At 45.0% G+C, this 144,179-nt stretch overlaps 2 protein-coding genes across 2 annotated transcripts; both read left to right on the top strand.

Annotated features, from left to right (window-relative positions):
• The first annotated feature begins 13,471 nt into the window (after positions 1–13,471).
• On the top strand, positions 13,472–23,390 carry LOC122923359. The gene is made up of 2 exons (XM_044274141.1): positions 13,472–14,013; positions 22,647–23,390. Exons 1-2 carry the CDS (start codon positions 13,678–13,680, stop codon positions 23,040–23,042), a joined length of 732 nt encoding a protein of 243 aa, XP_044130076.1. The 5' UTR covers positions 13,472–13,677; the 3' UTR covers positions 23,043–23,390.
• A 13,744-nt stretch (positions 23,391–37,134) lies between these two features.
• Positions 37,135–134,622, top strand: LOC122923358 (calcium homeostasis modulator protein 6-like). The gene is made up of 3 exons (XM_044274140.1): positions 37,135–37,482; positions 109,056–109,559; positions 133,461–134,622. The coding sequence occupies exons 2-3, from the start codon at positions 109,197–109,199 to the stop codon at positions 133,857–133,859; spliced, it is 762 nt and encodes a 253-aa protein (XP_044130075.1). The 5' UTR covers positions 37,135–37,482; positions 109,056–109,196; the 3' UTR covers positions 133,860–134,622.
• Positions 134,623–144,179: the final 9,557 nt, after the last annotated feature.

The raw sequence follows: 144,179 nt of genomic DNA, 5'->3' as shown, positions 1-144,179 counted from the left end.
GAAACAAACACACCTCATACCAGGACTTACACACCGCCTCCGCCCGGTCCCACAACGACTGCAACACCTGAAAAGAAACCGGACGAAGGCCATCCGATACCCCTTCAAAGCCTGCCGCACCAAAAAACTCCTGGAAACATCCGCCATACCCCGCAACTTCAACCAAAAAGCCACCGCCGCCACCCGTTTTGCCGCCGCCGAAAACGACAAACCCGCACTAAACGACACACCCACAAAATAAACCAGCAACGAATGAAAATCATCAACCCCCTCGCACCCCCCCACCTGCTCTATCAAACGTTCCCACTGAGACCACACGGAAGAATAAGCCGACCACGTACTGCTACTCACGGACCGCTGAATCAGGTCTAACGAGACCCCAAGGCCACGCTCCAGAGCCACTGAGGACACGGCAAACCCGTCACTTCCGCGCCCGGAACCAGACTGCGAAAACGATCCCACTGGAAACGAGAAAGAGCGTCAGCTATGCAATTATCAACACCAGGAACATGCACCGCCACGAAACACGCATTCAACCTCAAATAGGTCAGAACCAGGTGCCGAAGAAACCGCACCACTGGTGGGGAATTGGCCGACTGACTATTCACCGCCTGCACCACCCCCAAATTGTCACAACAAAAACGCACCCGCTTGTTCCTCAACAACTCTCCCCACAACTCAGTGGCCAAAACTATAGGGAACAACTCCAACAAAGCCAGATTCCCAAGCAAGCCAGCAACCCTCCATTCCTCCGGCCAAGCCCCCGCACTCCACTGCCCCTGACAAAAGGCACCATAACCACATGACCCCGACGCGTCCGTAAACAATTCCAAATCAACATTCGAAACGGGCGCCTCCATCCAAACAGAACGACCATTAAATTCCCTCAAAAAACGCTCCCACACTTCCAAATCCGCACACACTTCACCCCCCAACCGCACAAAATGAAAGGGAGCCTTCACACCCGCCGTGGCCCTGGACAAACGCCTACAAAAAACCCGCCCCATGGGCAAAATCCTACAAGCAAAGTTCAATTTGCCCAAAACCGACTGCACCCGCCGGAGCCGCAACTTCCTCGCCTTACGCAAAAAACCAACCTCACTACATAAATCAACCACCTTATCCTCGGGCAGCCTACACTCCATAGCCACACTATCAATCACGATCCCCAAAAACTTCACAGTTGTAGATGGACCCTCCGTCTTCTCCCTCGCTAACGGAACCCCAAATCTCTCCGCCACCCGCTCCATGGTATGCAACAACACTGAGCACACCCTTGACCCCGCCGGGCCTAAAAACAAAAAATCGTCCAGGTAATGCAACACTGAACTCCATCCCGCTTCTCGCCGCACCACCCACTCCAAAAAAGAACTAAACATTTCAAACAACGAACACGAAATCGCACACCCCATGGGTAAGCAACAATCCACAAAAAACCGCCCCTCCCACTTAAAACCAAGCAAACGAAAACTATCCGGATGAATCGGCAAAAGGCGAAACGCCGCCTCAATATCAGTCTTAGCCAACAAAGTCCCTTGCCCAAAACGCCGCACCCACCTAATCGCCTCGTCAAATGACGTATACGACACGGAGCACAAAACCTCATCAATTCCGTCATTCACGGAACCCCCAGCCGGGTAAGACAAGTTGTGAATAAGTCGAAATTTGTTAGGTTCCTTCTTAGGGACTACGCCTAAAGGTGAAACCCACAAATCCGGCAAAGGACAGTCCACAAAGGGGCCCACCACCCTACCGGCAGCCACCTCCTTTGCAATCTTATCAGACACAACCTCAGGACGCTGCAACGCGGAAGCTAAATTACGCGCCGCAACCACCGAACCCACCGCTGTGCACGGAATCCGAAAACCGTCCCGAAAACCGGCCAACAACACTGCCGCCGCCTCCCTATTTGGATAGCTCTCTAGAAACGGCTCCATCACGTCCACCCTCACCGGGGTCACCCCTCTTCTGCGTAACCTCCAATCCCCTCCCTCTACCGCGCTTGAAACACCGCGCAAAACTATGGGCGCCCCCACAACCGGAGCACTCATGTTTGAAACGGCACTCCGACAGGTACTTGCAGTGTCCCTCATTGAACTGCCAGCAACATCCCCTTTTGCTTCCTCCAGCCGCTTCGGACGCCGAGGGACCCCCGGCCGCCCCACGAAAGGGCTGGCTAGCCCCTTTTGGCGCCGCCATCAACCGCATCCACAGACCAATGTCCTTATGATCCCAACGAATACTAGGCCTAACCGCCTTCCTCTGGCGAAACTGCTCATCGTACCTGAGCCACGCCACCCCACCATAGGTCCGATACGCTTCCCCTATGGCATCCATATAGCAAAAAAGGGCCGAACAGTGCTCAGGCGCCTTTTCCCCCACCACACTGGCAAAAATAGCAAAAGCCTGCAGCCAATTAAAAACGTACGCGGAATCAACCTGTACCTCCGCTTCTCCTCCTCCTCCTTTTTACTCTCATCCGGCTTTCCCCTATCCAAGTTAAATTTGTCCAAAGGAAGTAACGAGAATATCTAGACATACTCGTCCTTCCAAATCCTCTCCCTGACATCACTCTTCAAATGGGCCCCCAACGGCCCCTCGAAGCACACATATACCTCCCCTTTCGCAGCATCCGCCAACCGAACCTCGTCCACGGCAGCCCCCTTACTGCCTCCACTCCCGGCAGCCTCAACCATCGCAGACCCTGCCCCCACGACAGGGGTGTCACCAACTCCCGCCCCACTGAAACGCACCCCCTCCCCAACCGCCGGCGCAGCAGCCCAAACGGCGGCCGGAGACGACCCCGCCCCGGTCTTCCACCGCGACAATAACGACCACATACCCGTCAACAATTCATGAGCCAACCCCTCCTCCCCTGGCACCGAAGTCCCACCCCCCCCAACAGGAACCGGACACGACGTCCCCTCACCTGGCCGTCCCTGGGGCATCCGCCCAGCAGCCGCCGACCTCACCGATGATCCTCTCTGCGTCGACCCAGCCGAGGACCTGGACGTCGAGGGACACGCGCCGTCCGCATCATCCATCCGACCACCGAACTCCCACGCCTCCTGGCTGACTCCTCCTTCCTCCAACGACCGATCGGCTGAGAAACCCCCGCCAGAATCCACGTGGCGTGGTTGCGCTGACGCCAACTCCCTGCACGCCGACCCACCGTCAAGTGGCCGCTGCGAAACTCCCGATCCAAGGACATCCCGCCCCAGCTCCACAGCCTGCCCAATGCGAGCCGCAACTTGCAATCCTGCAGAAAAAACGTTAACGTGCTGCACCGTGGGCGGAACGAAGTCCAACCCGCCGGCCAGCGCATCACTCAGCAAACTTCTGCCTGGCACAGAGGACCGACCAGCAGGTGGCAGCATGGCATCACTCCTTAGACCACTGCCTGATACCAAGGATCGACCAGCAGGTGGCGACATAGAAGACCTCCTCAGCCCTCTGCCTGGTGCCGAGGACTGACCAGCAGGTGGCAGCACCTCCTCATTCCCCTCACTGCTGCCTGACAGCGCATACCTACCAGCAGGTGGCGATGTTCCTGCACCCTCCCGACGAGACTGCACTTCAGAAGCCTGCCGCCATCCCTCAGACCCGGACCTGGATGCCGCTCTCCGCCTCCTGCAATCATCCCCAGCCGCCTGGCCACCACCGGATTTAAGTGAAGCCGCATCCGCATGTCTCCCCTCGCTGCTGCTGCCGCCGGTCACACGTACAGCCCGCTGCTCTGCCCGCTGAGCCACGTCGGATCCGCCGACCACCAGGCCCGCACCAGCCACCAGCGCAGCCGCATCAGGCCGGCCTCCCCCACCGCTGCCGGACCCACTATCAGCCCGGCCGCCCCCCCCCGCACATCGCGCCGAACCACAGGACCGCCGCGCACCCCCCCCCCCCCACCGGGACCGGGACACCCGCTGGGCACTAACCCTCGCCTCCACAGCAAGCGCACCACGCTGCGCCGAAGTCCTCCCACTGCGCCGGCTGGCAGGAACACTCGCCCCCCCAGCCGATCGCAGCGGAGGGTCCCCTGAAGGGCTCCTCAAACGCCGCCGGGCCCGAGGGGTCACCTCCGGGCTCAGACGCGCAGGCGGCACCGACCTCCTAGCCCTCAACCTTCCCCCTGCCGCAACCGGAGGCACGCTAGGAGCCCCCGCTGCGGCCTGCAAATTACTCACCAGCCAAGCCGAACCATGCTGTTCGGCCGCTGCCCGCACCGCCGCCATTAAATCATCCAGAGACGCCATAACACTGCACTATCCCAACTCGCCTGAGCGCAACGGACACTGGTGCCGTTCCCGCCCCTAACCCTAGCCTAATATACTGCGCGCGAATTCCCTGCCACCCCCACAGACCCTCCCCAGAAACACTCCCCCTTTCCTAATCCATATTAACCCTAACCTGCCTGGACACTTCCCCCTTCCAGTCAATTTCCACTGCGCTACGTCTGCGCCTCGCTCCGCTGTCATACTTCTGTATTCATCACTGCCCACCATACGTGTTATTCCACAGGTCACCATGTAATCTGCAGGCAGCGTGTTATAGAGCAGGAGGAGCTGAGCAGATTATATATACAGAGAACCTGTCACCATGTAATCTGCAGGCAGCGTGTTATAGAGCAGGAGGAGCTGAGCAGATTATATATAGAGAACCTGACACCATGTAATCTGCAGTCAGTGTGTTATAGAGCAGGAGGAGCTGAGCAGATTATATATAAAGAGAACCTGTCACCATGTAATCTGCAGGCAGTGTGTTATAGAGCAGGAGGAGCTGAGCAGATTATATATAAAGAGAACCTGTCACCATGTAATCTGCAGGCAGCGTGTTATAGAGCAGGAGGAGCTGAGCAGATTATATATAAAGAGAACCTGTCACCAGTGTAATCTGCAGGCAGCGTGTTATAGAGCAGGAGGAGCTGAGCAGATTATATATACAGAGAACCTGTCACCATGTAATCTGCAGGCAGTGTGTTATAGAGCAGGAGGAGCTGAGCAGATTATATATACAGAGAACCTGTCACCATGTAATCTGCAGGCAGCGTGTTATAGAGCAGGAGGAGCTGAGCAGATTATATATACAGAGAACCTGTCACCATGTAATCTGCAGGCAGTGTGTTATAGAGCAGGAGGAGCTGAGCAGATTATATATACAGAGAACCTGTACACCATGTAATCTGCAGGCAGTGTGTTATAGAGCAGGAGGAGCTGAGCAGATTATATATAAAGAGAACCTGTCACCATGTAATCTGCAGGCAGCGTGTTATAGAGCAGGAGGAGCTGAGCAGATTATATACAGAGAACCTGTACACCATGTAATCTGCAGTCAGTGTGTTATAGAGCAGGAGGAGCTGAGCAGATTATATATACAGAGAACCTGTCACCATGTAATCTGCAGGCAGTGTGTTATAGAGCAGGAGGAGCTGAGCAGATTATATATACAGAGAACCTGTCATCATGTAATCTGCAGGCAGCGTGTTATAGAGCAGGAGGAGCTGAGCAGATTATATATACAGAGAACCTGTCACCATGTAATCTGCAGGCAGTGTGTTATAGAGCAGGAGGAGCTGAGCAGATTATATATACAGAGAACCTGTCACCGTGTAATCTGCAGGCAGCGTGTTATAGAGCAGGAGGAGCTGAGCAGATTATATATACAGAGAACCTGTCACCATGTAATCTGCAGGCAGCGTGTTATAGAGCAGGAGGAGCTGAGCAGATTATATATACAGAGAACCTGTCACCGTGTAATCTGCAGGCAGTGTGTTATAGAGCAGGAGGAGCTGAGCAGATTATATATACAGAGAACCTGTCACCGTGTAATCTGCAGGCAGCGTGTTATAGAGCAGGAGGAGCTGAGCAGATTATATATACAGAGAACCTGTCACCGTGTAATCTGCAGGCAGCGTGTTATAGAGCAGGAGGAGCTGAGCAGATTATATATACAGAGAACCTGTCACCATGTAATCTGCAGGCAGCGTGTTATAGAGCAGGAGGAGCTGAGCAGATTATATATACAGAGAACCTGTCACCGTGTAATCTGCAGGCAGCGTGTTATAGAGCAGGAGGAGCTGAGCAGATTATATATACAGAGAACCTGTCACCATGTAATCTGCAGGCAGCGTGTTATAGAGCAGGAGGAGCTGAGCAGATTATATATACAGAGAACCTGTCACCATGTAATCTGCAGGCAGCGTGTTATAGAGCAGGAGGAGCTGAGCAGATTATATATACAGAGAACCTGTCACCATGTAATCTGCAGGCAGCGTGTTATAGAGCAGGAGGAGCTGAGCAGATTATATATACAGAGAACCTGTCACCATGTAATCTGCAGGCAGCGTGTTATAGAGCAGGAGGAGCTGAGCAGATTATATATACAGAGAACCTGTCACCATGTAATCTGCAGGCAGCGTGTTATAGAGCAGGAGGAGCTGAGCAGATTATATATACAGAGAACCTGTCACCATGTAATCTGCAGGCAGCGTGTTATAGAGCAGGAGGAGCTGAGCAGATTATATATACAGAGAACCTGTCACCATGTAATCTGCAGGCAGCGTGTTATAGAGCAGGAGGAGCTGAGCAGATTATATATACAGAGAACCTGTCACCAGTGTAATCTGCAGGCAGCGTGTTATAGAGCAGGAGGAGCTGAGCAGATTATATATACAGAGAACCTGTCACCATGTAATCTGCAGGCAGCGTGTTATAGAGCAGGAGGAGCTGAGCAGATTATATATACAGAGAACCTGTCACCGTGTAATCTGCAGGCAGCGTGTTATAGAGCAGGAGGAGCTGAGCAGATTATATATACAGAGAACCTGTCACCGTGTAATCTGCAGGCAGCGTGTTATAGAGCAGGAGGAGCTGAGCAGATTATATATACAGAGAACCTGTCACCAGTGTAATCTGCAGGCAGCGTGTTATAGAGCAGGAGGAGCTGAGCAGATTATATATACAGAGAACCTGTCACCGTGTAATCTGCAGGCAGCGTGTTATAGAGCAGGAGGAGCTGAGCAGATTATATATACAGAGAACCTGTCACCATGTAATCTGCAGGCAGCGTGTTATAGAGCAGGAGGAGCTGAGCAGATTATATATACAGAGAACCTGTCACCGTGTAATCTGCAGGCAGCGTGTTATAGAGCAGGAGGAGCTGAGCAGATTATATATACAGAGAACCTGTCACCAGTGTAATCTGCAGGCAGCGTGTTATAGAGCAGGAGGAGCTGAGCAGATTATATATACAGAGAACCTGTCACCAGTGTAATCTGCAGGCAGCGTGTTATAGAGCAGGAGGAGCTGAGCAGATTATATATACAGAGAACCTGTCACCGTGTAATCTGCAGGCAGCGTGTTATAGAGCAGGAGGAGCTGAGCAGATTATATACAGAGAACCTGTCACCATGTAATCTGCAGGCAGCGTGTTATAGAGCAGGAGGAGCTGAGCAGATTATATATACAGAGAACCTGTCACCGTGTAATCTGCAGGCAGCGTGTTATAGAGCAGGAGGAGCTGAGCAGATTATATATACAGAGAACCTGTCACCATGTAATCTGCAGGCAGCGTGTTATAGAGCAGGAGGAGCTGAGCAGATTATATATACAGAGAACCTGTCACCATGTAATCTGCAGGCAGCGTGTTATAGAGCAGGAGGAGCTGAGCAGATTATATATACAGAGAACCTGTCACCAGTGTAATCTGCAGGCAGCGTGTTATAGAGCAGGAGGAGCTGAGCAGATTATATATACAGAGAACCTGTCACCGTGTAATCTGCAGGCAGCGTGTTATAGAGCAGGAGGAGCTGAGCAGATTATATATACAGAGAACCTGTCACCGTGTAATCTGCAGGCAGCGTGTTATAGAGCAGGAGGAGCTGAGCAGATTATATATACAGAGAACCTGTCACCATGTAATCTGCAGGCAGCGTGTTATAGAGCAGGAGGAGCTGAGCAGATTATATATACAGAGAACCTGTCACCGTGTAATCTGCAGGCAGCGTGTTATAGAGCAGGAGGAGCTGAGCAGATTATATATACAGAGAACCTGTCACCATGTAATCTGCAGGCAGCGTGTTATAGAGCAGGAGGAGCTGAGCAGATTATATATACAGAGAACCTGTCACCGTGTAATCTGCAGGCAGTGTGTTATAGAGCAGGAGGAGCTGAGCAGATTATATATACAGAGAACCTGTCACCATGTAATCTGCAGGCAGCGTGTTATAGAGCAGGAGGAGCTGAGCAGATTATATATACAGAGAACCTGTCACCATGTAATCTGCAGGCAGCGTGTTATAGAGCAGGAGGAGCTGAGCAGATTATATATACAGAGAACCTGTCACCGTGTAATCTGCAGGCAGCGTGTTATAGAGCAGGAGGAGCTGAGCAGATTATATATACAGAGAACCTGTCACCGTGTAATCTGCAGGCAGCGTGTTATAGAGCAGGAGGAGCTGAGCAGATTATATATACAGAGAACCTGTCACCATGTAATCTGCAGGCAGCGTGTTATAGAGCAGGAGGAGCTGAGCAGATTATATATACAGAGAACCTGTCACCGTGTAATCTGCAGGCAGCGTGTTATAGAGCAGGAGGAGCTGAGCAGATTATATATACAGAGAACCTGTCACCATGTAATCTGCAGGCAGCGTGTTATAGAGCAGGAGGAGCTGAGCAGATTATATATACAGAGAACCTGTCACCGTGTAATCTGCAGGCAGCGTGTTATAGAGCAGGAGGAGCTGAGCAGATTATATATACAGAGAACCTGTCACCGTGTAATCTGCAGGCAGCGTGTTATAGAGCAGGAGGAGCTGAGCAGATTATATATACAGAGAACCTGTCACCGTGTAATCTGCAGGCAGCGTGTTATAGAGCAGGAGGAGCTGAGCAGATTATATATACAGAGAACCTGTCACCGTGTAATCTGCAGGCAGCGTGTTATAGAGCAGGAGGAGCTGAGCAGATTATATATACAGAGAACCTGTCACCATGTAATCTGCAGGCAGCGTGTTATAGAGCAGGAGGAGCTGAGCAGATTATATATACAGAGAACCTGTCACCGTGTAATCTGCAGGCAGCGTGTTATAGAGCAGGAGGAGCTGAGCAGATTATATATACAGAGAACCTGTCACCGTGTAATCTGCAGGCAGCGTGTTATAGAGCAGGAGGAGCTGAGCAGATTATATATACAGAGAACCTGTCACCATGTAATCTGCAGGCAGCGTGTTATAGAGCAGGAGGAGCTGAGCAGATTATATATACAGAGAACCTGTCACCGTGTAATCTGCAGGCAGCGTGTTATAGAGCAGGAGGAGCTGAGCAGATTATATATACAGAGAACCTGTCACCGTGTAATCTGCAGGCAGCGTGTTATAGAGCAGGAGGAGCTGAGCAGATTATATATACAGAGAACCTGTCACCATGTAATCTGCAGGCAGCGTGTTATAGAGCAGGAGGAGCTGAGCAGATTATATATACAGAGAACCTGTCACCAGTGTAATCTGCAGGCAGCGTGTTATAGAGCAGGAGGAGCTGAGCAGATTATATATACAGAGAACCTGTCACCATGTAATCTGCAGGCAGCTGTGTTATAGAGCAGGAGGAGCTGAGCAGATTATATATACAGAGAACCTGTCACCATGTAATCTGCAGGCAGCGTGTTATAGAGCAGGAGGAGCTGAGCAGATTATATATACAGAGAACCTGTCACCATGTAATCTGCAGGCAGCGTGTTATAGAGCAGGAGGAGCTGAGCAGATTATATATACAGAGAACCTGTCACCATGTAATCTGCAGGCAGCGTGTTATAGAGCAGGAGGAGCTGAGCAGATTATATATACAGAGAACCTGTCACCATGTAATCTGCAGGCAGCGTGTTATAGAGCAGGAGGAGCTGAGCAGATTATATATACAGAGAACCTGTCACCGTGTAATCTGCAGGCAGCGTGTTATAGAGCAGGAGGAGCTGAGCAGATTATATATACAGAGAACCTGTCACCGTGTAATCTGCAGGCAGCGTGTTATAGAGCAGGAGGAGCTGAGCAGATTATATATACAGAGAACCTGTCACCATGTAATCTGCAGGCAGCGTGTGTTATAGAGCAGGAGGAGCTGAGCAGATTATATATACAGAGAACCTGTCACCGTGTAATCTGCAGGCAGCGTGTTATAGAGCAGGAGGAGCTGAGCAGATTATATATACAGAGAACCTGTCACCATGTAATCTGCAGGCAGCTGTGTTATAGAGCAGGAGGAGCTGAGCAGATTATATATACAGAGAACCTGTCACCGTGTAATCTGCAGGCAGCGTGTTATAGAGCAGGAGGAGCTGAGCAGATTATATATACAGAGAACCTGTCACCGTGTAATCTGCAGGCAGCGTGTTATAGAGCAGGAGGAGCTGAGCAGATTATATATACAGAGAACCTGTCACCATGTAATCTGCAGGCAGCGTGTTATAGAGCAGGAGGAGCTGAGCAGATTATATATACAGAGAACCTGTCACCGTGTAATCTGCAGGCAGCGTGTTATAGAGCAGGAGGAGCTGAGCAGATTATATATACAGAGAACCTGTCACCGTGTAATCTGCAGGCAGCGTGTTATAGAGCAGGAGGAGCTGAGCAGATTATATATACAGAGAACCTGTCACCATGTAATCTGCAGGCAGCGTGTTATAGAGCAGGAGGAGCTGAGCAGATTATATATACAGAGAACCTGTCACCGTGTAATCTGCAGGCAGCGTGTTATAGAGCAGGAGGAGCTGAGCAGATTATATATACAGAGAACCTGTCACCGTGTAATCTGCAGGCAGCGTGTTATAGAGCAGGAGGAGCTGAGCAGATTATATATACAGAGAACCTGTCACCGTGTAATCTGCAGGCAGCGTGTTATAGAGCAGGAGGAGCTGAGCAGATTATATATACAGAGAACCTGTCACCGTGTAATCTGCAGGCAGCGTGTTATAGAGCAGGAGGAGCTGAGCAGATTATATATACAGAGAACCTGTCACCATGTAATCTGCAGGCAGCGTGTTATAGAGCAGGAGGAGCTGAGCAGATTATATATACAGAGAACCTGTCACCGTGTAATCTGCAGGCAGCGTGTTATAGAGCAGGAGGAGCTGAGCAGATTATATATACAGAGAACCTGTCACCATGTAATCTGCAGGCAGCGTGTTATAGAGCAGGAGGAGCTGAGCAGATTATATATACAGAGAACCTGTCACCATGTAATCTGCAGGCAGCGTGTTATAGAGCAGGAGGAGCTGAGCAGATTATATATACAGAGAACCTGTCACCATGTAATCTGCAGGCAGCGTGTTATAGAGCAGGAGGAGCTGAGCAGATTATATATACAGAGAACCTGTCACCATGTAATCTGCAGGCAGCGTGTTATAGAGCAGGAGGAGCTGAGCAGATTATATATACAGAGAACCTGTCACCGTGTAATCTGCAGGCAGCGTGTTATAGAGCAGGAGGAGCTGAGCAGATTATATATACAGAGAACCTGTCACCGTGTAATCTGCAGGCAGCGTGTTATAGAGCAGGAGGAGCTGAGCAGATTATATATACAGAGAACCTGTCACCATGTAATCTGCAGGCAGCGTGTTATAGAGCAGGAGGAGCTGAGCAGATTATATATACAGAGAACCTGTCACCGTGTAATCTGCAGGCAGCGTGTTATAGAGCAGGAGGAGCTGAGCAGATTATATATACAGAGAACCTGTCACCAGTGTAATCTGCAGGCAGCGTGTTATAGAGCAGGAGGAGCTGAGCAGATTATATATACAGAGAACCTGTCACCGTGTAATCTGCAGGCAGCGTGTTATAGAGCAGGAGGAGCTGAGCAGATTATATATACAGAGAACCTGTCACCGTGTAATCTGCAGGCAGCGTGTTATAGAGCAGGAGGAGCTGAGCAGATTATATATACAGAGAACCTGTCACCGTGTAATCTGCAGGCAGCTGTGTTATAGAGCAGGAGGAGCTGAGCAGATTATATATACAGAGAACCTGTCACCGTGTAATCTGCAGGCAGCGTGTTATAGAGCAGGAGGAGCTGAGCAGATTATATATACAGAGAACCTGTCACCATGTAATCTGCAGGCAGCGTGTTATAGAGCAGGAGGAGCTGATCAGATTATATATACAGAGAACCTGTCACCGTGTAATCTGCAGGCAGCGTGTTATAGAGCAGGAGGAGCTGAGCAGATTATATATACAGAGAACCTGTCACCGTGTAATCTGCAGGCAGCGTGTTATAGAGCAGGAGGAGCTGAGCAGATTATATATACAGAGAACCTGTCACCATGTAATCTGCAGGCAGTGTGTTATAGAGCAGGAGGAGCTGAGCAGATTATATATATAGAGAACCTGTCACCGTGTAATCTGCAGGCAGTGTGTTATAGAGCAGGAGGAGCCGAGCAGATTATATATACAGAGAACCCGTCACCGTGTAATCTGCAGGCAGTGTGTTATAGAGCAGGAGGAGCTGAGCAGATTATATATACAGAGAACCTGTCACCATGTAATCTGCAGGCAGCGTGTTATAGAGCAGGAGGAGCTGAGCAGATTATATATACAGAGAACCTGTCACCATGTAATCTGCAGGCAGTGTGTTATAGAGCAGGAGGAGCTGAGCAGATTATATATACAGAGAACCTGTCACCATGTAATCTGCAGGCAGTGTGTTATAGAGCAGGAGGAGCTGAGCAGATTATATATACAGAGAACCTGTCACCATGTAATCTGCAGGCAGCGTGTTATAGAGCAGGAGGAGCTGAGCAGATTATATATACAGAAAACCTGTCACCATGTAATCTGCAGGCAGCGTGTTATAGAGCAGGAGGAGCTGAGCAGATTATATATACAGAGAACCTGTCACCATGTAATCTGCAGGCAGTGTGTTATAGAGCAGGAGGAGCTGAATAAGAAGGTTTCTACTGTATAAGGCCTCACAAAGTGACTTCATAACTGAGTTGGTCCTTAAAAAAGTGAGTGTTGGAAATTTTCTTAAAAATTTTAAGAATTGCTTCTAAAATTCTAAGCCTTCTAGAAGAAATAAATTGACATTTACAAAATGATTTCAATATAAAGTAGACATATGGGTAATGTAAAGTAATAATTGTGAGGTATTACTATATGACTCAAAAGCCTAGAAATTCAAATTTGGAAAAAAGTTAATTGTTCCAAATATTTTTATAACTAAAGGTGATTATAACGAAAGGTGATTATATTTACCACTATCATGAAGGACAATGTGTCACCAGAAAACTATCTCAGAATGGCTCAGTAAAAGCTTCCCAAAGTTATTACCACATAAAGTGACACATGTCAGATTTCCAAAATTTGGCCTGGTCCTTAAGGTGAATAATGTCTCAGCACTGAAAGGGTTAACCCTGCGTGTGGAGGAGTAAAGCCCACAGATTTCCACGGTTGTTTATTTCGCCGCTTGTGAAAGGCACGGGCCGGGAAAACCAAGCGTTACTTTCGATTTCTCTGTTATTTTGTTTATAAAGGTTCCGCCCAACAACTAAATTATAACAGAACACAATGGACGCAGGGAGGAGACCCAGAGCTACACAAAAGCAATAGTAGAAGCTGGGTAAACAGCAGACTGCTAACCATCAGCAGCTGCGGGCGTTCCTTATAGGTTACAGCTTATAAAAGCGCTTACGATGCAGAATTTCAGGAACTTTATCCATCGACACTATGGAACCCTGGAGACATCAGCCCTGGCTCTGCTGTTGCTACTGCTGGAAAAAAGTATGGAATCGGAATTCACCTGTCCTTCTGAACCAGTATTTAGCAGAGTGTACACTGCGGTATTTTTTTTAATGCCTGCAATGGTCCTTGGGGTCCTGGGATATAAGCTTTCAGGAGTGAAGTGTAAAGGGTCGTGCATATGTTGCTTGAAGACCATCTGCGGCCCCCTGATCTGGTTCTGCATTTTACTGTCAGACGGACGTTATGTCACCTGCTTTTCCATATCAAATGCGAGGCAAATAAGTCAGGTAAGAATCGGCTTTATTTCTAAATCAGTCACATTTGGGAAGGGAGGTTTGTGATTTTTACATTTAACCCCTTGATGACAAATGACTGATGTCTCTGTCACAGATGAGAGCTAGTCCCTACATTGTGATGGATATATCGGTCATAATGATTTTATGGGTGCAGCAGAGTGTACCCACAAGACGGCGCAGAAGAGCAGCTGTAATACACAACTAGCTCCTGCTGCAACTGCCGGGATCAGAGATTACTCAGATCCTGGCCGTTTACATTAAAGTAGAACTTCCAGCAAAATTTGCATTCTCTGACCCGCTAGAGTGATGTCATGTGACCAACTCTCTGATCTACAACAGAACAGGAAGTCAGTTACTTCTCTATTTATTCCTATGAGACTGAGAGTGAGGTTCCCATAGGAATACATAGGGAAACTGACTTCCTGTCCACACATAAGACTCTGTGTTAGGCCGCATTCACACATACATGTCCGTGAAAATCCAGCCTGCTGTCCTGCTGAGTGCACGGCGTTGTTGGTTGCTATGACGCCATGCACTTCGTGCTGCCTCCGCTGTACAGTAATACACTCGTATAGATCATACGAGTGTACTACTGTTCAGCGGTGGCGGCACAAAGCGCACAGCTTCATAGCAACCAATGAAGCCATGCGCTCGAGCACTCGGCAGGACGGGTTATCACAGACCATGGTCCGTGAAAATCCACGTATTTGTGAATGCGGCCTTAATTGGAGAGTCTGATTGCTGCTCACATGACACAGCTGAGGATCAAAAGGGAGGTTTAAACTCACAAATAAGGCCACTGGTAAGAAAATTACATTCACCACAGATTACATATTGTGTACCTTTCTAGCAGGTCAGAGAATAACATTTTTGGTGGGAGTTCTTCTTTAAAATTCGTTGACCAAGAATGACCATTCACAAAAAATACCAAGCATTCTGTGCTTATTAAATCTTTTTAGCTTTAGGAGTTCAGGAGCTCCAGAGCTTCAGCACAGACAGGAAATTTACTGAGACCAATGTTTCATACAACAGGTGTAAAATGCAGTAAAACAACACAACATATAATGCAACAGCTCTCTGCGAACCAAATAAAGTACAAAAACATATTATAATGCTGATGCTGTGCTAATAAATTAGAGATGCTTGGCAAATACATTTTGTACAAAATTATTTGAGCCTGTTTGCCGCACGTCAAGGCGATCTCTGTAAGAAATGTTTGTGTTCGCATCTGATTTGCAAAACATGCGGATCAAACATGTGTATGGAGCCTTATAAGTAGGCAGAGATCTGTGCCATAATTTACACCAATTTCTGGTGTATGTTATGGTAAAATTGTTGAGACACAGGAGACCACTCCTTCTCCTGCCAAACCCATCTATTTTTCTCATAACTATTAAAAACTGAAAAAAGAAGTTCAAAACTGCAAAAAGTACTCAACTTTTGCACCAAAATGTCCAACTTTTCTACACCCTAGAGGTTTATATAACATTCAGCCTACCTGCAGCCACCACTAGAGGGGGCTCAGGAGATTACAACATTCAGATATATACAGCCACCACTAGAGGGAGCTCAGGAGATTACTACATACAGATATATACAGCCACCACTAGAGGGAGCTCAGGAGATTACTGCATACAGATATATACAGCCACCACTAGAGGAAGCTCAGGAGAATACTGCATACAGATATATACAGCCACCACTAGAGGGAGCTCAGGGGATTACTACATACAGATATATACATCCACCACTAGAGGGAGCTCAGGAGATTACTACATACAGATATATACATCCACCACTAGAGGGAGCTCAGGAGATTACTACATACAGATATATACAGCCACCACTAGAGGGAGCTCAGGAGATTACTACATACAGATATATACAGCCACCACTAGAGGGAGCTCAGGAGATTACTACATACAGATATATACAGCCACCACTAGAGGGAGCTCAGGAGATTACTACATACAGATATATACAGCCACCACTAGAGGAAGCTCAGGAGAATACTGCATACAGATATATACAGCCACCACTAGAGGGAGCTCAGGAGATTACTACATACAGATATATACAGCCACCACTAGAGGGAGCTCAGGAGATTACTACATACAGATATATACAGCCACCACTAGAGGGAGCTCAGGAGATTACTACATACAGATATATACAGCCACCACTAGAGGAAGCTCAGGAGAATACTGCATACAGATATATACAGCCACCACTAGAGGGAGCTCAGGGGATTACTACATACAGATATATACATCCACCACTAGAGGGAGCTCATGAGATTACTACATACAGATATATACATCCACCACTAGAGGGAGCTCAGGAGATTACTACATACAGATATATACATCCACCACTAGAGGGAGCTCAGGAGATTACTACATACAGATATATACATCCACCACTAGAGGGAGCTCAAGAGATTACTACATACAGATATATACAGCCACCACTAGAGGGAGCTCAGGAGATTACTACATACAGATATATACAGCCACCACTAGAGGGAGCTCAGGAGATTACAGGAAATTCCTACTTGATGAAGTAAGCAGTAAGCATGCTGTAGTCGACAATATCTAAAAAAATCTGTCAGATATGAAACTGTGTGAGTGCACCTGGTTTATAGTGCGAATTGCACCAAAAAGTGCCACAGGGATTGGTAAATCTGCCCCTATATATCAGTAAGTTATATATCCACCGTGCCAACTCTTTTATACACATTGAGGGGTATTTATCAAAACTGGAGTACCCATACATACTCGCGTGAGATATAGCTAATTTATTACAGATACCTCTTAAAATATTAGGCTGCCGTGCGCCAGATACTGAAGTCAACGCCGACTACAGACTGGTGCAGACTTCAGCTATAACTTACATCACTTCTCTCACCACTTTGCAAAACTGGTGTAATTGGGAAAAAGACACAAAAGTGTTGTAATAGATTTGGATATGTCCTCCACTGCGGCAAATCCTAAAGATGTTGTAAACTTAGACATGTTGGGGGTCATTTACTATACTGAAATACGTCTAAATTAGGCGCATTTCTGGTGCAGATGGCGGCACAACGGTTAGTTGCCCCGCTTTGTAGACTTTGCCCCGCTCACACCAGGTCTAAAATTGTGGGCACGGCACAGGGGGGAAAGGGACCCGTCTCATTCATCATTTTCTATGCCTGTTTTAGACATAGACAATGGTGTAAATGTAAGACAGCTTGGAAGCCGCCTTACATTTAAAACTGGCGCTGGATGCGTTGAAGTTATGGGGAGGCTGGCGCTTTGTCATAACTTCGGCGGATCCAATGCCAGCGTACGGCCTCTATTAAGACCGCCGTCTAAAACGCTGGTCTTAATATATAGGCCGGTTGTCTAGACCTGCATGAGATTTATCACCTGAGCTCAGGCTGGATCTGGCGCACGGACAGACACTTTTTTCTGACTAGATACTAAAGAATTTAACTCCAGAATTGTGACACAAAATGGCACTTTAGGCCACGTCACTTTCCTGCAAAACCATGCCGAATCCCACTAAGCTCCTCACGGGTCTCAAGTGAGCCCAAGATAGGCAGCAACCATATCTCTCTGCAACATACACTTTGAGGATGAGCGGCCATGCAGCTCTGGGTTGCTGAGAGCGGAAACAATGTGTCACTAATTGTTTCTTTTAGAAACATTGTAGTGGCGTCTGTCTTGGATACATTGTAGTGGTGTCTGTCTTGGATACATTGTAGCAGCTCTCCCTGCCTATGTGGGATAAACAAACTTGTATTAACATGTGACATAGCAGGAAATAGAAAAAATAAATGGAAAAAATAAATACTGTATATAAATAATAATTAATATTAACAGTAGTTTTAAGAATCACTGTAACATTGTACATATACTTTTTGTTATAATACTTAATTTCTTCTTAATATTAAGTAATAAAAGTGATGTTTTTTAATTAAGTGTAATCGTTTAGTGTGACAAATGGGATTTTTGGCCTTCAGGCATTTATTCTCGTACCTGTATATGAATCCCACTGAGCCCGCTTATTTTGTGCTAGTCTGAAAAACTTTTTAGTCAGATTCTAGGCACAGACATCCATTATATATAATATGGCCAATGCTGCGCAATTCGTGTCTTTTTTCTATCTAGTCTTTGATACAGAACATTTTTGATTCCCTAGAAATTATTAGGGTAAATCCACACGTAGCGAGCTTCTCAAAAATTCAGCAGGAGGTTTGTCTGGAATAGGCCCCTTTCACATGAGCGAGTTTTCCGAGCGGGTGCGATGTGTGACGTGAACGCTCAGCTCCCGCACTGAATCCTGACCCATTTATTTCAATGGATCTCTGCATATGTGTTGTTTTTTTCCCACACATCTGTTCTGTGTTGCGTGAGAACCTGGCCCCATAGAAGTGAATTGGGTTTCAGTGAAAAACGCATTGCATCCGGATGTAACCTGGATGCAATGCAGTTTTCACTGATGGTTGCTCGGAGATGTTTTTTGTAAACCTTCAGGTTTTTTTTCACGTGTGTAAAAAACGCATGAAAACAGATTGCACCTGCAGGAAAAACTAAACAACTGAACGCAATCGCAGACAAAACTGACTGAATTTGATTGCAAAACGGTGCGAGTTTCACTGAATGCATCGTGACACAATCTGAATCATTTGTGTGGAAGAGGCCATAGGCTTGTTGTTTGCTGCATCATTGCTGCAGGAATCCCGGCGAATTATTTGCTTTCAGGGCTCCCTTCAATAAAACTGAATAATTACACCATTTAGAGACAACATGCAACGTCTGACAGAGTCAAGGACAAGAATTAAACCACCATAAAAAAATAAAATATAAATTGATCCTCCTATCTTCCCCATCAGTCATTTTGTATTCTCATACCCACCAGCGCCCGCCTCTTTTCCAATCATGATAAAACTGCCACAACCAAAGTACAGATCTCTATAAAGAGATGTTAAAGCTCTCGGGATCCATTCATAACTTCTGCTCAAATGACTTTTGTTTTTCTGCCAGCTCACCCCTTGCCCCCCAGTACCTGAGCAATCGGTGCAGGTAGTTTTGGCGCCCAACATGATAAAGATGCAGTGTAATGGGGGTGGTCACGTGATATCACAAGATTGCACTCTGTTCTCACAGCAGGCGAGAGCCCCTGTGACGCTGAGCTCCATGCTGGTTGGAAAGAGGCAGAACGCTCGGGTGCACTGCACCTTGAGAATGAGCAGCAGTTGTACAAAAGCTAATGGCACACATTGCTCAAGAATGGTTGGGGGGAAAGTTCACAAAAGAAGCATTGGAGCGCGGCTGTAAATGGATCCTGGGACCTGGAGTTTGAGGATAATGGGACAGGTCATCTATAACCACCCTCCATTCCCCCCCCAATTGATCAGCCTGAACACATTTGTTAGGAAAGGACAATAGTGTTTTGAATGAACGCTGTTCAGGCGCTGTGGCTGCGGAGGAGGGCCTCTTCTTAGACTACTATTGAGCTATTTAAAAGCTGATAATCTAAGCTTTAAAACAAGACTGGGATTGTGGTGCTAGCTGCCATTTAGGATGAGCAAACTGAGAGTAGGATCCAAGATCCGAAGTCAATTCACTGAAAACTTTGTTTTAATGCTGTACGAATATCTCGGTCTCCATACAGCATTGAAATGTATGGGCTCCGGCGAGGTGAAATGAGTTTTCACCAAAGTCTCGAGATTGTTAAACTTGAAAACCATTTTAAAACAGGTATCCGCAGTCGGCTACAGCACCAAAGCCGACTTTGGATACAAGTTTTAAAATGGTTTTGAAAAGGAAAAATCTAAGTCCCATGAGACTTCAAAACAAAATTTTGAGCAAAGTGACTTCGGATCTAAGATCTAAAGCTCACTTCGCTCATCCCTAACTACCATACAGTTTACAGCCAATAGAAAGGGGTCTCAGTGGGAGCTACATATACTTGAAGCTCTTACTCCTGAACTTATTTTGAAAGGCTGTATCTCCAAATTTATGGCAGTTTTAAATTGCAACCAAGAGTATGTACATCTCTAGCTGAATTGCAGTCTGAGATATTGCAGGTTAAAGCAACATTTCACATTTCATCTGGCTGTGATCTCAGCCAGCATGGAGAAAGAGGCCAGTGGAGATATAGATCCCCCCAAGAGGATGGGCATGGTCATCTGTGCATGCTATTGATCCACCTATCAATCAGCATAATTGCTTCATTGTCTTTTTCTAGAAAAGGAATGAAAAGATGTAAACCTACTGATCTAGTCTCCTCTCTGTGACTAATTGGACAGTTCACTATTAGTGATGAGCGGGAGGTGCCATATTCGATTTCGCGATATTTCGCGAATATTCGAATGAATATTCGTGTTATATTCGTCGAAATCGAATATTCGTAATTATTCCAATTATCGCGAATAATATACAATTTTTTTTTCGCGTATTGCGATTATTTATCTTGATAGTATAAGGCAACGTTCCTATGCTAATTGACTATGGCTAGGCTAATATGTGTATTTTACGAAATTTCGTGATTTGCTCTAACTTCGTCTCTTAGAATATTACGAATATTCTAAAAGACGAAGTTAGAGCAATATTACGAAATTTCGTAAAATACACATATAGATTGTAATTTAGCTAATATACTGCTATAATCCCTTTTTTTGCCTCTAATTTTTTTTTTGCCTCTTCTGAACTTAAGTTTTGTAAAATATGTACACTATTAAAAAATAATACTATAGCAGTATATTAGCTTAAATACAATCTATGTGTATTTTACGAAATTTCGTAATATTGCTCTAACTTCGTCTTTTAGAATATTCGTAATATTCTAAAAGACGAAGTTAGAGCAATATTAAGAACATTTGCAAAAGCCGAAATTGCGATGCGAGTAATATAATACGAAATAATCGCATGAAGATTTCAACTTAGCACTGCTATATTCCATACTAGGCTAGAATATGGAATATAGCAGTGCTAAGTTGAAATCTTCATGCGATTATTTCGTATTATATTACTCGCATCGCAATTTCGGCTTTTGCAAATGTTCTTAATATTGCTCTAACTTCGTCTTTTAGAATATTACGAATATTCTAAAAGACGAAGTTAGAGCAATATTACGAAATTTCTAAAAGACGAAGTTAGAGCAATATTACGAAATTTCGTAAAATACACATAGATTGTATTTAAGCTAATATACTGCTATAGTAATATTTTTTAACAGTGTACATATTTTACAAAACTTAAGTTCAGAAGAGGCAAAAAAAATTAGAGGAAAAAAAAGGGATTATAGCACTATATAAGCTAAATTACAATCTATATGTGTATTTTACGAAATTTCGTAATATTGCTCTAACTTCGTCTTTTAGAATATTCGTAATATTCTAAAAGACGAAGTTAGAGCAATATTAAGAACATTTGCAAATTTCGCAAGTTGCGATGCGAGTAATATAACACGAAATAATCGCATGAAGATTTCAACTTAGCACTGCTATATTCCATATTCTAGCCTAGTATGGAATACAGCAGTGCTAACTTAGCACAGCTATATTCCATATTAGGCTAGAATATGGAATATAGCAGTGCTAAATTGAAATCTTCATGCGATTATTTCGTGTTATATTACTCGCATCGCAACTTGCGAAATTTCGTAAAATACACATATAGATTAGATTGTAATTTAGCTAATATGGAATATAGCAGTAAGTTGAAAACGCCACTGACTGGAGCAGCCAGGAAGCCAGGAATCCAAAGGACAGGTAAGAACAACTTTAGAGAAGTGGGAAAGAAAAAAAATATTATAATAAAAAAAAAAAAATACGAATATTCGAATTCGCGAATATATAGAACGATATTCTAAATATTCGCGAAATCTCAAAATTGCGATATTCGAGAAAAAAATTCGTAATTCGAATATTCGCGCTCAACACTATTCACTATGGCCATGACCCAGAAATTTACCAGCTTCTGGATAATGGCTTCAAATCGAACAAACATCGATAAAGTTAGCATTTTACACTGTGACTATCCAAAAAGAGATGTTGAAATTGCTATTTGTATCATCTTCCCCCTAAAAACTAATTATAAAAAATGAATAAATTATGTGTATCCGAAAATGGTTCTGCAAAATTCCTGGTCTCGGACAGCTAAATTGAAGAAAAAATTAAATAAAATGTTATGAAAAATGTTACTTGTCGTTAAGGCTAAAATTATTTACATCACTAATGAGTTAAAATACAGAAGTCCCCTGAGCTGTGCCCCAATACATTCATTTATATATGCAATGTCACAATATGGACAATCTACTGTATCTTCAGGAGAGGTCCTCAGTATCAGATTTGCAGGGGTCGGTTTGAGTGCTGCACCCGCTTTAGTATTTACATGTGCGCCATCTAGCAGCGTAATAACTGCTCGTCCTATTCACTGTAATCTAGACGGCCTGCGGGTAAACATTGAAGAGGATGCAGTTGTTCGGCAGGGGTGTCGGGAGTCGACCCCCACCGATCTGATGCAAATTACAGCAATGGAAAATAGAAAACCCGACTTCCTGATTCCCCTGATGATAAATCCCCTCCTCTTCACCCTGTTTCCATGAATAAACATGAATCTATTTCCTCTCTGCAGATATTCGGCATCATTTCCTTTTCACTGCTGCTCATCCTGTCATTCGTCATGGAGGAGCTTTGTTGCTGCCGTCACATCTCAGCGTTATACTTTCGTGAGAAGTATGAAGAGAAAATGCTAAAGGAACTGGAGGAAGGTCTGAGATCCAAAGCAAAGAAACAGCAAACCGAAATTGCAGAAGACTTGGTCATAATGGTCACAGATGAATCCTTTGCTCCGCAACAAGCTAATTGGCTTAAAAATCTGGAAAACCTGATATGCACAGAAAAAAATAAAATAAGGGAAAGATTTAAAGAAGGTACAATAATCAGTGAGGAGCAACGCAGACATGCAGCCGCTCTAAGGGATCTTTTACATGGGCAGAGGCGTGGTGACGAGAGGCGATCATCAATATAAAAATTTGATCAGCACTGGTTTAACCTCCTAACAGTCACTTTAAAATTGGAAAAATCCTCCCAAAAATTTCACTTTTTTATTATAGATTTGTAATGTGTGTCTGCAGTAAATCTTGATGGCGCACAACTCAGGGGACACTACTGCATTTTTAAACCCCTAAGTGACATAATTAATTTTAGCCTTAAGGACCAATAATATTTCCCCCCTTAGCGTTCTAGCAGTCATAACGTTTGAATTTTGCGGGATTAGCTGTAGGTTTTTAGGAACCATTTCGGGGTTTATATAGTTTTCAATAACTTTTATTATTTTATCTTTGGGGAAAGATAATAAACAGCAATTTTTACATTATTTTCTGGATTTTTTTTTACGGGGTTCACTGAGTGATAAAAATAACATCATTTTATTATGTGGGTCCGTACAATGATGATAATGCCACATTTCTATGTATTTTTACTATTTCTCCATCCTTCCTGCAGGCTGTCAGCTCTGCAGCTGCTCCCTCATTCTCCTCCAGACTGACGGGGAGAGTGGGGGGAATGGGCGGCTGGTTTAGCTGCTCATATCTCTGGTTTGGTATCAGCTAGAGATTTGGGAAGATATCACTGTTAGAAATTGGGATGCAGTGAATGCCGTTGAAAGTAAAAGCAGGTTTTACCTGCGATTATTCCCGATTCTATTTCTAACAGTGATATCTCCTGTTTAGCTTGGACTTTAGCTGTCTTTTTGGTTTTCTATGAAAGCTTCTAACTGCTACCACTCAGGAGATATCAGCAGCTAAAGCAGCCCCCCCTCCACTTCTGCCCGAGCAGAACAGTTAAGTACTTTTCCCACAGCCGGAGCTGAGCTTGGGCAGAACAGTTAGGAGGTTAAAGGACTATGAGAACTGCAAGAGGGACAAATGATACACACCATGGTGTTATATTGTCACATTGGAAACAGAATGTGATAAGAATTAATGACTGCACAGGTTTGAAATTAACAATGAACACTGATTAACACCTTCACGCATTTGGACGTAACTATCTCCAAATCACATGTAACTTAGCGCATTTGGACTTACTGACACATCCAAACTGCTTACCGGGGCTGTGACATTATAAAGTGTCACAGCCCCGGAGCCTCCGCTCTCCTGGAGAGCAGAGACACTGGTGAGTCGGCAAGGGACCGATCAGAGTGCTCCCGTACCGGAAAGCGCTCTGTTTGGTTAGTCAGACTAACCAACTGGAGAGCTTCAGTTACAAAATGCTGTTTTCAGGCTTTGATCTCTACTCTGGAGATCAGAGCCTGAAATCAGGCATGACCCCACTGTGCCCACGGTTCCTTTACTGCCCCCATTGTCCCCCAGATACCCCCTGCAGCACTTTCTTTTGTGCCAGCTATTATGGCAGCGGCTCAGGAATGGAGCAGCTGCTATCAGCAGAGAGTGTCAGCTGTAACTTACAGCTGACACTCTGCTATGGCCGAAATCGGTGCTGGCACAGATCTCGGCTGTTTAACCCCATACATGCTGTGTTTTGTAGCTACCCGTGGCATCCATGGGGTTAAAACAGGGAGGGAGCTCCATCTCTCTTCCACTGGGATGCCCCTGCTGCAATGGTAGCGGCCCGATGGTTACCATGGCAACCGGACACCTTACAAAGGCTTGCCATGTACCCTAGTGTCAAACTGATAATACAGTGCATTGCAATAGATGACTATTGAAATGCACTGTAAAGCCATCAGGCCCACTAGATCGTCAAGATCGAAATGGGTCTTGATAAAAAAATAAAGTGTAAAAGAAAAAAGTTAAAAAAAATAAAAATAAATTATATTTAATTATAAATAAAATAAAAATGGCCTTTTCCCATATCCGTTCAATTATAAGTCATTAAAAAATGAAAATGTAAAAAAAATACACATGATTGGTATAGCCACATCCATAACGACCTAATCCATAAAAGTATCATGTTACTAATCCCACGTGGTAAACGCTGTAAAAGAAAATAATGTTAAAAACAATGCCAGAATAGCTGTTTTTGTCACCTCAGTGACACAAAAAAATAAATAACATATGATCAAAAAGTCATATGTACCCCAAAGCAAAATGTTCTGCAAAAAACAAGCCCTCATTCAGCTACATTGATGAAAAAATAAAAATGTTATGGATGTTAGTATATGGTGATGCACTCACTATTCTGCTGGTGCAGTCACTGTGTACATACATTACTTATCCTGTACTGATCCTGAGTTACATCCTGTATTATACTCCAGAGCTGCACTCACTATTCTGCTGGTGCAGTCACTGTGTACACACATTACTTATCCTGTACTGATCCTGAGTTACATCCTGTATTATACTCCAGAGCTGCACTCACTATTCTGCTGGTGCAGTCACTGTGTACATACATTACTTATCCTATACTGATCCTGAGTTACATCCTGTATTATACTCCAGAGCTGCACTCACTATTCTGCCGGTGCAGTCACTGTGTACATACATTACTTATCCTGTACTGATCCTGAGTGACATCCTGTATTATACTCCAGAGCTGCACTCACTATTCTGCTGGTGCAGTCACTGTGTACATACATTACTTATCCTATACTGATCCTGAGTTACATCCTGTATTATACTCCAGAGCTGCACTCACTATTCTGCTGGTGCAGTCACTGTGTACACACATTACTTATCCTGTACTGATCCTGAGTTACATCCTGCATTATACCCCAGAGCTGCACTCACTATTCTGCTGGTGCAGTCACTGTGTACATACATTACTTATCCTGTACTGATCCTGAGTTACATCCTGTATTATACTCCAGAGCTGCACTCACTATTCTGCTGGTGCAGTCACTGTGTACATACATTACTTATCCTGTACTGATCCTGAGTTACATCCTGTATTATACTCCAGAGCTGCACTCACTATTCTGCTGGTGCAGTCACTGTGTACATACATTACTTATCCTGTACTGATCCTGAGTTACATCCTGTATTATACTCCAGAGCTGCACTCACTATTCTGCTGGTGCAGTCACTGTGTACATACATTACTTATCCTGTACTGATCCTGAGTTACATCCTGTATTATACTCCAGAGCTGCACTCACTATTCTGCTGGTGCAGTCACTGTGTACATACATTACTTATCCTGTACTGATCCTGAGTTACATCCTGTATTATACTCCAGAGCTGCACTCACTATTCTGCTGGTGCAGTCACTGTGTACATACATTACTTATCCTGTACTGATCCTGAGTTACATCCTGTATTATACTCTAGAGCTGCACTCACTATTCTGCTGGTGCAGTCACTGTGTACATACATTACTTATCCTGTACTGATCCTGAGTTACATCCTGTATTATACTCCAGAGCTGCACTCACTATTCTGCTGGTGCAGTCACTGTGTACATACATTACTTATCCTGTACTGATCCTGAGTTACATCCTGTATTATACTCCAGAGCTGCACTCACTATTCTGCTGGTGCAGTCACTGTGTACATACATTACTTATCCTGTACTGATCCTGAGTTACATCCTGTATTATGCTCCAGAGCTGCACTCACTATTCTGCTGGTGCAGTCACTGTGTACATACATTACTTATCCTGTACTGATCCTGAGTTACATCCTGTATTATGCTCTAGAGCTGCACTCACTATTCTGCTGGTGGAGTCACTGTGTACATACATTACTTATCCTGTACTGATCCTGAGTTACATCCTGTATTATACTCCAGAGCTGCACTCACTATTCTGCTGGTGCAGTCACTGTGTACATACATTACTTATCCTGTACTGATCCTGAGTTACATCCTGTATTATACTCCAGAGCTGCACTCACTATTCTGCTGGTGCAGTCACTGTGTACATACATTACTTATCCTGTACTGATCCTGAGTTACATCCTGTATTATACTCTAGAGCTGCACTCACTATTCTGCTGGTGCAGTCACTGTGTACATACATTAATTATCCTGTACTGATCCTGAGTTACATCCTGTATTATACTCCAGAGCTGCACTCACTATTCTGCTGGTGCAGTCACTGTGTACATACATTACTTATCCTGTACTGATCCTGAGTTACATCCTGTATTATGCTCCAGAGCTGCACTCACTATTCTGCTGGTGCAGTCACTGTGTACATACAATACTGATCCTGTACTGATCCTGAGTTACATCCTGTATTATACCCCAGAGCTGCACTCACTATTCTGCTGGTGCAGTCACTGTGTACATACATTACTTATCCTGTACTGATCCTGAGTTACATCCTGTATTATACCCCAGAGCTGCACTCACTATTCTGCTGGTGCAGTCACTGTGTACATACATTACTTATCCTGTACTGATCCTGAGTTACATCCTGTATTATACTCCAGAGCTGCACTCACTATTCTGCTGGTGCAGTCACTGTGTACATACATTACTTATCCTGTACTGATCCTGAGTTACATCCTGTATTATACTCCAGAGCTGCACTCACTATTCTGCTGGAGCAGTCACTGTGTACATACATTACTTATCCTGTACTGATCCTGAGTTACATCCTGTATTATACTCCAGAGCTGCACTCACTATTCTGCTGGTGCAGTCACTGTGTACATACATTACTTATCCTGTACTGATCCTGAGTTACATCCTGTATTATACTCTAGAGCTGCACTCACTATTCTGCTGGTGCAGTCACTGTGTACATACATTACTTATCCTGTACTGAACCTGAGTTACCTCCTGTATTATACTCCAGAGCTGCACTCACTATTCTGCTGGTGCAGTCACTGTGTACATACATTACTTATCCTGTATTGATCCTGAGTTACATCCTGTATTATACTCCAGAGCTGCACTCACTATTCTGCTGGTGCAGTCACTGTGTACATACATTACTTATCCTGTACTGAACCTGAGTTACCTCCTGTATTATACTCCAGAGCTGCACTCACTATTCTGCTGGTGCAGTCACAGTGTACATACATTACTTATCCTGTACTGATCCTGAGTTACATCCTGTATTATACTCCAGAGCTGCACTCACTATTCTGCTGGTGCAGTCACTGTGTACATACATTACTGATCCTGTACTGATCCTGAGTTACATCCTGTATTATGCTCCAGAGCTGCACTCACTATTCTGCTGGTGCAGTCACTGTGTACATACATTACTTATCCTGTACTGATCCTGAGTTACATCCTGTATTATACCCCAGAGCTGCACTCACTATTCTGCTGGTGCAGTCACTGTGTACATACATTACTTATCCTGTACTGATCCTGAGTTACATCCTGTATTATACTCCAGAGCTGCACTCACTATTCTGCTGGTGCAGTCACTGTGTACATACATTACTTATCCTGTACTGATCCTGAGTTACATCCTGTATTATACTCCAGAGCTGCACTCACTATTCTGCTGGTGCAGTCACTGTGTACATACATTACTTATCCTGTACTGATCCTGAGTTACATCCTGTATTATACTCCAGAGCTGCACTCACTATTCTGCTGGTGCAGTCACTGTGTACATACATTACTTATCCTGTACTGATCCTGAGTTACATCCTGTATTATACTCCAGAGCTGCACTCACTATTCTGCTGGTGCAGTCACTGTGTACATACATTACTTATCCTGTACTGATCCTGAGTTACATCCTGTATTATACTCCAGAGCTGCACTCACTATTCTGCTGGTGCAGTCACTGTGTACATACATTACTTGTACTGATCCTGAGTTACATCCTGTATTATACTCCAGAGCTGCACTCACTATTCTGCTGGTGCAGTCACTGTGTACATACATTACTTATCCTGTACTGATCCTGAGTTACATCCTGTATTATACTCCAGAGCTGCACCCACTATTCTGCTGGAGCAGTCACTGTGCACATACATTAATTATCCTGTACTGATCCTGAGTTACATCCTGTATTATACTCCAGAGCTGCACTCACTATTCTGCTGGTGCAGTCACTGTGTACATACATTACTTATCCTGTACTGATCCTGAGTTACATCCTGTATTATACTCCAGAGCTGCACTCACTATTCTGCTGGTGCAGTCACTGTGTACATACATTACTTATCCTGTACTGATCCTGAGTTACATCCTGTATTATACTCCAGAGCTGCACTCACTATTCTGCTGGTGGAGTCACTGTGTACATACATTACTTATCCTGTACTGATCCTGAGTTACATCCTGTATTATACTCCAGAGCTGCACTCACTATTCTGCTGGTGCAGTCACTGTGTACATACATTACTTGTACTGATCCTGAGTTACATCCTGTATTATACTCCAGAGCTGCACTCACTATTCTGCTGGTGCAGTCACTGTGTACATACATTACTTATCCTGTACTGATCCTGAGTTACATCCTGTATTATACTCCAGAGCTGCACCCACTATTCTGCTGGAGCAGTCACTGTGTACATACATTAATTATCCTGTACTGATCCTGAGTTACATCCTGTATTATACTCCAGAGCTGCACTCACTATTCTGCTGGTGCAGTCACTGTGTACATACATTACTTATCCTGTACTGATCCTGAGTTACATCCTGTATTATACTCCAGAGCTGCACTCACTATTCTGCTGGTGCAGTCACTGTGTACATACATTACTTATCCTGTACTGATCCTGAGTTACATCCTGTATTATACTCCAGAGCTGCACTCACTATTCTGCTGGTGCAGTCACTGTGTTCATACATTACTTATCCTGTACTGATCCTGAGTTACATCCTGTATTATACTCCAGAGCTGCACTCACTATTCTGCTGGTGCAGTCACTGTGTACATACATTACTTATCCTGTACTGATCCTGAGTTACATCCTGTATTATACTCCAGAGCTGCACTCACTATTCTGCTGGTGCAGTCACTGTGTACATACATTACTTATCCTGTACTGATCCTGAGTTACATCCTGTATTATACTCCAGAGCTGCACCCACTATTCTGCTGGAGCAGTCACTGTGCACATACATTAATTATCCTGTACTGATCCTGAGTTACATCCTGTATTATACTCCAGAGCTGCACTCACTATTCTGCTGGTGCAGTCACTGTGTACATACATTACTTATCCTGTACTGATCCTGAGTTACATCCTGTATTATACTCCAGAGCTGCACTCACTATTCTGCTGGTGCAGTCACTGTGTACATACATTACTTATCCTGTACTGATCCTGAGTTACATCCTGTATTATACTCCAGAGCTGCACTCACTATTCTGCTGGTGGAGTCACTGTGTACATACATTACTTATCCTGTACTGATCCTGAGTTACATCCTGTATTATACTCCAGAGCTGCACTCACTATTCTGCTGGTGCAGTCACTGTGTACATACATTACTTATCCTGTACTGATCCTGAGTTACATCCTGTATTATACTCCAGAGCTGCACTCACTATTCTGCTGGTGCAGTCACTGTGTACATTACATTATGTTACTTATGCTCTACTGATCCTGACTTACCACTGTAGTCCTAATGGCAGTGAGTTGAATTGTCTCTCTCTACCTACTCACTAGTGTTGAGCGAATTGAAGTGCACAAAGTGGTACGATCCGATGCGAATTGTACATGTCACTATTTATACCATAACGGTAGTTATACAAATGCAAATAAACAATAGTGCAATTTGCTTTGATGTCTGAAGACCTGAAAGACATAAAAGAGAACATGCATATAATGCGACAACTATAATGTAAGACTTCAAGATGCATCAATTAAAGTTCAAGACACCTCCTTCTTGAAGTCACAGGTAGAATCCAGCAGCATACGCAAGCAAGTTATTCTCCAAAGGGCAAGAGCAGAATAAGTTCCGTGATAGGTCTGATGAAAGTCTTTACAGTCCCTTGTCTTGCAACTTTCACCTCCACCTTGCGTCCGTCATCACTAGGAACACTCTTTACAATAAGTCCCATAGGCCACTCGATTCTTTCGGCTTGCTGGTCCTTGAGCAGAACGAGATCTCCTACTCGTAAGTTAGGGGTCAGGCAGTCCCATTCCTTGCTCCTTGCAGAGTAGAAAGATACTCCATCTTCCAACGATTGCAGAAGCAGTTGGCGAGGTGTTGTACTCGCTTCCACTGGTCATAGCACAGAAGTCCTGCTTTAAAGTTTCCAGAAGCATCTGCCATAATCAATTCAAGACCACTTATTACAGTGTCTACAGATCCAGAGACCCCCAACTATCCTTACCTTGGTGACGTTGTCGTATGTCACTTCGCATGGGATTTCGCAGGATCTTCAATGAAGATGGAGGCAGGCTCTTTGCGCTGAAATGGATGAATTAAGTATGATTTTTTTTTTTTTTAACCCATTTCATTGAAAATCAATTTGTTAACGCGAGGCACAAGGAAATTCGGCTTTGCGGCAAATCGAATTTATCCTTGGATCTGTAGACACTGTAATAAGTGGTCTTGAATTGATTATGGCAGATGCTTCTGGCAGGAAGGTGGTTAGAATCTCGTAGGTTTGATTAGAGGAGTCTCTCACCTTGAGGTAGACAACAGCCGCTATGGCCTCAGTAGATGCATCTGAGAAGATGTGAAGCTCTTTTCTCCAGCTCGTAGTAAGGGAAGCTGAAGTGTAGCAGCGTGGTATACGGATTCCATCTAAGGCATGTAAAGATTGACTCCCACTTTAAAAGCTTGTCTGATGGCAGTGGAGCATCCCAATCTTTAACGGAGCTGTCTAAGTAAGGCTTTACCTTGTATGGTGATGGGAGCCACAAATCCCAGTGGATCGTATAGGCTGTTTACTGACAGAACACCACGCTTGGTAAATGGCTTGTCTGCAGAGTTGACTTAAAAGCCGAAGGTGTCTTTTAATAAGTTCCACCGTAGGCCCAGACTTCTCTGTATAGGTGGCATGTCCATTCCCAGATTTAAGTCCTTAAACCCTGTGGCATGATCGCCAGGTGGAAGGGCTTTCATAACAGCAACACTATTTGAGGCAATTTTGTGTAGACTGAGGTTAGCCTCAGAAAGCATACCTTGTGCCTTTTGGAGCAGATCTATGGCTTCTTTGTCTGCAGGTAAAGACTTAAGTCCATCGTCAACATAAAAGTCTCACTCAATGAAGTGTCGAGCATCTGCGCCATATTCGCTTTCTCCATGAAGGGCAGTCCTTCGTAAACCATATGTTGCAACAGCAGGTGAGGGACTATTTCCGAAAACATGTACCTTCATGTGGTACTCAATAATCTCATTGTCCATGTTGTTGTCACGGTGCCACAGAAACCTTAGGAAGTTCCTATGGTCTTCGCGTACAATGAAGCAATGAAACATTTGCTCTGTATCAGCAGTTATGGCCACTGGTTCTTTTCTAAACCTCATAAGTACACCTACAAGGTTGTTGGTTAGATTTGGGCCGTGAGAAGAACTTCGTTTAGGGATACACCTTGATGCTTGGAACTGGAGTCAAATACTATCCTGATTTGTTTTGGCTTACGTGGATGATACACACCGAAGATAGGCAGATACCAGCACTCATCGTGTCTTTGAAGTGGTGGCGATGGTTCGGCGTGATCATTGTCAAAGATCCTCTTCAGAAAATGCGATGAAATGGTCCCTCATTTCAGGCCTGTTTCTTAGTGTTCGTTGAAGTGAGTTGAATATGGATAAAGCCTGTTCACGATTGGTCGGGAGCTTGGCCCTTGTAGCACGAAGAGATAATGGTGCAACCCAACTGTTAGACTCATCCAGAAAGAAATCCTCATCCATTAATTTGATGAATTCTCTGTCTTCAACTGACAAGGCTATTTTGCTGTCCTCACTTGTAGTACAAAACACTGTGGTACCTAGGTTGTCATCACAAAGGACAGGAGTAACATCAGGTACTTGTATGATGTCAAGAGGCTTTCAGTGTTACTGTCTTTTGACAATAGCATCTGAAGGGTTAAATACCTGCTATCGGCATTACTGAAAATCACTGACATTAACCTCGGTTTCCCACTATATGGAACAGCAGGCACCCAGCGGTTATGGCAACACCTCCTCTGTGGGGCGGGCCCCATCTTTACAGACACTACTACTACTATATAGGTGTATGGCAGTAGGGAATTGGTAAAATCCTCCCAAGCCCATCCTAGAGATGCCATCACCGGGAGCGAGCACCATTAAAATTAAGCTGTGTCCCCTGACCTGCTGAACGGGGGGTGGTATCTGGGAGGCTGCTGACTGACATCACATACACTTGGAAATCATCAAGTGGCTGTCACTCAAAACAAAAATAATCAGTGACATTCAAAGTAAGTGCTCACATAAAAGTGAGTAATGCTATCTATAGCACCCGGGTATTGTGATCTCACCAGCAGCCTTTCGAAGATATCATTAATACAAAGATGATGCTGATCACATCAAGATACATAATGGTTTAACAATACTGACGTGAAGGTGAGTCTATAGCGTAGTGATAGTATAATAGTGATAATAATAGTGAACACATCATTTTGTGGGAATGAAGATGCTTCATATCGTCCCATTTTATAATGCATCCTAATTCACTAAAATACAAACAAGGGAGGCATAGATGATCAGAGGCGACAGAACATGGAAAACATTATTTCCACCCTGGCAATAGGGAGATCAATATGAATATGAAGAAAAATGAATCCACTGATGCAAAACTGTAAAGGGGGGGCTGACAAGAAGCATACACGACCGCTGGTCATTCAGGCCATCAGGTTTCCTAGTGCCCAGTTGAAAAATCCAGCGCACTTCCCATTGTAGTATTTTGCAATCAAAGGGGCACATTAATTTAGACCGACATTTTAGACTCTGGCAGTGGATCCGCTGAAGTTATGAATAAGCGCCGGCCTCTACATAACTCCTGACGGCCCTTCCCCGCCCACAATTTTAGACCTGCCATGAGAGGGTCGAAGTCGCAGATAGCAGCGCCACTAATCGATGTGCCACCAACTGTGCCTGAAATACGCCTAATATAGGAGTATTTCATATTAATAAATGACCCCCAAAGTTTCCAGACACCTATACGATGCCCTGGAGAGGTGTCCCAACAGATGTATCCCTTCCATGCCTCGTGTCACCGGCATGCAATCTAATCTGTTAGAGGAATGCCCTTGTGGTTTCACCCACATATGGGGTGCCACGTTTAAATGCATATTGTTTCCCTAGTGGTGATACTGCTAAACAAGGTACTGACACTAAAACAGCTGCAAGCCACGCATGACCCACATCTTTAGGTGCCACTTGTTTTGTGTGATAGCCAATTATTATGGCACCTGATGGGTAATAAATGGCTCAGTACCACTCTGTCCAAAATGTTCTGCCCATTCTATAGGTTATGGATGGATATGTACTCACAAGGTGTCCTATATCCAGATAAGCCTTGAAGATGCCAATAGATTTCCAAAACCTTATGTATTTGGTAGTGTGTTGTGTCATACCGTCAGGTCCATAAATATTGGGACATCGACACAATTCTAACATTTTTGGCTCTATACACCACCACAATGGATGTGAAATGAAATGAACAAGATGTACTTTACACAACAGGGAGGCACAGATGCAAACTGTTGTAATTCCTGCACCGTTCACCTGATTTGGATGTAAATGCCCTCAAATTACAGCTGACAGCCTGCAGGTACAGCTGACAGTCCGCAGGTAAAGCTGACAGTCTGCAGGTAAAGCTGACAGTCTGCGGGTAAAGCTGACAGTCTGCGGGTAAAGCTGACAGTCTGCAGGTAAAGCCGACAGTCTGCAGGTAAAGCTGACAGTCTGCAGGTAAAGCTGACAGTCTGCAGGTAAAGCTGACAGTCTGCAGGTAAAGCACATCTTGTTTGTTTCATTTCGAATCCATTGTGGTGTATAGAGCCAAAAATGTTAGAATTGTGTCTATGTCCTAATATTTATGGACCTGGCTGTAGGTGGCAATAATCCATATTGGTTCTTCCTTGGAATTAAAGGACCTCGGAATCAAAAGCTGTCCTCCTTGACCACTTGATCCACGTAAACACTATTGGGGTCATTTATCCAACTGGTGTAAAGTAGAACTGGCTTAGTCGCTCATAGCAACTAGTTTGATAAATGACCCCATATATTTAAGGCAGTTCCTGAGATCCCCTGCCACTATTTAAAAATCTAGGATCCTCAAACAGTTTCTCCTGGCCCTTGAATACTGATCCATGGGGATCCCTTAATGTTAAATTCTGGCATGCCAGCTTTCCCATCTTAACAAGTTATTAGTGTCCGTCTATTTTATGGAAGATGTTAGTGAATAGCTCCCCAATTGGCCCTAGGGTAATGTTAAGGTCCAGAAATATAATGTCAGGATCTCAGATGTAAAATACAGGCCTAGACTGTTCCGATTCAAGACTTCAACAAACACTGCAAAAGATTCACAAGTGCCAACCCATAAGATAGATAAACCATAGCCACATAACGATGGATCATGCCCAAGTCTCCATGGATTCACTGAAAACCCACGTGCTCTCCCACCAGCCCAGGAAGAGGTGGTCCAATGTCAGGGCACATGGATTCACCGACTGAGCTGGTGAAAAACCAACAGAAAGTATTTGTGTTCCAGAACAAAATTCATTAGTTCCAGGACAAAAGCGTTATTTTTTCTCCAATGACTGCGCCTCATCGACAGAAAAACTCCATCTCTGTACAGCCCAATTCATGCGGAATAGAGTTGTTCATGGTTTTGACATTGGTTGTGTCACACTGTATTGTAAGGGTATTTTACATAATTGAGTACGGATTGGTTCCGTGCCCTTAAATTCTGTCCCCTTTAATATCACCTTCTATATTTTTGTAATGATTTTCCTCGCTATGTAGTGAGTTAGGGATAGTTAGATAACATATACAACCTGCCCATTGTGCTGAGAAGACCTTATTCCTGAGTGATTATCTCATGCCTGCTGCACACTGGACATCCTTAGGAGGAGGTATAAACCTGGTGCACAAAAGACAGTTAGTTGGAACTCCATCGAACATCATTGTCACAAAGTAGGGGGAGGGGAGGTACATAGAATGACAACAGATGGAAAATGACCATAAACTAGGCCTCACGGTCAGGGAAAAGGTAAAAGTCACCACCTAGGAAACAATAAACCTAGCCCTGACTCCTATCAGTATGAATAGACCCTGAAGGTGGGAATATTCATACACCGTAAATCTAGGCCCTAGTAACCCTGAATATCCCTAGGAGAAGTGACAGGGTCTGAGACACTGGTTCCTTCCCAGATGAACGAACCAGCATCTCCCTGAGGCCTAGAAAACAATGAGCAAATGGGAACAACAAAATACAAAGGGAAGTACACTTATCTTCAATAGAAAATGGATGAACAGGAACTCAGATGAGGACCACACACCAGCTCTTCCAACTCCAGGCAGGTAATATCAACCGCATGGTATGAAGTGTGAGTCAAAACTAAATAGAGGAGCAGTAATGACCACAAGCTGCACCTGAGACAGGAGGTGTGGTCATTACCAACAACAACACTGCAACAAGTGAAAACAGATAGACTAACATGCAGCCAGTCTCTCAGATCTTCTAACCTCTGTCACAGGAGGGACCGTGACAAACATCCAGGTAGGATGTTGTAAGGTCTATCTCTTTCTTGTATAACTATGGGGTTTTGGCCATGTGCTAAGACATGGCGGCAGGAGTCCCATAGCAGCCCGAATCATTCAAAATATCATAGCTCATCTTTTTATATTGCTTGTGATCGAGTATCACTGTATTTCCCCCTTCATCAGAGGGTTTGACAACTATAGTGTTGTCATTTTCAAGGGAACGCAGGCCTCCTATCTCTTGATCAGTCAGTCTCTTGACACTGTTGCCACGCTTGCTGTTGCCAGTGGCAACATGTTGCTGTTTTGGCATGTTGTGGCAGTGTCACAGGTTTTGCTGTGTGCGCCATGACTTGCTGGCCACGCATGCTGTTGTCTGCGACAACCTGTTGCCTTTTGCTTGTGTGTGCAGTTCCCCTTTTAGTAGTGTCTCCCTGCTGTGTGGTGTGTGTGGGGTTAATACACTGTCTGGAGCAAAGTGGTGAGTTGGGTGAGGTCTCAGGTCTCTTTATATACTTTGGCTTGGAGACTGAGATCAGTTTTGGTTTGTCTGCCTTGCATGTGAGATGCTTGCTCTGTGCATGAATGAGATCTGAGGGCCATCCAAGTTTGACATTGATGTTCTTTGCAATGTCATACTGTGTGTTTCCTCCTTGTCTTCCTTCCCCTCCTGGTGTGTTGTTTATGGTGTGGGTTTAGGTTGGAGGCTTTGTTGTACGTCTTGTTTGTTGTTGCATGTTTGGGATGCTGTTGGTATTTGTCCCTGCATGTGTGGGGGCTGGTTTCCCGGAGGGGTGAACCATAAGCCTGAATGCAGCGCTGCCTGGAGCTTCCGTGCTTTGGTGTTCGCATGGAGGTCCGGGTAGAAGTTTGGTGTCGTTTCTCCATCTCTGCTGCGGCAGGTAAGTGTTGGTTGTTGCTAGTGTTCTGTTGTTACACTGTGTACTTACCTGCCGTGCAGTTGCTGTATTGTCTTTCTCCCTGTCAGCTACTGGGCCTCTGGAGACGTTTTCATCTGTGGTGTTGGATGAACAGGAGGTCTCTGCCCTGTTACAATGTTGAGGGTGATTTAGGGATTCCTAGACTTCTAGGTTCGTGGGTATGAGCCCCCTTACCATTGAAGGCGGCTCATACAGCCAGGAGACTAGGGCTGCTTGAGGAAAGCTTTAGGAGGTGACCAGCTCCCTTTTCCCTGCCTATGGCCTAGTATTTGGTGACATTGTACGGTGGGGGTTTTTCCCCACTCCCCACCGTGACAGAAGTATTAAGGTTATTAAGGTTCTTTATTAGTATCTCGTATAGGTTATGCTTTACGGGGGGAGGGGTGGGGGAGGTCTTAATGATGACCATCCTCATCTTTTGCTGGCTTTACTTCTTCCAAATTATCCTTCTTTGCTGATGACATATTGTCGCACGGCCATTAACAATGAAGACCGACGATACAGTGCAGTCTTCATTATTACATGAAAGGCAGCTGCGGGCGAATTGGCGGGGGTCTGACACCCTGCGATCCCGTCAGTCACCTCTTTTCTTGTAGCTCCAGCACTGGAAGTTGTTCCCACAACTACACGACCATTGTATAGTAAATGGAGCTGTAATTGCAGCGTTTCTCCCACTGAAGTGAATACTGCCAGCTCCATACACTACAGAATGGATTTGTAGTTCTGGGACCAATGTCCAGTGTCAGAGCTACATGAAAACAGCTGACTGGCAGGAGTTCAGGGTGCCAGACCCCCGTCAACCTTATACTGATGGCCTATCCAGAGGACAGGCCATCAATATCAAAATTCTGGAAAACCCCTTTAAACTTGAGTGGATGAGGACTATGAGGAGGTCTTGTCGAATATAATCTCTACGGTAGGGGTCAGGTAGCAGCATATCACAGCCCCGACAGGTCACTGGTCTTTTGGCATGACCTGCTAATATTCTTTATTTCAAAGACTTGGATTCAATGCCAGCCATCTAAAAACTCACAATCTGAAACAAGCCTGCAATACATACAAGAGAACACAAGAGAGCGCCAATGTACCGTAGCAAAGCAGCATACCCCCAACTAAGCCTGTGTACAGAGGAGCGTATAGCAGCTGCTACTTTCTGGGAGAGCAGCAAGTGACTGTGGAAATGAGCGAATTTAAAGGAAGCAGAAGGATAACAATTATCTAAAACATCAGAAGCCTGATATATTAAAACTGGCACAACAAATTATGCCCCTCAAATCATTAGGCCCCTGCTTGGAGCAGAAATGCACTAAGGGGATTACAGAAAGCTCCAAAAAATGTACTCATAAACCTATGAACAGCAGAAAAAAGTGCACTGCCTGGACATGAGCCACAGTTTAGATGGCCAATGGAAGCCCAGCACGTGGGGTGCACGGACCGGCTACTTACCAGCAAAACAGACAGTGGAAGAAGGGAACTTGATTCCTGAAGTCCACGGTGGGAACTGGTGTATTGTGCCAGTGTGCAGGTGCCAGTGTGATCCAGTGCTACATAGTTACATAGATCCCAGTCTATAGCAGCATTATCTGCAATACATAAATCAGAGGGTAATAGGAAGCAGTGGTCAGTGATCCCCAGCACCCACACTGTAATCAGTACACACAGTCCAGCAGGGTCCAGGGGGGCTTTCCTTATATTTACAGATGTACTTTAAGTAGACACAATGGGGGTCATTTATGAAACACAAATACAACTAAATTAGATGTACTTCTGGCACAGATTGCAATGCAAAGGTCTTTTGCACTGCATTCTGCGACTTCTTCCCGATCACGCCAAGTCTAAAAAAGTGGGTATGGCGCGGGCGGGGACGGGCCGGCAGACTTGTCCGATTTACCATTTTCTACACCTGTTTTAGGCATAGAAAATGTTCTAAGTGTAAGACAGCTCGGAAGCTGTCTTACATTTAGAAGCGGCAGCCAATGCGCCGAAGTTATGTAGAGGCCGGCGCTGGATCCACCATCAGTTCAGGGCTTTATTAAGACCGGCATCTAAAACGACGGTCTTAATAAATGTGTCCCCATATTCACAGAGGAAAATGAGACTCCAAAAGAAATGCAGGGTGTAGACGTAAACTCCCCATTCAATGTGGCCTATCTGACCCAGGAAAAGGTGTAGCGGTGTCTTAAAAAGATTAAAATGGACAAATCACCGGGTCCAGATGGCATATACCACTGTATCCTAAGGGAATTAAATAACAGACCAATCACTGGCTACAGATGACATACACCCCCATACTCTAAGGCAGGCATGTCCAAACTGCGGCCCTCCAGCTGTTGCAAAACTACAACTCCCAGCATGCCTGGATAGCTTACAGCTATTAGAGCATGCTGGGAGTTGTAGTTTTGCAACAGCTGGAGGGCCGCAGTTTGGACATGCCTGCTCTAAGGGAATTAAGTAATGTAATAGACAAATCAGAGGATCCAGATGGCATACACCCCTATATCCTAAGGGAATTAAGTAGTTTAACAGACAAATTCCCTGGCCCAGATGATATGCATCCCATATCCTAAGGGAATTAAAACATGTAATAGACAAATCACTGGGTCCAGATAACATACACTCCCGTATTCTAAGGGAATCAATATCAAAGACAGACGCTTATTTCTGATATTTAAGGACTCCATAATGACAGGATCTATTGCACAGGATTGACAGCTAGTAAATGTGGTGCAAATTAAAAAAAGGGATCAAAAACTGGGTCTGGAAATTTATAAGCCAGTAGTTTTAATATCTGTTTTCGATAAAATGTTTGAAGGTTTTCCTATAGATGCTATCCTAGAGTATCTCAAAGAGAAGAAGTGTAACACCGTATCAGTATGAGTTTATGAGGGATTGGTCATTTCAGACTAATTTAATCAGTTTCTATGAGGAGGTAAGTTCTAGACTTGACAGCGGCGAATCAATAGATGTCATATATCTGGACTTCTCTGAAGCATTTGACACTGTACTACATAAAAGGTTAGTATATAAAATGAGAATGCTCGGACTGGGAGAAAACGTCTGTATGTGGGTAACTGGCTCAGTGTTAGAAAATAGAGGGTGATTATTAATGGTACACACTCAGATTGGGGCACTGTCACTAGTGGGGTACCACAGGGGTCAGTTTTGGAGGAGTCACCATCACTAATGGGGTACCAAAGGGCTCAGTATTAGAGGTGGTCACGTCACTAGTGGGGTACCACAGGGGTTACAATTGGAGGGTCACAGTCACTAGTGGGGTACCACAGAGGTCAGCATTGGAGGGCTCATGATCACTAGTGGGGTACCGCAGGGGTAAGTATTAGAAGGGTAACTGTCAGTTGTGGGGTATCTCAGGGGTTAGTATCGGGCCCTTTCCTCTTCAAAGGGGTTGCACTGTAACATATCAATTTTTGAAGAAAATACTAAAACTGTGTAACGTAACAGTATATTCTATCTATTTAGTCATTTCTAAGATCCAGTGTTCTGTGCACTTTGTAGCGCCTGCAGGGAAAAAACGGATGGTACATTTTCTGATTCAGATGTCTTCATTCTGATATGGCTTTGCACTAATATATCTTTTAAGGTCTATTGCATTTTAAAAATATTTCTGGTCAATTGGGCAAAATAGTATTAAGTATTTTGTCGGATTGCTGACCAGCAAACTTGCTGTAGGATATTTGCGCTTGCGCAGGGTGCAGATAAGAGAGCGTCGGCAGTCAGGCATCACAGTGGAAGAATCTTGGAAGAGCTCCAGCACTCCAGGAACAATAAACGCATATATATATGCACAGAAACTCCTCACACCTGAAGCCTGGGATTCTTACACTTGCCACCGCAAGTGTTAAACCTGCTTTTCCGTGTTTTTATTATGTACATGATGCCGGGGTTATGTATTGATTGGAGGATAACATCAAGTATTCGAGTCCTGCATTTTCATACTGCTCGTATCTCTCCCAGGCTAACCCTTTAGGATGTCATTCTGTGGGTAGTACTATCCTCGGCTATGATAAAGAACCATTACTTGGTCTCATGTACGCATCCAGTTCACGACCTTCCTTTAGAAAACAGATGCCCTCGGCGTATTTCTACTCAATCCATACAAGGCAGCTCCGCTCTACCAGATCTTTATCAGTATTATCATGCTAGTCATCTTTCTTGTTGGTTGTATCTAATTTCCACTGAGACACACCCAATCCGTATTCAGCTCTGACACCCTCTAGTCTTCCCTTGCTGTGGTCCTCCTAGACACTTCTCACAGCAGTGCATTTAATCGGTAATATCACCTTATGTTGGTTCTGAGTGCTTCACGAATGGCAAGTTGGATTGGGTTCTCAGAATGTGCCCTCCCCATTAGGGATCATCCCACCCTTAGATACAGAGAACCAAGAGGAACATCATCTGTTACATATCTGTAAAGAATAAATCAAGGCAACTGGACGTCCTGTAGATTTCTTGAAAACGTTTCACTCGTTCTTCCAACGAGCTTTCTCAATTCTGAGTGACTGTACAAAAAATTCTGGGAATAAATATGTAACTGAATCCACATCTGGTAATTAGACCCAGCATTGGGTCAAAGGTGTTGATTCCATTATCCTAATTGGAGTCAGTAGGTGATAAAGACTTCCCAGAAAAAGGTGTCAAGACAGCATTATAATTTCTACTGGTGTGATATACCAGTCGCCCCCCAAAAAACTGATTGAAGTAGGGCTTTATATACCAATAGGCTTTCTTGATAGTGCATTTGGGTACTGTATAGTGCATTTCGCATGCGTGTACGCGAAAATTATATTGCCGATATTTCGCATTGAAAAAAATTAGGAATGGAGATTGCAAATTCGAATAATACATCTGGTGTCACTGTCCATGTTGTGGGACTATTTGTGCACTTCTAGTAATTGTTTCTTGGCTGCAAATATGAGCTAAAGTTTTTTCAGGTTCGCCTGCCATTAAAATGAATGTGACCCGCCGCAAACTTGCGGTGCGCGAACATTTGATCACGTTCGCAAACTGTCCCGGCAGATGTTCGTCCATCACTATTGCCTATAATGTCCCTTTAGGTGTGGCTGTGCACGTGTCACGGTGATCCTACCTGGATATCCTGGAACCATTGCCAGGCGTTGTCGTCCGAAGTAGTGCAAACAGGGGGAATAGTTGAGTGATTTGTAGAAATGATTGAGTCCAGACTTTGTATTAACGTTGAAAACAGCTTTACTTGAATAAACTTGCATCAGAAAACAATCGTCCAACTTTATGTTGGTCACCAGCAAGCTTTGGCATACGTTTTGGCAGGCAAACACATTTAGCTCTGCTACATCTGAACCTCTTTAGCTCTGCTGTCCTGTCAGATTAAATTGAAACTTTTCCTTTCGGTTGAACTTTATTTTCTGTAGTCTGGTCTGTCTTTATCTTTATCCAGGGAACTTCACTCCTGGCTTGCGAGGCTTGCAGCTTGGGCCTCTAGGCCCAGAAGAGCTGAAGGAGTGCTCTGCTGGCTTGCACACCCTTCCCCTTGCAGGGGGTACTCTAGACTCTAACTAGCTGAACTCCTCCCTCTCTAGAGAGGGAGCCAGAATGAAAAGCAGGTTCCACTCTAGACAAACTAGCTCTGCCAAGCTTGCCGCCATCTGCTGGTGAACCAGGTACATTACACTTAAACAGTTACAAAATCAGAAATACAGATTCTCATTATGCAGGACTTGGCAATAAATACACAGGATGACACTGTACCAGCATACATAGATAGAAGCAGGGCATAAGAGTGGTAATGCTCCTCGGAGTATCGGAGTTTGCTGGCTTGAGAGTCTCGTATGGACACTCCTGTATACTTCCTTTATCCCCCCCTGCTACCTTATCCCTTTGTCCCTTAGTGCCTCCTTTTGTGTCCCTGTCCTGTGTCCCCCCCCCCCCCCCTCATTCATGTTGTTGTTCGTTGAATTTTCCTTTATTTTTATGCTGAGGCCATGTCTTCTTTGGCCCTTTGTTTCTCTTTTTTATTTATTTTATATGGTGCTTATCAGATGTATCACGGTGCTTTAGTGTCACCATAGGCTGCATATTAAACACAGACTTATGTGTTGTAATTGTTTGTGCATTGTTGGATTACGCTTCAGGATGTCAGTCGGCATAGGTCCAACTATTATTTTCTTATGTATGTAATTCAGCATGCCATGATTTTGTTTCTTTTGCAAAATAGAAATAAAGAATTAAAAAAAAAAAAAAAAAAAAAGACTGGTAATGCCTCTCTGGGTCGTTACATTCCCCCTTACTTAAAACCAAGCTGCCCTCGGCTTGTGCTTAGGGTGTGCTCTAAGGATACCCAAGGAAGGTTAGCGTGCTGCATGAGAATATAGACTATTACTGACTGATATAGCTATGGCTACCACTAGGTCTCTGCCGTATAAGTAGGGTGTCCATTCACCGTTTCCCTCTCGGTATAAACCAGAAAACCAAAAAGTCTACAGAAAGCACTTATTCCAGGCTTTCTTTTGAATATACTGAGCTCTAGTACCAAAGAAAGCGTGGGGGTGTCTTCACTCTGTAATCCCGCCACTGTGCAATAAATCGCCTGCAATTAAAAGGGTGGCTTCATCCTGTATTCCCTTCCTTCCCTTCCAAGCACCAAGGTCTAATTATGCTTTACGCTTCGTCACCTTGATGACTGAACTGGTAGCTAAACTTATTTCCTTAAGGCTGCGCACAAGGCCTTAGGACATCTAGAACTAGGAGGAGGAGCCAGCCCACCTTCCTTAGCTCCCATGAGGCCTAATCCCCTCTTAACTCACACTAGCAGCGGGGTTACCCTTTAAAGATGTTGAGACTGCTTGTGACTTTACTGGCTCTTTCCCATCCCAAGTCTGTGGAGAGAAAAAGGTTAAGGGCATATGCAAATCATACAATATAATACCTAGGCTTTCTAACTAACACAAGGCAAAGTGGGAGCATTAGTACTCAGCGTCCTAAGAGGTAGTCCATATGAGCAATGAAGCAAGGATGCCAACTATCTGGCTATACAATGGGCTAAAGTGCTTAAACGTTGCTAAACTGTAAACTTGAGTGTAAAAACATCACAATAGAAATCACAAAGATCTCAGGTACACGTTTGAGTCCTTTCTTTGGGTGCTGGCTTGTAACGTTGCAAAACCGGAACATACAGTATAGTGAAAAAAGCAGCTGTAACTCTGCATCTGTGATCTCCTGGAGGCCTTCTGTGGCAGAACTTGGAAATGCTGGATCACCCTCTTTTGGAGGATACTCTGTGAGCCTTGGCCTTTTCCGGATAGGTGACAGATTCTCCGGACAGCAATAAAAGATAGACCCTTGGTCTTTTATAGCAAGGACCTCTGGATTCGGTGGTGGTTCTGGAGTGCATGGAGCAGTATCAGTGGACTCCTCCTTATCCTCTCACACCTCAGGGCAGTGCTCCTCTTTGGCAGGCTCAAGCTGTACAGCAGCAGTAGTAGGCCCGGAGATTGCTGTAGTGGCAGTGATAATGGCCACAGACTGGCTGTTTTCTGGTCCTGCTCCTCCAATAGTCAGGAGCAACTGTGGTAACCTTCGCCTGGCAGATGGCCTGGGACATCATTGTGGCTGAAGGAGTTAATTTATCATATGAGCAGAATAATAAATTATCAAGCGCGCAGGAAATTACACGTAGCATATAAATCCTATAATACGACCATGAAGCCAGTTCCACCCACGAATACAGTTATCAGCTGTCAGAATAGAATTCCCACTGTCCGCCATCTACAGACGGCACAAGATTTCTATAGCATCTCTACGAGCTTAGAAACTGACTAGAAATACACGTGCCGAGGACGGACATGTCAGGAATGGTTACGACCTCTATAAAGATATGTTTGTTTCCTTTATTAAACTTTGCTAATGTTTCTGATTAATTATGAGACAACATACGGCATCATTATCATACTGTATAATTACATACAGGTAACACATATTGTAAGTTCGCACCTGCATTTAAATCACCTCCCCTCTTGTAAATGGATATTTAGAGGATGTTTCTATATACAGAAGTCAATGAGGTATTATATCTTAGTAAACTTAATGCACTTTTCAGTGGTTGTAATGATATGCTTTCAGCTATAATTGCAGTAATTAACATCATCCTCTGATGAGCCCAGAGACATTCCTCTCTCTGTGCTGTAAGAAGTCAGAGAAGAATAAGATTCCTGAATGTTTTCTTTACGAATAATATTGCACTTCCTTCATTTAACAAGGTCAGTGGATCGATGGGAGCACATGATGGTCTTTGATGATCTACTGTCTAAAGCTGGCCATACCTGATAATGATCGGCCGACCTGCGGGCAATCAGTCATCCATCGGATTGTTCATACCAACGATCCCACCGACTAAACAATGGCAAGTGATCGGCAGAATTCAACCAAGCACGCCACAACATGGCCGATGAACGCCTGAAGTTCTCCAGCACGGTGGCTTACATTCTTGGTAGTGAGCGCTTATTTACACTAGTTTTTCCATTCTGGCTGACTTTAATCTTATGTGTATGGCCACCTTAAGAATAGGTTAATGGTATGCTGAGGTCTATATAGGTGTTTATGGAAAGGTCTAATCCTAGTAATCTAATCCAAGCCTCCGAGATATTATTTTAGAGAATACAAAACGCTGCATTTTTGCTGTTTGTAGTCCACAAATGAAGAATTTCATATATATATATGTATATATATATATATATATATATATATATATGTATCTATATATATATATATATTGATTTGTATGCACAGACTTTGTATAGTTTCAGCTCATACAAGGAGGTCTTGTATGAATGAGAAAACTTCCAGCACTGCCGGTCACTGAGAAAATCCACTTTTATTCCAAACAGGTTAGAAAATTGAGCCATTGAATTGATTTACACGTTTTGACATCACAACCTCATTTTTATGCAAATTACTAAATAAGATACTGTGGTTTAAATTACATCTATTCATTAAGTGACTTAGGCTAATTGGCTGGAAAGAATGTGTGACAGTCTTTGGGTGTTGGTGGCAGCTGCCATGTATGAGAGCTATAGTAACATAGTTTATAAGGCGGAAAAAAGACATCTATTATCCAGTTCGGCCTGTTATTCTGCAAGTTGATCCAAAGGAAGGCAAAAAAAAAAAAAAAAAAAAAACTCAGGTAGTAGACAATTTTCCTTCCCGACTCCAATCAGGCATCAGAACAATTCCATAAATCCCTGGATCAACGACCCCTCTCTAGTAGCTATAGCCTGTAATATTATTACGCTCCAGAAATACATCCAGGCCTCTCTTGAATTCCTTTATTGTACTCACCATCACCACCTCCTCAGGCAGAGAGTTCCATAGTCTCACTGCTCTTACCGTAGAGTCCATAGTCTCACCGCTCTTACCGTAAAGAGTCCATAGTCTCACCGCTCTTACAGTAAAGAGTCCATAGTCTCACTGCTCTTACAGTAAAGAGTCCATAGTCTCACTGCTCTTACAGTATAGAGTCCATAGTCTCACTGCTCTTACCGTAAAGAGTCCATAGTCTCACCGCTCTTACAGTATAGAGTCCATAGTCTCACCGCTCTTACCGTAAAGAGTCCATAGTCCTCACCGCTCTTACAGTAAGAGTCCATAGTCTCACTGCTCTTACCGTAAAGAGTCCATAGTCCTCACCGCTCTTACAGTAAAGAGTCCATAGTCTCACTGCTCTTACAGTAAAGAGTCCATAGTCCTCACCGCTCTTACAGTAAAGAGTCCATAGTCTCACTGCTCTTACAGTATAGAGTCCATAGTCTCACCTCCATAGTCTCACGCTCTTACAGTAAAGAGTCCATAGTCTCACTGCTCTTACAGTAAGAGTCCATAGTCTCACTGCTCTTACAGTAAGAGTCCATAGTCTCACTGCTTACAGTAAGAGTCCATAGTCTCACCGCTCTTACAGTAAGAGTCCATAGTCTCACTGCTCTTACAGTAAAGAGTCCATAGTCTCACTGCTCTTACAGTAAAGAGTCCATAGTCTCACTGCTCTTACAGTAAAGAGTCCATAGTCTCACTGCTCTTACAGTAAGAGTCCATAGTCTCACTGCTCTTACAGTAAAGAGTCCATAGTCTCACTGCTCTTACAGTAAGAGTCCATAGTCTCACTGCTCTTACAGTAGAGTCCATAGTCTCACTGCTCTTACAGTAAGAGTCCATAGTCTCACTGCTCTTACAGTAAGAGTCCATAGTCTCACTGCTCTTACAGTAAGAGTCCATAGTCTCACTGCTCTTACAGTAAGAGTCCATAGTCTCACTGCTCTTTACAGTAAAAGAGTCCCATAGCTCATCACCTGCTCTTACAGTAAGAGTCCATAGTCTCACTGCCTCTACAGTACAGAGTCCCATAGTCTCACATGCTCTTACACAGTACAGAGTCCATAGTCTCACTGCTCTTACAGTAAAGAGTCCAAAGTCTCAACTGACTCGTACAGTATAGAGTCCATAGTCTCACCGCTCTTACAGTAAAGAGTCCCTAGTCTCACCGCTCTTACAGTAAGAGTCCATAGTCTCACCGCTCTTACAGTAAAGAGTCCATAGTCTCACCGCTCTTACCGTAAAGAGTCCATAGTCTCACGCTCTTACAGTAAAGAGTCCATAGTCTCACCGCTCTTACAGTAAAGAGTCCATCGTCTCACTGCTCTTACAGTAAAGAGTCCTAGTCTCACTGCTCTTACAGTATAGAGTCCATAGTCTCACTGCTCTTACAGTAAAGAGTCCCACAGTCTCACTGCTCTTACAGTAAGAGTCCATAGTCTCACTGCTCTTACAGTATAGAGTCCATAGTCTCACTGCTCTTACAGTATAAGAGTCCATAGTCTCACTGCTCTTACAGTAAAGAGTCCATAGTCTCACTGCTCTTACAGTATAAGAGTCCATAGTCTCACTGCTCTTACAGTAAAGAGTCCATAGTCTCACTGCTCTTACAGTATAGAGTCCATAGTCTCACTGCCTTACAGTATAGAGTCCATAGTCTCACTGCTCTTACAGTATAAGAGTCCATAGTCTCACTGCTCTTACAGTATAGAGTCCATAGTCTCACTGCTCTTACAGTATAGAGTCCATAGTCTCACTGCTCTTACAGTAAAGAGTCCATAGTCTCACTGCTCTTACAGTATAGAGTCCATAGTCTCACTGCTCTTACAGTATAGAGTCCATAGTCTCACTGCTCTTACAGTATAGAGTCCATAGTCTCACTGCTCTTACAGTAAGAGTCCATAGTCTCACTGCTCTTACAGTATAGAGTCCATAGTCTCACTGCTCTTACAGTATAGAGTCCATAGTCTCACTGCTCTTACAGTAAGATCCATAGTCTCAAGGCTCTCAGTATAGAGTCATAGTCTCACTGCTCTTACAGTATAGAGTCCATAGTCTCACTGCTCTTACAGTTAAGAGTCCATAGTCTCACTGCTCTTACAGTATAGAGTCCATAGTCTCACTGCGTCTTACAGTAAAGAGTCCATAGTCTCACTGCTCTTACCAGTACAGGAGTCCATAGTCTCACTGCTCTTACTGTAAGAGTCCATAGTCTCACTGCTCTTACCGTAAGAGTCCATAGTCTCACTGCTCTTACAGTAAAGAGTCCATAGTCTCACTGCTCTTACAGTATAGAGTCCATAGTCTCACTGCTCTTACAGCAAAGAGTCCATAGTCTCACTGCTCTTACAGTATAGAGTCCATAGTCTCACTGCTCTTACCGTAAAGAATCCTCTTCTATGTTTGTGTACAAACCTTCTTTCCTCCAGACGCAGAGGATGTCCCATCGTCACAGTCACAGTCCTGGGGATAAATAGATGATGGGAGTGATCTCTGTACTGACCCCTGATATATTTATACATAGTTATTAGATCTCTCCTCAGTCATCTTTTTTCTAAAGTGAATAACCCTAATTTTGATGATCTTTCAGGGTACTGTAGTTGCCCCATTCCAGTTATTACTTTAGTTGCCCTCCTCTAAACCTTCTCCAGCTCTGTTATGTCTGCCTTGTTCACAGGAGCCCAGAACTGTACACAGTCCTCCATGTGTGGTCTGACTAGTGATGTGTAAAGTGGTAGGACTATGTTCTCATCATCGGCATCTATGCCCCTTTTGATGCAACCCCTTATCTTATTGGCCTTGGCAGCAGCTGCCTGACACTGGTTTTTACAGCTTAGGCTACTTTCACACTGCCGTTTCTGGGTCCGCTTGTGGGATCCGTTTCAAGGCTCTCACAAGCGGCCCCAAACGGATCAGTTTAGCCCCAATGCATTCGGAATAGATAAGGATCCGTTCAGAATGCATCACTTTGGCTCCGTTCTGCCTCCATTCCGCTCTGGAGGGCGGACACCAAAACGCAGCTTGCAGTGTTTTGGTGTCCGCCTGGCGGTGCGGAGCCAAACGGATCCGTCCTGACTTACAATGGAAGTCAATGGGGACGGATCCGTTCACATTGACACAATATTGGTGCAATTGTAAACCGATCCGCCCCCCATTGACTTTCAATGTAAGTCAGGACGGATCCGTTTGACTTACACTTAGACTTTTTTTGGACTTAGTTAGGCAGACTTATCTGTACTGAACAGATACAAGCGTTTGCATTTATAGGTGCAGATCCGTCTGTGCAGATACCAGATGGATCCGCACCTAACGCAGGTGTGAAGGTAGCCTTAGTTTGCTGTTCACTAAAATTCCTAGGTCCTTTTCCATGTCAGTGTTACACCATTTAGTATGTACGGGTGACGTGTAGTATGTACGGGTGACGTGTAGTATGTACAGGTGACGTGTATTATTTCTTCCCATGTGCATAACCTTACGTTTCTCAGTGTTAAACCTCATCTGCCACTTCTCTGCTCATCATTAATAAATATGTTGAAGAGAGTAGGGCCCAATACTGACACCTGAGGTACCCCACTAGTGACAGTGTACCACTAATACCCGACCTCTGTTTTCTATCCCTCAGCCAGTTACTTACCCACTTACAGACGTTTTCTCCCAGTCCGAGCATTCTCATTTTATATACTAACCTTTTATGTGGTACAGTGTCAGATGCTTTGGAGAAGTCCAGATATACGACATCCATTGATTCGCCGCTGTCTAGAACTTCCTCAAAGAAACTGATTAAATTAGTTTGGCATGACCGATCCCTCATGAAGCCATGCTGATATGGCGTTAATTGCGTATTTCCGTTGAGATGCTCCAAGATAGCATCTCTTAGAAAACCTTCAAACAGTTTACCCACAACAGATGTTAAACTTACCGGCCTATAGTTTCCAGGCTCTGTTTTTGGACCTGTTTTGAATATTGGCAACACATTTGCTATTCGCCAATCCTGTAGAACACTCCCTGTCAGTATAGAGTCCGCAAATATCAGAAATAAGGATCTGGCTATGACATTACTTAATTCTCTTATGGGGGTGTATGCCATCTGGTCCTGGCGATTTGTCTATTTTAATCTTTTTAATATACTTTTTTGTGTAAATAGAATTTCTAACCAAAATGCAGTAAAATTCTGTCTCTAATTGCCCCTCACTTTTGTAAAGTACAGGGAGGCGCAGAGGTATGGAGACACCCGAATATATGAAAAACAGTTGTTGGGAACGCCATCTTGTGTGTAGCATGTTGGCAAGGGGAAGGAGGTAAACCTGAGTAGGGTGGTGTCCAACTATCCTTGAAAACCACCATTTTGGAACTAAGTCGATATTCTCAAAGCGGAAGGGGTGCATGTGATATACGTAACTGATATACGTAACACCTCATCACGTACAATGGCCCATATTTGATGAAGAATGGGTCCATTACCATCGTCCTCCACACACCACAACCTTCTGTGCGCCAACCCTCTTGGAGGGATCTTTTCACTGAGGGCTTCTTTCGGACCGGTAACAAAGGTTTTCTTAGTTCAGCTCCCTGTTGACGTAGAGGTTTGTTTCATCACTGAACAATATCATTTCTGTGAAATGTGGGTCCCATTACAATTGCTGTGACACCCAGTCAGCAAATCCAACACAGCGATAAGGATCAACCTTATTCAGATAATGCAGGATACTGGATCTTGTACGGGTGCCATCTACGTGTAGCCGGTATACGCCCAATGGTGGTTTGACTCGCCCTACTCTCCTGTGATAGAAGCTGGGCTGTACGATGTGGGCTCTTGCTGAAGGACGCCATTGTTGTTGCTTCATCTCTGGCAGTTTTGTTATGTCCACTTTTTGGCAGGTCCAACACAGAAATCTGGCAAGCAATTTGCTAACTGTGCCATGGCGAATGGCTGGTCAGGGTGCTGAGCATTGAAATCCGCTGCAATGACTTGGGTACTGTGCTCCCCAGAAATCAGCACAATCTCTGTCCTCTCCTCGCATGCAGTGTCTATAACATAGAGAAGACTGTTAATAACTTTGGCAGGGCGTTTGCCACAATTTTGGTGCAAAAATCTTGTGCAATGTAAGTGCAATAAGTCTATCAGACAGCGCGCTCCACAGTGATAATTGCAGCACATCTATCTTCTGACTATCTGACGTTTAGTACTTATTAGGATTAGTAAATATGCCCAGTGTCTTGTAATTCACAACATGCCCTGGATTTCTCCTATTGTTCATGGTAATGTGTAATAATATTTTGTCTCGTCTTATGATGATTACTGACAGGTTTGATTTGTTACCTATTATACAGCAGTACAAGCCTGACAAAACATCTGCTTATTTTAATTAATGGAGTCAACTGACTATAACATATACAGAGCATTCAGAAAGTCTTCACACCCTTTCACTTTTCTCACATTTTGTTATGTTGTTCCTTGTGCTGAAAAAAACAAAAAACAAATCAAGTTTTCCCATCTGCACTCAATGTGCAAGAAGGAGAAAGTGAAAAGAGAAATTTGAAAATATTTGTAAATTTATTAAAAAATAAAAACTGAAATTTCACGTGTACATAAGTATAGGACACCATGGAGTTTTTTTAATCATGTAAATAAAAGTTACATTTTAACCTAAATCCTAAGGATCTTGAACCATTGAAAATTTGTTACTGAAGTTCCAGAGATAACTGAGCCTTGTACTCGGCTATCTCTGGGGGGAACTCCTCAGTGTATGGGGTCCCCCTTTTCATGATGTGGGGGGTCCCAGCGTTAGGAACCCCGCCAATATCACAAGGCTTACCTGTCTTTTCCTTTTGGAAGGAGAGCTAATTTGCATATCTTTTAGTAGCGCTAAATACTCGCTTTTGCCACTGAAGCAGTGAGACAGGGAGCGGTAAGTACAGCCTTCCAGCAGTATACACATCTTTTCCACATTTACAATACTCAAAACAGAGGGAAATAGGGCTCGTGTGAGCAGTGACACATGTGAAGGAGAGGAGAAAGCTGTGTTGCTCCCTGCAGTTTTTACTGTTACAAAGGAAGAGATATTACAGCACTGAGTGCCAGGTGCGTACACAAATCTCACAGGGCCCCATAACAAAATTACTATGGGCCCCTTGCACCTGGTTTCCCAGAGTACGTGCATCAATCACTCTGCAGAAATGCAGAACAAGAGCAACGCCCCAGATTTCTGCTAAATGTATTTATTTATTTTTTTTAAATCAAGTGGAAGCAATTTTAATTAAATACAAACTGTAACAAAAAAAAAGTTGCCTTTGGCCTCAACCATTTTTATTTTGGAAATAATGTTAGAGGTGCTTCAAATATATGGCACTCATTATGAACACCATATTTTTCTATGTATTTACACCAGAAAACTGCCAAAAATACATTGATAAATCCTGTGCTTCTCTTCTATTACAAATCTTGCTGCCTGCAGCCACCACTATGGGGAGCTCAGTCAATAGTAATTAATGGAACCTGTAATAATCCCTTTGCATTTTCATGCAGCCACCACTATAGGAAGCTGAATTCAGTGTTTTTACCTGGGAAAGAGAAGAACAAGTCCAGTGCTGGGCCCTCCTTCCCCGGGACCCCATAGCTGTCGTCTGGACTGTCTCTATTGCAGTCCGCCACTGCTCAGTGCTACAGCTTAACGAGCGCTCTACCACTCAGCATTTGTGACTCACCGTAGACAAGAGCTGATTTGCTGAGTGCAGTAATGTCATTTTGGACAGCTGCTGCAGATACTATATAAAAACTATACTTGACATAAAGTGATTTTCCAATGAATCATGTAATAAAAATGAGAATGAGATATAATATAGTACAAAGCCAGAACCAGCCCTGTACCTCACATGGGCCCAGAGACCTCCTCCATTCATTGGTGCTATCGCTCTGCTAGATGCATTTTAGGCTGACTGCTCAGTGGGCATGTTCCCTCTCAGGGGGCATGTTCATTCATCAGGGGGCATGTCTTTTTCGCTGCAGCTCTCCCTGTAACTATCACAGCTTCTAACAGAAGATGCAGCTGGTGGCAGTTGAAGGATGGAACTGAGCATGTGCGACCACCTCAGCAAGATTGAAAGAGAAAAGCAAGATACATTTTATTGAATAATTTAGTGGCTATATTACATTTTAAATACATGCAATTACAAAAGTATTCAGATTCAGGTGTTGGTTAGATCAGGGGTGCACAACCGTTTTTGGTCTGGGGGCCGCATTGTCACATCACTCTATTTAATCAGTGCTTGTCATTCCTCCCTTATTCAGTTCTATTGATAATCGGTAGCACATTCCTGATTTCACAGAGAGATGTGCTCATGATTATTGTAAATCTTTCATCCTGATAAAATATGCAAATCAGCTGATAAAATAATTCCTTGTTTATCAGCTGATCAGCGGCACGATTATCAGGAATGTTTCTATGAAGACTTGTTCCCAGTAATTGTCCTGAATATGGTGCAGTGTAATAGGAACGTAGAGATTTCCCGATGAAAAGTTCCAGATGAAAACGTTCCTGCAGCATGGCCCTAAAACAGAAGGTTCATGCTCTCCTGGTGTCTCCATCTTCCGGTCCTGGTGCTGTTTACATCCGGCTGTGGGCATAGACATACACTGCTCCAGCCAATTACTGGCTTCAGTGGTGATGTGGCCACAAGCAGCGTTTCACTGCAGAAACTGGAAAGGTGCTCCGGGACCGGCACATGGAGACAGCGAGGTCAGCACGGAGCAGGAAAGTAGGAATCTTCGGTTCCATGCTGCAGAAACTTGTTAAAAAATCATTTTTACTCTGAAACCCCTGTAAGTGGCTACATTTCCTTCCTGCCCCCTATTCACAAATGAGTCCTTTCCTTCCCTTCCTCACTGGTTCCTACCGCCTCCTGCACCCCCAGATATACTGTAGGTGCCCTGCAGTAACCAGTAAGCACTTTCCCTGAGGGCTCATTTTAGTCCGCATCCGATCCGCATTTTTTGCGGCTTGGATGTGGACCCATTTACTTCAATGGGGCTGCAAAAGATGCGGACAGCACTCCTGTTACTCCGTTTCGCAAAATGCAGAACACACATGGCTGGTATCCATTTTTTGCGGGCCCAAAAACACAATACTGTCGTGTGTATGAGCTGGGAAAGCAGTTGTTAACCATTTAATGACCAGGCCTAAAAAAGGCCTTAATGACCAGTAATTTTTTTTATTTAGAGCAAATCATTCAAACACTTGTAACATTTTTATTTGTTGGACTACCAAAATAACTTTTCCAGGGCTTTTTAATATATATATTTTTGTTTTATTAGGGGGATACAGTCCTATTTTTTTTTTAAGCATTTTTTATCCAAACTATAGCTCATTATTTAAATATGCAAATTATTAGAATTAGATCCCTATATGTGTTGGATCGTTTTATTATACAATATGTATAGTATGGGGTGATAGTTGTAAGGGTTTTGGTTGGTGCGGGCGTTTTTTTTGTTTTATGTATTTTATTATTTTTTCTTTTTTTTTACTTCTTTAAATCCATTTCTGCTTCAAAAAGACCTTTGGGAAACACAGACTTTTTTTATTTTGCACATTTTACATTTTTTTCTATTATTTGTATTTTATTTATTTTGTATTTTAATATTTTTTTTATAATCACTTTATTATTTATTTTTAAGCTATATTTTTGCCACATAATATGTCCCCAAAGAGGTGAAAAAAAGACCGTTGGGGGACAGTGAACAATTTTATTTTGCACTTTTTACTTATCTTTTACTTGTATTTTATTTATTTATTTAGCTTTTTTTTGCTAACATTTTCTTTTCTTTTTATATATGTTGGTAAGGCTGAGGTTCAGCCTGCATTTGTGGGAGGGGCTTGAGCCTTCTTAAAGCCCCACTTACCTCATCACAGTGGGCGTTCCGGTTCTTGGTGATCCACTGGCTAGTGTTGGTGTGTTTCCTGGTACCTACGGTCGCCTCTTGCTGAGTTCGTGTCTCCTGGTGGTAAGTATGGGGCTCTTTCGCAGGGCAAGAGCTGAGGAGGTCTGGCGCCCTCCCTCCGCCTCATGCTGCCGGTGCGTTCCTGGGTTCTTGGCATATGGCGTCAGGGGACGTACCCGGCAGCCGGTCCGGCTCACCCATGCCAGGGGGGGGGGGGGGGGGGGGGTAGGTGTGGGTGGCTCACAGGTCTGGCTGGCATTCCTGTTCCCGGCACGGCGCACGGGGGCGTGCGTTCCAGGGTGGAGCGCACGCACTTCCGGGTGCCGGTCCTCACCGCTCCACTGGCTTCCGGCGACTGCTTGGTCCTACCGGCCCAACAGTGTCTCCCCGATCGTCGGGGGGGGAGGGGCCGGTTCATCTTACCAAGCAGCGGCAGTGGCGTCTCTAGCTTTAAAAATTTGGGGGGGCACACTGGGGGCCAGGACAAAAGTAGGGGGGGCAGCTATAACAACGATACATTTACACAAGTACGCTTCGAAATGCTGCGATACCTAAAACCGCAACAGGGAAGAAAAGTCCAGCTGTCTGTGGATGACACTTTTATAGAGAGGGGGATCTGTGGATGACACTGCTATGGGGGGGGGTCTGTGGATGCCACATACCGGGTATAGCATCTTATGCTATATGTGTCATCCACAGATCCACCCCATGACAGTGTCATCCCCATTTCCCCCTCCATAACAGTGTCATCCCCATTTCCCCCTCCATAACAGTGTCATCCACAGATCCCCCTCCCCGCCTCTCACAGGAGTGTACATTTGACATTTCTAAACCATAATCCATATCCTGCAGTAACTTTAACTTTAAATCAGGATTCAGCAGCCGCTCATCTCTACTAGTACCTTAACCTTACACCACTCGGCTAGCTTCGGTAACAGGGCCAGGCTACAGCCTACAGGTACTGCCTGTTAGTTGTTATCGAGCAAGCGCTGATTTCTGCAGGTCAGAGGATACGGATTACAGTTTAGAAGAAATGTACACTCCTGTGAGCGGTCCAGACCAGTGGCGGATCCAGAGCCTGGTCTCGGGAGAGGCACTTCCAGATTATTTTCAAGGGTGCTTATAGAACAGACTCCACAGTGTAGCGGTATACTGTATACTGTGTGGCACAGTGTAGCGGTATACTGTATATCGTGGGGCACAGTGTAGAGGTATACTGTATATTGTGTGGCACAGTGTAGAGGTATACTGTATATTGTGGGGCACAGTGTAGCTGTATACTGTGTGGCACAGTGTAGCGGTATACTGTATATCGTGGGGCACAGTGTAGAGGTATACTGTATATCGTGGGGCACAGTGTAGAGGTATACGGTATACTGTGTGGCACAGTGTAGAGGTATACTGTGTGGCACAGTGTAGAGGTATACTGTGTGGCACAGTGTAGAGGTATACTGTGTGGCACAGTGTAGAGGTATACTGTGTGGCACAGTGTAGAGGTATACTGTATATTGTGTGGCACAGTGTAGAGGTATACTGTATATTGTGTGGCACAGTGTAGAGGTATACTGTATATTGTGGGGCACAGTGTAGGCTATATGTGTATAACATAAACATATTTCACATGAACACTTACAGTTACTTGACTTGGCCCTTGGGGATCTCGGACGCCACTTCCACACTTTGTCCGGGGGCTCGGCGGAGCTGATGTGTTTTATCCTAATGAGAAAGATTTCATAATAAGGATTTGGAGAAGGGGCAGAGGGATAGCAGAGCAGGGAGAGGCTGGTGCTGCTACTAGGGGGTCATACCATGGGGGAGTAATAAAGCCCACCATTATGCCCCCCAGTAGAAATAATTCTCCTTATAATGTGACAATGCAAAAAATACCCCCTTATGCCCCCAGTTGAGCTAATGTCCCCCATAATGTGCCAGTATAAAATACCCCTATATAGTGCCTCCAGTAAATGCCCCCATGGTGCTCCTCTCCCCCTTCCTCCTAGTGCCCCCCATAATGTACCAGTATAAAATGCCCCAGTAGATGCCCTCAGTGTCCCCCATAATTTTGCAAGTATAAATTACCCCTTCTTAGTGCCCCCGTAGATGACTCCATAGTACTCCTCTCCCCCCTTCCCCATAGTACCCACCATAATGTGTCCCAGTATAAAATGCTACTGTACAGAGCCCCCCATATAAAACACCCCTTTGTGTTGCCTCAGTAGATGCCCTTATAGTGCCCACCAATAATGTGCCAGTAATAAGCCCCCCATTACGTGCCAGTAATAAGCCCCCCATTACGTGCCAGTAATAAGCCCCCCATTACGTGCCAGTAATAAGCCCCCCATTACGTGCCAGTAATAAGCCCCCCATTATGTGCCAGTAATAAGCCCCCCATTACGTGCCAGTAATAAGCCCCCCATCATGTGCCAGTAATAAGCCCCCCATCATGTGCCAGTAATAAGCCCCCCCATCATGTGCCAGTAATAAGCCCCCCATTACGTGCCAGTAATAAGCCCCCCATTACATGCCAGTAATCATGTGCCATTATTAAGTCCCCCCCCATCATGTGCCATTATTAAGTCCCCCCCCATCATGTGCCATTATTAAGTCCCCCCCATCATGTGCCATTATTAAGTCCCCCCCATCATGTGCCATTATTAAGTCCCCCCCATCATGTGCCATTATTAAGTCCCCCCCATCATGTGCCATTATTAAGTCCCCCCCATCATGTGCCATTATTAAGTCCCCCCCCATCATGTGCCATTATTAAGTCCCCCCCCGTCATGTGCCATTATTAAGTCCCCTCCGTCATGTGCCATTATTAAGTCCCCCCCATCATGTGCCATTATTAAGTTCCCCCCCATCATGTGCCATTATTAAGTCCCCCACCCCTTCAGTATCACTATTGTAAGAAAAAAAAAAAAAAAAAAAACCACTTATACTTACCTCAGTGTCAGCGATGCGATGCAGGCCTCTTCTGGCCTGTGTCCCACGCTGTATGGCTCAGGCAGCGCGATGACGTCATCGCGCCGCCTGCGCCGGCCTCTGATAGGCTGCTGGCCTAGTGCCGGCAGCCTATTAGAGCAAGGGGAAGGGACACGCCTCTCCCTCCCCTGCACCGCCGCTGGCACAGGCAGTAGTAAGGAGATGAGCGCAATGGAAGCGCTCATCTCCCTGTGCCCGGCGGCGGCGGCTCACTTTGGGGGGGGGCGCATTTTAGTTGGGGGGGCACATGGGGGGGCCGAGCATGATGTAGGGGGGGCCGTGGCCCCCTCTGGCCCCCCCCTGGCGACGCCACTGAGCAGCGGCACCTCGGGTCCGGCGTAGCAGCCGGTGCACACGGGCGTGCGTTCCAGGCTGGAACGCACTCCTCTTCCGTCGCCCACAATGACGTTACCCTCCCCTGCCCCGTCGCCCTGGCTGCATGGTGAGCTTGCGTTCCACGCTGGGCGTGAGATCACGGGCAGCCGGGCCGGACGGGGAGAGGGGGGAAGAGGTGTCAAGAATTAATTATCCATTAAATAAAGCGGTCAGCATGCGCAACAAACCCACAAAAAATAAATAAATAAAAATAAAAAAAATAACAAAAGGGGGGAATGAAATTAAGGTACGTTCGGGGAAAACCCGCCATAGTCCGCAAAAAAAAATAAAAATATAAAAAATTATGAAAAGAAAATGGATTCACAGACAAACCCGCCATATAGTTAAAAAAAAAAAAAAAAAAAAAAAATATTTTTAAATTTACTGGAACCCGCCATATAGTAAAAAAAAAAAAAGAGGGAAATTAGATTTATTGGAAACCCGCCATATAGTGAAAAAAAAAAAAAAAAAGGGAGGGAAATTAGATTTACTGAAAACCCGCCATACAGTTAAAAAATAAATAAAAAAAATATTTTTAAATTCGGGGGTCCACGTGGGACCAGTCTGGCTCCTTCCCACTTCGGCCATCGGGTCACATCCGAGGGGTCTGGTTTTCCTGGTTCGCCCAGGCCATCATGTTTTGTCAGGTCACCAAGTCGTTGTCTGCCGGTCACAGTCGGGTGTCCGGTCACGGTTGGTGGCGCCCCCTCCTTCCCTGGTACGCCCAGGGCTCGGCTCACTCCTGGTACGCCCAGGTCTTCACGTTTCTTGTCTTACACACGGGTTCACGCACCTGTCCTTCGGCTTCAGGTCTCCCTAGGCGGCCATCTTCGGCTTCTCCCCTGGGCATTCTTGCTGTCCGTAAATCCGAAGTTCATGGCTTACCACTGCCCTTCGCGGGCCGCTGCTACGCGCAGCCTCTATTTTCAGGGCTACGTGCCTTCTCTCCTGTCAATCCGCCTGGTTCGCCCAGGCGGCTCTCTTCGGTCAGGTGTCCGATCCGATGCGCTCGGATGGTCGCTTGGCCTTAGGGTGAGCTCCAGCCTGGCCAGTTCGCCTGGTTCCGCAGGTTGGGGGACACCCATGGCCTCTGCACTTTCAAATGTTTCGCCTGTTGCTTTATTTACAGGAGTTTGTTCCCAGTTCTCCGTTCCTTTTTTCGGTCCTGTTCAGGCCAGGTTCGTCTGAACCGTCTTGCGAATTCCGTTACCGGTACGTGTCTCTCTGTCGTGCACCAATCTAATCTCCAAGTACGTCATCACCTTCTTTTTTTTTTCTTTTCTTTTCTCCCTTTATTTTGTCATACCTTATATTTTTTAGCTGCTCTGCCATCTCTCGAGCCTCGGATATGGAGGACGGCCTTTCCATCTCAAGCCAAGCGGGTCCCTCGTCCCTTCGGAGCTGGACCATCCCAAAACTATTGGCCGAGTTAAACCGGAGGGGCATTCCACACCCGGTCACCACAAGAAAGGCAGAATTATATAAACTGCTCATGACCAGCCCTAGCACCACGGCGGTGCAACCGGAGGCGTCGGCCATCCAGTTGTCCCTGGTACAGCTGCAGGCGACCCTGAATTCCCTGGTGGACTAGAGTTTCGGAGCTCGAATCCCGGCCACCCGTTGTACCTCCGGCTCCCGTTCCGCTGATGACCCCATCTACATCAGGCTGGCTGGCTACAGGTACGCCAAGACCCATTCCACAGGTGTCCCCCTCTCACTTCATTCCTGATAACCTTAAAAGAGACATCCTGGCGGGGAAAGATGTCAATCTGGCATCAATCCTCATTGCCGCTCAAGATGTTCCCGAGAACCGGGTCATCAACTGTGGTGATGTGTCGGTGGTCCTTCGGGCCAAGGATTCACGGCTCAACCGCAAGTTGACCATCCCGGAATTTGTCCTGGCCTTCAGCCTCTTCAGGGACATCGTCTGCACCGCACAGCCAGAGAGAGGAGAGGAGCTGGACAGCTATTTGTACCTAGTCACTGACCTAGGGCACAAGTATGGTGGGTCGGCCTTCTATGACTACCACCGTTCCTTTGCAGCCAAGGCGGCGGCAGCTCTGGCCCAGTTCCAGTATGTCACCAGCTGGTCCTTGATTGACACCGAACTTTTCTGCCGTCACTTCGCTGGCCTCAGGGCTCCCAACTGTGCGACATGTCAGTCGATTTTCCACTCCTCTGAATGGTGCCCCAATACCGCGCACCCGTCTCAGGACAGGGCCATCCCGGGGACCTCTGGATCATTTCCATCCAACCCCTCCACAGACAAGCTCGGCAGACCTATTGTCTACCTGGGGAAGAGCCAGGTCTGCAATAACTTTAATTCAGGGGGGTGCTCTTATGCCAGCTGCAGATCGCTCCACGTCTGCTGCCTGTGCTTCAGGGCCCACCCACGGTCCGCCTGCCCAAAGAAGTCTTCCAAGGGTTCCTGACTAGCGGACATCAACGTGGACCTCTTGGCGGCACTCCTTCGCGATCACGACTTCGTGGTGTTCTTGTTGGCAGGCTTCCGCAAGGGGTTCCACACAGGGCTCATCGCTCTGCCACAGGTGCCCTGGGAGGGCAGGAATCTGCTGTCCGCCACCCTGGACCCTCCAGCAACTAGCGAGTTGCTCCAGTCGGAGGTATCCAAGGGGTTCCTCATAGGCCCGTTCCCACGCATCCCGTTTTCCTCATGGCGCATTAATCCCATCGGCTTGGTAGCAAAGAAGAACACCAATAAAAAAAGATTAATTTATGATCTGTCCGCCCCTCATGTGTCCGGTGTTCCAAGCCTCAATTCTCTGATCCCCTCAGAAGAATTTTCCATGCGTTATTCCTCGGTGGACGACGCCATCCAGGCCATCCTGTCGCATGGTAGGGGCGCTTGGCTGGCAAAAGTTGACATTGCAGATGCATTCAAACTCCTTCCCATCCTGCCGCAGTTATGGCAGTTCTACGGTATTGAGTGGGCCGGCCAGTATTTTTTCGCCAACAGGCTCACATTTGGATCCAAGAGTAGCCCGTGGTTATTCGACCAGCTGGCCAAGGCGCTACATTGGATCCTGATCCATCACGGGGGCCTCCGGTCGGTCATTCACTACCTCGACGATTTTCTTGTTGTCGAGGATCCGCAGGGCGGGTCCGGCATACTTTCCGTCCTCCTCGGATTGTTTGCCAGTCTGGCTGTTCCGGTCGCGGAGTCTAAGACTGAGGGTCCGGCCACGAGGGTATCATTCTTGGGCATCGTCCTGGATTCGGTTCTGTTGCAAGCCAGCCTACCAGAGGAGAAACTCGCTCAGTGTCGGGAGGTCATTTCCCATGCGGCAGCCATGGGATGCCTCACTAGAGTCGAGTTGCAGTCTCTTCTGGGGCGGCTCAACTTTGCCTCCAGGATTATGCCCCAGGGGAGAACCTTCGTGTCAAGGCTGCTCCAGCTTCTTCCCTCGGCACCCGAACAGGACAGCATCATCCGATTGGACGGCCAGGCCATGGCGGACCTGGCTATGTGGGAGTTGTTCCTGTCCCGATGGAACGGTGTCTCCTTTTTCGTGTCACCTTGGTCTTCCTCCTGCCCGACAATTTTTTCAGACGCAGCTGCATCTTGCGGCTACGCTGCCATTTGGGGTTCCCAGTGGCTAGCGGATCATTGGCCCAGTGCCATCTTAGAGGAGGCTGAATCCATCCGCACCTCCTCTTTGTTGGAATTATACCCCATTGTGGCAGCGGCTCAGGCTTGGGGCCACCTCTGGGCCAACTTGCCGGTGATGTTTGTGACAGATAACCAGGCTTTGGTCGACATATTGGCCAAGGGCAGGGCCAAGTCCCCCAAAATCATGGCGCTGTTGCGCCAGCTGGTTTGGCTGGCCCTGTCGCATAACTTCCACGTGCATTGTAGCCACATCCCGGGGGAGAGGAATATAGCAGCCGACGCGCTGTCCAGATTTAATTTCGAACTTTTCTTCCAGGTAATGCCGGAGGCCGAGCCACGCAGATTTCCCACCCCGCCCTTCAGTTCCCTGACAATGGACTAAGCATGCTCATCTCGTCAGCAAGGGACCTGGCGTAGTAGTCCCTTGCCCCCAACACGGCCAGGAACTACCTTTCAGGCCTGAGAACCTTCCAGGAGTTCTCACGTCTGCACCCGCAGGCTGGCCTGGCAGACATTCCTTACGTCATGGCCTTCATCGCCCATTGTCACCACCAGTTACACCTCTCCTACAACACCATTAAGTTGTACCTAGCGGGCGTCCAACACCACACCATGCTCCGCAACCCGGGGGGCGGGTCCATTCTTTCTGCGCATGCGGTCAAGGCCATCTTGCGAGGGGTCCAGAAGGGTGGGTCCAATGCCCCGTCCCGCAGGCAGGGCATCACGGGGGAGATGTTCCGGAAATTATCTTCAGCCCTGGATGGTGCTCCTTTTGGGCCATTTCCCAGCTTGGTCATCAAAGCTGCCATGTACTTAGCATTTTATGGCTTCCTTAGGCCGGGCGAGTTCACGTGCGGTACGGCGGGACGGTGCAGCCTGCACAGAGAGCAGCTGGTGAGGGTGATTGACCATTACGCGCTGAAGATAATTACCACCAAAACCAGTCAAACTGGCCCCCCGGTGGAGGTCCAGTTCTTTCCCACTAGCAATGAATGGTGCCCGATACAGGTATTTGACCGGCTCATCCTCGCCCTCCGGGAGGCGCCACCTCACAGCCCTCTGCTACCCCATCTGAAGGGAGCTCTCACCACGGCGCAATTCGTCAGCCACATCCGCACGGTGGCGGCTGGCTTGGGATTGGACTCAGGAGCGATATCCGGTCATTCCTTCCGCATTGGTGCCGCCTCCACGGCTTCCCGGCGGGGGGTCCCCGCCCATGTCATCCGGAAAATGGGGAGATGGCGTTCGTCTTGCTTCGCCAGATACATACCTAACCCGCAAGTGGAGATTTCGCAGGCATTTCGGTCTTTGGTGTTATAAGGTAATAAAGTCTTGCACCTTAACTATTGTTGTCATTTTTGCCCCCTTTTAGGCTACTCTCATACCCGGCTCCAGGCACACCCCAGCCGGTTTAGGTTCCAGGCAGGCACTCTGCCCTAGTCTCGTATTTAGCCTCGACCACAAGTTGGTAAGGCTGAGGTTCAGCCTGCATTTGTGGGAGGGGCTTGAGCCTTCTTAAAGCCCCACTTACCTCATCACAGTGGGCGTTCCGGTTCTTGGTCCCACCCACCCATTCCCTTCATTTCAAGGGTCCTCCTTGGGGTAGCCCCCTTTTAGGCTACTCTCATACCCGGCTCCAGGCACACCCCAGCCGGTTTAGGTTCCAGGCAGGCACTCTGCCCTAGTCTCGTATTTAGCCTCGACCACAAATATATATATATATATATATATATATATATATATATTAAATGAAATCTGGGGGACACTGACTTTTTTTTTTTGCACCTTTTTTTCCCTTTTATTTGTATTTTTTTTTGTTTTCTAATTTAAAAAAATTTTTTTTATATATATTTGCCATATAATTTGTCCCCAAAAGGTCCATAAAAGACCTATGGCGAAACAGATTATTATTATTTTTTTGCACTGTTTCCACTGTAACTGGAACATCCAAAGGAGCCCCAGTTACAGGGGAAAACAGGCTTCTGTACAGGGCAGAGCTGATGAGGCTCTGCACTCCTCTGCCCCGACACCCGTTGATCACATGATTGTCGGGTCCAAACTGTTCAGCGCGCCTCTCACCTATCTGTGGAAAAGGCACAAGCCCTGATAAACCTACTCTGCCTTCTCCTCGGCTCCCCCGCTCTCACTGACAGCTGGGGACCGTCCTGCTCCTGCAACAGTGCAGGAGCTGTAATCTGGCAATGGTGCGGCCCTCCGGGGAGAAATACAGCTGATCCCATGGCTCTGGGGGCCGCATGTGGGCCACGGGTTGTGCACCCCTGGGTTAGATGGAGTACACGAGTAGTCAGACGACAAATCCCACCTTTACTGGTTACTAGACACTAGGAAACCTCAAAGCTCAAGCAAGGGTTTGGGACAACCAGCCCAGCTAAGGTTAATCAGCACCTTAGTCAACAGCCAGACACATTACAAGAATGAAGAATTAACTCTAACATTGCTCAAGAAAAGTTAACTAAGTACTAGTCCCGAATCATACAGAGTCAATGGAGAGCTGCCAAGGAAAGCGTGCCAGCGGCAGACATAGACTGTTGCCTAACAACTTCCTCCTCTGCATGGCAGGCATGCCCAGTAGTAAACTTCCTCCACTGGTCTTCACTACTGAACATGTGCACAGTAGAACACAGGACAGTTGAGGACTAATTATCTATCACCACTAGAACACCCTGCTTAACACTATTTATAGTATAAGGACAGGAGAGGTGAGAACTGATTATCTATCATCACTAGAACACCCTACTTATCAATGTGTATAGTATAAGGACAGGTGAGAATACAGGAGAGGTGAGGACTGATTATCTGTCACCACTAGAAAACCCTGCTTATCACTGTTTATAATTTAAGGACAAAGGAGAAGACAGGGGAGGTGAGGACTGATTATCTATCACCACTAGAAAACCCTGGTTATCATTGTTCATAGTATAAGGACAGGAGAGAACACAGGAGAGGTGAGGACTGATTATCTGTCACCACTAGAAAACCCTGCTTACCACTGTTTATAATATAAGGACAAAAGGAGAAGACAGGAGAGATGAGAACTTATTATCACCAATAGAAAACCCTGTTTATCACTGCTTATAGTATAAGGACAGGAGAGAACACAGGAGAGGTGGGAACTGATTATCTATCACTAGAAAACCCTGCTTATCACTGTTAATAGTATAAGGAAAGAAAATAACACAGAGAACTGATTATCATCACTAGAACACCCTGCTTATCACGTTATATAGTATAAGGGTCCATTCACATGTCTGCAACTTTTTAGCAGTCTGCAAATTGCAGATCCGCAAAACACGGACACCGGCCATGTGCGTTCCGCATTTTGCGGACTGCTCATGGCCGGCAATATGATAGAAAGGCCTTTTCTTGTCCGTGGCTGCGGACAAGAATAGGACATGTTCTATTTTTTTGCAGGGCCACAGAAAGGAAGTGTGGATGCGGACAGCACACTGTGTGCTGTCCGAATCTTCTGCGGTCCCATTCAAAATGAATGGGTCCGCACCCGTTCCTCAAAATTGCGGAACGGATGCGGACCCATTTTGCGGATGTGTAAATGGACCCTTAAGGACAGAAGAGAACATAGGAGAGGGAAGAACTCATTATCTATCACAATTAGAACACCCTGCATATTACTGCTTATAGTATGAGGACAGGAGACCCCGTATCACTTCGGTGGTAGTTTGTGAGTGGATGCCCGGGATGTGCCAGTACCCGGGATGTTAGCGCTTATGCTCCGCTACCAGCCAGATCACTTTGTTGGTGCTCAATTACAGAGAGTGTATGGGCAGATCTAGCAGTGTGCAAGCAGTTTGGTGGGACTGTCATAGCAAGCGAGGCTCGGGTGAGGAGTGTGAGGTACGGGCAGTTTGACAGGGGTCACCTCGCGCTGGGATCCTTTTTATGGCACAGTTTGGTGGATCTGTCCGACAAGCGCGGGGGTAGGGGGCATCTCAGGTAAGGTGCAAAGGGTGCGGGAAGTTATAAAGGAAGCCCATCTACTATTACCAGCCATGCTCCCTTTATATGTTCATAGGTTTTTGTGTTATTTTTATCACCTATTTTATTATTATTTTCTTATGTATTGTTTTACTTCCCCCTCCAACTAGATACAATATATGGTCTACTATAAGAGTCACACCTGCAAACTATGTCTCAATACTAAATACCATGCCTCTGTTCTTATTGTATATATATTGCTGTTTCTTCATATATTCTTGTAGTACGCCTGATGAAGAGACTGGTGATGTCTCGAAAGCTCGCTATTAGGGATGAGCAAACCCGAACTGTATAGTTCGGGTTCGTACCGAATTTTGGGGTGTCCGTGACACGGACCCGAACATTTTCGTAAAAGTCCGGGTTCGGTGTTCGTCGCTTTCTTGGCGCTTTTTGAAAGGCTGCAAAGCAGCCAATCAACAAGCGTCATACTACTTGCCCCAAGAGGCCGTCACAGCCATGCCTACTATTGGCATGGCTGTGATTGGCCAGAGCACCATGTGACCCAGCCTCTATTTAAGCTGGAGTCACATAGCGCCGTCCGTCACTCTGCCCTGATTAGCGTAGGGAGAGGTTGCGGCTGCGACAGTAGGGCGAGATTAGGCAGATTAACTCCTCCAAAAGACTCCATCCAGTGATCGATCTGCAGCTGTGGATGATTGAACTGCTGCTATTGAATTGCTCACTGTTTTTAGGCTGCCCAGAGCGTTTTTCAGTCACTTTTTTCTCGGGTGATCGGCGGCCATTTTGTGTCTTGTGTTGCGCCAGCACAAGCTGCCACCAAGTGCATTTAACCCTCAATGGTGTGGTTGTTTTTTGGCTAAATCCTACATCAGGGTGAAGCTGTCACACCAAGTGCATTTAACCAGCAATTGTCTGTTTATTTTTTTGGCCATATACTACATCAGGGGCAAGCTGTCACCAAGTGCATTTAACCCTCAATGGTGTGGTTGTTTTTTGGCTAAATCCTACATCAGGGTGAAGCTGTCACACCAAGTGCATTTAACCAGCAATAGTCTGGTTATTTTTTGGCCATATACTACATCAGGGGCAAGCTGAGCCTGTCACCAAGTGCATTTAACCCTCAATAGTGTGGTTGTTTTTTGGCTAAATCCTACATCAGGGTGAAGCTGTCACACCAAGTGCATTTAACCAGCAATTGTCTGTTTATTTTTTTGGCCATATACTACATCAGGGGCAAGCTGTCACCAAGTGCATTTAACCCTCAATGGTGTGGTTGTTTTTTGGCTAAATCCTACATCAGGGTGAAGCTGTCACACCAAGTGCATTTAACCAGCAATAGTCTGGTTATTTTTTGGCCATATACTACATCAGGGGCAAGCTGCGCCGGTCACCAAGTGCATTTAACCCTCAGTAGTGTGGTTGGTCAAGCTGTCACACCAAGTGCATTTAACCATCAATAGTGTGGTTATTTTTTGGCCATATCCCAGTCTAATTCTGTCAGTAAACGTATACCTGTCACCCACCGCCTAAATACTAGGCCTCAAGTTTATATCCAGCTAAATCTGTCGTTACTGCTGTACTGTTGTGGCTGGTCAAGTTATTTAGTGTCCGTCAAAGCACATTTTTTGTTCTGGGTTGAAATACAATTCCCAATTTAGCAATTTCCTAATTTAGTGGTTTCTGCTGTATCAGAGCTATTTGAAATCTATCCCTAAAAGGGTATATCATATTCAAGGTGCACATAGGGTCATTCTGAATAACTTCACACACACGCTACTGTGCATTTCCAAGTCTAATTCTGTCAGTAAATCTATACCTGTCACCCAGCGCCTAAATACTAGGCCTCAAATTTATATCCCGCTAAATCTGTCGTTACTGCTGTACTGTTGTGGCTGGGCAAGTTATTTAGTGTCCGTCAAAGCACATTTTTTGTTCTGGGTTGAAATACAATTCCCAATTTAGCAATTTCCTAATTTAGTGGTTTCTGCTGTATCAGAGCTATTTGAAATCTATCCCTAAAAGGGTATATCATATTCAAGGTGCACATAGGGTCATTCAGAATAACTTCACACACCCGCTACTGTGCATTTCCAAGTCTAATTCTGTCAGTAAAATTATACCTGTCACCCAGCGCCTAAATACTAGGCCTCAAATTTATATCCAGCTAAATCTGTCGTTACTGCTGTACTGTTGTGGCTGGGCAAGTTATTTAGTGTCCGTCAAAGCACATTTTTTGTTCTGGGTTGAAATACAATTACCAATTTAGCAATTTCCTAATTTAGTGGTTTCTGCTGTATCAGGCCTACTTTAAATACATCCCTAAAAGGGTATATCAGAATCAAGGTGCTGATAGGGTCATTCTCAATAACTTCACACACACACGCTACTGTGCATATCCCAGTCTAATTCTGTCCGTAAAACGTATACCTGTCACCCAGCGCCTAAATACTAGGCCTCAAATTCATAGTCAGCTAAATCTGTGGTTACTGCTGTGCCTGTATTAGTGTAATACGGTACCTAAATAGATAGCCAGATAGTGTTAGGTGTAAAAAAAGCCCTGAATTTGAATTCAATACATTGGGCCAAATAATATTTTTGTTGTTGTGGTGAACGATAACAATGAGGAAAACATCTAGTAAGGGACGCGGACGCGGACATGGTCGTGGTGGTGTTAGTGGACCCTCTGGTGCTGGGAGAGGACGTGGCCGTTCTGCCACATCCACACGTCCTAGTGTACCAACTACCTCAGGTCCCAGTAGCCGCCAGAATTTACAGCGATATATGGTGGGGCCCAATGCCGTTCTAAGGATGGTAAGGCCTGAGCAGGTACAGGCATTAGTCAATTGGGTGGCCGACAGTGGATCCAGCACGTTCACATTATCTCCCACCCACTCTTCTGCAGAAAGCGCACAGATGGCGCCTGAAAACCAACCCCATCAGTCTGTCACATCACCCCCATGCATACCAGGGAAACTGTCTCAGCCTCAAGTTATGCAGCAGTCTCTTATGCTGTTTGAAGACTCCGCTGGCAGGGTTTCCCAAGGGCATCCACCTAGCCCTTCCCCAGCGGTGAAAGACATAGAATGCACTGACGCACAACCACTTATGTTTCCTGATGATGAGGACATGGGAATACCACCTCAGCATGTCTCTGATGATGACGAAACACAGGTGCCAACTGCTGCGTCTTTCTGCAGTGTGCAGACTGAACAGGAGGTCAGGGATCAAGACTGGGTGGAAGACGATGCAGGGGACGATGAGGTCCTAGACCCCACATGGAATGAAGGTCGTGCCACTGACTTTCACAGTTCGGAGGAAGAGGCAGTGGTGAGACCGAGCCAACAGCGTAGCAAAAGAGGGAGCAGTGGGCAAAAGCAGAACACCCGCCGCCAAGAGACTCCGCCTGCTACTGACCGCCGCCATCTGGGACCGAGCACCCCAAAGGCAGCTTCAAGGAGTTCCCTGGCATGGCACTTCTTCAAACAATGTGCTGACGACAAGACCCGAGTGGTTTGCACGCTGTGCCATCAGAGCCTGAAGCGAGGCATTAACGTTCTGAACCTGAGCACAACCTGCATGACCAGGCACCTGCATGCAAAGCATGAACTGCAGTGGAGTAAACACCTTAAAACCAAGGAAGTCACTCAGGCTCCCCCTGCTACCTCTTCTGCTGCTGCCGCCTCGGCCTCTTCTGCTGCTGCCGCCGCCTCGGCCTCTTCCTCCGCCTCTGGAGGAACGTTGGCACCTGCCGCCCAGCAAACAGGGGATGCACCACCAACACCACCACCTCCGTCACCAAGCATCTCAACCATGTCACACGGCAGCGTTCAGCTCTCCATCTCACAAACATTTGAGAGAAAGCGTAAATTCCCACCTAGACACCCTCGATCCCTGGCCCTGAATGCCAGCATTTCTAAACTACTGGCCTATGAAATGCTGTCATTTAGGCTGGTGGACACAGACAGCTTCAAACAGCTCATGCCGCTTGCTGTCCCACAGTATGTTGTTCCCAGCCGCCACTACTTCTCCAAGAGAGCCGTGCCTTCCCTGCACAACCATATCCGATATCCAATAAAATCAAGTGTGCACTGCGCAACGCCATCTGTGGCAAGGTCCACCTAACCACAGATACGTGGACCAGTAAGCACGGCCAGGGACGCTATATCTCTCTAACTGCACACTGGGTAAATGTAGTGGCAGCTGGGCCCCAGGCGGAGAGCTGTTTGGCGCACGTCCTTCCGCCGCCAAGGATCGCAGGGCAACATTCTTTGCCTCCTGTTGCCACCTCCTCCTACTCAGCTTCCTCCTCCTCTTCTTCCACCTGCTCATCCAGTCAGCCACACACCTTCACCACCAACTTCAGCACAGCCCGGGGTAAACGTCAGCAGGCCATTCTGAAACTCATATGTTTGGGGGACAGGCCCCACACCGCACAGGAGTTGTGGCGGGGTATAGAACAACAGACCGACGAGTGGTTGCTGCCGGTGAGCCTCAAGCCCGGTCTGGTGGTGTGCGATAATGGGCGAAATCTCGTTACAGCTCTGGGACTAGCCGGTTTGACGCACATCCCTTGCTTGGCGCATGTGCTGAATTTGGTGGTGCAGAAGTTCATTCACAACTACCCCGACATGTCAGAGCTGCTGCATAAAGTGCGCTTCCGGCGTTCACATCCTGCCGCTGCTCGCCTGTCTGCGCTACAGCGTAACTTCGGCCTTCCCGCTCACCGCCTCATATGCGACGTGCCCACCAGGTGGAACTCCACCTTGCACATGCTGGACAGACTGTGCGAGCAGCAGCAGGCCATAGTGGAGTTTCAGCTGCAGCACGCACGGGTCAGTCGCACTACAGAACAGCACCACTTCACCACCAATGACTGGGCCTCCATGCGAGACCTGTGTGCCCTGTTGCGCTGTTTCGAGTACTCCACCAACATGGCCAGTGGCGATGACACCGTTATCAGCGTTACAATACCACGTCTATGTCTCCTTGAGAAAACACTTAGGGCGATGATGGAAGAGGAGGTGGCCCAGGAGGAGGAGGAGGAAGAGGGGTCATTTTTAGCACTTTCAGGCCAGCCTCTTCGAAGTGACTCAGAGGGAGGTTTTTTGCAACAGCATAGGCCAGGTACAAATGTGGCCAGCCAGGGACCACTACTGGAGGACGAGGATGAGGAGGAGGTGGCACCCAACGCAGCTCGGGCCCATCACTGGTGCGTGGCTGGGTGGAAAGGCAGGACGATGACGATACGCCTCCCACAGAGGACAGCTTGTCCTTACCCCTGGGCAGCCTGGCACACATGAGCGACTACATGCTGCAGTGCCTGCGCAACAACAGCAGAGTTGCCCACATTTTAAACGTGTGCGGACTACTGGGTTGCCACCCTGCTGGATCCACGGTACAAAGACAATGTACCCACCTTACTTCCTGCACTGGAGCGTGATAGGAAGATGCGCGAGTACAAGCGCACGTTGGTAGACGCGCTACTGAGAGCATTCCCAAATGTCACAGGGGAACAAGTGGAAGCCCAAGGCCAAGGCAGAGGAGGAGCAAGAGGTCGCCAAGGCAGCTGTGTCACGGCCAGCTCCTCTGAGGGCAGGGTTAGCATGGCAGAGATGTGGAAAAGTTTTGTCAACACGCCACAGCTAACTGCACCACCACCTGATACGCAACGTGTAACATTTCACTAACATGGTGGAACAGTACATGTGCACACCCCTTCACGTACTGACTGATGGTTCGGCCCTATTCAACTTCTGGGTCTCTAAATTGTCCACGTGGCCAGAGCTAGCCTTCTATGCCTTGGAGGTGCTGGCCTGCCCGGCAGCCAGCGTTTTGTCTGAACGTGTATTCAGCACGGCAGGGGGCGTCATTACAGACAAACGCAGCCGCCTGTCTACAGCCAATGTGGACAAGCTGACGTTCATAAAAATGAACCAGGCATGGATCCCACAGGACCTGTCCGTCCCTTGTGCAGATTAGACATTAACTACCTCCCCTTAACCATATATTATTGTACTCCAGGGCACTTCCTCATTCAATCCTATTTTTATTTTCATTTTACCATTATATTGCGAGGCTACCCAAAGTTGAATGAACCTCTCCTCTGTCTGTGTGCTAGGCCTAAATATATGCCAATGGACTGTTCCAATGTTGGGTGACGTGAAGCCTGATTCTCTGCTGTCATGAAGCCAGATTGTCTGTTACGGGACCTCTCTCCTCTGCCTGGGTGCTGGGCCTAAATATATGCCAATGGACTGTTGCAGTGGTGGCTGACGTAAAGCCTGATTCTCTGCTATGACATGCAGACTGATTCTCTGCTGACATGAAGACAGATTCTCTGTTACGGGACCTCTCTCCTCTGCCTGGGCCTAAATATATGACAATGGACTGTTACAGTGGTGGCTGACGTGAAGCCTGATTCTCTGCTATGACATGCAGACTGATTCTCTGCTGACATGAAGCCAGATTCTCTGTTACGGGACCTCTCTCCTCTGCCTGGGTGCTGGGCCTAAATATATGACAATGGACTGTTACAGTGGTGGCTGACGTGAAGCCTGATTTTCTGCTATGACATGCAGACTGATTCTCTGCTGACATGAAGCCAGATCCTCTGCTACGGGACCTCCCTCCTCTGCCTGGGTGCTGGGCCTAAATATCTGACAATGGACTGTTGCAGTGGTGGCTGACGTGAAGCCTGATTCTCTGCTATGACATGCAGACTGATTCTCTGCTGACATGAAGCCAGATTCTCTGTTACGGGACCTCTCTCCTCTGCCTGGGTGCCTGGGCCTAAATATATGCCAATGGACTGTTGCAGTGGTGGCTGACGTGAAGCCTGATTCTCTGCTATGACATGCAGACTGATTCTCTGCTGACATGAAGCCAGATTCTCTGTTACGGGACCTCTCTCCTCTGCCTGGGTGCTGGGCCTAAATATATGCCAATGGACTGTTGCAGTGGTGGCTGACGTGAAGCCTGATTCTCTGCTATGACATGCAGACTGATTCTCTGCTGACATGAAGCCAGATTCTCTGTTACGGGACCTCTCTCCTCTGCCTGGGTGCTGGGCCTAAATATATGACAATGGACTGTTGCAGCGGTGGGTGACGTGAAGCCTGATTCTCTGCTATGACATGCAGACTGATTCTCTGCTGACATGAAGCCAGATTCTCTGTTACGGGACCTCTCTCATCTGCCTGGGTGCTGGGCCTAAATATATGACAATGGACTGTTACAGTGGTGGCTGACGTGAAGCCTGATTTTCTGCTATGACATGCAGACTGATTCTCTGCTGACATGAAGCCAGATCCTCTGTTACGGGACCTCTCTCCTCTGCCTGTGTGCTGGGCCTAAAAATCTGACAATGGACTGTTGCAGTGGTGGCTGACGTGAAGCCTGATTCTCTGCTATGACATGCAGACTGATTCTCTGCTGACATGAAGCCAGATTCTCTGTTACGGGACCTCTCTCCTCTGCCTGGGTGCTGGGCCTAAATATATGACAATGGACTGTTGCAGTGGTGGCTGACGTGAAGCCTGATTCTCTGCTATGACATGCAGACTAATTCTCTGCTGACATGAAGACAGATTCTCTGTTACGGGACCTCTCTCCTCTGCCTGGGCCTTTAAGCGTCAGGCGAACGACCTGAGAAGACGCTTTCAGGAACGGGGTTATCCCGATAGGGCACTTAAAAAGGCCTATCAAAGAGCATGTGCCGAGACGCGTACTACCCTTTTACACCCTACTAAAAACTCTAACACAGTCCCTCAAAAGTTGATACGGGTTGTGGGGACCTTCGACTCAGCAGCTACAAGAATAAGGGAAATCCTAAGTCGGAACTGGGGTACTCTCCTCATGGACCCAGATTTAGCTGCAGTCCTGAGCCCCCAACCTTCTGTTACTTTCAGGAGAGGAACCAACCTAAGAGATAGGTTGGTCAATAGCCACTATAGCCCACCAGAGAAACAACGTACATGGCTAGATAGCCCGGTCAAGGGCTGTCATAAATGCGGACACTGTAGCTTCTGCTCCTATCTCACCCAGGGTAAATCCTTTGCGCCGGACCCCGCGGGTCAGTCTTACCACATACGTGACTTCATCAATTGCCGCACCACGGGTGTTATCTACCTTCTCACCTGTGAATGCGGCAAAAGGTATGTAGGTAAGACCAGTAGGGAACTACGTAAGCGGATGGGGGAGCATATCGGAGATATCCGCAACGATAGAGATACGCCGGTGGCCAGACATGTCCACACTGACCACGGCGGACGCACCTCAGCCGTGACCTTTATGGGCATCGAACACGTCCAGAAACCTCTACGTGGGGGTGACTGGGACAAACGCATATTGCAACGTGAGTGTTGGTGGATTTTTAAACTTAAGACCACCAATCCCCATGGCCTCAACGACCAATTACAGTTTGGATGTTTTCTCTGATAGGCCCTCAGTCCTGTATTTGCTGTATGTTACAATATTCCCTCCATCAGTCTCTCTAAACGAGGTCTGGGAGAATGTAACGTTACCCATCCCACTTCCACTGTTGTCCCATTCTCGGTTACCATGGTTTTTCCCTGCCCCTTAATGTCCACTGTGTTGTCCTTATTGTAGGATCTGTGATCATGACCCTCCACACACATCCTATTAAAGTGGTCTGTAGTAGCCGGACAGGGTATTTCTGCCTCGCTCCACCCACTTATCCTTTGAGCGAATCGCTGCATCCGCCCATCACGTGCCCACCCGATGTGTCCGCCCACGGCTCTCCAGCGTGTCCGCCCACATAAGGCACTGAATGGGGCAGCCTCAGCGCTCAAACAAGCAATGACGCGCACCCACGTGACGCGCGACGCAACATGTGATACCTCGTCATCACAATGCGACCGCGTCCCGTGCGCGCATGCGCGGATTAAATCTCCGCCCCCCTTCACTTCAAAACAGCATCAGCGCCTCACATAGCGCTGCCAGACGCCACAGACCCGACCTCACACTAACTGTTTGATGCGGGCCCAGCCGGAAGTTTGCCATACGCACCCCAGGCTGCATGTAAGTAACGACACTCTCTGCTATTTGTATACTTAGATACATATTAGTGTTTTGCCTGCCGGTCCTTACCTGTGTTAGGGGATCGGCATGCTTCTTCATCATTAGAGACGTGTCTAGCGGGCGCTCCCTTGTTTGTGTTTGTGTGTTACAGGTATACCTGGACCCCTTTTTGCCACACGCATTCTGGGTATATAGTTACCTCACCGCACATCAACTAGTGGTTAGAGCAAGTCTGCGCTTCTTTCACCGCAACTGCCTATCATTATCCTCATACTAGATGCAGTTGAGGCTAACCCTAGTGTTAATACACCATGTACCACGAGTGGTTTAACTCAGTTTGCCCTTTCTATCACGCCCAGCAATAACCTTGCCACCGTGCTACCAAGGACAACTACCACTTGTACTAAACCCCCGTCCCCTGATGATTCGAGGGGTTTATTATATTTACCTTACAGTATGTTCCACCGAAGAAACGCGTAGGGACAGGTGAACATACCCTACTCTTGGTACCCACGTCTCTTATTTTTCACTCTACTAGGTGTCCTCCTCATTACCCCGGCAGGGTCTTACAGGGACCTTAGACCAGGGCGAGGTTCCGGACGGGACCACCCCTTGCGGGGCACAGATCCCGTGTTAGGCTATCAGGGTCATACTAGGCCAAGTAGGGTGCAACAGGGATAGATCTATTCCCTGCAGTACTCCCTAAATACATGACCCTGTCCAACACTACCTTATCCCAAAGGACACCACTTAAGGCGCCGAGAAAGGACCATCATTTCCGGTGATCTCCTGAACTTGCCGAATAAACGCACCTATCAACTTGGTTCCGGTAAGATCCACCCACTGTCTTCTTACCATTATTAGGCATTGTCCTGGTGTCCCTTTCCCGGAACTCAGGACATTTGGTTTATTCTTACCACCTAGTGTGATTCCCCTTGACCCCTGGGGCTCACTCTACGTTAATAAGGGTCAGCCCGAGGGGCCTCACCTGCCGCAATCCGCCTCTTCGGCGGCTCACGTGTTCGTGGGGTCCCACGCGTGTCTGTCTGTTTCTGTCTGTAAGGGGCTTCATGTGTTTTTTAGTTGTACCATTAAAACTTGAATATTTTAGAATGTTACTGCCCCTTTAATTTTCAAATAATACGTTTTTCAGCAGTATCCAGGTGAGAGGTGCGGAAGCACCATTCTCCCTTGAAGGGACAACCCTTCCCTCTTTTTTGCATTTCAGACTAATTCTCTGCTGACATGAAGGGGGTATCACAGTGAAACCGTAGATTCTAAAACATGACTTTTAATATATTCAATTAAAATATTTTGACCCTTTTGATACATAAATAAACAATAAACAAAAACCAAAAATTAAAGCATAAGCTACAAATCACTTGTTTCCAATAAGCAGGAGAACAAGTGGATAATCTATAGGGAAAATCACCCTAGTGTTGCCCTTTAAATGTTAAGGCCCTGCCTATAAACGGAATGGCCGCCCTGGTAAGGGCGATCCCGTGTCTCGTGCCTCCTATATACCCCTGCAGGACCCTATTACGGGTGGCGGGTAGAGCTAGTCCTAATGGAAGGCTGTTGCTGATCTACAGGTTGCCAAAAACAAAAAAGGGTTAATTAGAATAGAGGAACACCCAAAACCCATATAATGGGAGTAGAATTTAGAAAAAGCAGTAGATAGTTATGACTGAAAAAGACGTCCCGACGCGTTTCGCCCAGTTGATGTTGGGCTCCTCAGGGGACCAAAAACCAAAGAAATGCAGAGTGTCCAAAACCACAAATAAACAATCAAAAAAAACAACACAGATGACACATATGTGACCACAATAAGTGTAGCTTAAACTTAAGGTCACCAATTGTATCTAGATGTCTATAAATATATAAGACCCCTAGTCCTTGATATAGGATACTATTTGGGTCTTAGTGTATCAGACTCCAGCTATATGAAGAGAAAGTAATATAGGAATGGTAATGTTGATCCAATCGTCAGGTTATTACCATATCATCATAACACGCCCTCCCACTTCGAGGGCGTGTAAAAATCAACATACTGTACAGTAGACAGTCAGTACACAATGGCCGCAACAATCTCTGTAGAGAGAATATATATATATATAATACAGTAGAACCAATGGTCTGAAGTGTCTATTCTCTGATGATACAGAGGTACTTGCGTATCCAGGTAGGTCACCAACGTTGTTCAGTCACTATGGAGGATGTCCACATAGATAGGAAACTGTAGGTGCTAAGGCTCGAATGTCCCGGCGTGACCGCTGTCTGGATGGAGACGCAGCCGCGACTAAAAAAACGCCAGCTGCGCTATTTAAGCCCAGCTTCCGGGTGTGACGTCAGATCACGTGATCGCGTTGCGGTCACGTGACCTATACTGGCGTCCTGGATACAGGGCCCATAGCTGCCGGGTGTGACGTCAGATCACGTGATCGTGTGTTGCGGTCACGTGACCTATAGTGGCGTCCTGGATACCGGGCCTATGTTATCTCTTAACCGCTCATCTGGGGCGGCTGCTCCGAGATCATGTTATGTTCGCCGTCTTGAGGTAGTCAGATGTTTGTATAGTGACGTGCTGATGAACTAAAACGTATATAGGGGTAGGTATCCAGACAAATTAGATATCGTGGCTGAGCTTAGGGCAAGTTATGATGTTTACAAGTTATAGGGCATATAGATGGCCAATTTAATCTCATTCACATTATATGGTGAGCTTGTTCTTATATTTAAAAAATTCTGGAGCTGATTAGTTTGTCAGGTCAATAGGTAGATTAATTGAGTTATCAGATATTGATGAGTATAGAGAGAATCAGTCTCTATATATTTAACTGGCGTAATACCACTGGTGTAACAGTCACCATTGCTCAGATATATTGATGGTCAACTCATAAAAAACACGCAAAGTCGATATGTTCATTGAGTCCAGATGGTGTAGTAGTGTTAAGCCTAAAGATCCATTTGGACTCTTTTTGTTTTAAGAGCTTGTCTATGTCCCCTTTTCTAGTTGTAGGTTTTAATACCTCGATTACCGCGAATCGAACTGCCTCAGCAGAGCCAGCATGTTTAATTAAAACATGGCGGGCAAGTGGTTTGTCACGTTTATTGCGAATATCCCCAATGTGCTCCAGGACCCTTATTTTGAAAGGTCTTTTTGTCTTGCCTATATATTTAAGGCCACAGATGCACGTGGCCATATAGATTACACCCATGGTGTTGCAATTGGCAAAGCTAAAGACCCGGAATGTTCTATCCTCAGAGCTGTTTTGAAACGTGTTTCCTGGGGATAGAAAGTTGCACGCTTTGCACCTACCACATCTAAATGTGCCCACTTGTCTATTCATTAGCCATGTATTTGATGTCGGGGGATCAAAGTGGCTATGGACCAACGTGTCCCCTATACTGCGGCCTCGTCTAAATGTAATGGACGGGTTTTCGGGTAGAACTCCCGTCAGGTCTGAATCTGTTTTAATTAGGGACCAGTATCGAGTAAGAATGTCACGGACCTGTTGGGATTCCGAGTCATAGGTACCAATTATACGGATTGGCCCTGGAGTGCTCGTCACTTCCTTTTTAGACGTCTGTAGGAGGGAGGAACGATCCTTTGATTTGGCCCAGTTCCAGGCCTCATAGAGACATTGATTAGGGTAGCCCCTTTCTTTGAAACGATGGAATAGTTTCATGGACTCCCTCATAAAAGACTCCTGGTCCGAACAGTTCCGTCGTACCCTTAAGAACTGTCCTTTTGGAATTCCCCTCTTGAGGGATCTGGGATGAAAACTTTCCCATCGGAGAAGGCTATTGGTTGAAGTCTTTTTTCTAAAGAGAGTAGTTTTGATATAATTATCAATATCTCGGTCAAGGGTTACGTCTAGGAAGGTTATTTGGTCATGATGAATTTCTGACGTAAAGTAGAGTCCTATCTGATTAGAATTCAATGTGTCCATGAATGAATGAAATTGTTGTTCCGTTCCAGACCATAGAAGCAGAATATCGTCAATGAACCTGGACCAAAGAGATATAAATTTGGTCCACTCATTCATGGTTTCGGAAAAGACGATCACGTCTTCCCACCAGCCCAGGAGTAAATTAGCATATGTCGGCGCACAGGGGCTGCCCATAGCGGTACCCCTGAGCTGGTGGTAAAGGCGATCCTCGAACACAAAGTAATTGTGTGTAAGAACGAACTTTAATAGTTCCAAAACAAAATTGTTATGGTGAGTCATGTTGGTGGACCGGGTGTCTAGAAAATATTTTGCCGCTGTTAAGCCCTTATTATGGGGGATTGATGTGTAGAGTGCCTCTACATCGATCGAAGCGAACCAGGTGTTGGGCTCCAGGCTAACGCCCTCTAGTCTCTTTAGTAGATCGGTAGTGTCGCGAAGATAAGACGGTAGAGCAGATACAAAAGGACGTAGAATGTGATCAATGTAGGTCCCTACATGTTGGGTAAGGTTGTCAATACCAGAGACAATGGGACGTCCTTTCAGCGGATTAATTCCTTTATGGATTTTCGGCAATCCATAGAAGGTCGCTATTTTTGGATTAATTGGTAGTAAAAATTCAAGTTCTTTTTTATCAATGCATTTATTTAGGTGGCCCCATTGTACAATTTCCGTTAATTCAACAAGATAAGTTGATGTGGGATCCCCTCTTAGAATCTCGTAGCTGTTGGTGTCTGATAAGAGAGTCCGACACATATCTCTATATTGTAAAAGGGAGAGAATAACGATATTACCTCCCTTGTCAGATGGTTTAACCACAATATTTTTGTTTTTATTCAGGTTTTGTAGGGCTATCATTTCAGAGTGGGTATAGTTTTTATATGAATTCTGTTCCTCAAGTTTTTCCAAGTCCCGTGTCACTGATTTAAGAAAAATCTCAATATTGGCATCGTTAAGGGTTCTTGGTGGCATTTTGGTGCTTCTATTTTTTAGGGACGTAAATGGGCCTTGTCCTATGGGGCGTTCGTTCTCGTCCAATAAGTTGGTGAGGTCATTAAGGCTATCTAGATCTTCACTCTCAATGCCTAATTCTAGACATCTTTTTTTATCTGTCGTGGCGAAAATTTTATGCCAACGAAGCTTTCTGGCGAAAAGGTTGATATCCTTAATCCAGTCGAAGCAGTTAAAACGCGTAGTTGGAACAAAAGTTAGGCCCTTTCTCAGAATTGAAATTTCTTCTTTAGATAAGGTAATATCTGAAAGATTAATGATCAACATATCGGGTGAGGTGGAATTTATTTCTTGTGTTGGGGTAGAGGACGGTCCCTCAATCCGTAGTTGTTTCCTCGTGGTGGGTCTAAAAAAGGGAGGGAATTGGAGGCTGATGTGGCAGAATAGGTAGAGGGCCCCAATGTAGAGCCGTCTGAGGTGTATTCCTGTGTTCTGTCGTTTTGTATTTTGTCGCCACTCCCTCCCATATTTTGTGGCTCCCATTGTCTAGAGTATTGTGTGTTAGTAGATTGTTCCCCTCTCCACGCGGATCTTGGTCCCAAATATCTGTTGCGTCCCCTAGTGCGACCTCTCCCCCTCCAGTGTGTTCTAGGGTACGTATAAGTTGAACGATATGTAGTCGATTCTGGGTCCGAACTCTCTGCTTCTGAGACGGACGTATCAGTGTTGGAACCCCTCTGATCTGTTCTTGTATTTATATATGCTGTACTATTCCTGAACTCTGTAAGGTCTTTGGTAAACTGTCGATGTTTTCTCTCTACCAGGGTGTTTCTGAACTTTTCGATATTATTTTGAAGTTCGAGTTCTTTTTTAGGGAATTCTGAATTGTCTTTGAATTTAAGGGCTAATTCGGTTAGGTTTTGTTTACGTTTCTCTAGTTGTTCTATATTGATTTTTTCTTGGTCTAGCAAAAGGCGCATAAATCTAATGGAACTAGCGGTGGCCTCAGTTTCCCATTTCATCAATAGCTCGGGGTTACTAACACGTGCAGCCGGACGTATAAAGATTCGTAGACCCCTGGGTACGATTGAGTTTTTTATATAATTATCGAGGGATTGGATTTCCCACCAGGTTTTGATATACTCTTTGTGGGTCTCATATAGATCTTTGAAGGTAGTTTTAATGGAGGGTGTGGTTATAGAGGGTAGACTAAGTTCTTTATCTGAAAATATCTCAGTAGCTTCTAGTAACCATCTATCCTCATTACTTTGCGTGCTGAGAAAGCCAGCCATCACAGGTCAGCTATTGATAACGATATAAACTATAATCAATTTAAGTATACGAGGAATTCACAGACTGAACATAACCCTGTTCATGGGATTATAATAGAATTAGGTCATAACATACGGGGGTATCACAGTGAAACCGTAGATTCTAAAACATGACTTTTAATATATTCAATTAAAATATTTTGACCCTTTTGATACATAAATAAACAATAAACAAAAACCAAAAATTAAAGCATAAGCTACAAATCACTTGTTTCCAATAAGCAGGAGAACAAGTGGATAATCTATAGGGAAAATCACCCTAGTGTTGCCCTTTAAATGTTAAGGCCCTGCCTATAAACGGAATGGCCGCCCTGGTAAGGGCGATCCCGTGTCTCGTGCCTCCTATATACCCCTGCAGGACCCTATTACGGGTGGCGGGTGGAGCTAGTCCTAATGGAAGGCTGTTGCTGCTCTACAGGTTGCCAAAAACAAAAAAGGGTTAATTAGAATAGAGGAACACCCAAAACCCATATAATGGGAGTAGAATTTAGAAAAAGCAGTAGATAGTTATGACTGAAAAAGACGTCCCGACGCGTTTCGCCCAGTTGATGTTGGGCTCCTCAGGGGACCAAAAACCAAAGAAATGCAGAGTGTCCAAAACCACAGATAAACAATCAAAAAAACAACACAGATGACACATATGTGACCACAATAAGTGTAGCTTAAACTTAAGGTCACCAATTGTATCTAGATGTCTATAAATATATAAGACCCCTAGTCCTTGATATAGGATACTATTTGGGTCTTAGTGTATCAGACTCCAGCTATATGAAGAGAAAATAATATAGGAATGGTAATATTGATCCAATCGTCAGGTTATTACCATATCATCATAACACGCCCTCCCACTTCGAGGGCGTGTAAAAATCAACATACTGTACAGTAGACAGTCAGTACACAATGGCCGCAACAATCTCTGTAGAGAGAATATATATATATATAATACAGTAGAACCAATGGTCTGAAATGTCTATTCTCTGATGATACAGAGGTACTTGCGTATCCAGGTAGGTCACCAACGCTGTTCAGTCACTATGGAAGATGTCCACATAGATAGGAAACTGTAGGTGCTAAGGCTCGAATGTCCCGGCGTGACCGCTGTCTGGATGGAGACGCAGCCGCGACTAAAGAAACGCCAGCTGCGCTATTTAAGCCCAGCTTCCGGGTGTGACGTCAGATCACGTGATCGCGTTGCGGTCACGTGACCTATACTGGCGTCCTGGATACAGGGCCCATAGCTGCCGGGTGTGACGTCAGATCACGTGATCGTGTGTTGCGGTCACGTGACCTATAGTGGCGTCCTGGATACCGGGCCTATGTTATCTCTTAACCGCTCATCTGGGGCGGCTGCTCCGAGATCATGTTATGTTCGCCGTCTTGAGGTAGTCAGATGTTTGTATAGTGACGTGCTGATGAACTAAAACGTATATAGGGGTAGGTATCCAGACAAATTAGATATCGTGGCTGAGCTTAGGGCAAGTTATGATGTTTACAAGTTATAGGGCATATAGATGGCCAATTTAATCTCATTCACATTATATGGTGAGCTTGTTCTTATATTTAAAAAATTCTGGAGCCGATTAGTTTGTCAGGTCAATAGGTAGATTAATTGAGTTATCAGATATTGATGAGTATAGAGAGAATCAGTCTCTATATATTTAACTGGCGTAATACCACTGGTGTAACAGTCACCATTGCTCAGATATATTGATGGTCAACTCATAAAAAACACGCAAAGTCGATATGTTCATTGAGTCCAGATGGTGTAGTAGTGTTAAGCCTAAAGATCCATTTGGACTCTTTTTGTTTTAAGAGCTTGTCTAAGTCCCCTTTTCTAGTTGTAGGTTTTAATACCTCGATTACCGCGAATCGAACTGCCTCAGCAGAGCCAGCATGTTTAATTAAAACATGGCGGGCAAGTGGTTTGTCACGTTTATTGCGAATATCCCCAATGTGCTCCAGGACCCTTATTTTGAAAGGTCTTTTTGTCTTGCCTATATATTTAAGGCCACAGATGCACGTGGCCATATAGATTACACCCATGGTGTTACAATTGGCAAAGCTAAAGACCCGGAATGTTCTATCCTCAGAGCTGCCTGGGTGCCTGGGACTAAATATATGCCAATGGACTGTTGCAGTGGTGGCTGACGTGAAGCCTCATTCTCTGCTATGACATGCAGACTAATTCTCTGCTGACATGAAGACAGATTCTCTGTTACGGGACCTCTCTCCTCTGCCTGGGTGCCTGGGACTAAATATATGCCAATGGACTGTTGCAGTGGTGGCTGACGTGAAGCCTCATTCTCTGCTATGACATGCAGACTAATTCTCTGCTGACATGAAGCCAGATTCTCTGTTACGGGACCTCTCTCCTCTGCCTGGGTGCCGGGGCCTAAATATCTGAGAATGGACTGCTCCAGTGGTGGGTGACGTGAAGCCAGATTCTCTGCTATGGGACCTCTCTCCAATTGATATTGGTTAATTTTTATTTATTTTATTTTTATTTTTATTCATTTCCCTATCCACATTTGTTTGCATGGGATTTACCTACATGTTGCTGCCTTTTGCAGCCCTCTAGCCCTTTCCTGGGCTGTTTTACAGCCTTTTTAGTGCCGAAAAGTTCGGGTCCCCATTGACTTCAATGGGGTTCGGGTTCGGGATGAAGTTCGGATCGGGTTCGGATCCCGAACCCGAACATTTCCGGGAAGTTCGGCCGAACTTCTCGAACCCGAACATCCAGGTGTCCCCCCAACTCTACTCGCTATGTAACATCATTACTTCTATTTTTGTTAGCCATTAAAAGGTATCAAACCTGCAATACTCTTATTTTGTTTCTCTTAATGAGAGCACTAAACTATCAATACTAAATATATATGAACATATGTTAAAGGGAATCTGTCACCGGGATTTTGCGCATAGAGCTGAGGACATGGGCTGCTAGATTGCCGCTAGCACATCCGCAATACCCAGGCCCCATAGCTCTGTGTGCTTTTATTGTGTAAAAAAACAACAACGATTTGCTACATATGCAAATTAACCTTAGATGAGTCCTGTCCCTGAGATGAATCACGGACAGGACTCATCTCAGGTTAATTTGTATATGTATCAAATAGTTTATTTTTTTTACACAATTAAAGCACACAGAGCTATGGGGACTGGGTATTCCTAATCAGTACAAAATAACAATGTGACTGAAATTCCTCCAACATAGATACCTACCCAGATACTATGTGACCAACTACTATTACCAGCCATGCTCCCTTTATATGTTCATAGGTTTTTGTGTTATTTTTATCACCTATTTTATTATTATTTTCTTATGTATTGTTTTACTTCCCCCTCCAACTAGATACAATATATTGTCTACTATAAGAGTCACACCTGTAAACTATGTCTCAATACTAAATATTTGTGAACATATGTTAAAGGGAATCTGTCACCGGGATTTTGCGTATAGAGCTGAGGACATGGGCTGCTAGATCGCCGCTAGCACATCCGCAATACCCAGTCCCCATAGCTCTGTGTGCTTTTATTGTGTAAAAAAAACGATTTGATACATATGCAAATTAACCTTAGATGAGTCACGGACAGGACTCATCTCAGGTTAATTTGTATATGTATCAAATAGTTTATTTTTTTTACACAATTACACATACGTCATATACATGATTGAATGTCAATGTGGTTTACAATACGTAGGGCGCACCACTCAAGCATTACATTGCCGCCTAAATCAACACCGACACAACATACAAAAACAATACTCCAAACATAGCCTATCCAGACATTGTTCTAACACCCCAGAAAAAGAACTACACGCCATTAAAGTTACCCCAATAGACTATATACCACCCAACCCCTACAACAGATTCGATCTTCTACAGAAACGGGTTCAGCTAAACACCCTTGCCCCCCAATGGCCTTAACAGGGCTGTGGAGTCGGTAGATAAATGCTCCGACTCCTCAGTTTTTTGTACTTCCGACTCCGACTCCCCGACTCCGACTCCTCTGTATTTAATATGCGAATGTATTTTATACATTCCTTGAAGGAAAGAAAGGCAACATACATGTCATTACCAAATGACTACTGGCTGGGAAGCCAACAGTCTACTGTATTGAACAGTTTAAGAAGACAGGTTGGCATTAGCAGGAGCTGCTCAAACCCACATGCAGTTGTGCATAGATATAGGGGAGCAAATCCTGCACTTGTGGCCCGTTGCTAATGGCAATCCCCAGCAAAATGCATACAGTGGAGGATGCCCGCGGCGAACCACAAGTACCACAATAGATATCCTACACAAGGTAACAAGTGCGGATGTTGTAATTAATATAACAATATAACAAAACAATAACAAATACAGGTGCACTCTGTAGTCTAACTAAACCCTCAAACTGATTTTAAAATTGAGAGATTAGTCAACATGTCCTACGGTGTAGGACATGTCTAAGCCCGGGCACCACGCCAAGGTTTCTCAAGTAGCCCGGGACCTAACACTCTCCTACCTGAGCCGTATGGGCGATACCAGGAGCCAGTGGGCAAATTACAGGGGCATAAGGCCGACACACAAACAGCTCACCAGTTACCTCCAGCATGTAACCATGCTTGCAATGGGAGGAGGGAGGAGTCTGTGAGTCCCACTCAAGACTGGCTGATATGTCCCAGGCCTCACAGGTGCACCTAAATGTGGCCTGTAGATGGAAAACAGGCACATTTAAATTGGAGTTTATACACCTCCAGGAATCTATATATACAAACTAAGAAGACAGGTTGGCATTAGCAGGAGCTGCTCAAACCCACATGCAGTTGTGCATAGATATAGGGGAGAAAATCCTGCACTTGTGGCCCGTTGCTTAGACATGTTCTACACCGTAGGACATGTTGACTAATCTCTCAATTTTAAAATCAGTTTGAGGGTTTAGTTAGACTACAGAGTGCACCTGTATTTGTTATTGAACAGTTTAAGCAAAAGACAAACACAATGCCTTAGCTGAATGACAGCAGTTTTTCCAATGGTTTACAGCTTCAGTCTTGAACTATTGACCCTCCATTCCCTTCACTTATACAAGTGTCTCTAGTCCTGCAAAACACATATTTACTTAATCCCTTATCAGTGAGAGGCGAGGATAACCATGGGCATTGTGTTCCCTGTAACATCAGAACACAACACAATGGAAAGTATATGTATTGCCACTCCTAATTGTGCATTGCGTACCATATAGTGAAGCATATGAAAAGCATGCTTCTTCACATCACTGAACGCGTTTGTTTTGCGGTTACGCGAGGCACTGCATGCATTGGCCTTTATTCTTACAGTAGAGAAGTCATTAATTATAACTGTTTATGAATTCGGACATTTAAACTTGCTTTTTTTTATTCCAATTTAAATTTAGTAGGAGTCGGGGTCGGTTCATTTTTTGCCGACTCCGACTCCAGGTGCCCAAAATTGACTCCGACTCCTCGACTCCGACTCCACAGCCCTGGGCCTTAATGAAATAAACAAAATGATAATATAAACATAAATTTAAAAAAACATCAAATTAATACTCACCACATACCTGCTACTTCTATAAAACCGACAAATAAATAAAATTTAATAAAAAAATAAATATAATCTCCATAAAAAATTTACCATCAATATAAGGGTAAAAAAAACTAGAAATCACCATTAATATAATTGAATATAGAGATACAAACTATGAATATATCCCCTCAGTCTGCCCTCATGATTTCTAATCAGTACAAAATAACAATGTGACTGAAATTCCTCCAACATAGATACAATGCGGCCAACTACTACTAGCGGCCATGTTCCCTTTATATGTTCATATTTTTTTTGGTGTTATTTTTATCATCTTTTTTTATATACTGTTTGTTTGTTTTACTTCCCCGTCCAACTAGATACATCATATTGTCTACTATAAGAGTCACACCCCCAAACTATGTCTCAATACTAAATATGTATGAACATATGTTAAATGTGACCCCAAGAACACACCCTGACATCTCATACACGGAGCTTCTTGGCAGCACACCCAGAAGCCGTGGCATCACGATACACACACCCCACCGGCGCTACATTGCGAGTGCCTTCATTAACAACCCTAGACAGACCAGTCTGGCAAAATCTGCCAACTACAAGATGACTCTAGCCACAAAGGAGTCGCAGCACACACTGGTATGCGCTGCGCAATGTGCCTCCTTTATAGCTACCCGCACCCTTTACACTTTACCTGAGCCACCCTTCCCCCGCTTGTCTGACAGATCCACCGAAACTGTGCCCTAAAAAGGATCCCAGTGCCCACTGGAGTGCCCGGCGCCAGGTGCCCCCTGTCAAACTGCCCTAACCCCACACTCCTCACCCGAGCCTCGCTTGCTATGAAAGTCCCACCAAACACTCTCTGTAATTGAGAGCCAACAGAGTGATCCAGCTGATAGCGGAGTATAAGCGCTAACATCCCAGGTACTGGCACATCCCGGGCATCCGCTCACAAAGCAACACCGAAGTGACACGGGAAAAAATCCCCCCCCCCAGTGTTAAACACCCACCAAAGTAAACACAAATATACAGCGATACATTTCTTTATTTACTCAGACGTCAATTAACGCCCAGTGGGGTGAGGTTTAACGGTTACTTAAACCAGCTACTTAACCTGTCGATCGCTCCAAGCATCACGGAGGAACACAGCCGCAGCCACAGACAACCGCCTACTGGTCGATTTTAAAAATAACCAGCAGTGCTATCTACAGATGTTGTAACTCTTCACAACACGATCTGGTAAGCATATTCTTACCTTTTAAACTCACATTGAAACAACTAATACCACACATGTGGCGCCCTACTCTTCCTATCTTTACACATAGTATAAGGGCAGGAGAGAAAACGCAAGAGGTGAGAACTGATTATCTATCATCGCTAGAACACCCTGTTTATCACTGTATATACAGTATAAGAACAGAAAATAACTCAGAGAGGCGAGAACTGATTATCTATCATCACTAAAACACCCTGAATAGCACTGTTTATAGTATAAGGACAGGAGAGAAAACAGGAGAGGTGAGAACTGATTATCTATCATTACTAGAACACCCTGCTTATCACTGTTTATAGTATAAGGACAGGAGAGAACACAGGAGAGGTGAGAACTGATTATCTATCACTAGAACACCCTGCTTATCACTGCTTATAGTATGAGGACAGGAGAGAACACAGGAGAGGTGAGAACTGATTATCTATCACTAGAACACCCTGCTTATAGTATGAGGACAGGAGAGAACACAGGAGATGTGAGAACTGATTATCTATCACTAGAACACCCTGCTTATTACTGCTCATAGTATGAGGACAGGAGAGAACACAGGAGATGTGAGAACTGAGAACTAGACATTGACAAAAAATAAAATATGTTTATGATTAACATTTCTAAATTGCTCTGGAAACGAATACATTAATTATACCACATGAAGCTGGAGTCAATACATTTCTACAAATTCTGACTCTACCCAAAACTATCTCCAACTCCAATTCCATGATACTGACTCCACAGCCCTGCTAACTGGTTCCTTAGGAATGTTTAGGGCAGGGTGCAGAAACTGTAGCATGTGATGCCATTATGCATACTATACAAATATCTGGACACAGAAATACTTGTCACTGTGTGTACAGGTCAGGAGCAAGGATGGCAATGGTACTAATGGTATAATGTGTAGCCGCCTCTGGGTCCCCATATATCTGGAGAATAGGGTCTATGGATCCGTTCAGATCTCCAGAAAGAAGTAAATTAGTTAGGGGTAGAGCTGTGGAATGCTAGACTGTGACCGCCACCTACAATGGAGAGGCACATGCATACGGATTGCTGACCTGTGGGAGAAGGGGCCCACCCTTCCCCTGATTGGCAACAGACGAAATGGAACTAGTGACTACCAGATATTTACAGAATATACTTTTAGTGCTCCAGATGGTAATATTCCTTTAAAGTGGTATTCCCGTTATATAGAGTTAACCCCTAACCACAGCATAGGATAACTATTCGATCAGTGGGAGTCCTACTGCTGGGAGCCTATACCCAGTGGAAACCTCTGTATTGAAGGGAAGGGCATGCACATCACTGCTATAGAAGTTGTGGAGATAGCGGAGTACAGAGCTCGGTAATCTCCAGAACTCCTATAGAAATTAATTGAGCTGCCGTGCGCATGTCCAACCAGCTGCTTCGTTCAAATTGAGAGGCTTCAGTGGGTATGGGGTCCCATTCTCGTAAATGGTGTGGGTCCCAGTGGTAGGACCCCCACCAATCTAATAGTTATTCCCTATCCTGTGGATTTAGAGGGAAACACCCCTGAATTAGAGGGGGACACTTTCTGTTATTGTCTGATTTATTTTCGTCTCTAATGGGAGGGTCAGGTGCACGCAGCTGCCTGTCAGGGGTATCATGAAGGTAATCACAGAATCTGCAGGATGAGAGGAGTTGGAGTCAAAGCTTAAGTCTCTGATAGAGACCGGTCCTTCAGGAGCAGGTAGAACATGTGCTGAGTGATGTCAGGTATATAATATATTATATCGATATAATGAGCCGTCATTATCTTGGTTTCTATAAAAGTGTAAATGGTTTACTTAATAACATAGTAACAGTAAAAAAACTGTAACTTATAAAAAACATCTGTCCATCCAGTTCAGCCTGTTATTCTCCAAAGTTAGAAAGATGACTGATGCCTCAAATCATACACTGACCTCGCGCCGCGCTTTCTTCTGAATATAATGATTTATAATAATCGGCTGCAGTTTATAGCGATAGATGTGTGAGCTAAAACCAATAAATCTCCTATATACATATATAAAAAGGAGTTTGTCTGTCTGTTCTTTATGCGCGACCAAACGACTAGGACGGATCTTCACCAAATTTGGCGCACAGGTACATCAGGTGTCCGGGAAGGTTTTAGACCGGGTCTCAGCTCTCTAGGACGTACAGTTCCTGAGATAGTCCCAAAAAATTACCCACATTAACCAATACAAGCTTGCAAGTCTTTCTCTTCAAATCCCAACTGCCATAAACACAGTTTTACTCCAGGTTTCCATAACAACCCAGCCATTTTTCTTTACTACTTAAAGGGGCGGGCACTGTGGAGGTCAATGTTTTTAAAGGGGCGGGCACAGTGGAGGTCACTGTTATTAAAGGGGCGGGCACTGTGAAGGTTACTGTTATTAAAGGGGCGGTCACTGTGGAGGTCTCTGTTAAAGGGACGGACACTGTGGAAGTCACTGTTAAAGGGACGGGCACTGTTAAGGTCATTGTTAAAGGGGCGGGCACTGTGGAGGTCAATGTTAAAGGGGCGGGCACTGTGGAGGTAATTGTTAAAGGGGCGGGTACTGTAGAGATCACTGTTATGGGGAAACTGTTGATATCTTTTTATGACACTCGGAAACATAAAATGAAATAGATGAAATATACCCGTGTGACGCCGGGTCCTTCTGCTAGTATCTTATAATTTCATCATCTTCGTTTGTCAGCGCTGATGTCACAGTCACCCCTAAAACCTCTGTCCAGTAGGGATCTCGTCCACATTTCTCAGCGGCGTCCTATTATTCAGTGCTGGGGGATTATCTTGACCACAAATAGTATATAAGACGCCCTAGACAGGGGGATGTGGCAGCGGGTGCTCGGCTGTAGAAGTCCCAGTTCTCTTACCCATCAGGGCACCGTTATGGCCATTGACTCAGTATTAGCTGCGTTTTACAGTTTGAAGTAGTCTGAAATCCATTTTTTGTTTTACCGGTAGTTTATCAGTAACTTCAGATTAACTGCACTTTCTGTTGGGCTATGTCCCTCTTCCATGCTTTACACTGAAGCTCTGCTTGTTCAGATTGGCTGCTGTGTATAAGCAGCAGCTCAACAACTCAGAAGATGGAAAGCAAAGACAGAAAATATAAACTACAAGCGACTAAACATCCAGCGAGAAAAAGATAATCAGGAATCTGCTGAGCAGAGAGAGAAGCCTCCATGAGGGGAAGGTGCACAAATTAGATAATATAAGTAGAGAAGCAGATCAGTGCACCTGTAAGTGTCCAGTGCACGGAAGGCAAGACCTGACCCCCAGACCTTTAATCTGTTTGTGCTCCAAATTCCAGCAAAAAGTGCTGCTGTTTACATATGATAACCCATGTCTGCCATTCAGGAGCCTGGAAAAGCTGGAGGAGCTGTAATGGAGCCCTTTACTGTAGTCACATTTGTAAGTCGAGGATATTCCGCTTTCACTTGCAGGTGACCGGTCTTGACTGATCCTTATATTATTATTATTATTATTGTGAATGGATCATGGTGCACTTCTATAGGAAGCGATATCATTGTGTCTGAAATAGACTATATTTCCTCATCTGGGACATCTGGATCACGACTATCCTCTCATTTACAAAGAATTCAACCAATGTTATTAGGAAATTCAATGAAATAACAGAAGTTTAAGTCTATTGTGTACAGTTGATGTGACATCGCTATACACAGTGATGCCGCAGGATTGGGGATTGTGAGGAATTCAGGAGTCCTTGAGGCGACATAACAGTATCAATGAAAGCAGTTTATTTGGAAATTACTGAATACATGATGGCCCATAATCTAAAATTCACACCCAGCTACCCCAATCTGCATATGGCCCCTCAGAAGGAGGCGTTTGTCCATTTATCGCCACCATCTGAATGTATTCGGCCCTGGCGGTACATAGACGACTGCCTCACCATGTGGGGGGGGGGGGGGGGGGGGGGGGGTTGAAGATCTTTCTTTAAATAAAGGTGATTGGGGAATGTATTTATCTTGGCAAATCAGAGAAGCTGCAGTGAATTGTTTAGATTTGATCATTTTCAAAAAGCACAAAATCCTTTAAAAAATAAAAACAGACATTAACAGCTTTGTAGACCACAATCGTTGTAATCTGATGCTTGGTTGGAAAGTGTCCCTAAGAAACAATTTTTGAGGCGTAAGAAAAATTGTCCAATGGAAGAAATTTATCTAACAGAAAAAGAAGTTTAAAAATGGTTTATACAAAAAAAAACTTTGAAAAAGAAAAATTGGGGACTCTGGTGGAAGAAGTTAGGAAGGTGGTTAGTATATCACTGACTGAAAAACAAAACAAAAGAAAAACCAAAAGAAGAACAGACGGTTCAGTCTTTTTGCGCTGGTTGCTCCAGAAACCATAGATGGATGAGGAATATTTTAGAGAAAAATTGACATGAACTGAAGTCTGATCAAGTGCTGGGAAGGAGGTTACCAGGAAGACCTGAGGTCATTTTCAGGCATACACAGTACATACTGTAGTTTTATTGGTAGGGATATGATAACTATACAAGGTGAACGGAAAGGTTTTTTCTACGTTATACAGGTAAAGTGTATAAAACCTTACGATGGGTGAATTTTTCACAGTTCTGATGGATATAGATATCAGATGTCAGGTAGTCACTAGTGTAACTTAATTATAATGCAATTACAAAGTACCTTCACCAGTGTAAAACGTAACCTTTACTGATGATCATTAAAAAAATCACCCAATTTGTGCCCTTAAAAAGCAATTAACAATGAGGCTGGGCAGGTATCACGATCGGCGTGACTATCACATACGTGACACAGAGGGAGGGAAAGAGGAAGGCCCTGCCCAAGTGAGAGGGAAGGTGGTGACCCCTGACTCACCTTGCGGCTGGCACCTGGCTGCCCTGACGTCCCTAGACGGGTTCCTCACCCGTACGCCGATCACGTGCCTAAAACCCTGGCTTTCCCTAAGATGAGCCCTAGATAGTGAACAGGGCGGTGGGAACACTAGTCCGCACCACTAGCTCTAAAGGAAAACACCAAGGGGAGGACAGACAATACAGACTAAACATATAATCCCAGGTGGGCGACAACAGGAGACAACAAAAAGCCCAACAGGGATCCGGAGGGTAGCACTCTGGAACAACAACCAGGATTCACAGCTCCAGTGGGTCAGTATAGATGTCCAGGCAGGAAGCTCTATAACTGGCAACTAGAGAAGTGTGAGAGGAGAATATAAGGAGGTTTGGGAGTGGCAGACAAGAAACAGCTGAGGAGGAGAAGCTACGGATCCCTGAGTGAGACAAAAAGGATTGCAAGGCAAACACAGAAAACAATCACTAAGAAACAACGTGATCTTTAGACATAGAGCGCGCAGCCACCCGCTGCGACTTCCTGACCCCGGGTATAACGGAGTCAGACATGGCTCTTGACACCCTCGTGACAGTACCCCCCCCCCTTTCACGAGGGGCCTCCGGACACTCAGGACCAGGTCTCTCAGGATGAGAGGCATGGAAAGCCTGAATTAACCTGTTGGCGTTTACCTCTGACGCTGGAACCCACATTCTTTCCTCGGGACTGTAACCCCTCCAATGCACCAGATACTGAAGAGAGCGGCGGACCCGACGAGAATCAACAATTCTGGATATTTGAAACTCCAGATTACCATCCACAATAACAGGAGGAGGTGGCAGCGGTGATGGTTCTAGAGGTGGAACATACTTCTTGAGTAACGACTTATGGAAGACGTTATGGATCTTAAAAGTCTGAGGTAGCTCCAGGCGAAAAGCCACAGGGTTAATGACGGCTACTATTTTATAAGGACCAATGAACCTAGGACCCAGTTTCCAAGAGGGAACCTTCAACTTAATATTCCTAGTAGACAACCACACATAGTCATTCACTCCTAGGTCCGGACCTGGCGACCGTTTCTTATCGGCCATGCATTTATATTTACCACTCATATTTTTCAAGTTAGCTTGCACCTTCTGCCATACCGATGAAAGAGATGAAGAAAACCGTTCCTCTTCGGGAACCCCAGAAGACCCCCCCTCTTTGAAAGTACAAAATTGGGGATGAAAACCGTATACACCAAGAAATGGTGACTTGCCAGTGGATTCCTGACAGCGATTATTTATGGCAAACTGGGCTAACGGTAAATATGATGACCACACCTCTTGGTTTTCAGACACAAAACACCTTAAATATGTTTCTAGGTTTTGGTTGGTACGCTCAGTCTGTCCATTCGACTGAGGATGGAAAGCTGAGGAAAAGGACAAGTGAACCCCCAAACGGGAACAAAAAGCTTTCCAAAACGTAGAAATAAACTGGGTTCCCCGATCCGAAACCACATCGGAAGGGACCCCGTGAAGCTTCACGATTTCACTGATAAACACCTGAGCAAGAGTCTTAGCATTAGGAAGTGCGGGTAGCGCAATAAAGTGTACCATTTTGCTAAACCTGTCTACTACTACCAAGATAACTGTTTTACCCGCAGACAAAGGTAAGTCAGTGATGAAATCCATTGATAGATGTGTCCATGGCCTATTGGGGATGAAAAGTGGCAATAAAGACCCTGCTGGACGTGTATGAGAGACTTTCGCGCGTGCACTAGTAGACACGAAATCCATTACATCCTGACGCAACCTTGGCCACCAAAAACGACGAGACAATAGCTCCAAGGTTGCTTTACTACCCGGGTGCCCAGCAAGTGCCGAATTATGATGTTCCTTTAATAGTTCAAGACGCAGGTTTAACGGTACAAACAATTTCTCTGAGGGGCAAGAGGCCGGGGCGTCCCCCTGGGTCTCTAACACCTTTCCCTCTAGAACAGAGTGTACAGCAGAGACAACCACTCCTCTTTGTAAAATAGGTACCGGATCACTAACATTACCCCCTCCAGGGAAACTACGAGATAATGCGTCTGCCTTGGTATTTTTTGCCCCAGGACGATAGGTGATTACAAAGTTAAATCTGGTAAAGAATAGCGACCACCTAGCTTGTCTAGGGGTGAGACGCTTAGCCAATTCTAGGTACAGAAGGTTTTTGTGATCCGTAATCACCGTGACGGGGTGGATTGCTCCCTCTAAGAAGTGACGCCACTCTTCAAACGCCAGTTTAATCGCCAACAGTTCCCTATTTCCAATATCATAGTTCTTTTCTGCTGTAGATAACTTTTGGAAAAGAAAGCGCCAGGACGCCATTTGCCAGGAGACGGACCCTGAGACAATACAGCCCCCACTCCCACCTCTGACGCATCTACTTTAACAATAAAAGGCTAGGAGACATCAGGTTGAATTAGAACAGGTGCCGAGGTAAATCTCTCTTTTAGAGAGGAAAATGCAATTTTAGCGGCGTCAGACCATTTAGAAAAATCAGTCCCCTTCCTAGTCATGTCAGTAAGGGGTTTAACAATCACTGAATAATTTTTAATGAACTTTCTATAGAAATTTGCGAAACCCAAAAACCGTTGTAGAGCTTTAAGGTTCTCAGGAAGATCCCAATCTAAAATTGCCTGGACCTTCCTAGGATCCATACGGAAACCTGAAGCGGATAATAGATATCCCAGGAACTGTATTTCCAGAACGGCGAAGACACATTTTTCAATTTTCGCATATAATTTATTCGTCCGTAGGACCTGCAGTACTTGCCTGACATGTACTTCATGTGTTTTCAGATCAGCCGAATAAATTAAGATATCATCTAGGTATATTACCACAAACCTGCCGATGAGATGACTAAAAATATCATTAACGAAATGTTGGAAGACGGCAGGAGCATTGGTCAGACCGAAAGGCATGACTAAATTTTCATAATGCCCCTCAGGGGTGTTAAAAGCTGTCTTCCACTCATCCCCTTCCTTGATACGAATCAGATTGTAGGCCCCCCTAAGATCAAGTTTGGAGAACCACCTAGCACCCGCAATCTGATTAAAAAGGTCAGGAATGAGAGGAAGAGGGTATGGGTCTCGGATGGTTATCCGGTTTAGCTCACGGAAATCTAGGCAAGGACGCAGGCCCCCATCTTTCTTTTTAACAAAGAAAAACCCTGCAGCCACGGGTGAAGAAGAGGGTCTGATGTGTCCCTTAGCCAGACTCTCGGAGATACAATCTTTCATGGCTTGTCTCTCGGGACCCGAAAGATTATACAACCTGGACTTGGGTAATTTTGCACCGGGAATCAGGTTAACCGGGCAATCATAAGGACGATGAGGTGGTAACTTCTGACAACCCTTTTCAGAAAAAACGTCCTCAAAGTCCGAAACAAATGTAGGTAGGGAAGCTATGGAGGCGATTAAGCAATTGTTATTTAAGCAATTCTCTCTGCAATGCTCACTCCACTCCAATATCTCCCTGGCCTGCCAATCCACCACTGGATTGTGCGCTACCAACCAGGGAAGACCCAGCACTACCGGAGTGGGAAGCCCCTCCAGAACGTAACATGAAAGATACTCATTATGGTGGTCCCCTACCCGAAGGTGTAAGTTATGGACAATGTGAGTGAGGTTTCTCTGAGACAGAGGAGCAGAATCAATAGCGAATATGGGAATAGGTCTCTGCAGCGTACAGAGAGACAAACCCATAGTGCGGGCAAAATGGGCATCTATCAAATTTACCCCTGCTCCACTGTCTAGAAAAAAAGAAATAGACTCCGTCTTAACACCAAAAACAATAACCGCTGGCAACACAAATTGAGATGTTCGTATGGAGGAAACGTATACCCCCCGGCTGACATCCTCCGCACAGCCTGGGGTTAGTAGTTTTCCGACGGTCTTTTGTTTTTGGGAAAGGAGGGACAGGCATTAATGAAATGACCCTTCCCCCCACAGAAAAAACAAGCCCCCCACCTACGGCGAACCTCAGGAGGACGGACCTGACGAGAAGTTCCTCCTAGCTGCATAGGCTCATCTAAGTCAGTACAGACTAACTGCTGCTTGGGAGAGGTTACCGATTGCTCAGGAATTTTCGATCTCTCCCTAAGACGTCTATCTATTCTGATAGAGAGGGACATAACAGCATCAAGGGAAAGGGGGGTCTCATACAGCGCCAGCGCATCCTTAACCCTTTCAGATAGCCCAGAGCAGAACTGACTCCTGAGAGCCGGGTCGTTCCACTGAGTATCCGTAGCCCACCTACGGAACTCTGAGCAATATTCCTCTGCTGGCCGATCTCCGTGTAGGAGTCTCCGTAACTTCGACTCAGCCAGGGCGACTCGGTCAGGGTCATCATATATGAGACCCAAAGCCCCAAAAAATCCCTCCACTGACCGGAGAGCCTGGGAACCAGGGGGTAACGAGAACGCCCAGGATTGCGGGTCCCCCTGAAGCAGGGAAATAACAATCCCCACCCGCTGTTCTTCATTACCTGAGGAGTAAGGGCGCAGCTTAAAATATAATTTGCAGGCCTCACGGAACGTCACAAATTTGTCCCTTCCCCCAGAAAATCTGTCAGGAAGAACAACCTTGGGTTCTGTAACAACCTGGTTACCCATAGCAACCGCTGGACTTGCGGTCTGCTGCATTTGCTGCCGCTGTTGGAGGACAGACGCCTTCAATCCTGCCACCTCCAAAGACAGGCCTTGAAGCTGTTTTGCCAAAGCAGCAATAGGATCCATATTGGATTCTAAGTAGAGAGAAAAAAAAATTATTTTTTTAATTTTTTTTTATTTTTTATTTTTCTCCCAAAAAATAAGGGCCAGTTATAATATCACGATCGGCGTGACTATCACATACGTGACACAGAGGGAGGGAAAGAGGAAGGCCCTGCCCAAGTGAGAGGGAAGGTGGTGACCCCTGACTCACCTTGCGGCTGCCCTGACGTCCCTAGACGGGTTCCTCACCCGTACGCCGATCACGTGCCTAAAACCCTGGCTTTCCCTAAGATGAGCCCTAGATAGTGAACAGGGCGGTGGGAACACTAGTCCGCACCACTAGCTCTAAAGGAAAACACCAAGGGGAGGACAGACAATACAGACTAAACATATAATCCCAGGTGGGCGACAACAGGAGACAACAAAAAGCCCAACAGGGATCCGGAGGGAAGCACTCTGGAACAACAACCAGGATTCACAGCTCCAGTGGGTCAGTATAGATGTCCAGGCAGGAAGCTCTATAACTGGCAACTAGAGAAGTGTGAGAGGAGAATATAAGGAGGTTTGGGAGTGGCAGACAAGAAACAGCTGAGGAGGAGAAGCTACGGATCCCTGAGTGAGACAAAAAGGATTGCAAGGCAAACACAGAAAACAATCACTAAGAAACAACGTGATCTTTAGACACAGAGCGCGCAGCCACCCGCTGCGACTTCCTGACCCCGGGTATAACGGAGTCAGACGTGGCTCCTGACACCCTCGTGACAGCAGGACAAGGAAAGGAAAACTGACTCACCCTCACACTTGCTCAATCAAGCTATAGGCTCTGCCTAGCAAAACAGAATGGCCACCCCAATAGGGGCGAACCCGTGTCAGGAACCTCCTGATAGGCCCTATATGAATGACAACATAAGGAAAATGACCCGAAACTAGGCCTCACGGCTAGGGAAAGGAAAAGGTCACCACCTAGGAAACCCTAACCCTAGCCCTGACTCCTGTCAGTATGGATAGACCCTGAAGGTGGGAATATTCATACACTGGATAGCTAGGCCCTAGAAACCCTAGGAGTAGTGACAGGGTCTGAGGCCTAGGAAACAATAGGCAAAAGGGGGAAACAAAATACAAAGTGGAGTACACTTATCTTTAAAATAAAATGGATGAACAGGAACTCAGAAGAGGACAACACACCAGCTCCAGGCAGATAATATCAACTGCATGGTAAGAAGTGTGAGTTCAGACTAAATAGAGGAACAGTAATGACCACAAGCTGCACCTGAGACAAGAGGCGTCGTCATTACCAACAACAACACTGCAACAAGTGAAAAACCGAGAGACTGTCAGATAACCTCACGTGCAGCCAGTCTCTCAGCTCTTCTAACCTCTGTTACGGGAGGGATCGTGACAATACCGCCACCCAAGAAGAGACCTAATATGATTACAGTCCAATAGTAATGTCATAAGCCAATGCATGTATCAGAAAATAATAAAGTTGCAATAAAAATAATCGCACATTATACATATATGCCCCCAAATAAACCAGTGGCGTCCAGGTTTTGATCACCAGTGGAAAAAAAGGAGCACATACCCAGGAATGCAAACTTTGTCCTGACGCGTTTCTCTGGGGTCAGCTCATCAGGGCACCACATATAACAAAAAGACTCCAAAAAACCAACAATACCGAAATGGAAGTAATAATATGTGTGCGAATCAGATTATATTCTTGTAGTAAGACCCAAATGATAATGGTAAAGCTCATGGCCATAAAGAAAGACAATTCCCACATATTTGGGACCATATATTGTGCATCTGCATCACACTACCAAATGTCCACAGTGCTGCTACTGCTGAGAGCCATTTAAAATTCTACCACACACCATTTAAATACTGATAATCAATGTATGACTCTCAATAAAATCAAAATCACAGCAGGATAGGTCAATAAACATAACAATCGCTATGACAGAAAGGGGAGGATATGATTATACTTCTCCAAATCCTAGATGAGATGCCAAGCCTGGAGAGGGTGCGATAAGGATCAGTCTGGGTCAGCACCGGAGCATTGGTGGTGCAGTGGTGGCTATCTTGATGGAAAGTCTGGTCTCTGTCCATGAGAGACGGCGGCCATTCCATTTTGCTAGGCAGGGCCTATAGCTTGATAGGGCAAGGGTGAGTCAATATTCCCTTCCTTGTCCTGCCCAGCGTCATGGTAAAAATTTTTTAAGGGCACAAATTGGGTGATTTTTAATGATCATGATCATTAATGATCATTAGTAAAGGTTACGTTTTACACTGGTGAAGGTACTTAGGATGGGTGACGCATGCTAGTTTCAAGTCAAAAGAACAAAAGAACTCTAGAATCCAGGAAAGAGTCCAGAAATGTGGTCTATCTACTTGAATATCCCTGCGGGGAATATATACGGAGAAAAATAAAAATACGTGAGAAATCGCATAGTGTGCGATGGGATTTTGAAAAAAAAAATATTCAATTACTTCAACTTGATAGATGATTGTCTTTTCTTGCTAAATCAACAAAAAAATGTGCACTGAATACAGAGAAGGTGTCCTGTATATGGGGGGTTCACTGCATAGAGGGGGTGTCCTGTATATGGGGGGTGCACTGTATGGAGGGGGTGTCCTGTATATGGCGGGTGCACTGTACGGAGGGGGTGTCCTGTATATGGGGGGTGCACTGTATGGAGGGGGTGTCCTGTATATGGGGGTTCACTGCATAGAGGGGGTGTCCTGTATATGGGGGGTGCACTGTATGGAGGGGGTGTCCTGTATATGGCGGGTGCACTGTATGGAGGGGGTGTCCTGTATATGGCGGGGTGCACTGTACGGAGGGGGTGTCCTGTATATGGGGGGTGCACTGTATAGAGGGGGTGTCCTGTATATGGGGGGTTCACTGCATAGAGGGGGTGTCCTGTATATGGGGGGTGCACTGTATAGAGGGGGTGTCCTGTATATGGGGGTGCACCGCATAGAGGGGGTGTCCTATATATGGGGGTGCACTGTATAGAGGGGGTATCTTGTATATGGGGGTGCACTGCATAGAGGGGGTGTCCTGTATATGGGGGTGCACTGTATATGGGGGGTGCACTGTATAGAGGGGGTGTCCTGTATAGAGGGGGTGCACTGTATAGAGGGGGTGTCCTGTATATGGGGGGTGCACTGTATAGAGGGGGTGTCCTGTATGATATTTTTATAAATTTTTGGGGGGAGGTTAGGTGCTTTTTCCGTCACAGCATTCACAGCATGCATAAAATTATTTTTCATATTATTTTAATATTACAGCCGAGCCGTATGCAGAGATGCCTATGATATTTATTTTTATTATTATTATTTAATTATGGGGAACGGGGATGATTTGAATTTTAATATTTTAAAAAAGCTTTTTTTTTTTTTTTTTTTTTTCTTTTGTTAAGCCACCCCCTCAAGGGCTAGAATATGTGATCATTAGCCTACCTTGCACCACATTAACACTTTGGACACCTACAGGTCTCCTTAGCTCTAACCCTGGGTTCACACCTGAGCGTTCTGAAACGAGCGCTCTGTATGCGCGATTGTACGGGCGTTTACAATCGCGCATACAGAGACAGGAGTGCACACATTGTCGCGGGAACGCGCGACAAACGCCCCAAAAAAAGCTCAAGCACTTGTTTGAGCGTCGGGCGTTTTACAGCGCGATCGTACACGCTGTAAAACGCCCAGGGAGAACCATTCCCATAGGGAATCATTGGTTCTTGCCTGTTGTGCGTTTTACAGCGCTGTAAACGCGCTGTAAAACGCGCTGTAAAACGCTCAGGTCTGAACCCAGGGTAATACTCTGGGTTTCTTCAGGGAGAGCAAACGAAAGGCTCCCACGACCACGGTTTCTGATGGGTTAAAGTTCTGTGATCATTGTTGGCGATCACAGGGATCCGTCTGGTTTCTGTTATGCAGGATGAAAAACAAAGTTCTGCATAACGGGAACCGGGCTGATCAGTTATGCTTGGCCGTAGACTTCTATTATGACTGATCAAAATGGAATGCCTCTAAAGGCTTCTGTTTTGCATTCCACCATAGAATTCCCAAAAGTCAGCTGCCAGGCATAGCGGGACCATCACAAAAGGTCTGGTAGCTAACTCGCAGCAGAGTCCATATCCCTTCACTGGAGTTAAAAAGTGAATACCGGGGAGACACCAGAATAACGCCCTTAGGGTTTGGGCCAATGTCAAACCAGTTACTTGGCACAGTGGTTCCACGCTACCACTAATCCATCTTGATACTAAACATACTGTCGCTCTAGAGGTGCAGTCCGGAGGGTTTATTATACTCACAAAGATAAAACACAAAATCGCATATCGTAAAATCACTGCCTCTTCAGTGAGGCTCATCTGACCCAGGTTTCACTTCCGCTCCTTCAAGGGCATCCAGCATACGGCTAAAAGCCTTTGCTTTGTATATCCGCCACCTCCTTTCATATAACTTCAAATTGAACATAAAAAATTATTTTATAAAAACGTTAAGATAAACTTCACACACAATTCCAAGACCCTTATGATCGCAATTTCAATACTGATCTGTGTGTGTGGACAGGGTTGGCCAGACCGACTCCAATGGGTTCCACAGATTAAAAGTTCAACGCTATTAGTCTTCCACAAAATAGGAACAGCAGCCAAAGTTCAGTAGTCACTTTGTAATATCCTCCGACCAAAAGACATACATTAAAATAAAAACGTGCGAACTAAACACAGTCATTTCCCTCACCTAGCAGACCAGGCTCACACAGCAAGCAGGAAGCATCTGCCAGGCACAGACATCAAATAAGCCTTTCAGGCTCGTACTTATACCCCCCAGTAATGATCCCAGTAGCTACACCTGGAATTGCCTCAGGCTGGGGGAAAGCAACATACTGGAGTGGGGAGGGAATGGCAGGTTCCACTGCCAAACCGACCCACCATCCCCCCCCCAAAAAAAATCCAGTCCATTAACAACTTTGAAAAAGCAACTTTAGCAAACTACGTTTCTGAAGCAACACAGCTTTCTGGATTATTTTAGCTCAACCATCCATACAACCTGGGTAACTTATACACCCCAGTGTTACGATCAGGGCCAGGTGCTACCATAAGGCAGACCAAGCGGCTGCCTTAGGGCGCACCCTGGGGGAGGGCGGAAAAATGAACAATTTTTTTTTTTTTTATCACTTACTTGTGAGTTGCACCGCAGCGCCGCCGCCCGCCACAGCCTGCGTGCGCCGTGCGGCCCTCACTCACAGAGCAGCACGGGCCTGGCAGCACGGTCACGGGGTCAGGCCAGGGGGTGTGACTGGCGACTGACTGTGTCTGTGAGTCTGACTCACACAGATTGCCGTAGCAGCAGGACAGGTGGGTAGGTGATCACTGATGAGCGCACTAGCGCCAGAGGGCACGGCATAAATGTGTTTTAAAAAAATTATTACACAAACAACAATAATAAATTGAGGGGGGGTTTCCGTGACATGATGGGAGGGGGGACAATGTCTGTAGTCTGTGACATGGGGATGGGTGTGATGTGCCATGGGGGGGGACTGAAATGTGACACAATTGGGGGTAATGACGTGGTCATGATGTGACACAAAGGGGGTCATGTGACATGGTTTGGAGGGGGAGAAATGTGACATAAAGGGCTGATGTGACATAGGTGATTTGACATGGAGGAGGAAAAATGCGACATTGAGGCCTTGAGGGGGAGAAATGTGACATAGAGGGGGAGAATCTGACATTGGGGGAAAAATGTGACATGGGGGTGATGTGACAAAGGGGATTATGTAAAAAGGAGGGGGAGAAATGTGACATGGGGGGCTGATGGCTGACATCGGGGCATGATGGCCTACATGGGTGGCTGATGGATGGGGGCTGATGGCTGACATGGGGGGCTAATGGCTGATATGGGGGCATGATGGCTGACATGGGGGGCTGATGTCTGACATGGGGGCATGATGGCTGACATGGGGGGCTGATGTCTGACATGGGGGTCTGATCTGAGGTCTGATTAACATTGGAGCTGTGAGCTGAGGTCTGATTAACATTGGGGGTCTGATTGCTGGTCTGACCTGAGGTGTAATGGAAAATATTTTTTTCTTATTATCCTCCTCTAAAACTTAGGTGCGTCTTAGAGGGCGAAAAATACGGTCCTCAAACCAGCGATTGTCTGAAACAGAGAGAAGATACCAGGACCACACAGAGTAGAAGCTGCTGCAGACGGGACCAGGGCCAGGAGAGCTGCGAAGGGGGGCGCCAAAATATAGCTTCACTTGTGTTGGCAAAAATCCTTGCACCGGCCCTGGTTACGATACATACATTAATCACAAAAAGACTCCTTCAGACATTTAAAAAGAATGCTTTTCAGCATTTCACAATACCACCTAGTTCTCACATCAAATTAAGGATTCCCTTTTTATGTGCATACATCACTACCCACTTCACCCATACCCACCTACCACAGTGGGTGAACCCCTTTATGTCATCAGAGGTTCCCGGAACATAAAAGGATTAGAAATGTGTAAAACAATTGGTAAAAGTGATGCAAACTATGCAATCCAGTTTTTTGCTATAAAATGTGCTCAAAAACTGCCACAATTTCAGTAGTAAATCTGCCCCATTGAGTTCCAACTATCAGGATCCTCTTTTTTTACCATAATAAATAACCCTAAAAACAAAAGGAAAGTGATCACCGTTTCAGCTGCACATAGTTTTCCTGGCATTTACTATATGTGGAGAACCCAGTAAACCAATTCTGCATTCATCACTTCCCACCATACGTGTTATTCCACAGGTCGCACAGGTCTTGGAGAGCTTCTACTGAACACTGTGTATGTGGGATGATTATATGGCACTTACTCATAACGCCTTTGTTGAAATTCTGCAATTTTTTACAAACCGGATTCCAAAAAAGTTGGGACACTATACAAATCGTGAATAAATACTGAATGCAATGATGTGGAGGTGCCAACTTCTAATATTTTATTCAGAATAGAACATAAATCACGGAACAAAAGTTTAAACTGAGAAAATGTACCATTTTAAGGGAAAAATATGTTGAATCAGAATTTCATGGTGTCAACAAATCCCCAAAAAGTTGGGACAAGGCCATTTTCACTACTGTGTGGCATCTCCCCTTCTTCTTACAACACTCAACAGACGTCTGGGGACCGAGGAGACCAGTTTCTCCAGTTTAGAAATAGGAATGCTCTCCCATTCTTGTCTAATACAGGCCTCTAACTGTTCCATCGTCTTGGGCCTTCTTTGTTGCACCTTCCTCTTTATGATGCGCCAAATGTTCTCTATAGGTGAAAGATCTGGACTGCAGACCGGCCATTTCAGTACCCGGATCCTTCTCCTACGCAGCCATGATGTTGTGATTGATGCAGAATGTGGTCTGGCATTATCTTGTTGAAAAATGCAGGGTCTTCCCTGAAAGAGATGACGTCTGGATGGGAGCAGATGTTGTTCTAGAACCTGAATATATTTTTCTGCATTGATCTTGCCTTTCCAGACATGCAAGCTGCCCATGCCACACGCACTCATGAAACCCCATACCATCAGAGATGCAGGCTTCTGAACTGAGCGTTGATAACAACTTGGGTTGTCCTTGTCCTCTTTGGTCCGGATGACATGGCGTCCCAGATTTCCAAAAGGAAAAGAACTTTGAATCGTGACTCGTCTGACCACAGAACAGTCTTCCATTTTGCCACACTCCATGGTAAATGATCCCTGGCCCAGTGAAAACGCCTGAGCTTGTGGATCTTGCTTAGAAATGGCTTCTTCTTTGCACTGTAGAGTTTCAGCTGGCAGCGGCGGATGGCGCGGTGGATTGTGTTCACTGACAATGGTTTCTGGAAGTATTCCTGAGCCCATTCTGGGATTTCCTTTACAGTAGCATTCCTGTTTGTGGTGCAGTGTCGTTTAAGGGCCCGGAGATCACGGGCATCCAGTACGGTTTTACGGCCTTGACCCTTACGCACAGAGATTGTTCCAGATTCTCTGAATCTTCGGATGATGTTCTGCACAGTTGATGATGATAGATGCAAAGTCTTTGCAATGTTTCGCTGGGTAACACCTTTCTGATATTGCTCCACTATCTTTCTGCCAACATTGTGGGAATTGGTGATCCTCTACCCATCTTGGCTTCTGAGAGACACGGCCGCTCTGAGAAGCTCTTTTCATACCCAATCATGTTGCCAATTGACCAAATTAGTGTTAATTGGTCTTCCAGCTCTTCGTTATGCTCAAATTTACTTTTTCCAGCCTCTTATTGCTACTTGTCCCAACTTTTTGGGGATTTGTTGACACTGTAAAAATTGGAATCAACGTATTTTTCCTTTAAAATGATACATTTACTCGGATTAAACGTTTGATCCGTCATCTACGTTCTATTACAAATAAAATATTGACATTTGCCATCTCCACATCATTGCATTCAGTTTTTATTCACAATTTGTTTAGTGTCCCAACTTTTTGGGAATCCGGTTTGTATATTTCAGAAGGTATACATACTCCCATGTTTACAAAGGGCCAAAGGTGAAATGCTTTGATCTTCTTGAGGTGCTCCTTAATAGTAATAGGCCAGAGCCTGTACATGGCTTGCAGGTGGCAGCACTCCATTGAAAGATGCAGAACTTTATATTTAGTAATGGCTAAAAATCCATTAGAGAATATAAATGGCATCTAATGATGATCTCTTGGATACCAGACAACTGTTACAGTTCATGTAATGGAGAATAACAACAGTGGACTCTCAAATCCTCAATCCAGTTGCTGCTTGCTAAACTGAGGCACAAATTATAAGGGATTCCTTGGTGTTCCCCCTTTAACCCTCAAACAGGAATCTGGTGTTTGCTGAAGGGAATCCAAAGGCCACGGCTCCCAAAATAGTATTAGATTGGCGATCGTCCTGCTGTAGACAAAATGGCGTGGTGAGGAACAAACCCGAGGAATGTTATCAGCAAGGCAGGATCTTCAGACCAAGGGGTGATACACAGTGGAGGGCTTATAAGGTCAGGCAAGATATCCTAGGAATTAGGTTAGTAGTCAGGAACAAGGCAGAGGTCAGAATTGAGGAAGCACCACAAGTACCAGGTAGAGAAGGCAGGGGGCTAGGCAAAGAAGAAGTCTGAAACTGAACGATGTCCTTAGGCAAAAAATACAGAATGTACTATAAAACAGCCAGGAGACCGGAAAGTACCTGCAACACCAGGAGATAGGAAAGGCGGTGGCCGGGGCTGACTGATTCACGCGCATAACAAAGCACAAGGTGCATATTAAAATATATAACACTATATAACGGCTATATAAACTGACTATGGTCTCTGCTGCCCTGTACCGTATTTTTCGCCCTATAAGATGCACCTAGTTTTAGAGGAGAACAATAAGAAAAAAAAAATTTCATTACACCTCAGGTCAGACCAGCAATCAGACCTCAGATCAGACCCCCAATGGCTCAGATAAACTCCCCAAACCTTTAGCCATCTATCAGCCCCCAATGTCAGCCATAAACCCCCCAATGTCAGCCATAAGCCCCCATTAGCCCCTGATGTCAGCCATAAGCCCCTCATGTCAGCCATAAGCCCCCCCATTAGCCCCTCATGTCAGCCATAAGCCCCCCATTAGCCCCTCATGTCAGCCATAAGCCCCTCATGTCAGCCATAAGCCCCCATTAGCCCCTCATGTCAGCCATAAGCCCCCCATTAGCCCCTCATGTCAGCCATAAGCCCCCCAATAGCCCCTCATGTCAGCCATAAGCCCCCCATTAACCCCTCATGTCAGCCAAAAGTCCCCCATTAGCCTCTTATGTCAGCCATAAGCCCCTCATGTCAGCCATAAGCCCCCCATTAGCCCCTCATGTCAGCCATAAGCCTCCCATTAGCCCTTCATGTCAGCCATCAGCCCCCAGTGCAAATAAAATAAAATAAACACTTACCTCTCCTGCTCCTGGTCACCATCGCGATCCTCTTCATTCCGCTGTCGGCTGGCTGTGTATAGCGGCGCACAGTGTGAGTGCACAGAGAGACCTCACGCTGTACGCAGCCCTGCACAGCCGATAGCCGAGCTGTGGACCAGGAAGTGGTGAGTACAGATCCTTCACCGCTTCCTGGTCCTTCTGTACTAATGAAGCGCTTCCATAATGGAAGCGCTTCATTAGTACAGCGTTAAAGACTGCCCTGATCACCGCGGCCCGGCAAACCATCCTCCAGGGCCCGGTCCTGGGCCGCGGCCCGGCGGTTGGGGACCGCTGATCTAAACAATCTGACATGAGGACCACCGGAGAGTAAGGTTGCATCCTGGAGAGGAAAGACCTCTAGAAAACAAGCTGCACAACTGCGCAAATGCATAGTAAGCCAGCGCAGGAGCAGCAGAAGCAACATTTAGTAAATCTCCAGTAACATGAAGATGAAACTACCAATATGAAGCAAACTTGAGACGAATTAGCTTCACAGTTCCTGTTACACTTCATGTACAAGCTGGAGAGCCCCTTTAATACTGTGTGGAGGAAAAAAATTCTGCAGATTTCCTTAAATGTTTATTTCTATGATATGGAAGTGTAATTCTGGAGCACGGCATAGACCAGGTAACCCGTGCGTTAATTTAAATTTCTCTATTAATTCCATTACAAAGGTTCCACCCAGCACTTAAATTACAACTCAATGGAAGCCGGAAGGAGCGCCAGAGCTACAGTCACAACTCAACAGTAGAAGCTGGGTGAACACCACATCGCTAAATATCAGCCGCTCCGGGCATTCTTTATAGCTTACAAAAATGGAGGAAGTTGAAAAATTCAGGGACTGTCTCCTTGGTAACTTCAGTACCCTGGGAGTATCAGCCATAGCCCTGCTTCTGATATCTCTGGAGAGTTTTATGGAAGAGGAATTCACCTGTCCTACGAATCAAGATCTTAGCATCTCGTACAGTGTGATATTTTTCCTCATGCCCGCACTGGTCCTGGGGATAATGGGATATAAGCTTTCAGGGTACATTAGGTGTAGAGTATCGTGCAGATGTGTCTTGAAGACCTTCTACGGACCCCTGCTCTGGATCTCCATCTTACTTACAGACGGACGTTATGTTGACTGCTTTGTGACATCAGAATCAAGAGATCCAGATGTGAGGCAAATAAGTCAGGTAAGATTTGTCTTCATTTAAAAATTAATCACATTTGTGAAGTTCACAAAAGAAGGTTTATGATTTTAACATTTAACCCCTTGATGACAAATGACTGACGTCTCCGTCACAGAGAAGTGCTAGTTCCCACATCGTGACGGATAGATCTATTATAATGATTATGTGGGTGCATCACAGTGCACACACAACTCAGATCCTGGCAATTTAACCATTTAGAGGCCATGACCAAAAGTGACCATTCACTAAAAACATCCACAATTCTGTGCTCATTCAATCTTTCTAGATTTGGTAGATCAATTTTCCAAAACGCAGCTCCAGATCTTCAAATTTACGGGGACCAGCATTTCATGCGACAATCTTAAAGGGGTTGTCCAGGTTCAGAGCTGAACCTGGACAGCCCTCCATTTTCACCCAGGCAGCCCCCCTCACATGAGCATCGGAGCAGTTCATGAATATGGTGATGGAAAGTTTACATTTCTTTTTTCAGTATTAAGACGTATAAAACCTATACATATGTGCTGTCGTTGTAATTGTACTGATCAAGAGAATGAAGAGCACAGGTCAGTTTTGCTGCAAAGGAAACGCTGTAGGGACAAAACCTTTAAAACTGCGGAGGAATAGCGTTTATTTTCCAATTCCACCCCATTTGGAAATTTTTTCACGCTTTAAAACTACATGGTATGCCATATTAAATGGTGGCATTAGAAAGTAAAACGTGTTCAGCAAAAAACAAGCCGTTATGTGGATATGTGAACAGAAAAATTTAAATAAAGTTATGGCTCCAGGAAGACGGGGAAGAAAGATGATAACGCAAAAATGAAAAAAACTCCGGCATCCGAAGGGTAATAAACTGCACGTGTAATCATAAATCTGACACATCTTTACATAGAAAAAACTTGGGTTATATCTCTTACTGTGAGTGCTGCTAGTCCTTCGTTAAGCGGGTTCAATTCACACTAGGTAAGTAAAATAAAGTTAAGGGACTGCGCTGCTCTCATGGGCGGACTCTGGGGAACTGGAGTTTTATATCTGATATGCCTTGTTTCAATTGACTCTTGTGAATAGGATAAATCCATCTTTTAGCCCAAAGTGCCTAAGGTGCTTCACTATTTTTCTGATATTACAGGTTGATCGGAAGTGAAAAAACGGTGGAGTGGCACCACACCAGGACATAGTAGCAGTGTTTGGCGACATAAGGAAGGAGAATTGGAGGAAGGATCTGGCATCTGATTTAATTTTTGTTTGTGGATTCCAGGAGAGCAGCGCAGTCCCTTAACTTTATTTTACAGTACCTGATACACCTTTTGCTCCACTCCACTAAAGCAAATCCATGGCTGTTAGGATCTGACTGTGCCATAATTCACACCAGCCTCTTGTGTATGTTATGGTAGGAGATTACTACATACAGATATATACAGCCAACACTATAGGGAGCTCAGGAGATCACTGAATACGTATAAATACCACCACCACCACCACCAATAGAGGGAGCTCAGGAGCATAATGCATACAGATATATACAGCCACCACTGGAGGGAGCTCAGAAGATTACTACATACAGATATATACAGCCACCACTAGGAAGAGCTCAGGAGATTACTACATACAGATATATACAGACACCACTAGGAAGAGCTCAGGAGATTACTACATACAGATATAAACAGCCACCACTGGAGGGAGCTCAGGAGATTACTACATACAGATATATACAGCCACCACTAGAGGGAGCTCAGGAGATTACTGCACACAGATATATACAGCCACCACTGGAAGGAGCTCAGAAGATTACTGCACACAGATATATACAGCCACCACTAGAGGGAGCTCAGGAGATTACTATATACAGATATATACAGCCACCACTAGAGGGAGCTCAGGAGATTACTACATACAGATATATACAGCCACCACTAGGAAGAGCTCAGGAGATTACTACATACAGATATATACAGACACCACTAGGAAGAGCTCAGGAGATTACTACATACAGATATATACAGACACCACTAGAGGGAGCTCAGGAGATTACTACATACAGATATATACAGCCACCACTAGAGGGAGCTCAGGAGATTACTACATACAGATATATACAGCCACCACTAGAGGGAGCTCAGGAGATTACTACATACAGATATATACAGCCACCACTAGGAGGAGCTCAGGAGATTACTACATACAGATATATACAGCCACCACTAGAGGGAGCTCAGGAGATTACTACATACAGATATATACAGCCACCACTAGAGGGAGCTCAGGAGATTACTGCATACAGATATATACAGCCACCACTAGAGGGAGCTCAGGAGATTACTGCATACAGATATATACAGCCACCACTAGAGGGAGCTCAGGAGATTACTGCATACAGATATATACAGCCACCACTAGGAAGAGCTCAGGAGATTACTACATACAGATATATACAGACACCACTAGAGGGAGCTCAGGAGATTACTACATACAGATATAAACAGCCACCACTGGAGGGAGCTCAGGAGATTACTACATACAGATATATACAGCCACCACTAGAGGGAGCTCAGGAGATTACTACATACAGATATAAACAGCCACCACTGGAGGGAGCTCAGGAGATTACTACATACAGATATATACAGCCACCACTAGAGGGAGCTGAGGAGATTACTACATACAGATATATACAGCTACCACTAGAGGGATCTCAGGAGATCACTGAATAAGGATAAATAACACTACCAATAGAGGGAGCTCAGGAGCATAGTGCATACAGATATAAACAGCCATCACTAGAGGGAGCTCAGGAGATTACTACATACAGATATATACAGCTACTACTAGAGGGAGCTCAGGAGATTACTGCATACAGATATATACAGCTACTACTAGAGGGAGCTCAGGAGATTACTGCATACAGATATATACAGCCACCACTAGAGGGGGCTTAGAGGATTACTACATTCAGATATATACAGCCACCACTAGAGGGAGCTCAGGAGATTACTACATACAGATATATACAGCTACCACTAGAGGGAGCTCAGGAGATCACTGCATACAGATATATACAGCCAACACTATAGAACATTTAGAAGATAACTGTATAAGGATAAATACCACTACCAATAGAGGGAGCTCAGGAGCATAATTCATATAGATATAAACAGCCACCACTAGAGGGAGCTCAGGAGATTACTACATACAGATATATAGCCACCACTAGAGGGAGCTCAGGAGATTACTACATACAGATATATACAGCCACCACTAGAGGGAGCTGAGGAGATTACTGCATACAGATATATACAGACACTACTAGAGGTAGCTCAGGAGATTACTACATACAGATATATACAGCCACCACTAGAGGGAGCTCAGGAGCTTACTATATACAGATATATACAGCTACCACTAGAGGGAGCTCAGGAGAGTACTGCATACATATCTATCTATATGTATGTATATATATATATATATATATATATATATATATATATACAGTCATGTGAAAAAATTAGGACACCCTTTGAAAGCATGTGGTTTTTTGTAACATTTTTAATAAAAGGTTATTTCATCTCCGTTTCAACAATACAGAGAGATTAAAGTAATCCGACTAAACAAAGAAAACTGAAGAAAAGTCTTTTCAAGATCTTCTGTAAATGTAATTCTACAAAAATGCCTATTCTAACTGAGGAAAAAGATAGGACACCCTTGCCCCTAATAGCGAGTGTTACCTCCTTTGGCTGAAATAACTGCAGTGAGACGGTTCTTGTAGCCATCTACCAGTCTTCGACATCGGTCTGAGGAAATTTTACCCCACTCCTCAATGCAGAACTTTTTCAGCTGTGAGATGTTTGAGGGGTTTCTTGCACGTACAGCCCTTTTCAAGTCACCCCACAGCATCTCAATGGGATTCAAATCTGGACTTTGACTTGGCCATTCCAGGACTCTCCATTTCTTCTTTTTCAGCCAATCTTTGGTTGATTTACTAGTATGTTTTGGGTCATTGTCATGTTGCATGGTCCAGTTCCGCTTCAGCTTTAATTTTCTAACTGATGGTCTCACATGTTCTTCAAGCACCTTCTGATACACAGTAGAATTCATCGTGGATTCTATGATGGTGAGCTGACCAGGTCCTGCTGCAGCAAAGCAGCCCCAAACCATGACACTTCCACCTCCATGCTTCACAGTTGGTATGAGGTTCTTTTCTTGGAATGCTGTGTTTGGTTTACGCCAAACATGTCCTCTGCTGTTGTGTCCAAATAATTCAATTTTGGACTCATCTGTCCAAAGAACATTATTCCAGAAGTCCTGGTCTTTGTCAACTTTATCTCTGGCAAATGTCAGTCTGGCCTCGATGTTTCTCTTGGAAAGCAAAGGTTTCCTCCTTGCACACCTCCCATGCAAGTTAAACTTGTACAGTCTCTTTCTGATTGTAGAGGCATGTACTTCTACATCAACAGTAGCCAGAGCCTGCTGTAGTTCTCGAGATGACACTTTAGGGTTTTTGGAGACCTCTTTTAGCATCTTGCGGTCTGCTCTTGGGGTGAACTTGCTGGGGCGACCAGTCCTGGGCATGTTGGCAGTTGTTTTGAAAGCCCTCCACTTGTAGACTATCTTCCGGACAGTGGAATGGCTGATTTCAAAATCTTTTGAGATCTTTTTAAATCCCTTCCCAGACTCATAGGCTGCTACAATCTTTTTTCTGAAGTCCTCTGACAGCTCTTTTGCTCTCACCATGGTGCTCACTCTCACTTCAACAGTCAGGAGCACACCAAACTAAATGTCTGAGGTTTAAATAGGGCAAGCCTCATTCAACATGCAGAGTAACGATCTACTAATTATGTGCACCTGGTGTGATATACCTGTGTGAGATCTGAGCCAATTTAAGAGGGAATACATGTGAGGGTGTCCTATCTTTTTCCTCAGTTAGAATAGGCATTTTTGTAGAATGACATTTACAGAAGATCTTGAAAAGACTTTTCTTCAGTTTTCTTTGTTTAGTTGGATTACTTTAATCTCTCTGTATTGTTGAAACGGAGATGAAATAACCTTTTATTAAAAATGTTACAAAAAACCACATGCTTTCAAAGGGTGTCCTAATTTTTTCACATGACTGTATATATATACAGGGAGTGCAGAATTATTAGGCAAGTTGTATTTTTGAGGATTAATTTTATTATTGAACAACAACCATGTTCTCAATGAACCCAAAAAACTCATTAATATCAAAGCTGAATATTTTTGGAAGTAGTTTTTAGTTTGTTTTTAGTTTTAGCTATTTTAGGGGGATATCTGTGTGTGCAGGTGACTATTACTGTACATAATTATTAGGCAACTTAACAAAAAACAAATATATACCCATTTCAATTATTTATTTTTACCAGTGAAACCAATATAACATCTCAACATTCACAAATATGCATTTCTGACATTCAAAAACAAAACAAAAACAAATCAGTGACCAATATAGCCACCTTTCTTTGCAAGGACACTCAAAAGCCTGCCATCCATGGATTCTGTCAGTGTTTTGATCTGTTCACCATCAACATTGCGTGCAGCAGCAACCACAGCCTCCCAGACACTGTTCAGAGAGGTGTACTGTTTTCCCTCCTTGTAAATCTCACATTTGATGATGGACCACAGGTTCTCAATGGGGTTCAGATCAGGTGAACAAGGAGGCCATGTCATTAGATTTTCTTCTTTTATACCCTTTCTTGCCAGCCACGTTGTGGAGTACTTGGACGCGTGTGATGGAGCATTGTCCTGCATGAAAATCATGTTTTTCTTACCTTGCAGACTTCTTCCTGTACCACTGCTTCAAGAAGGTGTCTTCCAGAAACTGGCAGTAGGACTGGGAGTTGAGCTTGACTCCATCCTCAACCCAAAAAGGCCCCACAAGCTCATCTTTGATGATACCAGCCCAAACCAGTACTCCACCTCCACCTTGCTGGCGTCTGAGTCGGACTGGAGCTCTCTGCCCTTTACCAATCCAGCCATCTGGCCCATCAAGACTCACTCTCATCTCATCAGTCCATAAAACCTTAGAAAAATCAGTCTTGAGATATTTCTTGGCCCAGTCTTGACGTTTCAGCTTGTGTGTCTTGTTCAGTGGTGGTCGTCTTTCAGCCTTTCTTACCTTGGCCATGTCTCTGAGTATTGCGCACCTTGTGCTTTTGGGCACTCCAGTGATGTTGCAGCTCTGAAATATGGCCAAACTGGTGGCAAGTGGCATCTTGGCAGCTGCACGCTTGACTTTTCTCAGTTCATGGGCAGTTATTTTGCGCCTTGGTTTTTCCACACGCTTCTTGCGACCCTGTTGACTATTTTGAATGAAACGCTTGATTGTTCGATGATCACGCTTTAGAAGCTTTGCAATTTTAAGAGTGCTGCATCCCTCTGCAAGATATCTCACTATTTTTGACTTTTCTGAGCCTGTCAAGTCCTTCTTTTGACCCATTTTGCCAAAGGAAAGGAAGTTGCCTAATAATTATGCACACCTGATATAGGGTGTTGGTCATTAGACCACACTCCTTCTCATTACAGAGATGCACATCACCTAATATGCTTAATTGGTAGTAGGCTTTCGAGCCTATACAGCTTGGAGTACGACAACATGCATAAAGAGGATGATGTGGTGAAAATACTCATTTGCCTAATAATTCTGCACGTAGTGTATATATATATATATATACACACACTGTATATATATTACGTGTTGTTGTCGCAGCATGTATGTGCTTTGCTCCTCTTCTCCTGGTTCCTCCCCTGTTTGGTGTCTTTGGGGTTAATTATCTGGCTGGGTTTGGCCACTGGGTTCATATTGCCTGTGGCTTCCAGGCTGGAGTCTGTTGTTCTCCAGCCTTGGTGTGTGTTGGAGTTGCTCCTGTCCTGGATATGTCATTGATCCAGTTTGAGGGCGACCTAGTTGGACATCGATGTCACCATGATGTCTTCCCTTTGTTCCCTCTGTTCTGTATTCTTCCTTACATGTTTGGTATGTTTAGTGTGGGTTTATGTTTTGGGTGTGTTGTAATGTCTAGTTTGGTGTTCCATGTCTGGTATGTTTGGTGTTGTTATCCAGCATGGTTGCTAGACATTTCCCCTGTCTGTTGTACCTCCGGAAAGGGGTGTCAGGGTTCCCTGGAGAAGGAATCACAAGCCAGCGTGCAGCTCTGCTGGGGCCGCCATGCATCCTGTCTCCATAGGGGTCCGTTCTTTATTGTTGCCGCAGCAGGTAAGTGCGAATTGTTTCAGGACTCTTACCTGCTGATGCAGTGCCTGCCTTTCCCTGCATCTAGGCCGGGCTAGACTCCAGTTCATCCGTGTCTGGGATGAACAGGTCGTCTCAGTCCTTTCACTATTTTGAGGGATTATCAGGGCGACTCAGGGTCCTGGGTATGAGCCGTCCTACCATCCAGGTCTGCTCATACAGTGAGGAGTTAGGGCGAGGGTTAGGGCTGCAATAGGAGGTGACCTGCTCCCTTATCCCAGCCCAGGCCTAGTTGTATTCTTGTATAACCACCTTATTGTACGGTGGGGAGTTTCCCCCACTTCCCACCGTGACACCATGTCTGTATGACCTATTATGACATATGAATGTCAGAGGAGCCAGCTTGGGACCCCCCTCTAAGTCAAAATGGACAGCTACTCATTTGGAACATCATATGTTCTAAAAGATTTGAGCTGACCATGCATTACAGCTGCATCTAGTGGCGGAACCAGTAACAAGAATTTAGCTATTGTACTCTACATCTTTGCAGTGGAGCTTTGTATAAGTAAATTAGGAATTTGATTGCTATAAACATCTTTATATCTTTTATTGTATTATTTTCCAAGAAACAGCACGGTAAACTACAAAAATATCACTTCAGTCAAAAAATATTCTCATAAATTAAGGGACCTTAATCCCTTAATCCCTAACCCGCAAACATTCCACTTCATATGAATTAAATTGTCTCACTTGCCTAACACTACATACTATCAAAAGAACACAATCTAGTTGTATAAAACCATGATGTGTAGTACACCCAGGTATCGGTGATAAGCCTTGAACAGATTGGAAGGCATTTTGCCATACTTGATCAGAAATAATTTCATTGACTTAAAGGCTATGGACACTTTCGGAGAGGTTTCTGATTGCATTTTATTCAATTTGGTATAAAAATCTTTTTTCCAATCCGTGTTTACTGAAAATTTGCACCTGTTTTTGTTATAGAAGTAAAAAAAAAAAAATCTCTCTGCTTACAGTCTGAAGTGGCTCACGTGAAGCCTTATTTTTGATCTCCTGACTCCACAATCAATACAGCGAAACGCTTAGGAGTTAGTTAGTTAGGGAGCAGTCTAGATTACCCTTTCTAAGCGGAAGGTTGTGTATCGGCCAGCAGAGCACTGCCTGCTCTGCTGGGCCCGCAGGTCCTACCTGCGAAGTCTATATGGTTGCTTGTCCCCTCCTGGGCTTGCGTTGCCTATAACAAAGTTGAGTATGCTTGAAGCCAGGAATAAGTTCCTAGGATTAAAGTAAGTGACAGACTACAGACAGCTAAGATAAGTTCCAGCAGAAGAGGAAAAGTTCCTATTTACTCCAGCCAGCATAGCAGGGCTGAGAAAGCTACAGCATAGCTGTGCTGAGATAGTTGCAGAAGTGATTGCCTGCCAGATGTTAAGCCAATACCTGCTGATGACCAAGATAAAGTTTGTAAACGGTTTGGATTACCGTTTACTCAAGTAAAGCTGTGTTCACGTCAGTACTAGGTCTGCACGATATGGGAATTTTGTGCGATTGCGATTAGGGCCCTAAAAATTGCGATAACGATATACGATGCAATATTTTAAGGGAATTATGCTAGAGGTCTATTTGCTTGGATTTTCAAGGCAAAAACACACAGAAATGACTGATAATGCTGAAATGTAGTTATGCTTAACTCAAGAACTGAAATGCACAGTGTTTTTCAAAATAAAAAAACATTATACAAAAACAGATTTAACAATCATTCATATACACAATAATCCCACATATCAACCCCACCACCCCTTAATTTTAACTACTCCCTCCCCCCCCCAAAAAAAAAGAAAATGTATAAATATTGTTTCTTTCCCTTTGACGCTGGCCACGTCACATGATCCTCACTCCCCACTATAAATACAGGCGGCCTGCTGGCTACAGATTGCCTGTGATTTTTCGTCTCTAGGGCTGTGTGTACTATTATTATTGCTTCCTACTTGACCTCTGGTATTGCCCTTGTTTGTTTCCTGGCCTCGCTTTGCCCGCTCCCTTGGTACCTACGCTATCTCTCGGATTTGACCTCGGCTCGTTCTCAGATTTCGTCTCCTGCCTCATCCCTTGTATTGACGTGACCTCCTGGACCGACCTCGGCTAGTTGACCCGCCATTGCCTTTCCCATCACTGGGTAGTTGTCTTATCTACCTCCCTGTCTATCCGCTTGCCTTAGTCTTGTGTACCGCCTTCTGCCTTGGCTGTCTGTTATTCTCTTTCTCTGTTCGCTCTGCTCTACACTTACGTAGGTCAGGGACCGTCGCCCAGTTGCGCCCTGTCACCTAGGGCGGGTGGTGCAAGTAAGCAGGGACAGGGTTGAGGGTGGCAGTTTAGGGGGTGCACTTCCTCTCTACCTTCCTTACCCGTGACAGAATCACAGGCCTCAAATTAACATGGACCCTCTACAGAGTCTCCCCGAGCTTGTGCAGGGTCTTGCCCAAATTGTGCAAGAATTAGGGGAGAGGTTACAGGTACAGGAGACCGCCCAGACACCCCCCATTCTCGCTCCCGACGCTATTTAGGTAGAACCGCATATTAAATTACCTGACCAGTTCTCGGGTGACCGCCGGAATTTTTTAGCTTTCAGGGAGAGCTGCAGACTTTATTTCCAACTCCGACCTCACTCCTCGGGCCCTGACCCACAAAGGGTTGGGATAATCATCTCTTTGCTACTAGGGGACTCCCAGGAGTGGGCCGTCTGACTCCCCTTGTCTCAATTCTGTCGACCTCTTTTTCCAGGCACTAGGGGTCCTTTACGATGAGCCTGGGCATCTGTGGCTGAATATAATCTAAAGGCCATTACACAGGGAGAGTGGCCCGTGGAAGATTATTGCACCCAGTTCCGCAAGTGGTGCGTTCCCTCGGGCTGGAACGAACCTGCTCTCAAATGCCAATTTAGAGCAGGGTTGACAGAGAGGTTGAAGGATATGCTGGTCTGCTACCCCAGTCCTGACTCTTTAGAGGAGACCATGATCTTAGCCATCAGATTAGACAGACGGATTAGAGAGAGAGAGAGCGGGAGCATTTGTTTTCTCCTCATCCCCTTCTCAAACCTGAGACTTCTCCTACCGAACCCAAGATGGAGGCTCAGTTGGACGAACCCATGCAGCTCGGGATGACGCGAAGAGAACTACGCCATCGTCGCGGCTCTTGTTTTTATTGTGGCGATTCTGACCACTGGGTTCGTCAATGTCCCAAAGCTCCTCCTTCCGGAAGATCGTCCAAGTCAGAGGGATCCAAGGACAAGGTATTCCCAGAGGTGGTAAGAAGCAAACTATTGCTGCCTGTCTCAATTTCCTTTGGGGTCTTAAAGGGGTCAGGAAGTGCTTTTGTGGATTCTGGGTCAGCATTTAGTTTTGTTGATTTCAAATTTGTTGAACGGGTAGGGATCCCAATACTAAAATTATCCACCCCGTTCCAGGTGGTTGCTATCGACTCTACTCCCCTCCTGGGGGGCACGATAAAACTCTGTACTCCCGAGATTACCCTGTCTGTAGGGGTCTGCCACTCTGAGAAATTTTATTTTTTCATTTTAGAGAATCTTCCGGTACAAGTAGTTCTTGGCATGCCCTGGCTTCAGCAACATAATCCGGTCATAAACTGGAGTTCAGGCGAGTTAGAGAGATGGGGTTCCAACTGTAGTTCTCGCTTAACTGTAGTTCAAGCTGGAGTTTCTTTTGATGCCATTCCTCACTTTATTGCAGATTTTCATGTTTTTTCCACTGCTGAGACAGACACTCTCCCTCCCCATAGGCCTTATGACTGTGTTATTGAGTTAGTTCCCGAGTCCAAGTTTCCTAAGGGACGCATTTACAATCTCTCTGGTCCTGAACGCACTGCCATGAGAGACTACATCCTAGAGAGTCTTAAGAAGGGACATATTAGGCCCTCCACCTCGCCCTTGGGAGCTGGGTTATTTTTTGTTAAGAAGAAGGATGGTGGTCTCAGACCCTGTATTGATTATAGAAACTTGAATAAAATTACTATTAGGAATCAATATTCCATCCCATTGATTCCGGATTTATTTAACCAGATCTTGGGTGCTTCTTGGTTTTCTAAACTCGATTTGAGGGGGGGGGGGGGGCTTATAACTTGATTCGCATTAAGGAAGGTGATGAATGGAAAACGGCCTTTAATACCCCAGAGGGACACTTTGAGTATCTTGTTATGCCATTCAGTCTATGTAATGCCCCAGCTGTGTTTCATAACTTTATGAACAACATTTTTAGAGAACTTATCATCAAAGTTATGATTGTTTATCTTGATGATAGTACTGGAATACCCATGTATCTCACATCAGATCTGTTCTTAGAATCCTCAGGGAGAATCATCTGTCTGTAAATTGGAGAAATGTGTGTTTGGAGTTCAAGAGATTCCCTATCTTGGGTACATTCTTACTCCATATCCATTTAAAATGGATCCCAGTAAGGCTCAGGCTATCCAAGACTGGGTAAGACCATCCTCCTTAAAGGTACTTCAACGCTTTTTAGGATTCGCCAACTTTTATCACAAATACATAAATAATTTTTCTGTTATCGCTAAGCCCCTTACTGATTTAACTAAGAAAGGGTCTGATCTCGTCAACTGGTCATTGAAGGCCTGTCAGGCCTTTGAGACTTAAATTTTTTTTTTCAAGTGGCCCCAGTCTTGGTTCAGCCTGATCCTGAGGAACCTTTTGTGGTGGAGGTGGATGCCTCGGCGGATGGTGTGGGGGCCATTCTTTCCCAGGGGTCTTCCAGCTTCACAAATTTGAGAAGTTACGACATTGGAAACCGTGAGTTACTGGCCATAAAATGGGCATTTGAAAAATGGAGGCATTTTTTAGAAGGGGCTAAACACTGTATTATGGTCCTCACTGATCATAAGAATTTAGTGTTTCTTGAGGAGGCTAGACGCCTTAATTCTAGGCAGGCTAGGTGGGCTCTATTTTTACTTGTTTTAACTTCTGTTACTTTCAGGCCAGGAAGTAAAAATATTAAAGCAGATGCCTTGTCCCGGAGTTTTAATGCCATCCAACCTCCTGACGCTCCTCCTGAACCCATCTTACCGGCAAGCATCTTTGTGGCAGCGATATCCTCAGATCTTTCCTCTGAAATTCAACGAGCTCAGCAACTTGCTCCTCCACAAACTCCTTCAGATAAGTTGTTCGTTTCCGAGCATTTTCGTTTTCGTCTTATGGGCGAGTGTCATGACTCTGTTCTGTGTGGTCATCCAGGCATCGCTGCCACTAAGGAATTGCTGCTGAGGTCCTTCTGGTGGCCTACTTTGTCTAAGGATGTACAATCTTATGTTTTGGATTGTGAGGTATGTGCCAGATCTAAGACCCCGAGGACACATCCAGCTGGTGAACTACAACCACTACCCATACCCTGCAAACCATGGTCACACATTTCCATGGATTTTATTTCTGACCTGCCCCCCTCCGAGGGGAAGTCAGTGGTTTGGGTAGTGGTTAACCATTTTAGAAAGATGGTGCATTTTGTTCCTTTAAGTAAGCTCCCTGATGCGAAAACCTTAGCATCCTTGTTTATTGAACAAGGTACGCCTGCATGGTGTCCCTGAAAATATTGTATCTGATAGGGGCGTTCAGTTTGTTTCTGGATTCTGGACAGCTTTTTTGTCAAAGATACATCTCTTTATCCTTTTCGTCTGCTTTCCATCCAAAGACTAATGGGCAGACGGAACGGTTAAATCAGGCAGTGGAACTTTTCCTGAGGTGTTATGTATCGCACAATCAGCTTTTATGGGTGAGATATTTCCCGTTGGCAGAGTTTGCCATCAACAATCGGGTTAATTCGTCCACGGGAGTATCTCCTTTTTTTTTGCAATAGTGGTTTTCATCCTTGTTTTAGCCCTAATTCCTCCGCGTTCTCACTCAACCCACAGGCAGATGCTTTCATCTCTAGACTGTGCACAGTCTGGGCGCAGGTTCAAGCGAACCTGAAAAAGACCCAGGAGTTTCAGCGTAGACATGCCAATAAGAAACGCTCCAAGGGAGTACATTTTGTACTCGGCGATAAAGTATGGTTGTCGACTAAGAATCTTTCTTTGAAACATTGTTCTCGAAAATTCTCTCTCGTTTCATAGGACCATATAATATTATAGAGGTTATTAACCCGGTGTCTTTTAGAGTAAAACTACCCGACTCCCTTCGTATACATGATGTGTTTCATAAGTCTTTACTCAAGAAATATGTCGCCAGTGGTTCCTTCTAAAAAAACCTCCCCCACCTGTAGAGGTTGAAGGTCAGGAAGAATTCGTCATCTCTAGAATCATGGATGTTAGAAAGGTTAGAAACTCCTTTCAATACCTGGTCCACTGGAAAAGTTTTGGACCCTGGGTACCTGTGTCCAGGATGCATGCTTCCAGGTTAATTGCTAAGTTTCACCGGGAACACCCTGAGAAACCTCGTCCACAATGCTTGGGTCTGGTGGACCCTCGTAAAAGGGGGGTACTGTAACTGGGCGCCAAAGGCGCACTCTGTCTCCCATCAGCGGCAGACCTGCTGCTTAGCTTCGGGAGCGAGGATCTGTGTTTGGCCTCGTTCCCAGGGCGGCTTTGCTAGCTGGGAGGCTCCCTGCCCCTAAGTCTGCCTTGAGCGCCGAGCTGATCACTCGGTGCTCGACTTGTCTGTCATGTGACGCTGGCCACGTCACATGACCCTCACTCCCCACTATAAATACAGATGGCCTGCTGGCTACAGGTTGCCTGTGACTTTCGTCTCTAGGGCTGTGTATACTATTATTGCTTCCTACTTGACCTCTGGTATTGACCTTGTTTGTTTCCTGACCTCGCTTTGCCGGCTCCCTTGGTACCTACGCTATCTCTCATTTTTTACCTCGGCTCGTTCTCCGATTTCGTCTCCTGCCTCATCCCTTGTATTGACGTTACCTCCCGGACCGACCTCGGCTAGTTGACCCACCATTGCCTTTCCCATCACTGGGTACTGTTGTCTTATCTACCTCCCTGTCTATCCGTTTGCCTTAGTCTTGTGTACCGCATTCTGCCTTGGCTGTCTGTTCCTCTCTTTCTCTGTTCGCTCTGCTCTACACTTACGTAGGTCAGGGACCGTCGCCCAGTTGCGCCCCGTCACTTAGGGCAGGTTGTGCAAGTAGGCAGGGACAGGGTTGAGGGTGGCAGTTTAGGGGGTGCATTTCCTCTCTACCTTCCTTACCCGTGACATTTATCCTTGGTTTCTTCCCTCGCTATATTAAGGCTGTTAAAAGACTAACAATTTTTTTAAATATTTTTTGGGAGAATGATTACCGGTGAATTCCATATAATATAATTCAAGGAAGGAAGTAAACACATTTTCACTAAGGAAATGCGACCTGCCATCAAAACATATAGTCTTTTCCATATATCGATTTTCTTCTTAATTTCCTGTATTTTAGGAACCACATGATATTTAACAGGTTGGTTAAACTTCTTAATTTCCAGTGCACCTGGTATAAAATTGTTCAGAGGATCAATCGGGACACAAGCTGATTTAGCCCAGTTTATATTGAGCCCAGCATGCTCACTGTACCGTTCAAATACCTGAAAAATCTTGATAAGTGATCTATGTGAGCCAACAAACAACATAATATCATCTGCATATAGGGCTATTTTTTCCTCCTGATCACCGAACTTGAACCCCACAATTTCTTCATCTTGCCTGATCATTTCAGCTAGCGGTTCCACAACAATAGCAAAAAGCAGAGGAGAAAGAGGACATCCCTGCCTAACCTTCCTGCAAATCTTTATGTTATCAGAGTATTCCCCATTCAACATCACTTTCGCTGAGATTTCGGTATATAGTAAATTTACCCATGATATAAACTTAGTACCGAATCCCATCTTCTTCAGCGTTGTAATCAAAAAGGGCCTTTCTATTGTATCAAATGCTTTAGAGGCATCTATAGTAACAATCAGTCTTTCCCCGCAATTTGTGGGTTCAAGCTGGGTGTTCAAAAAGTAGCGCATAATATTATCAGTTGTAGTTTTACCTGACATAAATTTCGTCTGGTGCTCATGAACAAGCCCAGGGGGCTGCTGTGCCTTTGCAGCCCCCAGATGGATGGGGGGACAGAGGGAGGGAGGGGGAAGGTTCCCATGGCAACAGGACGCCTTCACAGGCGCCCTGCTGTCCATGGTGCTGAACAGATCTATGCTAAAAGCATAGATCTGTTCAGTGTAAGTAAAATACAGGACAGTACAATATATATTGTACTGTACTGTATTATACAGACATCAGACCCACTGGATCTTCAAGAACCAAGCGGGTCTGGGTCCAAAAAATGTAAATAAAGATAATAAAAACACATTTATCACTGAATAAAAATAAAATAAAAAATACACTACACATATTAGGTATCGCCGCGTCCATAACGACCTGATCTATAAAACGGTCATGTTACTTTCCCCGCACGGTGAACGCCATAAAAATAAAAAAATAAAAACTATCAGGAAATTGAAATTTTGCACACCTTACTTCCCAAAAAAGGTAATAAAAATGAGCCCCTACATGAGACAATGGCCCAAAAAAAAAAAAAGCTATGGGGACACTATAACATGATTTTTTTTTGTTTCAAAAATGATATTATTGAACACCGTTAAAAAAATAAAAATAAAAACGGTGTAAAAAAACCAATTTTTTGTCATCTTATGTCACAAAAAGTGTAATAGCAAGCGATCAAAAAGTCATATGCACCCCAAAATGGTGCCAATAAAACAGTCATCTCATCCCACATAAAATGAGACCCTACTTTAGATATTCGCCCAAAAACTGAAAAAACTATGGCTCTCAGACTATGAAGACACTAAAACATATTTTATTTGTTTCAAAAATGAAATCATTGTGTAAAACTTACATAAATAAAAAAATTGTATACATATTAGGTATCGCCGCGTCCGTGACAACCTGCTCTATAAAAATACCACATGATCTAACCTGTCAGATAAATGTTGTAAATAACAAAAAGAAAACGGTGCCAAAAAAGCTATTTCTTGTTACCTTGCCTCACAAAAAGTGTAATATAGAGCAACCAAAAATCATATGTACCCTAAACTAGTACCAACAAAACTTCCACCCTATCCTGTAGTTTCTAAAATGGGGTCACTTTTTTGGAGTTTTTACTCTAGGGGTGCATCAGGGGGGCTTCAAATGGGTCATGGTGTCCCAAAAAACTGTCTAGCAAAATCTGCCTTCCAAAATCCGTATGGCATTCCTTTCCTTCTGCGCCCTGCCGTGTGCCCGTACAGTGGTTTACTACCACATATGGGGTGTTTCTGTAAACTACAGAATCAGGGCCAAAAATAATGAGTTTTGTTTGGCTGTTAACCCTTGCTTTGTAACTGGAAAAAAAATAGTAAAATGGAAAATGTGCCCAAAAATTGAAATTCTGAAATGTCATCTCTATTTGCCAATAACTCTTGTGGAACACCTAAAGGGTTAACAACGTTTGTAAAATCAGTTTTGAATACCTTGAGGGGTGTAGTTTCTAGAATGGTGTCATTTTTGGGTGGTTTCTATTATATAAGCCTCACAAAGTGACTTCAGACCTGAACTGGTCCCTAAAAATTGGGTTTTTGAAAAGTTCAGAACAATTTCAAGATTTGCTTCCAAACTTCTAAGCCTTGTAACATCCCCAAAATATAAAATATCATTCCCAAAATGATGCAAACATGAAGTAATAAATATGTTTGGAGGTATTACTATGTATTATAGAAGTAGAGAAATAGAAACTTGGAAATTTGCAATTTTTTACAAATTTTTGGTAAATTTGGTATTTTTTTATAAATAAAAATGTATTTATTTTACTTCATTTTACCAGTGTCATGAAGTACAATATGTGCCGAAAAGAAAATCTCAGAATGGCCTGGATAAATTAAAGCGTTTTAAAGTTATCACCACTTAAAATGACACTGGTCAGATTTGCAAAAAATGGCCTGGTCCTTAAGGTGAAAATGAGCCGGGTCCTTAAGGTGTTAAGCAGTTCTATTTTGGCCGCTTGATCATTTATTTTATATCCTAGTTTATCTTTTAAACAATGAATATAGTTTTTTTTTTGTCTGGGTCGCTACAAGGGCAGCTAACTTTTTACCCGGTATATGAGCATAGATAAAGTTATCTCTCACATAGTTCTCTTTCTGTTGTTCCGCCATCGAAAGCCTCTCATCTTCCAATCTGGCTGCTTTCTCTACCCAGTTCTTATAATTTTTATCTGTAGGATCCTCAATATACACTTTTTCATATTTACCCACCTCTTGTTCCAGGTCCGTTATTTTTTGCCTTATTCATTTCTTGTATATTGCTGTGTATTTTATAAAGATCCCTCTGATGTAAGCCTTTGCAGCCTCCCATACTATGTTTATTACCACTGACCCATCGTTCATAACAAAAAAGTCCGTTATCTCTTTCAAAATCCTATCTTGTATCCCCATTATATTTATCCACCCCACATTTATATGTAACCTTCTTATATTATTTCTTGTAGTTTTTATAGTGATAATAATTGGATTGTGGTCCGAAATCCCTCGCTGTCCGTATTTAACCTGTTCAATATCACACGAACCTTTATTATTAGTGAAAGCTAAATCAATCCGTGATAAGCTCTTATGATTCTTTGAAAAACAAGAATATTTTTTTAATTTAGGGTGCATTACCGTATTTTTCGCCCTATAAGACGCACCGGCCCATAAGACGCACCTAGGTTTTTGGGGAGGAAAATAAGAAAAAAAACATTTTTAACCAAAAGGTGTGCTGTGGGTTTGGAACTAATGGTGGTCTGTGGATGGCACTATTACTGGGGATCTGTGGATGACTGACACTGTTATGGGGGGGATCTGTGGATGACGGACACTGTTATAGGGGGGATCTGTGGATGACGGACACTGTTATAGGGGGGATCTGTGGATGACGGACACTGTTATAGGGGGGATCTGTGGATGACGGACACTGTTATAGGGGGGATCTGTGGATGACGGACACTGTTATAGGGGGGATCTGTGGATGACGGACACTGTTATGGGGGGGATCTGTGGATGACGGACACTGTTATGGGGGGGATCTGTGGATGACGGACACTGTTATAGGGGGGATCTGTGGATGACGGACACTGTTATAGGGGGGATCTGTGGATGACGGACACTGGGGGGAATCTGTGGATGACGGACACTGTTATAGGGGGGAATCTGTGGATGACGGACACTGTTATAGGGGGGAATCTGTGGATGACGGACACTGTTATGGGGGGATCTGTGGATGACGGACACTGTTATGGGGGGATCTGTGGATGACGGACACTGTTATGGGGGGATCTGTGGATGACGGACACTGTTATGGGGGGATCTGTGGATGACGGACACTGTTATGGGGGGATCTGTGGATGACGGACACTGTTATGGGGGGATCTGTGGATGACGGACACTGTTATGGGGGGATCTGTGGCTTGCACTGTTACAGGGGGGGGGGTCTGTGGCTGACACTGTTACAGGGGGGATCCGTGGATGGCATTGTTATGGGCTGGGGGGGGTGGGGGTCTGTGGGTGGCACTGTTATATATGTGCCATCCACAGACCCCCCAGCCCATAACAGTGCCATGCACAGACCCCCCCAGCCCATAACAGTGCCATTCACAGATCCCCCCCCCACCCCCTGTAACAGTGCCATCCACAGATCGCAGTCTGAACTGTCGACCCCCCCCCCCCCCGTCCCCGTCGCCGCACAAAATATAAGTTGTCATATTGAATTAATATTTATTAAACATGCCCCCCAACTCCTATTACTACCGTTCATCCTAATCGCTGGCTGCTGTAGAAATCAGGACGGCCGGCCGGCGCGTCTCACTGACGTCACTTGCCTGCGCCGCCTACTTCATTCATAAAGTAGGCGGCGCAGGCACGTGACACGAGTTGCGCTGCCGCCCGCCCGACTGGCCTGAATTCTACAGCAGCGATTAGGAGGGAAGGTAGTAATAGCAGTTGGGGGACATGTTTAATAACTATTACTTCAATATGATTTCTTATATTAGTATACCAGAGCGGCGGGGCGGTGCTATACTACACTGACTGCACCGCCCCGCCGCTATTGCCGGCCCCCAGCTCCTCCCAGTCCCTCCCCGCTCACTGATACATCGCTGGCAGCGATGTAAAACTCCACGCATTCGCCCCATAAGACGCAGGGGCATTTCTCCCCCATTTTGGGGGAAGAAAAAGTGCGTCTTATGGGGCGAAAAATACGGTACTCTCCAAATATCCATCCAGCCCATTTCCTCTGTGATATTTTTCAATTTAAATCCTGTGCAAATTTTTTGAGCGTTACCTACTCTATGTCTATTTTGCTATCCATAAGGGTCCATTCACACGTCAGTATTTTTACCTTTCCAGATAAACGTTCCTTTTTTTTGCGGATCTGCTTTTCAGTACAACCTTCAGTTTTTTTACTAAAGTGCTTCCGAATCCGTTCCGTGGTTCCATGATTCCGTTTTTTTTTTCCAAAAGAAAAAAGAGGAGGAGGAATAGATGTTGCTAGGGTACCCCAAAAAAAAAACTGATGAAAACAGAGGACATCTTCTAGAACAGCTGCCATTTTATTGTGCTTTTGGTGTAGTAGGAGCTGTGTAAGAAATCTCTGCCTTGCTAGCTTAGTTTTCTACAGTTATCTCACCGATCGTCATGTCTGGAGACTTGGATAATGTACCTGGATCATAGTGATCAATCGGTCCACTTCATATGCCATTTTGCAGGAGAGCAGAAGATGACTTGAACTTCTCTCACCACTGGCACTGAGGGCTGGACTTAATTATTATTTTTTTGTTTCCTGTCAACTGATCAGTTAAAAAACTGATGACATTCAAATGGTTTTGTGCATGTCATCAGTTTTTATGCAGATCCATTGACTTGAATGGACAACGGACCAGAAAAACTGACAGAAAGTAGGACAAGCTTCATTTTTTTTCAGGATCCGCATACTCGAAAATAGGAAAACGGAACGGATTCAGTGATTCGGAAAGCACTATGATTGGTGTCCGCATTTTTGCTTAGGCAATTGAAATTAATGGATCCGAAAAAACGTTCCGATTTAAAACGGAACGGAAACGGAGTGTTATAACGGACGTGTGAATAGAGCCTAACATTGTTGAAATCTCCCACAACCAACAGTGCTTTATCCCCTACCTTTAACACAAAATCGGGAATTTTTAGTAGGACATCTACTTTAAAGGGGGGTGGTATATAAACATTTGCTATTATCTAAGGCTTTCCTTCCAGTAGGCAGTCGATTTCTAAATCCATTCTAAGGAACCCAACCACCTCCTTATTATTACCAGTTTGGAGAGAGAGATCCTTTATTGCCAAACTGCAATTTTTTATTTCTTGGAAAATTTCTTGCAAGCTAGGCGCCTGCTCCTCTTTATTATGGTTCCTATAATCCCCCTCTTTTAGCTGGTTAATATCTCCCTCTCCAATCTGGAAACCCTCGATTGGAATTTTATTGTTAGTGGCTCCTTCCAGGTCAGAAAACTCCCCCTCCAGATCTTGGGATACATAATCTTTTTTTTAGGGGGATGGGGGGGCTGACCTCGAATATTAGTCAAGAGTTGTCGCTTGGTCCTTTCTGTTTTTTTAAACATTGGGGAAATTGAGGTGTTCAGTTCCACCTGCCCACGCCCCTTTTTCCAGCACCCTGTCTGGCCATCTCTGCCTTACGTAATTAACCAGGTCAAGGCCCAGCGCTCTATTCGTCTAATATAATTAGCACCATTAGTCATATTAGGGTTATCACGTTTATGCTCTTGTTCCAGCTGGTGTGGCCAACACAAATGGGACAGCAATAAATAAATGCAATTAACCCAGTGGAGGCCATCCGGTTATCATCATGGGTATTAAATCCTAGGCCAATTTAAATTGCTTTAACGCCCATCATTGTCAGTCACACAACCGAACTCACAAACCCATTAATATGGTTAATAAGTCCCATTCCGGTTAGTATAATCAATTGACTAAATCAATCCCTGGTATTTCCCCAGGCAATAAAGACCATGGCAATTTTACCGTTATAAGACAAATAGTCCGTTACATGAGTTAGCTGAAGCTCACAGTTACACGCATAGGCCAGTTAGTATGTTAGCACTGTTAGTAACGCCGCATGACACCGCAGTTATATTACGTGGCAACTTTACTCTTATGTAGTAGCAGTCAGTCAGTGAGTTGGGGGGGAGGTGAACAAACAGTTTTCAGCCCCACGATTACTCAGCTTGGGAGCCAACAGTGCAATTCACAAATCTAGGGGCAAGGGGTTACCAACTGTTCTTTTGCCACTCTCTTTTATCTTATAACTTGCCCCCTTCCCCTCTTTCCTTGTTTTCTTTTACTCTTCCCCTCTCCCCATCATCACATCTTCTGCATCAACCACCAACAGCAAACAGCCTCCTCTTCCTCTGCCGCAATCCGATCCTTCCCCTCTCGATCTTTGTTATCCTGGTGAAGGGGAGGAGGGGGAAGAGACCACCCGGTACCCACACTTGGGACCAGTAAACATGGAACCCCCAACCCCTCACTCATTTAACCCTCCTAACCCACAGGCAAACTCAACTCGGGTTCCAATTAAGTCCGGCAGCCGCACATCTTCCCTCTATACCTGCTCCCAGCACAGAAGGAAAGACAAGGGGGTGCAACACTTGCACCACTGTGACACGATCCTCCTGTCTGTATCGGCTTCCAAGTGTGGCACGACAGTGGCAGGATCCCAAGATCAGCTGGGTGCATCTCACCTCCTCGACCTCCGGGTGGCTAGAGCAGGGCGGCAAACAGCAGTACGGCAAGACATCGGAGCAGCGGGGCCACGACTAGGATAGCCTTGGTCCAATCTCGCTGCTAGCTGGACACGGCTCGGGGCTGGGCGGCCGGAAGGGAGGTGTGGACGTTACATACCTGCGTCCGCACACATGCGCGATGCTGACCGGGTCTTTAAACATGGTGCTTGCTCATGAGTGGAGCAGGTGCCATAGATAGCCACAGGGTGCCTGTTGTTTCATATGAAAATGCTTATACTATATAAATATAAACATATTTTCCCAATAAGGCAAACGGTAAAATGGAAAAAAAAAACTTCTAAATGGCCAAATCACAGTTTTTGGACACTTCATTTCCCACAAAAAAAATTAAAAAGTGATCAAAAAGTGGTGCACATACCAGAATGGTATCAAAGTAAAGTACAGATCGCCCCACAAAAAATGAATGCTCACACAGCTCCATACACACAACTACAAAAAAGTTGTAGGGGTCAGAATATGGCGACTAAAAAATAAAATACTTTTTTTGAAGATTTTTATTATTTTATCAGTATCAAAACGCAAGAAAAACTATATGTGTAAGGTATTGTCGGATTCGCGCTGACCTGTAGAATGAAAGTAACTAGTCAGTTTTATCGCACATCGAAGGGCGTAAATAAAAGACCTGTAAAACTGTGCCACCCCATTTAGAATTTTTTCTTTCTGCTTTCCACTACATCAAATGCAAAATTCAATGGTGGCGTTGGAAAGTACAACTTGTCCCGCAAAAAACAAGCCCCCATTTTTCCATCACATTATACACTGCTCGTTTCCATGGTTACAGTCCACCCTGCAATCCATCAGTGGTGGTCATGCTTGCACAATATAGATAAAAGCGTCAGGCTCTCTGGTGGCTGGGACCATGGGGGGAACATAGGCTAGCGCTTTTTCTTATATTGTGCAAGCATGACCACCACTGATGGATTGCAGGGTGGTCTGTAACCATGGAAATGAGCAGTGTATAATGTGATGGAAAAATGAATCCAGCCAGCAAAGGAAGCAACATGGAGAATCACAATACATTAGTAAGTGCCTTGTATTAACTTCCTCTACATGATAAATGCCACTTACTGAAGTGAGAGGACCCCTTTAATTCTATTAGGATATGGGCGTGTATGCCATCTGAATGTAATCTTTCTAATATTCTTCCTGGGTCAGACAGACCGTTTTTAATGGAGAGTTTACTTTTACATTCTGCATTTCATCTGACAATTTACTTTTCTCATTGAATATAGTGGAGAAAAAAAAAATAGTTAATAGATTGTCTTTCTCCTCATCACAGTCTAACCCCCCCCCCCCCCATCAATCTGTAAAGGGTCAACTCTTTCAGTGAAAAAGAAAGTTACATTTCCATGAGGATTTTTGCATTTTTAATGTGACTGTTAGGGGGTTAAGAAACTAAAGGGTCTGTGCAGTGTCATAATATGGAGAATCTTCAGGACAGGTCCTCAGTATCAGATTGGGGGGGGTCTGTGCGAGTGTTGCACCCTCTTCAGTATTTACATGTGGGGCATCTAGCTTGTAGCAGTGGTGCAGTACAATTACTGCCTGTCCCATTCAAGGACAAGCAGCTATAATTACACGGCACCACCACTGTATTCTAGACGGCCTGCAGGTAAACATTGCAGAGGATGCAGCTGATCGGCAGCGGTGTCGGGAGTCGACCCCCACCGATCTGATATTGATGACGGATCCTGAGGATTTCATAAAATTAGTGCAAATTACAGCAATAGAAATCCCGACTTCAAAGATTCCCCTGATGATAAATCCCCTCCTCTTCACCCTTTTGCAATGAATAAACATGAATCTATTTCCTCTCTGCAGATATTCGGGATCATTCTCATATCGCTGCTGCTCATCCTGTCATTCGCCGTGAAGGAACTTTGTTGCTGCCGTCACATCTCAGCGTTATACTTTCGTGAGAAGTATGAAGAGAAACTGCTGGAGGAACTGGAGGAAGGTCTGAGATCCAAAGCAAAGAAAAAGCAAACCGAAATTGCAGAAGACTTGGTCGTAATGGTCACAGATAAATCCTTTACGCCGCAACAAGCTAATTGGCTTAAAAATCTGGAAAACCTGATATGCACAGAAAAGAATAAAATAAGGGAAAGATTTAAAGAAGGTACAATAATCAGTGAGGAGCAACGCAGACATGCAGCCGCTCTAAGGGATCTTTTACATGGGCAGAGTAGTGCCAGTAACAAGAGGCGATCATCAATATAAAAAGTCTATGAGGACTGCAAGAGAGACAAATGGTACGATTGTTCATTCCCATAAAGCTTTTCTATCATTGGCAGCAAATCCACTGATAAAAACATCTCATCTGTTGGTTACTGCGTTGTGAATCGTACGGCCATACATCGTGTCACTATTGCATAGTCAAGTCACATGGTTATGGCCAGCAGCTAATATCCACAGTACCCCCCGTGTGCAACATGAACCAGCAGCTAGATGGGCCCGGAGTGACTTAGTAAGGTCCTGGTCGGTTGTCACAGGAATCTGGAGCCATGCCGACTGCGGTGCATCCCACAGCTGTGGCGGGTGTGTGTGAGGGAGGATCCATAGAGAGAATACGACCACAGGTAGTCCCACAGATGCTCAATTGGGTTCAAGTCTGAAGAATTAGCAGGGCCAAGGTAGTACTTAGTAGTCTTGGTCATGGTCTTCTAACTAATTTCGGGCATGTTTCTCTCCTGACACACCAATGTCCATTCATCCCATAAAGCAGAAAACTTGTCTCATCAGCGAAGACAACGCTTTGCCAATCAGTGAAGGTACTTTTCTGTTACTGCTGTGAAAACCGAAGCCTTTTCTGCTGATGCAGATCCGTTATCATAGGTGCAGGGACCATCCACCTGCTTCGGAGCCCCATACGCAGTAGAGTTCGCTGAACTGTTGTTTTAGAAACGTCTGGTAACATAGTTCATTTTGGTGGTGAGTAGCATGCGAACAGTTCCCAAACTGCAAATTTACAGAAATACTGCCACCCACAATAGCCACTAATCATCATTTTTTGCAATTCTGATATGTGCGCAGACAGCCTATCACACCCCATATATACCCACCGAGGGATATGTGTGCAGACAGCCTATCACACCCCATATATACCCACCGAGGGATATGTGTGCAGACAGCCTATCACACACCATATATACCCACCGAGGGATATGTGTGCAGACAGCCTATCACACACCATATATACCCACCGGGGGATATGTGTGCAGACAGCCTATCACACCCCATATATACCCACCGAGAAATATGTGTGCAGACAGCCTATCACCCCTTATATATCCACCGAGGGATATGTGTGCAGACAGCCTATCACACCCCTTATATACCCACCAAGGCATATGTTTGCAGACAGCCTATCACACCTTATATACCCACCGAGGGATATATGTGCAGACAGCCTATCACACACCTTATATACCCAGCAAGGGATATGTGTGCAGACAGCCTATCACACCCCTTATATACCCATTGAGGGATATATGTGCAGACAGCCTATCACACACCTTATATACCCACCGAGGGATATGTGTGCAGACAGCCTATTACACCTTATATACCCACCGAGGGATATGTGTGCAGACAGCCTATCACACCTTATATACCCACCGAGGGATATACAGTACAGACCAAAGGTTTGGACACACCTTCTCATTCAAAGAGTTTTCTTTATTTTCTATGAAAATTGTAGATTCACACTGAAGGCATCAAAACTATGAATTAACACATGTGGAATTATATACATAACAAAAAAGTGTGAAACAACAGAAAATATGTAATATTCTAGGTTCTTCAAAGTAACCACCTTTTGCTTTGATTACTGCTTTGCACACTCTTGGCATTCTCTTGATGACCTTCACGAGGTAGTCACCTGAAATGGTCTTCACTTCACAGGTGTGCCGTGTCAGGTTTAATAAGTGGGATTTCTTGCCTTATAAATAGGGTTGGGACCATCAGTTGCGTTGTGGAGAAGTCAGGTGGATCCACAGCTGATAGTCCTACTGAATAGACTGTTAGAATTTGTATTATGGCAAGAAAAAAACAGCTAAGTAAAGAAAAACGAGTGGCCATCATTACTTTAAGAAATTAAGGTTAGTCAGTCCGAAAAATTGGGAAAACTATGAAAGTGTCCCCAAGTGCAGTTACAAAAACCATCAAGCGCTACAAAGAAACTGGCTCACATGTGGACCGCCCCAGGAAAGGAAGACCAAGAGTCACCTCTGCTGCGGAGGATAAGTTCATCCGAGTCACCAGCCTCAGAAATCGCAGGTTAACAGCAGCTCAGATTAGAGACCAGGTCAATGCCACACAGAGTTCTAGCAGCAGACACATCTCTAGAACAACTGTTAAGAGGAGACTGTGTGAATCAGGCCTTCATGGTAGAAGATCTGCTAGGAAACCACTGCTAAGGACAAGCAACAAGCAGAAGAGACTTGTTTGGGCTAAAGAACACAAGGAATGGACAATAGACCAGTGGAAATCTGTGCTTTGGTCTGATGAGTCCAAATTTGAGATCTTTGGTTCCAACCACCGTGTCTTTTGCGACGCAGAAAAGGTGAACGGATGGACTCTACATGCCTGGTTCCCACCGTGAAGCACGGAGGAGGAGGTGTGATGGTGTGGGGGTGCTTTGCTGGTGACACTGTTGGGGATTTATAAAAAATTGAAGGCATACTGAACCAGCATGGCTACCACAGCATCTTGCAGCGGCATGCTATTCCATCCGGTTTGCGTTTAGTTGCACCATCATTTATTTTTCAACAGGACAATGACCCCAAACACACCTCCAGGCTGTGTAAGGGCTATTTGACCATGAAGGAGAGTGATGGGGTGCTGCGCCAGATGACCTGGCCTCCACAGTCACCGGAGCTGAACCCAATCGAGATGGTTTGGGGTGAGCTGGACCGCAGAGTGAAGGCAAAAGGGCCAACAAGTGCTAAGCATCTCTGGGAACTCCTTCAAGACTGTTGGAAGACCATTTCAGGTGACTACCTCTTGAAGCTCATCAAGAGAATGCCAAGAGTGTGCAAAGCAGCAATCAAAGCAAAAGGTGGCTACTTTGAAGAACCTAGAATATGACATATTTTCAGTTGTTTCACACTTTTTGTTATGTATATAATTCCACATGTGTTAATTCATAGTTTTGATGCCTTCAGTGTGAATCTACAATTTTCATAGTCATGAAAATAAAGAAAACTCTTTGAATGAGAAGGTGTGTCCAAACTTTTGGTCTGTACTGTATGTGCAGACAGCCTATCACACCTTATATACCCGAGGGATATGTGTGTAGAAAGCCTATCACACCTTATATACCCACCAAAGGATACATGTGCAGACCGCCTATCACCAAAATTCAAAATATATATAAGACAGCTCTCACCTTTGCTGCTTTCACGGAAGCACGGGCCGAGTCCAGACTTGACTGTGTACAAACGTAATCCAAAGAAAAAACTTGTGGCCCAGCTTCCCATAAAAACTTGCAGCTTTATTAATAGCAAAAAAAAAAAAATGTTATTCAAACACAAATAAAATACAATATCATCGATGTCTATGCATTTCGGACTCCACAATCTCGGTCCTTACTCATGACATACAGAAAAGTGAATGTTCACCTCTCTTTAAACATGTGCTGCACCAGGTAATCAAGACTTCAGCATCACGTGCTCAAAAGGGGAGAACTGATCAGACACCAAAAACCAACACCCAATGCATCAAACAGAAAAGACAACATGTATATAGTACTGAAAAACGATAAAAATAGTTCTTTTAACGATATTGTAAAATCAGATCGTGTTTTCTGTTCAGACCTGTGGGAAAGCAACTTCCCAATTCAAACATCCAATATGCCTCCCGGCTGAGGAGTTTTCATTTGTGATCTCCTCCTCTAATGGAAAGAGTAACCCTTTCCACTCCCTGAACAGAAAACGCTCTTGTATCTCCTTTGTGCATTTATATGGTGATGCTGCCAATTCAGTAATTTCAACATCAACCCATAGAAAAGAGACAGCTGGCAATACCACTCTTTTAGCGACTTCATGGACACACAGAGGAAATTTCTGCAACAAATCTTCTACTTGTGAATTCCCCTTGACTATTTTAACCCCCTCAGCCCCCCTAGCTTAAACACCCTTAATGACCAGGCCACTTTTTACAATTCTGCACTACACTACTTTCACCGTTTATTGCTCGGTCATGCAACTTACCACCCAAATGAATTTTACCTCCTTTTCTTCTCACTAATAGAGCTTTCATTTGGTGGTATTTCATTGCTGCTGTCATTTTTACTTTTTTTTGTTATTAATCGAAATTTACCGAAATGTTTGCAAAAAAATGTCATTTTTCACTTTTAGTTGTAAATTATTATTTTTTAAACGACATCTATATATACATTTTTCTCTAAATTTATTGTTCTACATGTCTTTGATAAAAAAAAAATGCTTGGGTAAAAAAAAAAAAATGGTTTATGAGTTACATCCTGTATTATACTTCAGAGCTGCAATCACTATTCTGCTGGTGCAGTCACTGTGTACATACATTACTTATCCTGTACTGATCCTGAGTTACATCCTGTATTATACTCCAGAGCTGCACTCACTATTCTGCTGGTGCAGTCACTGTGTACATACATTACTTATCCTGTACTGATCCTGAGTTACAGCCTGTATTACACTCCAGAGCTGCACTCACTGTTCTGCTGGTGCAGTCACTGTGTACATACATTACTTATCCTGTACTGATCCTCAGTTACATCCTGTATTATACTCCAGAGCTGCACTCACTATTCTGCTGGTGGAGTCACTGTGTACATACATTACTTATCCTGTACTGATCCTGAGTTACATCCTGTATTATACTCTAGAGCTGCACTCACTATTCTGCTGGTGCAGTCACTGTGTCCATACATTACTTATCCTGTACTGATCCTGAGTCACATCCTGTATTATACTCCAGAGCTGCACTCACTATTCTGCTGGTGCAGTCACTGTGTACATACATTACTTATCCTGTACTGATCCTGAGTTACATCCTGTATTATACTCCAGAGCAGCACTCATTATTCTGCTGGTGCAGTCACTGTGTACATACATTACTTAGCCTGTATTGATCCTGTGTTTCATCCTGTATTTTAAAAACATAACAAATCAATAAATACAGAAATCACACCAAACCCAAACCAAAAATACAGGACATAATGCTTTTCAGCGCGGTACAGACAACACCGGTCCAGCCCAACACTCACTCCCCCATAGAACACCCACTATATACAGTATTTACAATATTTACAATTTCTATTTCAATATCAATGTACTAACCTTCTTGATCCAGTTGCACCTACCTACACACAGCAAAATACTGAAAACTTACAAAAAACTTACAAAAATCCCACACACTAACACCCCAATTAAACACACATTTTATTTTATTTTTTTGGCCCTGAGCTGGTCCCGCATCTCATGCCCCCAGTACATGATAACAGACATCCATGAACCAGCCCAGAATTTCTCATATACCCCAAAAGTCCCCAATATCTCATGGAACCCTAGAACCCTTTCCCCATTTACCCACCACCCAACCTAACACTACACCCAACAACTCAAATTGTAAAATATATACATCACTATACAAATATACAACATATATACACACTACATACCAATATATACAAATACTGCATACATATAGACATATAAACTAAAATACATGGCAGACCACCCATAGTGAGGCTTTTCAGCCACACACAACCATTAAAGATCAAGTTCGGCGCCTGCAAACTTTATGTCCTGTTACAGCCACCAAAACATAACAAAAATCGTCAGCATCAGCCCACCACCAGGAAGGGAGACAACAGGCTAGGGTACCCTAAAGGCAAAACCCCTCCAGAGGAGAGAGGCTCTACCCGCCCCCAACCTCTCATACTCCAGAGAGCACACCTTCACCAGGTCTCCAAGAATGTTTCTAACCACCTCATCCACGGGGAGAATTTTGCGCTGCATCGAGACTAAACATCGTGCATGCCATGTGTAGTACCTGACCACTGAGCTGATGTGCAATGGCCCCTACCACCGAGGTGTCTAAATGCTCCATAGGCTCATTCCGCATAGGAAAGAGTGACCAGCCCAGGCCAGCCGATGGAGGTCCCCACCCTGGTCTAAACCTCTGTGTTAAAAGGGACAATGAAGCAGGAAGTGGTCCATGCTCTCCAGCACACCACTGCACTCCTCTCCAGGACACCCCCTGTCCTCAGAGCTCCTACACTTCAGATTGTCCCTCACACACAGTTTCTCATGGAAGCAGCGCTGATTCAAGTAAAAAAACTTCAAAGGGATCCTAATGGAATTCAAAAGCCGTAACCTGACCCCCAGTCCCCGACTTGGGCATTTCCTGAGGGTCAGAGGTTTCTGGAAATGGGTCAACAGAACCATCTAGTCAAGGAGTTTCCTTGACCGAGTCCTGATTTCCCACAACCCCAGACCCCACCAACGTAATACCTTCAGAACCAGGGCAGCATAAGCCGGGAGATGCGGAAATGGTGTGCGGAAATCCTTCACTTTCCCCTTATCTCCCATTCCTGGAAGAAAGGCCGAAACCATCCCGACAGGAGATTAGCCACAGAGGAGCCCTCTCTTTCCAGAGGCTTGCCAGATTAATCTTAATAAAGGTGTTCACCAGGAACAAGAAAGTCCAGCAGTAAAGATACCAATTTATACAAAATAAGGGTAATAGTAAAGAAATCAAAACGTCCAGCAATGATACCCTGTTCAAGATTTGGATAACTAAATTTAATGAGAATAATAGACTAATCTCTACATAGTCATACGGGTGGGCCACAGCATAGTTATATGCACTATGTAAGTGGTGGGGGAGATGTCCCTACCACTGCTACACTAATCTGGTCCTCTGCCCAGGGACGTCCCCTAGTGGTGGGGACTCCCTGTCCTCGAGCCTAGCCTCACCTCCTGTCTAACCCTGATAAGGTGACAGGTGGAGAGAAGCTAATGTAAGGGTGGCCCCCCAACAGAGGAACAAGGAACACCACATGGTTGACCATACCCAACCCTCCTAGCCTCCTCGTGTGGTAAGCAACCTCCCTCCTGACAAGGTTCTGTCTATTTCCCCATAACATCTGGAAGAACAGACTATAGACTCGAGTCCAGAAAGGTTCTGGCAGGACGCACACACTGCCCAGATATAACAGCAAATGGATCAGGTAGGTTTTGATAATGTTTGGTCTTTGACCCTTTCCCTGAGGGTCAAAGACCAACCTTAAGCCTGCTGTCCCAATTTTGATGGGGGTAATCCCCCTGGCCAAATTCAATGCCGAGGACTTTTGTAGACTCCTGAGGCTCTGGAAGGATGTCCGGGAGATCAAAACCAGGATCTTCACCATCCAGCCATGGATTCTCACACTTATCCCGGTTGATCTTGGACCCAGATGACTCTAGCTTTCGACCTCCGACAGCACCCACTCTGCCTCCCCTCTCGAAGACACAAAGCTAGTTATGTCATCAGCATACTCCACCACTCTCAATGTGGTCTCCGGAGCTGCCCAGTCCATCCCGACAACGGCCCACAATCAACCCATCTAAGGAAGGGATCAATCGTGAACATGTACAATAGCAGGCTCAAAGGACAACCCTGTCGAACCCCAGATCCCACCTTAAAAGGCCAGCCAATCCAACCGTTCACAAGTGGGAAACGCTCTCCTCCTGCATACAAGGTCTTAAGCCAATCAACAAACCACCCGGCAGGCCATATCTCAGAAGGACAGACCAGAGGTACTCGTGGTCAATGCTATCAAATGCTTTTGCCTGATCTAAGGACAGCATGTACCCCTTCCAGTGACCTGCCCTGCCATGCTCCACGGCCTCCCAGACACTGAGCACAGCACTAAAAGTATTGCAGCCTGGAACAGAGCAATGCTGGGCCCCAGAAAGAAGCTGGGGCGCAAACTTCACCAACCGATTAAATAGCACCTTCGCCATAATCTTTCTGTCCACACCAAGGAGCACTATGGGACGCCAATTCTCAATGTGGAATGGATCTTTACCCTTTGACAGAACGATCAAGGCCAACCTCCTCATTGACTTTGGTAGAGTACCCGAGGAGAGACACTTATTAAATACCTCAGTCAAGAGGGGAACTAAGGTGCCCTTAAAGGTCTTATTAAACTCAGATGTTAAGCACCTGGGCCGGACGGCCTGCCCTTTTTGTACTATAAATCTTTCATTGACATAATGTCCCTGCAGTTTTTGTTCACCTTCAACGCGTTTGATTCAACTCGCATCCTTCCTCCAGACACACTCAGGGCTCACATTATGGTCATTCCCAAGGAAGGGAAAGATTCATCTCAGTGTCATCTCAACCCATTTCCCTTATCAATGTTGACCTAAAATTATTCTCTAAAATCTTAGCTGTCCGGCTTATCCCATATTTGCAACAAATTATCCCATGAGGGAGGCCCGGGATAACACCACTAGGGCCATAAATATGATACATCATGCAATTACATCCAAGTTGCCTATGTTTCTCCTCTCAACCGACGCTAATAAAGCGTTTGACAGAGTAGATTGGACATTTATGTTTGAAACAGTGAAGCATGTGGGATTGGGTGAGACAATGATGTCTCGTATTCACAATTTACAGGTCCTTCTCAAAAAATTAGCATATTGTGATAAAGTTCATTATTTTCTGTAATGTACTGATAAACATTAGACTTTCATATATTTTAGATTCATTACACACCAACTGAAGTAGTTCAAGCCTTTTATTGTTTTAATATTGATGATTTTGGCATACAGCTCATGAAAACCCAAAATTCCTATCTCAAAAAATTAGCATATCATGAAAAGGTTCTCTAAACGAGCTATTAACCTAATCATCTGAATCAACTAATTAACTCTAAACACCTGCAAAAGATTCCTGAGGCTTTTAAAAACTCCCAGCCTGATTCATTACTCAAAACCGCAATCATGGGTAAGACTGCCGACCTGACTGCTGTCCTGAAGGCCATCATTGACACCCTCAAGCAAGAGGGTAAGACACAGAAAGAAATTTCTGAACGAATAGGCTGTTTCCAGAGTGCTGTATCAAGGCACCTCAGTGGGAAGTCTGTGGGAAGGAAAAAGTGTGGCAGAAAACGCTGCACAACGAGAAGAGGTGACCGGACCCTGAGGAAGATTGTGGAGAAGGACCGATTCCAGACCTTGGGGGACCTGCGGAAGCAGTGGACTGAGTCTGGAGTAGAAACATCCAGAGCCACCGTGTACAGGCGTGTGCAGGAAATGGGCTACAGGTGCCGCATTCCCCAGGTCAAGCCACTTTTGAACCAGAAACAGCGGCAGAAGCGCCTGACCTGGGCTACAGAGAAGCAGCACTGGACTGTTGCATGTCATTCGGAAATCAAGGTGCCAGAGTCTGGAGGAAGACTGGGGAGAGGGAAATGCCAAAATGCCTGAAGTCCAGTGTCAAGTACCCACAGTCAGTGATGGTCTGGGGTGCCATGTCAGCTGCTCGTGTTGGTCCACTGTGTTTTATCAAGGGCAGGGTCAATGCAGCTAGCTATCAGGAGATTTTGGAGCACTTTATGCCTCCATCTGTTGAAAAGCTTTATGGAGATGAAGATGTCATTTTTCAGCACGACCTGGCACCTGCTCACAGTGCAAAAACCACTGGTAAATGGTTTACTGACCATGGTATTACTGTGCTCAATTGGCCTGCCAACTCTCCTGACCTGAACCCCATAGAGAATCTGTGGGATATTGGGAAGAGAAAGTTGAGAGACGCAAGACCCAACACTCTGGATGAGCTTAAGGCCGCTATCGAAGCATCCTGGGCCTCCATAACACCTCAGCAGTGCCACAGGCTGATTGCCTCCATGCCACGCCGCATTGAAGCAGTGATTTCTGCAAAAGGATTCCCCACAAAGTATTGAGTGCAGAACTGAACATAATTATTTGAAGGTTGACCTTTTTTTGTATTAAAAACACTTTTCTTTTATTGGTCGGATGAAATATGCTAATTTTTTTAGATAGGAAATTTGGGTTTTCATGAGCTGTATGCCAAAATCATCAATATTAAAACAATAAAAGGCTTGAACTACTTCAGTTGGTGTGTAATGAATCTAAAATATATGAAAGTCTAATGTTTATCAGTACATTACAGAAAATAATGAACTTTATCACAATATGCTAATTTTTTTAGAAGGACCTGTATACTCTAACTCCACAGCATCGGTTAAGGTGAATGGCCAATTTTCAATGCCCTTTCCTCTAAGAAATGGTACGAGACAGAGGTTTCCCCTATCCCCCCTAATGTTTATACTCTGTCTAGAACCGCTTCTAGGCCACATAAGAGCTAACCACGACATATCGGGTTTGCAAATTCGGGGAACCTCACATAAAGTAGCAGCCTACGCGGATGACCTACTATTCTTCCTCACCAACCCCCGCATATCATTAGCAAACCTTTTACAGGAACGTAAACATTACTCACAATTGTCAAATTTTAAGATAAACTTTCAAAAATCTGAAG

This window comes from Bufo gargarizans, unplaced genomic scaffold, assembly GCF_014858855.1.
Source record: "Bufo gargarizans isolate SCDJY-AF-19 unplaced genomic scaffold, ASM1485885v1 original_scaffold_1504_pilon, whole genome shotgun sequence".
Lineage (NCBI taxonomy): Eukaryota > Metazoa > Chordata > Amphibia > Anura > Bufonidae > Bufo > Bufo gargarizans.
Note: the sequence above shows the minus strand (reverse complement) of the source record. Positions and strands in the feature narration are given on the sequence as shown.

Coding starts and splice junctions, on each gene's coding strand:
- LOC122923359 (XM_044274141.1), top strand. CDS start 13,678: ATGCAGAATTTCAGGAACTTTATCCATCGACACTATGGAACCCTGGAG. Junction 14,014..22,646: donor ATGCGAGGCAAATAAGTCAG/GTAAGAATCGGC, acceptor TCCTCTCTGCAG/ATATTCGGCATCATTTCCTT.
- LOC122923358 (XM_044274140.1), top strand. CDS start 109,197: ATGGAGGAAGTTGAAAAATTCAGGGACTGTCTCCTTGGTAACTTCAGT. Junction 109,560..133,460: donor ATGTGAGGCAAATAAGTCAG/GTAAGATTTGTC, acceptor TCCTCTCTGCAG/ATATTCGGGATCATTCTCAT.